This window comes from Prionailurus viverrinus, chromosome D3 (assembly GCF_022837055.1).
Source record: "Prionailurus viverrinus isolate Anna chromosome D3, UM_Priviv_1.0, whole genome shotgun sequence".
In the NCBI taxonomy this organism is placed as follows: Eukaryota; Metazoa; Chordata; class Mammalia; order Carnivora; family Felidae; genus Prionailurus; species Prionailurus viverrinus.
In genome coordinates this window covers 78,880,338-79,004,263 of record NC_062572.1, presented here as the reverse complement: position 1 = coordinate 79,004,263, position 123,926 = coordinate 78,880,338, and the positions used below count along the sequence as shown (strand labels likewise).

Below are 123,926 nucleotides of genomic sequence, written 5' to 3'. Positions count from 1 at the left end.
CGAAGCCTGCTCCCATAGTGGAAACTTCCCAGTTTTTTTTTTTTTTAATTTTTTTTTAACGTTTATTTATTTTTGAGACAGAGAGAGACAGAGCATGAACGGGGGAGGAGCAGAGAGAGAGGGAGACACAGAATCGGAAGCAGGCTCCAGGCTCTGAGCCATCCGCCCAGAGCCCGACGCGGGGCTCGAACCCACGGACCGCGAGATCGTGACCTGAGCCGAAGTCAGACGCTTAACCGACTGAGCCACCCAGGCGCCCCGAAACTTCCCAGTTTTTGATGGAAACCTCTAGTGCTTTGCACACAGTAGAGCAAACACCATTTAACTCCGGAAGTCCTCTCGGAGCTGAGACCCGCGGGTCAAGGAACTTTGGTCCAACACGAACTTACATCACTTGTGCTTCATAAAGGCACCAACGGCATCGAAGGGACCCCAAGGGCTGGTGCCTGCTAATGAACCACAACTGAATGGCACCGGTTGAGCCACGGTAGGGTTCTCGGCTGTCTTTGTAAAGTTTATTTCAGGATGTCAGGTACGTGCAAAGAATTAACGATAGGCTTAGTCATGTCAAGACTTTTTTCAAGCTTATACGAACCAGCAACAGAACCCCGAGAAGATGATAAAATAATAAAGCTTTGACCCAACATTTTTATATTTCATTCTTAGTTAAGGGAACAAAAATCTTTGAGAAAAGAATTTATTAATGGGCACAAGAGAATAATGGTTTCAGAAAGTATCCTGTAAACGTTTTTTCTTTCACTTTGTTGATTTCGACAGGACGAGAGGGCCATTGTTGCCACAGCCTATTTCCGCAGAGATAAAGGATTCCAGGGCGAGCTGCTCCCCCGGGGATCACTCCTGCTGGTCTTTCCCAGATCAGGAGCTCACTCAGAGAAGAGCAGGTGTGTGACGAGGCCCAGGTTGACGCTGAAAAGGACTTACGTAACAACGGGTACCGTTTATCGAGCGCGCACTATGCACATGTCGAGCACCCGTGCTGAGCATCCGGTGAGTTATGGGCACCTGTTCCTGGGGATGGCGGGGGGGGGGGGGGGGGGCAGGGGGGGCGGGGGGTAAGTGCAGCAGCTGCTGTCCTCCATCTGATGCTGCGCGAACTGAGCCTGCTCAAGGCCTATAGGTGGTTAAGTGGCTTTTAGGGATGCTCAACGCTTACCCCAGGTTTGGGCAGACCTCAAAGAAGGAGGCAGACTTGTAAGTTCTCACTGAAAGGATGTCACCATCGCATTGTCCAGTGAAAAGGGAACATTTGTGTAAAAGCGAAGAGTGTACTTGAAAACGCCACTGGCCTCCTTTCTACTCCTCTAACTCTGCTACGCGGGCCGTGGTCCGGGCACCAGCAGCTTCGCCAGCCCCGCGGAGCGGGAGCGAGTTAGGAATGCAGAGTCTCAGGCCCCGGCCCTCCTGGGTCAGAATCTGCATGTAACAACAGCCGGGTGCTCTGCGTGCTCGCGAAAGCTTGAGAACATCCTTCCCCTGTCCGGGGCCCCACGCTGGGCGGGAATGCTTTTCCCCAGGATCCCCCTGCCTCGTTTCTTAACTCTGCTCCGGGCCCTCTCCCCAGAGGCCTCCCCCGACCTCTACACGGAAAGCAGGAATTCTCTCTCGCTATCAGCTGACCCTGTTTAATCTTCCCCAGGGCGACTGTCACTCCTGAAATCGCTGTCAGTTTCTTATCTGTTCCTCCCCCACGCGGCAAACGCCATCCAGGCTAGGACTTCATGTCCCCGGCACCTAAGGCGGTGGCTGGGATAGAAGTGGCTGATACATGTCTTCGCGAAGGGGCCACCTTATATGCCGGACTCTACGGGGCGCACATGTCGCTCAAACAGCGGAGACCCCCCGAGAGGCCGCAGAAAGGGATGAGCTCCTTTTACACGTCTGTACCTTTTGTAAGTTTTCAAAGGAGTCCGCACTGTTTTCATAATTTACAAAAAGCACTGTTCCAATAATTTATCCAACCACTTCAAGATAGATCGCACCACAAAACAAAGCAGGTCACCTCTTTCCTCTTAAAAAGGTTTTAGCCTTTATTCCCTGATCGGAATATACTCTAATAAGTGAGAAATCACTTGCTTTTGAGGGCCTGTGCGTTTCCCTCGGAAATGCTATTACGTGATGTGAAGAATTTTACTTCCGAAACCCAGACATTACAACTACACCATGTGGCTTGTGCTCTGTCCCCACCAGCAGGTCCAGCAATGGCCCGCCTCACTCCTGAAGTGGCACAGACCCCCGTGCTTGGTTTAGAGTGACTACGACGAGGGCCACAGAGACTGGGCAGATTCAGACCAGAGCCCACAAAAGAAAACAGTCTTTCCTGATGAATCATTTATTTGGACAAGACAAAAATGTCTCCACATTGTTTCCTTTTATACAGAAAGTGGAACATTTCAAATATATTAGTTTTTCTCTTTTGCAACAGAATTCATTTCAATCTGGTGCCAGGAACTTCTCATCTTAGGATTCGCGTTTTAGTAACACGTATGCACCCATTACAGCCAAGAGAGCGTACTGGAAAGAAAACACAGTGGAAAATTACTGGGAGGTCTACAAATAAGTTTGCTCTATAAATGTATTCAGCTGAAGTCCGCTCAATACTAGGCTGGGGACAGAATCAAAAGGTGACCTCTTCTCTCATGCCTGCCCTGCTATGGTTTAAAAAGCCCCCAGTATATTGATGGACCAAGGATCAAGCACCCAACAAACACAGCTAATCCACTGCTCACTCTTGCGTCCGTGTCCTATTGTTCTTCGAGTGGTTGTTAAAAAAAAAAACATCGACACCATTTTTATTGAAGTAGGGAGATCGGCATTACTGAGTCTATTGTATCGTTTTTTTTTTTTTTTGGTATGTTTAAAGGTTTTCATGATAAACAGCAATGAATATATAGGTGACATTTTAGAATACACCACGAACATAAAAGATGAAAGTAATTATTTTAAATAACTAATTTAAATGTTGATAATTTAAACGGTTATGTCAATTTGTAGTTCAATACAAATACTCTGCAAAACAGAATAACAAGGAAAACATTTTAAACAGACTGCATCTTTACAATTGCACGTGTAAAAGCGCCTATATACGTATATGTATATATATGTGTATATATATATATATATATATATTTAATTCAGACATACACACAAATTCCTACCTTGAATTTTGGATAGTCATTCATTATTATGGTGACCATACCAACGTACGGTAAAAACCTAAATTGTGGGATGAAAAGCCAGAAATATAAAAACTGCTTGTAATACGATGACAGCAACATTTAAAAATACTCTAAATCAGCCTTAGGAAACAAATCTTCCTTGGGAATAGCACTGATTGGGGCTGTAAGAATAATTGTCACTCCTGCCTCAAAAGGCTTTATTAATCAAAAGCAACACAACTAACAGCCAGGACCATTTTTTAAGCAGGCACATGATTTCAACTAGAGATGCCACTTGTCTGTGCTCGCTGCATTCACCATAACAGAATTAAAATAATTAGTTGAGCTGCTTGTACAAATGGAACTGACAACTTTCATCAAGCTGGTTCTTAATTTTTTCAGGGGAGAAGTAACATTCAGATAGCCTATATGAAGACCGCTGTTAGAGAAAGCTTTCAAAGTACACGGAGAATCAGTCTGCAACTGAAGGAACATCATCATTTTCATTTCACAGGGCTTTTCAAATATAACAAACACGTCCGCTGGGCAGTGAACCCAGATGTGAATCCCATAATTTATACCCACATGTGACTATGCTCCCAGACACCGAAGGTCCGGGGCATAAGCCAGCCAATGACTCTGCTGACAAAATTAATGTCAATATGTAATCAGTGTGACCCAAGTCTCCCCTCACTCACGGGAAACGCGGTTAACACATGGGTACCCTCCAATCTTATGTTAAGTCAGCTGCTCCAACCTCCCCTTTATACACAGCCTGTCCCCAGGACAGGACAAGTAGAGGACTGACCAGCTGGAAGTCACTCCCATCTCCCCACAGATATTCAAGGTGCAACGCGGCGGTGTAAGATAGTTAAAAGGTGAGCCGAGGGAGAAAAGGAGCAGAAAGAGACCTCAAATCACAATCTGATTAGTAGAGCTGAATCTTAGAAAAGGGTAACCAGTGTTCTCCAGCCTCCGACAGCTCATGGGATTTAGAGAAGATTAACAACAACAACAACAACAAAAAAGACACTTCTAACAAGGGTTAATCATAGAAAAGGGTTACCAAGAGAGGGGAAAAATTGCCTTTTTTGTTTTTTTTATAAGAGGATACACGCTGTGCTGTGTCAGAAGCAGAACTCATTGCTGGCGCAATTATGCAAGGATGAGTATTACAAGATTTATCACATAACTGTTTTGGGCAGTGAAAAACAGGAAATAACCTAAATGTGTCGCCCCCAGGAAAGGACTGGGTACGTAAGCTGTGATTTTGTGATTCTCAGGGGAACAACGGTACGTAGCCATTTAAAACTACCTGGATGTAGATTTGACACAGCCACCAATTTCTAACTTCATGTTGGGTAAAGAAACAAAATAAAATCCTCCTATGTAAAGTCATGTATTATATATGCACACGCATCTGTATAAGGCGCAGGGAACAGTGTTCCACGGTGGTTATCTCTGGGAGGGTCTCTTGTAGTTGCTATTTAAAACCACAAATACCTAACCTCTACGGGGCGATTGCTTTCAAAAACAGGATTAAACCGATGATGCAGACAATATACTTGAACTCAGCTTTTGATTTTCGGTCCTTAGTTCTGAGCTGTATTTACACCGTGGACCCCATACACGGAGCACAACTCAGACTACTCCCAACTCTCCCGATATAGACTGTTTGTAACGAGTGATTCTATTTAGCCCGTACATTTAGTTTGTTTCTATTTTTCTGGTTCCCGAAGCCTTTATGTAACTTAAAGGTTAATGCTCACCCTCTGGCTCGTCCCACCACATCCTTCTTTTCCAGCCAGTTTTGGCCCTCTTTGTACAGGCCTCTGTCGTCAACTTCGTTATTATCTCCTTTAGTCAAAAATTTGATGTCTCCGTTATCTCTAGAAAGCAAAATAATGACTTTTCAAAATCGATTTTCAGCACGGCATCATTAGAAAGCACTTAGTTTACCCGGCACTGGACGGTCTGCTGCGGGCATTCGGACGAGCATTCCGCGAGAACTCGATCTCTCTTGGTCTGAGGGGACGGCTTACAGGGAACCATCCGACTACAACCGTCCGACTAAAGCACGAATCTACAGGCGTTTCTGCAGCCTCAAGTTCTAAAACGCCCAAGCTTTCCTGCCAACCAAAAAGCATGGCAAAGCGCAAGGGCCCCGGCAGGGCAACGATGAGCTTCCAGCAACTGCTTTCACTTTCTTAGTCCGCAAAGACCAGCGTGTCCCCGCGGATTATACTCCGCTTCACTCAGGACACGAACTTGGTCCCGGATCACAGAGATTTGAGCGCAAGGTAATTCAAACCCCAGTGTGCCCTTACCCCTCCTCAAACCTACTTTTCCTCGCCAAATGTAGAATGTTAATGCATGATCTCCTTCACCACTGAGCAAAGTGGTATAAAATCTGGTTTGCAGAGAAACAGGAATCACAAATGGCATAAAACCAGCGTGTTAAAGAGACATGTGGGAATCATTTTAAACACTCCAAACCGATGCTTACACGGCCCTGTCACTAGAAACACAACATTATAGCGTTATAGAGCTCTAAAGAGGGTCTTCTTCCAATAAAACAAATGAAAAAATGCCCCATTATAATTAGATAAAATACTGAAAGCCCACAAAGATTTGAAGCCATGCCAAAGGCAGCAAGCTGATTTGCAGCTGTGGTTATAAAGGAAATCAAGAGGATAAAAATCCACGCGGCCTCTCTCACAACTCATGCAAATCATAGAAAATCATCATTATTTCCTCCACGTTGAATAAGTTCTCTTTCAACTTCTTTATCAATGTCTTCGGGGAACACCTGGAAGCAGGGAGTGGCATGGGAACCTAATACCGGAAGCGTTCGGATAGCTGCACTACACGTGTGCGCGTCCCCCCACGTCCACGCGCGACGAGAAGATGAGAAAGGCTCTGTTCTTTTAAAACCACAAGCACACACGTCTAAGTGCAATTCCATAACTCAGGCAGGTGGAAATGCTACGCTAAGCTGCGTAAAGGTAAATGAATAGCCGAGTATATAAAACGTAACGTTTCCACTAATACTCTCTATTCCACTGATACTGTACTCTCCCATGAGAACTTAGTACATTTGAGATAGAAGCTTCTAGTTTCCCAAGCGTGTCTTCAGAGGCCACCGCTGGCATGTCAAGGAAAGGAAGCGCATCTGTGGGGGGAGAACCGGCACAGGACACACGCTGCCCGCGCCACGGGATGAGCCGGAAAAGGCGTCTGCGTCCGTCCAGGGCTAAGGTGACCGCTGAGAGCGTGCCACTCCGTCCAAAGTGGCACAGGGAAACAGGCGGCTCTCTGCGTGTCAGAAGACAGTCCTACCGAGATCATCCTCAGCTGCGGTGGGATTGGATTCTCTCTGAGCCTCCTTCAAGTAAGTGTTAGGCTACAGTAGGTTCACCTTACGTCACACAGCAGTTTAAGTTTCCTTAAGGAGGCCTCAGGAGACACCTGTTCGTCTGGTTCTCACAATCGTCCCGTGAGTCACGGTGGGAAATGATAATGTTATCAGCCCCATCCTACAGGCTGGGCGAGGTAGCAGGTCCAAAGTCACCCAATTAGTGAACGGCGGGTCTAGGAACATAATCCAGAGTTTCTGCCACTTCTAACCAGCCATTAAACCGGCTGCCAAAACTGAATTACTAAATTCTACACCTGAAACTAATATTACACTGTATGTTAACTACAGGAATTTAAATAAAAACCTGAGGGGGGGGGAACAAATGAAAAAACAAATAAATAGAAGTTTGATAACAATCAATGCTAATGGAAAAATAAATAAAAATATATAAAAAATAAAACAAATAAAACCGGCTACCAAAATTCACCAAACAACAGCGAAAAGAAGGAAAGCCACCTTACTTTTCATGAACTTTGATTACTCTGTGAACTATTGGAATGTCTCGTCCTTCGACTTTAAAGACCACGATTTCACCAGCTCTAATAGGGTCTTCTCGGAAGTTTGTCAGGAATAGAAGGTCGCCCCTGTGAAAGGCCGGCTCCATGCTGCCACTGGGAAGAGACACAAAATCACATCCAAATTAGCCTGGGTTCCCAAGGGTAACGTTTCAATTCACGAAGAATACAATAATAAACATATCGGTGAGAGTCTCAACTTCCGTCGTCACATATCTAGGACCTGTGAAACAAGTCACTGTGGTTTCCTTCTGACTGCTCGCGGTGACGACACGGAGTGAGAAAGGAAAGGATTTCTTCTTAGATTTAAGTATGAAAAGGATAGTAGCAGGCCCCTCTGTACTTTGTATTAGGTAGAGAAAAGAACCAAGTGTAATGTGAACTCTTTGAAGTAAAAGCCGCCAAGTTTTAGCCTTAAAAAACAGTCCTACGTCCACAAAGACATTACTATTTTCATTCGGAACTGCAGACCCTGAAAGCTGGTTGGTACTCTAGGGCAATTCTTGCATTTTGTGGTTCATCCCCAGCACCTAGGACATGGCATTGCCACTCAAGGAAGAGAAACCAACAAACGAATGTCTTAGGAGAGCGATCTATCCGAAAACCAAGCTGAGGGTTGGGACAGAATTCGAACCCAAGTCTTTGGGCTCCTGCAGGATCATCGTTTAGACCGTACTCTATAGGGAGCCCAATTCTAACAAATGTTGACTGTTTCTGATGTGGAGGTCAATAAATAATCCCACACGGTACCGGTTTAAACCCATGCCAAAAATCGTCGATGGAGTCAAAGTAAATTGCAATCTAGCAGAAGCCGAAATCATCAAGACACAATTCATTTTACATATGCTCATGCTTTGTCTTAACGCATGAGAAAATAAATAAGACCTAAAAATATAGCAACATAGGGGCCATGCAATCAAAAACCAGCGAGTCTGCTGAGGGCAGGAGGGGACAGGAAGAGCCAGACTGGTGAAGAAGTGGGGTGCTTTAAAGGGAAATGTGGGCTCATAACAGGTGCAGCTCAAGAAGTTGACCCTCCTGTCCCTCCCTGCACTGGAACGCCTTAAGCTTGTCAATGAATGCAGATCAGCAAGGAGAGATGCAGCAGGGACCGGCCTGTCACTAAGTACCTGCTGATGTATTTATTTTTAAGTTAAACCAATGACAGTTGAGGATGGTAACAGATCTAACAGGAAATGAATAAAAAAACAGAGAGAGTGCTAGAAATATAAATGACCGAGAGGGAAAGAAAGAGAAAACAATGAAGAACTGCAGCTAGAAAAACCTTCCGGACGAGTCTCAGAGGCAGCAAGAGTACCATTTGCCACCAAAAGCCGTTATCATGGCCCATGAGGAAAGCACTTCTTTGAAATGTTTCACTAATATCAACTACACTTGCTTTCCTCATGGGCCAGAGATTCCCCAAAGGTCAATGTTCCCCAAGGTCACACATTTCTCATGATGTCAATAGTTTATGCTGACAAACCAGAGTGCTTTAGTACTATAAAGGAGGCTTTAAAAAAAAAAGTCCCCAGATACTGCAATGTTACAACAATTTCTTTGTACGACTGTGTCTGTGTGATTTAAGGAAAACCAGAACACCTGGGATCTAATTTTGGATCTGCCAAGAGTAACTGTAAGACGCAAGTGGCTTGGCCTCGGTGGGCCTCAGGCTCTTTATCTGTTAAGTGAGAAGGCCCATCTGAATTTGAGGTTTTTTCATTTCTATTTAGGAAAAAAAAAAAAAAAGCCTTGAAACCCTTCCCTCAAACGAAATCTTACGAGGAAGCATCACCACCTACAATACATACAAATGGAGCCGTCATGACTAAAGCAAGGCTGGGGTGTCTAGAATCCACACACTCGATCCCATTCTCCCTCCTAACCTGTCCACTGGCCCCCCGGGCAGTCCTAGAGCGCAGTGTGAAAACCAGTGAATTGGGATCCCGTATGCCATCCGAAGGCTCCTACATTTATGGAAGCAGTGTACCCCTAGAAGTAGGCCCCTTGGCCGGCCACACAGGGGCAACCTGCTGAAGCCAGGGCCATGGCCGAAGCCCCATGGTGTGGTAGCAGGGAGCAGGGGAGGGAAAGGGCACCGGTCTGGAAGCCAAGAACCCTGTGTGCTGACCTTGGCTCTTGCACCGGCCAGTGGTGACCCCGCTCATAAAACAAAAGGGCTCCAGGGGCGCCCGGGTGGCTCAGTCGGTTAAGCGTCCGACTTCGGCTCAGGTCACGATCTCACGGTTCACGAGTTTGAGCCCCGTGTCGGGCTCTGTGATGACAGCTCAGAGCTTGGAGCCTACCTTGGATTCTATGTCTCCCTCTCTCACTCGAGCTCTCTCTCTCAAACATAAATAAAACATTAAAAAAATTTTTTAAAAAATAACAGCCTCCATTCCCACCCACAGTAAGGCTCAATGGTCTAAGACACACGGACAGAGAGCATCTTGAGGTACCTAAGGACTCCCAAATATGGTTATTTAATTTCAAACTGATTAAATTTTCCCCCTTTCCTGACTTTACAGCTATATGAAGTGAATTAAAGTATTAACTTTTCTAAATTTAACCTCCTGTGCTTTATAAGAGTAATAGTCTCAAGAGAGTAGCCACCTACACCAGTATTGCAGAAGAGGCTTGAAAAAATACAGCATGCTCCGCTAGGCACCGGGGATATACACTTCCCTGTCTGCTTGGTACAAAGAAAACCAAGTAACGGCTTTAAATTACTTATGTTTCAAAATCAATTAATGCATAAATAACATATGATCGTTATTTTAGGCAGATTAAAGCATTAAAATACAAAAGCAAATATATTGCACTGGAGCATTAGCATCAACACGATAAAAGCTCTAAAATATCTGTTGAGAAAGACAAGATTTGTCACCAAAGGTCAGAAACAATGAAAAGAGGTATCAGCAGAAAATTCTAACACTTTATCCAACCAAAATCCCCAGTCTTGGTTGCCGTGCAGGCTTTCGCTCAAGGCGACGCTGCTCCTCTGTGACAAGGCGGCAGCGTAAGAGCCTGCAGAACCTACCTCAGCACCACCACGATGGGGCTCTCGCTGCCGGTGAGGACGATCAAGCCTTTCCAGATCATAAGCGCAGAAGACACGATCATGGCGAAGTTTAATACCTGGTAATAGAGCTGGAACGAAAAAGGCCAAACCCCAAGTGAAAACCAATGGAATTATATTCACTAGCCCTAAGCTGGGGATGAGCTGGTTTTTGAACAAACAAACAAACAAACGAAGCTGTGTTTATTTTAGGACATTAAACTAAGTCACGCAAACTACAAACTTAGGTAGCATTTCAACTTTTGTCCGTGGAATTAGCCTTCCATTTATTGTTTCTCTTTCAATGAGAGAAGAGAGAGAAAACAACAACAACAACAAACCAGAGCAATCCACAGGACCCACTTTATTAAAGCCTCGGTAAGACTCAACTTACCTCTCTGGGATTTCCCAGAACCCTCAACCTTGAAGAGTCCCTTACTCAAATTCGCAACTACTTGGATGGAACTGGAGGGTATCATGCTAAGCGAAATTAAAGAAGGACAAATATCATATGACTTCACTCATAGGAGGACTTTAAGATACAAAACAGATGAACACAAGGGAAGGGAAGCAAAAATTATATAAAAACAGGGAGCGGAACAAAAACATAAGAGACTCTTAAATACGGAAAACAAACAGAGGGTTACTGGAGGGGTTGTGGGGGGCGGGGAATGGGCTAAATGGGTGAGGGGCACTAAGGAATCTACTCCTGAAATCACTGATGCACTATATGCTACCTAACTTGGATGCAAATGAAAAAAAAAAAGTCCGTTACTCAAGTTCTACCCCGAGGGCCTACCGCTCTGGCAGAGAGAGGGCACGTCTGATGTGAGAGCCTGGCACAGAGCCTAGAACCACCCCTTGGCGCCCTGGCCAAGGAGGCCCCACATGAGGCTTCACAGTCCTCTAGCACTTAGCAATGAGGCTGTTCTGCATCTCAAATTACATTTCAAAGTGAACAAAAACTTTAAACACCTGGAAGTTTGCACTTTCCATAAACGTTTTAGAAAGTAAATGATATCTGGTTAAGAACACAGGCAGAAAGCCACTCAAGACAATATCGAGTTCGAAGCTGGCCTCGTCCCACCTTAGACCACTGAGTGAATATCGACCCGGCTTGTCCTGCTGAAGCTCAAGGCTCTTCCTTGCTGACAGCCTCGCCTGCCACACCCACCAGCCCCTGGCGACGACAGCGGAAAAGCAACACCTGCCCACATCCCAACACCCTTCCGGCTGTAGCTGAATTGTTGGGCCAGACGTCTCCGGGCTTCCAAGAGGCTTTAAGGACAGAAGTCACTGTGCCTACTGCTACTCGAAATGTAAGTCCTTCAGGGCATTTCCCTTCGGGGCCTCCAGGCTGGCTCCTTACTCCAGTACCTGCCTCTATCCTCCTCCTCACGACCCCTGCCTTGGGTGACCCGACGAGCCACGTGGACGGCCTACCCAATCCTCTAGGGTCTCAGTCCCTAGACATCCTCATTTCTAAAGACCTCCTTCCCCCACCCGAACCAACCACTTTTGGCAACACACGTGGAACTGAAACTGCTCAATCCCCACGTCTCTGATTCAATGACCCCCCTCCACCTGCCCACATACACCTGTGCAGTCACCTACGTGGCAGGACTCTTGTTCTTTCAGGGGCCACCCCTCACCGACCTACCCATTCGCTCTACACATTCTACTCTCTAAATACTTCTGGACCCTGTTCCAACCTCTCCATTCCCACTGGCTGCGCTCTCATCCGAGTCACCAACATCGCCCACTGGGCAACTGCAAGAGCCTGCTGACCAGTCTCCCGACGTCCACGCACACCTCTTCCAGTGCGTTCTCCCTGTTACAGCCCGTACTCATTTTCAGAGGCGCCTCTGGCCATCTGATCGTCTCCATGCCCTGCTCCGACCGCATCCCTTCAACTGTGTGCCACTGCTCTGAGGATAAATACGGTCTCTTACGCCCTGTCTGGTACATCCCCAAATCCCTAGCTTCGGCTGGTGAAGCTCACTGCACTCCAGGTGCTCTAATGGCACCTGTCAGCGCTTCGGAGAGCACACGCTCCCATCCACTCCGGGACCTCACCTGGCTGCTTCTTCTGGCCAGAGGCTCTCTCCCCAGACTCCTCAGCATACCTAATGCTTGCTCGTCTTAAATCCTGCCTTCGGCATCGGCTCCCCAGGGAAGCCTTTCCTGACCCACTAGAACTAGGAGTCAGCAAACTTTTTCTGCAAGTGGCCAGATAATAAGTGTTTTCGGTTTACAAGCCACAGGGTCTCTGTTGAAGTGACTCAGCTCTGCCACTGTAGTGAGAAAGAAACTAAAGACAATATGGGAAAGAATGAATATGGCCGTGTTCTAGTAAAACTTTTACACAGTCTCACTGCATCCTGTACTTCTTTATGCCATCCATCACTATTGTAATTATACACATCATTTTTTTTTTTAGAAAGAGAGAGGGCACAAGTGAGTGAGGAGCAGAGAGAGAGAGAGAGAGAGAGAGAGAGAGAGAAGTGGGGCTCACCCGGGGCTTGTGTTTTTACCGGAAGCGGGGCTCGTGTTCACCCAAAGTGGGGCTCAAGCTCACCCAGGGTGGGACGTAAACTCGTGAACTGTGAGATCATGACCTGAGCGGAAGTCAGATGTTTAACGACTGACCCACCCAGGCGGCCGATATACGTATCATTTCTAATGTGTCTTTCACGTTAGACTGTAAGTTCCACAAAAGCAAGGGTCATTTTGGCCTTGTTCACAGCTGTATCTTGTTCAATACAGGTCTGGCAAAGAGTAAGTACTCAATTTGTTGAATAAAAAGTGAGAAAATAAATATCTTTAATACACAGTGGGTACAAACTACTAGTAAGAAAAACACTAAAATCCCAACAACAACAAAAAGAGGTAAGAGCTGAAGACCATTAATTTTCCAAAGAAGAAATACAGCAGTGAATAAACACTTGAAGTGTTCAAACCAAATGCTGCTTCCCCCCCTCCCCTTTTTTTATGCCTAGAAAATTTCAAGTTTGGGTGGGATTTTTTTTGTTTTTTTTGTTTTAAAATTGTTTTAATGTTTATTATTTTGAGGCAGGGAGAGAGAGAGAGAGAGAGAGAGAGAGAGAGAGAGAACGAACAAATGGGTGAGGGGCAGAGAGTGAGGGAGACACAGAATCCGAAGCAGCTTCCAGGCTCTGAGCTGTCAGCACAGAGCCCCATGTGGGGCTCAAACTCACGAACCGTGAGATCATGACCTGAGCCAAAGTCGGACACTTAACTGACTGAGCCACCCAGGGTACCTCTGGGGTTTTTTTTTTTTTTTGGTTTTTTTTTTTGTTGTTGTTCTTAATGCCAATACTCAGTGCTTGCCCAGGGTACACTGTGGCACAATACGGGCGTGTGCAATGTGCATGTGGATACGACCATGGTGAGAGCGATCTGGCATTAGTATCACAAGGTTACTTTCAGCCCAATAATCCCCCTTCTAGGAATTCAGTGTACAATAAAGGCAGATAGATATGCGTCATGGTCCCCGTTCTAGTAACAGAGAGAAAGAAATAAAGGAGCAACAGCAGAGAAACGATTGCGTAAATAATGGCAAGCTACTGCACTACTTAAAACCAAAGTGTATGTGGGCTGCAGGAGAATCTCCACAAACTACAACAGTTTGTCAGACAAACACAAGAAGACGCCCTCAAGTGCTGGCAGAGGCCATCTTAGCATGGTGGAATTCATGGCTGAATTTTCTTCTCTTAAACTCTTCTCTATGCTTTAAAATAGTGACGGGCCTGGAAGAATTCCAAAGTCTGGGGAAAATAAATGTTTCAAGGGATTTGACAGAATATTGTATGGCCATTAAAATAATTACTTTGAAGAGTGTGACAAAACAGGAAAACCCAATCTCACATGGCAGTGGGTGGGAAAAGCCGAGTTCCTATTGTTATGAGTGTATGTCTGTGAAGTTATGTCATTGCAGGTGGTTGTGAAGGAAACAACTGAGAGTGGAAACGTAAAAATGGATAAAAATGACCGTGAAGATGGTTGTTTTTTTTTTTTTTTTTTTTTTTTAATTTTTATTTTTTTTTTTTCTGAAATTTATTGACAAATTGGTTTCCATACAACACCCAGTGCTCATCCCAAAAGGTGCCCTCCTCAATACCCATCACCCACCCTCTCCTCCCTCCCACCCCCCATCAACCCTCAGTTTGTTGACCGTGAAGATGTTTTGATGTAACAGTCGAAAAGAAGGTAAATCGAATTCAAAATTAAAGTTACACACCATATTTAAAAAAAAAAAAAAAAAACCTGGGGCGCCTGGGTGGCTCAGTCGGTTGAGCGTCCGACTTCGGCTCAGGTCACCATCTCACAGTCCGTGAGTTCGAGCCCCGCGTCGGGCTCTGGGCTGACGGCTCAGAGCCTGGAGCCTGCTTCGGATTCTGTCTCCCTCTCTCTCTGCCCCTCCCCACCTCATGCTCTGTCTCTCTCTGTCTCAGAAATAAACATTAAAAAAACAAAACAAAACAAAACAAAAACTCTTTGGCAGAGCATCTGGGTGGCTCAGTCGGTTAAGTGTCTGACTCTTGGTTTCCGCTCAGGTCATGATCTCATGGTTCATGGTTTCGAACCCTGCATCAGGCTCTGCACTCTGAGCGTGGAGCCTGCTTGGGAATTCTCTCTCTCTCTCTCTCTCTTCTCTCTCTCTCTCTCTCTCTCTCTCTCCCCCTCCCTCTCAAAATAAGTAAATAAAAACTTTATATATATTTTAAAAAATCCTCTTTGTCTACTATGTCAATAGCAAATTATGAAACTCCCAGTAAATTCCCAGAAGTGCAAATAAGGAGACCGGACTGCCAAGCAGATATGGTTAAGGTGTCGGGCTGTAATACATTAAATTGTTGCTTCCAAAGTTAAATCCGCCTTGCAGGGTACCTTGGTCTCAAGCAGCAGTTGTTCACTGTAGCTCACATTCAGAAACTTCTGCACCCACTCTGCCTTGAAGGATTTGATAAGTAAATGTTGTTTCGTTATGAATTGCAGATCTGCCCGGGAAAGCCACAAGCCACCATTTTAAACAGAAATTGTCATTTGTAGACCAGCTTTCAAACCATCGGTCTCCACCCTGATAAAAGCAAAGTGTAGGGGCGCCTGGGTGGCACAGTCGGTTAAGCGTCCGACTTCAGCTCAGGTCACGATCTCGCAGTCCGGGAGTTCGAGCCCCGCGTCGGGCTCTGGGCTGATGGCTCGGAGCCTGGAGCCTGTTTCCGATTCTGTGTCTCCCTCTCTCTCTGCCCCTCCCCCGTTCATGCTCTGTCTCTCTCTGTCCCAAAAATAAATAAACGTTGAAAAAAAAAATTTTTTTTAAAAAAAGGGCGCCTGGGTGGCGCAGTCGGTTAAGCGTCCGACTTCAGCCAGGTCACGATCTCGCGGTCCGTGAGTTCGAGCCCCGCGTCGGGCTCTGGGCTGATGGCTCGGAGCCTGGAGCCTGTTTCTGATTCTGTGTCTCCCTCTCTCTCTGCCCCTCCCCCGTTCATGCTCTGTCTCTCTCTGTCCCAAAAATAAATAAACGTTGAAAAAAAAAATTAAAAAAAAAAAAAAAAAAAAAGCAAAGTGTAAATCCTCGCCACTTATGTTATAAAGACCCGGTACTAAGACTACCTTTTCCAGTATGATTTTCTGTGCTTGCAAAATTCATCATGGGGAAGTAAAATCAAATCCCCCCCCCCCAAAAAAAAACTTCCTTTGAGCAAGATATCGATTTGCTAAAGAAACGACCGATTATACAAAAACCTAATAACCAAGCTAGTTGCAAAACCACAGATCATACTTCAACACCCTACTTTTAAGAGACTGGCTAATCCAAGTCTAGGCTTGAAATCCTAGAATCTAGAGACACAATTTGGATTGAACTGCTGACAAACTGGGATCTAACAGAATCTGCCACCACGTTTCACTGGTGTCTCCTGTTAATTCATCTTCGCCTACCAATTTTAGACGCTTGGCAATTCACAACCCCAGCAAAGTTTAGAAGCAAGCCCACACTCAGTCTTTGTCAACCAAAAATGAAATAGCTAACGTCTGAGAGTTTTAAGCAAACATTCCGGACCAGAGATTCTGGCCCACAAAGCAGCAGACATGCCAGCCGCTGTGTTTCTTCCTTCCTCTGTTCCTCACTGCAGAAACAAAGAATCCTTGTTTTTGTATGTGGCTCTCGCCTTACTTTAGAGCAAGCTGGGGCAGCAGAGAAAGGGGGTCCCACTTCCAAGATTGCTGGAGCATGCATGCCTGACAAGGTGTCAGAGAATGCTATTTTGGAGGGGAAAAGAAAAAGAAACAAAAGGACAAAGCTTAAAAGGAGAGGGGGGAAAAAAAAGTACCAGGAGGCAGCAGATTTGAGCCTCTGAATTTTAATGAGAAAACTAGCAAAACATAGACAATGCAAGAGCCAACAGGCCTAATCACTGAGAGAGGGAATATACAGATTTTTCAAAAAGCAAACTAGTTTAGGAATTGATACATTCGTCAGAAGGCCTTCTCTGATCGTCTGCGATTATAACCACCCGCAATCAGTACCAGTTTTAGAGACATTTAAAAACGCTAGCCAATTAAGTCTAGATTTTTAAATAAAGCTCCCTTTTCTGGAGGTTCTTGGGAATAGCATCGGTGCTCAGGGAATTAGCTGTTGGTTTTTCAAGCTGTTGATAATCACTGCCACAACTCCTCTTAATCACAGAAACTCCCAAGGGCTCATCAGCTAGGCACACCTAGAAACAACCAGGTTCTAGACATAGTTCATGAAGTTCAAGTCACCAAACTCTCCCGCCACCGCAGTAGTATGTAATTCTATTCGGGGAAAAAACATAACAAACCGTATGTCCACAGGAACACGTTGTGCCATGCCACAGGCATCACCCGACTCCTCAATATAGTGGCAAAAATGACAGGATGTCTCAAAATCATGAGAATTTATACCATTTTCAAAGACAATCAAAATTACCAATAGGATGGTTCCATTTTTCTTAGCATAGTTTATTGTTAGTATCAATAGAAGAATTAGGATCCATTAGGCTCTAACGTGCCCTACAGGTCCCCTAAATTCTCTCTCTAGAAGCTTACGCTGTGGCGTTTTTCCGGGGTGAGAGGGCCTCCTTTCCAGTCGCTCCTCGCTCTCGCCTTATATTGAAGACTCAAAGGCAGCGATGCTGGCCAAAGAGCTGACTAAGGAGAGAGCAAGAAGGAAGTTTTCCTCCGAGGTCACAGAAGAGCGAAAAGTCCACCCCAGCTGCCCAGGGGCCCCACGCTAACTGCCTCCTACATTCAAGGTGCAGCCAGATGACAGAGTCGGAGATTAGCGAAGAGTTCTGGAACACTGCATCAGTCTAAAATGATTGAGCACCACCAGTGAGATCGCCAGGCACAAGGAGCTTTGTTTAGTCCCGACGCACGGTGGGCAAAACACTTCGCAGAGAGCGAAGCAATTACTTCGGGAGGCAGCACTGGACAGTTCCCACTGCCAGAAAGTTCTTTCCTTTCGCCTGCCTTTCCGCCCCTTCTATCCTCGGGCAGCCTTCTTCGGGATGTCAGGCCTCACAGAGAAGTCTATTCCCTCCTCCAGGGGGTGGCCCTTCAAACAACGTGCAGACAGCTGTCACTCACGGCCGAGTCATCTCTCGCTTTCTCCACCACATTTGACATCCACGGAACTAGATTTCTATCCTCTTCCCCTTCCTGGCCACACTCCCCTCACTGCGCTCGGGTCAGCGCAGGAAAGCGTACACCCGTGCCCACACGTAGGTTTGCGCGGACTTGAACCCAGGGCCTCTGAGAGCCGGGTGGGGGAGCCTGGGGGCGCGGGGCGCTGTCCTTGCCCGAGCCCTACCCAGGGAGCCCCGACTTCCCGCAGTCGCAGCCTTTTCTTGCTCCCGGACGCGCCCCCAGCGCGGGTCTCCCTTACCTGGCGCTTGTTCATCTTCCTCAGGTCCCCGAAGATGTCCAAGCCGGAGGCCGGGAGATGCGTGCCCACGGCGCCCGCGCGCACCATGGCGGGCTCTGCAGGGGCCCGCACGGCCCGCCAGCTCCGGGTGCCACAGACAGCTGCGGAGCACCGGCCGGGCCCCCGCCCACCAGCCCCTCGGCCTTGCGGGCCACGTGACTGGCGACTCGCTCGGGCGTCTGGGGGTGGTAGTCCTGCGCGTCTTAGCCAGCGGGCCGCCGGGAAGAAACTGGGAAGAAGAAAACTACCACTCCCAGAATGCCGCGGGGCGAGAGGCTCGTCCAGTGAAGGCCCAGCGCTCCTGGGGAGGGCAGCGATGGGACTCAGGAGCTTTATCCGACCCTTCGGAGCGAACTTGGAAAAGAGAGTGATCCTGCATATCGCAGAGACAACTCGGGGAAGTGACTATTCAAGAGGAACTGAATTCCCCAAGACTCTGGTCAGGCGCCAAAAGGACACCTAAAGCTCCCTGGCACTCACCTAACCGTGTACCTTAGCCATTGGATGACTGCGCCGGGCGGAGGCGGGGCCTCTGCATTGGCAGCCGGCAGTGCTGAATCGGGGAGGAGCCTAAAGAAAGGCCAGGCGAGTGGGCGGGGCTTGGAAGAGGCGGGATTTTTGAAACCTTGGAGTTCTGTGCTCTGTAAGAAGTGGTAGGATTCTGAATGCAAGGAAGCATCTTTGTATCTTTTTGACCGTAGTTGTGTTGCGCTAAATGTTACTTGAATGAGTAAATAACCACCTAATTTTGTACACGAGGAAACAGAGGCCCAGAAAGTCTGTATGATAATGGGTCAGAGTCTGGATTAGAACTCACATTTTACAATTTCCAAATCCTGGATTACTGCTGTCCCGATCCTAGATTAGCTAGATCATTCATTGACTCAATTACGCAGTATTTATTTCATTCGTTTATTCACAAAGCTTTTTGAAGCATCAACTATGCACCTGGCCCTGTGCTAGGCACTTGAGAAACATCAGTGAACAAAACAAGCAAAGATCCCTGCCCTTATGAAGCTTACATTCTAGCAGAAGTCGGTATAATAAATAAATAAATTACATAGTATCTAGAGGGCAGTGGTGCTATAAATAAGAAAGGCAGGTAAGAGGGGGGAAGGGCTCTGGGGGAAGGGGGCAGGTTGTAGTTTAAAATATCCCAAAAGCTAACTCACTATAAAGCTGATGAAAGGTAAACTCTGGGACCCTTCGCTCGCTCGCAAAGGCGCTTTTGAAGGACCTGGAGAAAAAAAATGGTCATATAGTTTTGTAAAGTTTTCAAAAGCAAGGTATTTGAATTGCTGTTGGTTGAGTCTTGTTTCTTTGCATTCCAATCTCCCCTCCACCATACTTCATGTTGGAAGGACAGGAGCATTTTGAGGATCCAGCTAAGGAGAAGTTGAGTTGGAAATATATTTAGTTTGGGTTTAGCAGATACATTTGTGTGGTTCACGGTCATTCCCTGCCACCCTGCTGTAGGAATGGCCTTAACACTAGGCTCTTAAAAACAGGGAAAGAGGGGCGCCTGGGTGGCGCAGTCGGTTAAGCGTCTGACTTCAGCCAGGTCACGATCTCGCGGTCCGTGAGTTCGAGCCCCGCGTCAGGCTCTGGGCTGATGGCTCAGAGCCTGGAGCCTGTTTCTGATTCTGTGTCTCCCTCTCTCTCTGCCCCTCCCCCGTTCATGCTCTGTCTCTCTCTGTCCCAAAAATAAATAAACGTTGAAAAAAAAAAAAAAAACAGGGAACGAGGCCCTTTGAAGGAGATAAAGCAGAAGCTGTGACACCTGACCGGACATCCTGCCCAAGGGCAGGGTCCACGCTCAGCATCCACACATTCCCTCCGTGTGATATGGTTGTGACAAGTGTGATCTTGGAGATCCCTCGGGAATCAGCTCCTGATGCTACTGGGCCCTCAGTTTTGTCTGTTTGTCTTGTTCTTACAAAGGAAGTCATTAAAGTAAGTGCGGTCTCGAAGTACCACTAAGCCACCCCGAAGTCTCCAACCCCACCCCCTGACTGGGGCTTTTGTCGCTTTGTCTCTGTTCTCAGCTCTTCATTCTCTATCTCTGGCAGTTCTGTGATATCAAGTACAGAGTCTGAGCTCCCAGTAGCTTATTTCTTCCAAAGACCGAGGAAAAGGAGCAGAATTGAATTACCGTAAGCCCTGCTGCCAGTATCTGGGGAGATCTAGTTTCGTGCCAGAAATCAAGCATTCTTCTGCCTAGGTGTTGATTCTGGAGTTGCCTTGGATTTGCTGCATATCTTAAACCAAAATGTAATATTGCTTTCTTTTCCTTCTTCCATGGAGAAATGGGCATACTAATTTTCTGAATGAAATCACCTAAACACAGGCCGATCCCATATACTCTCCCTTCTATCATGTGGCATAATCAGAAAGAAAACTTTAAGAGATCGCCTATACGACAATCGGTTCACTCTCTTACCTACTGATTTGTCTGTTCCACTGAGCGCTAGGAACCCAGAGGTGAGTAAGACACAGTTCTTAAATCCAGCCGAAGCTGTATATGTGCAGACATGATTATCATACGGAGTAAGAGGTGAACGACGTAGGACGCAATCAAAGGTATGCACTCTGGTTTAGAACCCCCTTAGCACATCTGGGTAGCCCTTGTGAGTGGGGGGAGGGGGGCAAAGAATTGGTACAGAGTCAATACCAGCTAACATTTTTTTCCCATATTTACTTTGTAGCAGGTAAACGCTTCTTTATTCTTATTAGCAATTACCAAAATCGTATTTTACAGAAAATGGAAAACAAGTCTCGGATATGATAAGCAGCTTTCCCAACAAAAGAGAGCTAAGAGAAGGCAGAGTCAGGATTGGAATCCAGGTCTGCCCTGTCCACACTCATTCTCTTGCTTCCTACACCACGGAGTCTCTGTTGCTTTCTGCCTTTTCAAGCCCCTGGGACTGATGAGCAGACACGGTTCCAGGTGGGAGTTTCGACTTTCAATTCCCGAGCCCAAGCTACCGCCTACAGACCGAAGGTATTGGAAACCGTCCTGAGCGCGGCAGAATCTCAGGGATCTTCATGTCCTTGGGCTGGAGGGAGAGAGGTAGGACTCGTTCTTAAGTGAAGACCAAGCAGGAAGACATCCGATGGATGACTTGGAATCTGGTCAGCCCTCGAGGGAACACTGGAGCTTGGCTGGCTGGGCAGGAATGAGTCGCTTCGTGTCAGATCTGAATTAGCAGCACCTGGTTAACGGGCCGACACCACCATTCTGAGTTGCCCTGTGCCCTTGTCACCTTTTGCATCCGTGGAAGGATACGCCTGGGAATAGCCGCGCCGTCCCCCAGGGACGTCATCATCAGAGCGTGGAAACTTGGCTGCCTCTTCTCCTCAATCTATCTGCCACCTGCTGCCTAAGCGCTCTTGTCAGAATAAGTCACTTCTCCAGCTGCCACCTCTTCTGTCCCACCCAGCTCCTCTGATTACCGCCCTGTGCGTCACAGTTGCTACAGCCACCCATGAGGGGACTTTATGCTAAGTGTCAGGAACAGCGACGGGAAGGCAGGGAGGCAGACCACGTTCACTAATCAAAGATGCTCATTGCCTTGTATGTCCCACGCCACTTGGCTGTCACGTGACTCTCAAAAGCTTTTGAAACTTGGCTTCTTGGGGCGCCTGGGTGGCTCAGTCGGTTAAGCGTCCGACTCTTGATTTCGGCTCAGGTCATGATCTGGCGTTGGTGAGTTTGAGCCCCGCGTTGGGCTCTGCGCTGACAGCACGGAATCTGCTTGGGGTTCTATCTCCCTCTCTCTCTGCCCCTCTCCTGCCTGCTCTCTCTCTCTCTCTCTCTCTCTCTCAAAATAAGCAAAAATAAACTTAAACAAAAACTTAGCTTCTCAGTTTATCTCTATTTGAAAAAGAGAAAAAGCTAGGCAGACATATTCTTACATTTGCTCTGTCCACGAGGCTCGGTACTTTGTGCGAGAGTTTGACAGACACAGGACAATGCCCTGTGGTGCTGGGCACCCCGGAACAAGATCCAGGAGATCTGTGCTGCCCTCCTTGCTGTGCCCCTGCAGGGCAGTATCACCTCGAACCACCCATCTTTCTCCTTGGGCCTCCGTTTCCTCATCTGTAGAAACAAAGTCGTGGCCTCTAAGGTTCCGTGGCAAGTAAAATTTCACAGCCATGGCCTCCAGGGGGCAAAATGTAAGTACCTTTTCCTATAGCCTGGAAAAGTTCTATTAAAGCCCCCTTCTGCCTCGTTTGCAGTAACTTAATACAATCACTTTCAGTTTTAAAACTGGGTCAATTTGAGAGTATTTAAATACTCGCTCCCACCCCCTCCTTTTCCTCCCCAGATGGCAACCGAGTTAAGGGAGGCATATCCTGACTTGCAGGGCCTGTAGTTTGCATCTGTTTCTCCTTGATCTGTTTCCCTCCTGTTCCAGAATCCTGGAAAATGTAGTTTGTCTTACCTGGTCCTTGGATGTGAGCTCTTCCCCTACGGAGTCACCGGCTTCTGTCCTTGCTGCCCCCATTGACGTGCCTGTCCTGGCCTCAGCCTTCGTGTGCGCATGCTTCGCCTCAAGCCCCAGACTTACGGGATGTACCTGGTCTGCTTTTTGGGTCCTTTCTCGACTGTCTTCCCAAGTCTTTCTGATCCCGAAGTGGGTTTCGGTACATCACTCGGCGTCATTTGGCCTTAAAGCCCTGCGTCCCCTCCTCTCTTCTCTCTTACATCCCTGGAGCTCAGGGGACACTGGCAAAGTGCTCAGAGGCCCAGATGATGCACTTCCAGTCTGGAATGACCAATCTTTGAACAAAGCGTGTATGGGCCGCCCGGGTGGCTCAGTCGTTCAAGCATCTGACTTCGGCTCAGGTCATGATCTCACAGTTCGTGGGTTCGACCCCATATCGGGGTCGGGGCTGACAGCTCAGAGCCTGGAGCCTGCTTCAGGTTCTGTCTGTCTCTTTCTCTCTCTCTCTCTCTCTCTCTCTCTCTGTCCCTCCTCTGCTCGTGCTCTCTCTCAAAATAAATAAACATTTAAAAAAAGAAGAAGAACAACAACAAAGCATGTATCTTTAGACCTTGCTCGATCTTCAGGACTCAGCTGGAAGGGGGTGGAAGCAGACAGCCTGGTAATCTGTACCAGTTCCCCTCTAACTTTCCTCTCCATGCCCGACCTTAGAGGTTTCAAAGGGATTCAAAGAAAAATTGCTTATGCTGGAGAGCAGCCCCCTTCATATCCTTTTGTTTTTACATCTGAATGGTGCCTTTGATCTTAGAAATCAAGAATTCATCGCCTTAACCTGAGATTCTGAAATGATCCCTTCTGCCCCAAAGGGGGTAACTCCCCTTTGGCTGTCCGTGTTGGGGCAAAGACAGAATCTTGGGGCACAAAGGAAGGGATTACGAGGTAGGACATGGAGGGGCACGCGGGTAGCTCGGTCGGTTAAGCGTCCGACTCTTGATTTCGGCTCGGGCCATGGTCTCACGGTTCATGAGATCAAGCCGCACGTCGGGCTCTGCACTGAGAGCACGGGGCCTGCTTGGGATTCTCTCCCTCCCTCTCTTTCCGCGCCTCCCCTGCTGACACCTGCCCTCTCCCTGTCTCTCCCTCAGAAATAAACATTTAAAAACAAGAAGTGGGACATGGAAACGTGGAGCAAAACTATTAATAATATACATGACAATTCTGTGAAGGCATGGCCTGCCTCTGCTAAATGTGAATTCGAAGCTTAAAACTAACAGTCTGCTACTTTTGCAGAAACTCACTAAAATGAATTGCATTTATTGAATCTTTACTGCTTACGTTGTCCCAGGACCTAGGTGCTTAGCAGTCCATAATACTGACGGGGTTCCTGCTTGCATGAAGACGTAAACATAAATAATTAGGACAATTTTAGACATTTATAATGTTACGAATGACTAGGGGAGGTCAGCCATGCCGCCTAAATCGCGGGAAGATTTAGAATCCGGTTTTCTGTCAACCCTCTGGGGCAGGACAGCTGGAGAACGTGCAGTTACTGGGAGAGTACAGGGCAGTGTGGACGTAGATCAGTGTCCAAGCGCTCAGCTTAGGGGTCAGCCTCTAAGAACAGGGTGTCAAGAGAGGCGGGAGGGTCAGGAGCCGCCCCCATGTTCCAACAGGATCCTGATCTCAGCCACGGGTCCTGGCACAGATTCCCGGTCACCATGGGCCGACCTCAGTGCCTGTCCCATTGTGGCCTCGGTGGTCCTGCCCAGGAATGGGCGCCATACGCAACTGGCACAGAAAAGTCTCTCCCTCCGTGTCTGGGTCTCGGTGCGGTCACGTTTCCTCAGGAACCACACGAGAAGAGACGACGTGTTTCCAGAAAGAAGGAGAGGAGGACCCAGTGCGATGTTCCGGGCAAAACAGACACCACGTCTGAGTTCCATGTCCCGGAGGTCCCAGGCACGACCTGGGTTGCACGATGGCCCCGGTATTTTTATAATAAAGTCCCCTTTTGGTTTAACTTGGGGAAAACTGGGTTTCTGTCACGGGTTCCAGTAGCCTTAACCAATACAGAACATTCTTACAACCGTGCAGGTGGACTCATGTGAAGAGGGAGAATGGGAAGGAGGCGGGCTGGCTTCCATAATAGAAGGAAATGAGGGGCTGTAAACATTCTTCCCTTCTGCCCTCCCTGACCCCTTCTCCCCACAGAGGCTCTCTGGAGCCAGAAGCGAGAAGCATCGTAGGCTGGGCCTCAGGATAGGCTCAAGGGCCAATCCACTCAGAAGCTGCCACACGGGTCACAGAACAGATGCTACGCGGCATGTCGCTTAACGTGGTTGACGATTTTGTGTTTGCCCAAACAGGTTTTTGCCAGAAGTGCCAGCACATCAGGGTCGTGCGTTTGTTAAAGTTGCACGCGGGCCCAGGGAGGCCCCGAGAGGGTCACAGGCCACCGGTCGATTGTCCCCCCGATGCCCCACAGCGGGAGGAGCCCACGAGGCTGAGGCTTCCTGGGAGCCTGTGCGGCCCACCCCAAGCTAGGTCGGCCACAGTGATGGCTTGTCACGGATGAAGGCCCAGCAGGCTCAACGGGACCCCAATCTAACAGCCAGCAGCTGGGGGACGACACGAAGGAAAGACACAGACACGAAGGAAAGGAATCACTTAATTCCGGTGGGGAAATCATGGAGCACTCCTGGGGCTCCCAGTCCCATGGCTCCTGGGGCGCTCAGTCTGCCAGGCGCAGTCAGCCCCCACATCCTGAGGAGCAAGCAGAACCCTGAGGGAGTGAGCACCATGCACCAAACACCCCCTGTGCTGGGAAAACACCCAGGGCCGGTGCCTCCAGCCAGGGGACGGCAGGGACCGCCCTGCCCACCGCTCAGGAGGCTGCAGTTTTATTCCTGCTGCTGTTCAGCATGAGCCCCTCTTTACCCTTAGATAGCTCTGGTCCCATTGCAGTCCGGAGCTTCACTACAGGGACTCCCTTGGGCATGGGTGTGGCCTTGCCCTCCTGCGGGGCTATCTTCCTTCCTTTGCTTCTTCCCTCATTCACCGCCTCTATGTTGCCCTCTGGCCACCCATACCCTCCCTCGGTACCAGGCCCAGGGTCAGAATGTACCCACCCTTCTCTTTCCTACCCCAGCCTTTCTCCCATCCTCCAGGGCCCCCCAGGATGAAGCAGAAGTACAGAGGATGGGGAACCCAGAGAGCAAAGAGGCCTTTTCCTGGCCCAGAAAAGTCAGCATAATACAATGAGCATCTAACTGCTAACAAATCAGTGGGAAGCACTTCTATTTTGATCACTATGGCAGCCTAGATACTCAGACAGATCCCTTTCAATACAGCACAGCAAATTTGTTTTTTTAAAAATTTTTTATGTTTATTCATTTTTGAGAGACAGAGAGAGACAGAGTGCGGGCCAGGGAGAGGCAGAGAGAGAGGGAGACACAGAATCCGAAGCGGGCTCCGAGCTCTGAGCTGTCAGCACAGAGCCCAACACGGGGCTTGAACCCACGAACGAACGGTGGGATCACGACCTAAGTGGAAGTCGGAGGCTCAACCGACTGAGCCACCCAGGCGCCCCTGAATTTGTTTTTTAATTTAATGCACAGTTGAGCTGTCAGGAAAATAGAGAAATTCCTCAGAAAGAAGAAAGGACAAGAAAGCTTGGACTCAGAGGGCAAGCAGTTCTACTGCAGGTATTTTTTTGGTCGCCGGTGGCCTAGAGCTTGGACTTTAGTAGGCCACATGCACAGGGGATAGGAATATCCAAGTTAACTTTTCAAAATGTTTTTTAAAATACACATTCAAGGGGCGCCTGGGTGGTTCAGTCAGTTAAGTTTCCGACTTTGGCTCAGGTCGCGACCTCATGGTTCCTGAGTTCGAGCCCCACATTGGGCTCTCTGCTGTCGGTGTGGAGCCCGCTTCAGGTCCCCTGTCTCCCTCTCTCCCTGCCCCTCTCTTGCTCGCTTTCTCTATCAAAAATAAATAAATAAACAAATAAACAAACATTCTAAAAACACACACATTCAGGGGTGCCTGGGTGGCTCAGTTGGTTAAGTGTCTGACTTTGGCTTAGGTCACGCTTTGGATTCTGTGTCTCCCTCTCTCTCTGCCCGTCCCCTGCTTGCACTCTGTCTCTCTCTCTCTCTCTCTCTCAAAAATAAATAAACATTGGGGCGCCTGGGTGGCTCAGTCGTTAAGCGTCCGACTTTGGCCCAGGTCATGATCTCGCGTTCAGTGAGTTCGAGCCCCGCGTCGCGCTCTGTGCTGACAGCTCAGAGCCTGGAGCCTGTTTCAGATTCTGTGTCTCCCTCTCTCTGACCCTCCCCTGTTCATGCTCTGTCTCTCCCTGTCTCAAAAATAAATAAAAAACGTCAAAAAAAATAAAAAAAAATAAACATTAAAAACACACACATTTAGATACATAGGGAGCATATGTCAAAATTTCACTTAAGTCATTAATGAGAGAATCAGTAGAATGATAAAGCCAGTGTAAGGGCAGATACAAGAAATTCATGTGAGTGGAATAGACAGGTGATAGATATATTGATGGATAGATAATAGAGATAGATAAAATACTGGATTGTGATTTCTGAATTATACTTTTTTAATGGCTTAATATCCTACAGGGCAAAAAAAAAAAAAAATAAAACAGTCATAACTTGTAGAATTATCTTTTACCAGATAAAAATCTTCCGCATCTCAGCAGGTATTTTTTTTTTAATTTTTTTTTTCAATGTTTTTATTTATTTTTGGGACAGAGAGAGACAGAGCATGAACAGGGGAGGGGCAGAGAGAGAGGGAGACACAGAATCGGAAACAGGCTCCAGGCTCTGAGCCATCAGCCCAGAGCCTGACGTGGGGCTCGAACTCACAGACCGCAAGATCGTGACCTGGCTGAAGTCGGACACTTAACCGACTGCGCCACCCAGGCGCCCCATCAGCAGGTATTTTTTTATAAACATCTAAGTTTACAGAGTTGTAAGGTTTCTGGGTCCTAATCAATAGAAAATAGTGAAAGAAACAAAGCTATAATTCCGTATCCAGAGAGTCAGATGACCTTGAAGAAGCTTGTCAGACAATGCCCTAAAGTGTCAGTGACACGAGGCACTTTCACCGGTGGGTTTGTCATATCAGACGCAACGAGATGGGTTCTCTGATAGAACACTCCAGGCTTGACCCAGGTTGCACGATCAATTTGTCCAATTACATTCTGGTTTAAAAGAAAAATGGAGGACATAGTTTTGTTCCACCCGTGTAGGTAAGTACATTGCCATGAAATGTAAAAAGACTCCAAAAATGTAAAATAGTTGACTAAAAGGCATTTTTTAAAAGTGGCATTCACAAGGGTGCCTGGGTGGCTCCGTCGGTTAAGCATCTGACTTCGGCTCAGGTCATGATCTCACGGCTCCTGAGTTCAAGCCCCACGTCGGTGTCTGTGCTGACGGCTCGGAGCCTGGAGCCTGTTTCAGATTCTGTGTCTCCCTCTCTCTCTGTCCCTCCCCGACTCGCAATCCGTCTCTCTCTCTCTCTCTCAAATATACATAAACATTTAAAAATATTAAGAAAAACCAAAACCTTAAAAGAAAAAGTAAGTTGCAGTATAATTATGTTTCTATAACTTTCAAAACCAGGCAAATTGACGTAATGTTTTGCTCAGGGATATATACATTTGTGGGAAAACTCTAAAGTGAAGAGAGTAAGCAGCGAACAGTTGGGAGAATGGTAACCTCTGAACAAAACGTGGGGCTCCTGTGAGACTCAAGGGGCGTGGTAACGTTTTACTTCTTAAAATGGTCGGTGGACACATAGGTGTTGATTTTATTTTCTTGAAACTCGAAAGGCACATTATGCGCTCTTTTGCAGGCACGACCTATCTCACGCACACAGACTTTAAGGTCAGTCGGTATGCAAATAAGCAAAGAAAGGCGGAGGGAGGTAGCAGGAGAGTTTCTTGGAAGCCCTTTAAATGATGCGGGGGGGAAAACACTGCCTGAACACCTGCCATATGCCCAGAATGATGCGGCAGAACAGATTTCCCAACTCGTCTTCCCCCCACGCCCTCTGGTGGACGCGAGAAAAGCCACTCATGTCCCGAGTCCCTGCTTCCTCCTGCTGTCTGTACTCACTACTCAGGCTGGAGACTTTTGCCACACTGGCTCGCTCTGTCCTTTGTTTCTGCTTTGACTCTTTTCTTTCCCCAATGGTTTCCGAGGGTTGGGTCTATGCCTTATGTTTCTTCAGGAACTAGAATGCATAAATAGACGTGTCAATATTAATTAACTGGGTGAATACTTTCCTTATTTTTCCCCCCCGGAATCTACACAGGAATGTGATTTTGGAAAGACTGGGTTCAGGCATATAGTTTATGGATTATTGATCATTAGTGTCATTAATGATAGTAGAAGTGTCGGGGCACCCGGGTGGCTCAAGTCGGTTAAGCGTCCAACTTGGGCTCAGGTCATGATCTCACAGTTTGTGAGTTCGAGCCCCGCATTGGGCTCTGTGGAGCCTGGAGACTGCTTTGGCTTCTGTGTCTCCCGATCTCTCTGCCCCTCTCCAGCTCTCTCTCTCTCTCTCTCTCTCTCTCTCTCAAATAAATAAATATTAAACAATTTTTTTTAAAGAATGATGTGGGAAAATGTTGTTATTATTTTGGTTTGGGTTTGGTTTAGTTTTTACCAAGTGGCTTGTATGAAAAATTTGTGTATTTATTTTGAGAGAGACAGAGACAGCATGAGTGGGGGAGAGGCGGGGAAAGAGGGAGAGAAAGAGAATCCCAAGCAGGCTCCGTGCTGCCAGCTGCGGAGCCCAATGTGGGGCTCAAATTCAGGAACTGTCAGATCATGACCTGAGATCGAACCAAGAGTCGGTCGCTTGACTGACTGAACCACCCAGGTGCCCAAATGGGCTCTATATAAAAATAACCAGGTATATCTTAAATTGTGCATGATGCCATTGACAAGGAATGGGGCAGAAGTCATTAGAAAATACTTTACTTTGGGGCGCCTGGGTGGTTCAGTTGGTTAAGCGCCCAACTTTGGCTCATGTCATGATCTCACAGTTTGGGGGTTCGAGCCCCGTGTCGGGCTCTGTGCTGACAGCTCGGAGCCCGGAGCCTGCTTGGGATTCTGTGTCTCCCTCTCTCTCTGCCCTATCCCCACTCATGCTCTCTCTGTCTCTTTCTCTCTCTCTCAAAACTAAATAAACATAAAAAAAATTATCTGCACTTGGAACAAGGGTCTAAATCCACACATGCTCTCAGTATTTGAAGAGCAGATCATCTTTGGTGCCTTTAATCAGCGGAACTGTATTTGAATTTGTGAAATAGCGTATTTCCCATCACGTCAGTCGCCTTGCTGGCTAGGCGTCTTTACACGAGTATAGCCTTCTAACTATGTATCTGGCAAAAAAGCAGATAAAGCATTTAGGTGCGTTTTGTCTCCACGAAGCTGCTGAAGGGCTATTAGCAGAAGTGTTTTCCTGAATTGAAGCGAGGACCTGAAATTACCAAGGACCAACCTTTGCAAACTGCAAATAAAGGCCAGCTGGTGAAGAGCAGGGACGAAACCGTGGTTTGTAATTACCTGTTTGTCCAGAAATTGTGTGGAAGCGTCTGGGGAGCCCTTCATTTAGAGGGCCCTCCCCACGTGCCCGCTGCCCTTCTCGGCATCCATCGTCGAACTTGGCAACAACTGTTCATCTTCTCGCTGCCTGTGCCAGGAAAACAGTAGGCATGGGAAACAAAGTCTTGGGGGCTCAATTCAGCCAACGCTGCCTCTCCTCTTCCCTAGTGGTTCTTCTAAAACACTCGGAAGTATATTTTTAATGTGTCGTTTAGGACTCCGTCTTACGAGCTGGCTGATGGCACGCCTTGTCCTCACAGTCCGAAGCAGGGACATTGGAGCCCAGCCTGGATTTGCTGCCTGGCTCCACCTCGTGCCAGGTGTATTCATTGGTGACAGCCACCGTCCCGAAGGGTGACGATGGGGGGCTTAAGCAACAGAAATTTACTCTCTCAGAAGAAGACAGTTCTGGAGGCTGCAAGTCCAAGATCAAGGTGTTTCTAGCTGAAGGTTGTGAAGGAGGATCTGTTCCATGCCAATCTCCTCCCTTCTGGAGGTTTGCTGGCAATCTTGGGGTTTCTTCTGTCCCATCCCCCCAATCTCTGCCTTCGTCTTCACAATGCATTCTCCCATGGGCGTGGCTGTACCCCAATATCCCACTTTATAAGGACACCAGTCCCGTTGATTAGAATTCCACCCTATTCCAGGATGGCCTCCTCTTAACTACTTACCTTCACAATGACTCTACTTCCAAATAGGGCCACATTCTGAAGTCTTGGGCTTCAGGCCCCATCACATGAATTTTAGGGAGATGTAGTTCATCTCGCAACACAAGGTGAGTAACCCGGACAAGTTTCTCAACCTTGTGCACCCTCGGTTTCTTGTCTCTAAAATTAGGAGACTCTGCCCATCTTGTGGGGAACCGCAAGGAGTGAACTCGATAGTTTGGCACGGTACCGGTTCCCAAAAGACAACTTAAGATCTCTTCAAATGATGGCACGTCTCCAAGCTGCTTACACCATAGCAGCTAGATCAGTTTGGCCCTTGATTATCTTATTTACCAAAAAGAATTACTGTATTCACTGGGTTCCACTTCTGTCTAGAGAAAAAGTTGTGCTACTTTTGTCAAAACAAAACCCAAGCAAACTGATGGAAGAAAAGAGACACATTGTACGGTGAAGAGTCCTACGCTAGGACCAGAAGAAGAGGGTCCAACCCTACCCTAGTCAGGTGCCAACCCGCACGCAGGGTGACTCCCGAGCTTCAGCACCCTCGTTCATGAAATGGGATGGCCACCAGGCCTCCCTACTTTATGGAAGAATGAGCAGGATCATTTATGTAAAAGCCATCCATGAAACGTATGCTGTGCAAAAGAATATGCTGTGCTGTGTAGCCATGCTCCGTGATCAGAAATATGAGAGGAATTAATTCCACATCCACATCAGTTGTCCCCTATTTGTCAACTCCGCGTTTTATTGATCCCACTCACCGGCGCCTCCCTCGCTCGATGCTGATTTACAGGGGGAAGGGGGGACTCGTAACGCCTGTTTCGTTCATTATACCTCACACCGCTACAAAATCAATATAAGCGGTTCAGGAAAGATCAAAATTCTCCAGACTCTGGCCCACGCCCGTAAACTATGCAAAGTTCCGGAGACTGCCATGCGATCCAGTCGTAAGTAGCAGGAGAAGTGAGAACAGGAAGCCGAGTAGAAGAAAGGGAATAACCTCAAGAGAAGAAGGTCAGCATCCCAAACACAAGGCTTTGGGACTCCGTTGCTCAGCACTGCGTTCTGGGGCTTGGTGGACTGTTGGATTTGTGACCCCCGATGATTCGATTTTTCCTGCCCAAAGCATCCATGTAACCCCAAAGACTCTCCAGGGAGAAGAACCCCGCTCTCCCCACCCCCCGCCCCGTTCTAACACAATTTAACTAAAATATTCCTTGGAGAAGGCCAAGCCAGTTGTGTAAATCAGATGCCTTTTCAACCACGACCAAGGTGAGCAGCCTTGGGAAGAAGGAACCAGACCCGGTCTATCTTCAGCAACCCATTGAATGGTCTTGAATTAGAGGCCCGTGCTGATCAGAAGCCAGGCTTCAAATACGACCTGAGACCTTCAGAAACCACTGCACGTCAGCAGATGTCTCTCTACCTATTTCCTTCAGATTAAACACGTGTGGTTTCTTGCATACACCCACGCCAGCCCCAGCTCCCTCTTATCTTGGGTTTTTCTCAGATTTGAGATTTTCCCATTTCTTTGGCTCTGATTTCACCATTGATTGTTGACATTTCCTTCCTGACCAAGGCCCTTCCTTCCCCACCCAGGACTCTGCAATCTGTCTACTGGCGTCTGACTCGGCACAGGTGTCTGTCTCTAGCTTCAATATTTCTGGTCAGTATACAGATTCTAGAAAGACTGTTTTCTGAGCAGGGGGATGACCAAAATCCGATTAACAACCGGGGCCCCATAGGAATGCAGGGGTTTAAGGCAAACCAGACGGAAGGTTGAAAGAGAACCTAGAGAAGAACATGGATATTGGGGAGGAAGGCAGGACCATCAGGGATTGAAAAACAGTAGGAATCCGGGATGAGCAGGAGGCCAGCCAGACTTCCCTGAGGTCCAGGAGAAGCAGGTCGGGAAGTGGGGAGAAGTCTGGCCACAGCCCAAATGCGATATTGCACGCACCGTTTTGAAGACAAATGACCCCGGGAGTGACAAACAAGAAGGCCTTGACCCTAAGGGAAGCATTTAGCTCATTAGAGGAACTTCTAGAACTCTTTCTTGGGGAAGAGTCAAGACAACGGAGATAAGAGGTGGGTACGTGCACCTGCCCGGACTTGAAGACCAGTAGGGACACCAGACTCTCCCTTGGTCCCTTAGCACTCAGGCAGGCTACGTGGGTGGAGATGGAAACAGCCTCACGCACAAGACAGCCCACAGCCTTATTCTGGGTGGGGGCTGTTGGCCACTCACCAGATCCCAGCCAATTTCAGATCATCTCTTTGGGCCCCAACGGCTCCATTGATTGGATTTTGAGGAAGGGGCGTTGCCAGCAAATGTCAGCAATGTTCCATCCCACAGGCCTGTTCTGCTGTAGCCGCATTACGTTTTGGGGGACGATTCAAACAAGAGAGGGTGCCAGAAATCCTGTGTCAGAAACACAGGAGAAGCTGTGCCCCCAGACAAGGATGACTCCCTTCTGCGGGGCCCTGCTGTGCTCTGCTCCAGCCCTCAGTAGATCTGAGTCAGAAGTGCTGGGGGGGGGGGGGTCCCTTACCTGCGGGGACAAGAGCAAAGCACCTCTGGGGGCACCTGGGTGACTCAGTCAGTTAAGCGTCCAACTTTGGCTCAGGTCATGATCTCGCAGCTTGTCGGTTCGAGCCCCGTGTCAGGCTCTGTGCTGACGGCTCAGAGCCTGGAGCCCGCTTGGGATTCTGTGTCTGCCCCCCCCCCCGCCCCTCCCCCACTGGCGCTCTGTCCCTCTCCCTCTCAAAGATAAATAAACATTAAAAAGATAAATAAATAAAGGGATTGTCACCTCTTCCGGTACATGGTAGGTCCTCAATCCACGTTAACTCCTCAATAGGCTCACTCCCACAACCTGATGAAAATACCACCCTCCTCCTCTCCCCTCTGGGAAACAGCCCCCACCCCACTTGGCTTAACTAAACCCACTCGCCCTGTTTCCAGCAGCAAGTGAAAGTTCTCCTTTTGCAGCGGTGAACCAGAGCAGGCCGCCCTAGAAATTGATTAGATATCGGCCCCACTCTAGTGGGGGAATGAAAGGAAATCGTGTTCCCATCTTCCCACGCCTGAGGGCCAGGCGCAGGTCCCCGCCGGTCTACAGGTTGGAGACTTAGGTGGCCTGTTCCTCCAGTGGATGCAGCGAGAGCATCTGTACGCTTTCACAAGACACGACAGAGAAGTGATGTGAGGAAGCTAGACAGCCAGGGAAGCCCTGGGAAATCATAGCATTCTTTCCGAGTCGGCTTGTGTCTGGGTCGGGAGGAGTCCAGTCACTGCGAGGAGACAAACCTCTGTTGCTCGAATTCCCGGTAAGCGATATTAAGGGACGTTTTTGCGATACCAACTTTTTCTTATACGCATGCCATTACTGAGGGATTTTTTTTTTCTTTTGTATGTGAACCCCTAGGCATTTTTTTCGTTTCAAATACCAAAGGAAAAAATGTTCCTGTATGTTTTTAGAGTTACCACTTGTAACATAAAAATCAACAATTGCAATGTGGTTATATTAAGACACAAAGTGATAAAGCTACTCTGGAAGCCAATTTAAACAGACATTTAAATTTTGTAGAGGGAAAAGTGGATATGTACCCAGAAACAAAATTCCTGGAAGTTTCCACCCCAAAATGTTAACGGTCATCTTTTTACAGCTTGGGGAAGTAGGAGTGTGAGTGATTTTATTGCTTCGTTTCATTTCTTTTCCTGTAGCCTCACTAGTCTAAGTTTTCTTTTCTTTTCTTTTTTTTAAGTAGGCTCCATGCCCCACATGGGGCTCAAACTCGCAGCCCTGAGATGAAGAGTCGTGCGCTCCACCGACTAAGCCAGGCAGACGCCCCTCTCCAAGTTTTCTGAATTGAGAACACGTATGGCTTCTTTTCAAGGATGTTATGAGAGCAGTTTTAGACTCACAGCAACTCGTTGAGCACAGGTTCAACCTCCCCCATTGTGAACATCCCACCAGAGTAGAACATTTGTTAGTTGATGAACCCACAGCAACAGATCATTACTACCCAAAGTCCATAGTTTGCATTAGGGTTCGCTCTTGGGGTTGTGCATTCTGTGGGTTTAACAAACATGTAATGACATTTGTCTACCATTGTGGTCTCATACAGAGTAGTTTTACTGCTCAAAAAATCCTCTGTGCTCTGCCTATTCATTCCTCCCTCTCCACTAACCCCTGGCAAACTGCTGATCTTTTTTACTGTTCCTCCATAGTTTTGCCTTTTCTAGAATGCCATACAGTTGGGCTCATACAGTACGTAGGCTTTTCAAATTGGCTTCTTTCACTTAGTAACGTGCATTTAAGATGTCTTTTCATAGCTTGAGAGCTCATTTCTTTCTAGCACTGAATAATACTCCGTTGTCTGGATGTACCACAGTTTATTTATCCATTCATCCACTGAAGGACATCTTGCATGCTTCCAACTTTTGGCCATTATGAATAAAGCTGCTATAAACATCCATGCGCAGGTTTTGTGTGGGCATAAGTTTTCAGCTCCTTTGGGTAAATACCAAGGAACGCAATTGCTGGATCTTATGGGAAGAGTACGTTTAGTTTTGCAAGAAACTGCCAACGCATTGTAGTTGTACCGTTACACCATTTTGCATTCCCACCAACAATGAACGAGAGTTCCTGTTGCTCCAAATTCTCTCCAGTATTTGGTGTCGCCGGTGTTCCAGATTTTGGCCATTCTGGTAGGTATATAGTGGTATCTCACTGTCGTTTCAATTTGCATTTCCCTGACGACGAATGCAGTGAAGCATCTTTTCAGATCCTTATTTGCTCTCTGGATATCTTCCTGGGTGAAGCGTCTCTGTGAAGGCCTCGGGCCTATTTTTTAACCATGTGGTTTATTTTCTTCTTACTGAGTTTTAAGGCTTCTTTGTATATTTTAAATAAGAGTCCTTTCTCAGATGTGTCTTTTGCAACTTTTTTCTCCCAGTCCGTGGCTTGTCTCCTCGTTCTCTTGACAGCGTCTTTCGAAGCGCAGATACTTTTCATTTTAATGAAGCCGAGTTTATCAACTATTTCTTCCACCGACGGTAGGTGCCTTGGTGTTTTATCTAAAAAGTCATCACCAGGCTTAAGGTCATTTAGATTTTCTACTCTCTTATCTTCTAGGAGTTTTATAGTTTTGTGTTTTACATGTGGGTCTGTGGCCCATTTTGAGTTAATTTTGGTGAGGGATGTAAGGTTTGTATCTGGAGTCATTTTTTGCCTGTGAAAGTCCAGATGTTTCGGCACCATTTGCAGAAGAGGCCATCTTTGCTCAATTGTATCGCCTCTGCTCCTTTGTCAAACAACAGTCAACTATATTTATGTGGATCTATCTCTGGGCTTTCCATTCTGTTCCAATGGTCTATTCGTCTATTCCTTCGCCAATACCACGGTCTTGATTACTGCAGATTTATCGTGAGTCTTGAACTCAGACAGTGTCAGTCCTCCAGCTTTGTTTTTCTTCTTCAGAAATGTGCTAGCTCTTCTGGATCTTTTACCTCTCCATGTGAACTTTAGAACCAGTGTGTCAATCACCTGTGTGAGAGGCTGGAAATGGTAGTGATTCTTCAGCCCCCCCAGGCCTCTGTGGGGTGATGGCCCCCAAACCACTGGCCTGGCGTCTCCCCAGTCCAGGCAGAGGGGAAAGTCCAGGAAGGAGAGAGGTGACTTTGGCACAGGGTATGGACAGACCCAAAGTAAGTGGTCAGTAAATACGACCTATCATTGGGGCGCCTGGGTGGCGCAGTCGGTTAAGCGTCCGACTTCAGCCAGGTCACGATCTCGCAGTCTGCGAGTTCGAGCCCCGCGTCAGGCTCTGGGCTGATGGCTCGGAGCCTGGAGCCTGTTTCCGATTCTGTGTCTCCCTCTCTCTCTGCCCCTCCCCCGTTCATGCTCTGTCTCTCTCTGTCCCAAAAATAAATAAACGTTGAAAAAAAAAATACGACCTATCATTAATAGACAATAAGTAAATAGTGCAAAAGTGCACACACACACACACACACACACACACACGTCAGTGTGTTGCTATCCACAAAATAACTTACCGGGATTTAAGTTATTAAGTTATTGTTAAGTGTTGAAGCTATAGATCAAGTTGGGGAGAACTGACACCTTGAAAATACTGAGTCTTCCTCAATAGGACATGGGCTACCTCTCCATAAGTTATTGTTAAGTGTTGAAGCTATAGATCAAGTTGGGGAGAACTGACACCTTGGAAATATTGAGTCTTCCTCAATAGGACATGAGCTACCTCTCCATTTATCTACTTCTTCGATTTCTTTCATCAGAGTCTTGTAGTTTTCCCCACATAGGTATTGCACACACTTTGTTAGATTTATAACCTAAGTATTTCATTTTTCTGGATGCTAGTGCACGTAGTATCGTGTTTTTAACTTCAAATTTCACTTGTCATTACCACTATATTGGAAACTGACTTAATTTTGTGTAAATAACCTTCTATCCTGCAACCCCATTAGAATTGCTTATTAATTCCAGTGTGCCTTTTATAATTAGAAAAAAAATATTTTTTAAGTTTATTTATTTATTTAGAGAGGGGTGGGCCAGAGAGAGGCGAGAGAGAGAGAATCCCAACCAGGCTCCGCACCGTCAGCATGGAGCCCAACGCAGGGCCTGATCTCAGGAACGGGGAGATCATGACCTGAGCTGAAATCAAGAGTCAGATGCTTAACTGAGCCACCCAAGCGCCCCAGAAGAAACTTATTTTTAACAGTTATCTGAGCTTGATCTTCTGAGAGGGAGGCAATGAGGCTCATAGTCTCTCCCTCCCGTTAACTAAGGTAAGGAGAGAGCTCCAGTGTTGATGTGATTGCCAAGAAGCCCCAAGCAGAGTTGGTTATAGAACCTTGCAGGTGGATGGAAGGTGAACATGGAAAAGAAAGAGCGTGAAGCGGCAGGAAGACAAGACGAGGGGGAAACCCGTATTCACCGGGACTACGTAAGGCTGCTGTAGCGCAGAGACTCCGCCACAGAACGTGTTAAAGAACCGAAACGGGCTGCAGGAAGGCCCCCTTCTCCACCTCCCACGGTGCGGTCACCCCAAGGGCGGTCAAGGACGGGTCTCCGCCAGGCGATTTCCAGGCCGCAGGAAGAAGGAGGCGCCCAGGACGCAAGCACAGCGCATGTCGCGCATGCCTCCTGGCCGCACGCACGCTTCCGCTCGTCTTCTATTGGTGGGAGCTCGGTCACGTGGCTACACCTGCAAGGGAGGCTGGGAAACGGCGTCCAGACCCGCCCCCGCGTGCCTGGCTGCGAAGCATCGGCCCTTGTGGGCGGAGGAGAAAGTGTGTGTCTCCCTCACAACCAGGGACAACCGCGTGGGGATGGAAGGCGGGGGTGTCCCCCTAGCCTGGAGAAAATCTGCCACATCCTTCCTTCCCTTTGTGTGGGGTTTAGCTTTTCCAGAAGGTTCTCACGGACGCCCCGTCGTGTCCTTCTCGCAGCAGAACTGCAAGGCGGGAAGAGCCGGCGTTAGTGAGGAGGAGCGCTGGGGGCCCAGCCTGATTGCAGTCCCAGCTCTGTCGTCTACTAGCCGTGTGACCTTGGGGCACTCGCTCAACTCCTCGGAACCTCACTTCCCTGAGCTGTAACACGGGGATGTTGACCGTCGACTTCACAGGGTCGTTTACTACCTGGTTGTGTGGATGAAAGGGGACAGTCCTGTCGGGCGTGTGTGGCGAGCCCTTCACAGATGGGGAAACTGAGGCTCAAGTCGCGTGGCTTGCCTCAAGATTCAAAGTCCGGGCCTCTAACTTCCAGTGCCACTGTACCTCAAGGCATAGCTCTTGCGGGGCGCACAAGATGGGCAAGTCGCTTGGCCGATCGAATGAAAATCAGGAGTGTGAAAAGAGCACAAACTATGCGGATTAGAGCAGGAAATCGAAGGTGGCTGTGCAGAGAAAGGAGCCAGGAGAGAAGAGAGAAGGACCAGGGATGGGCGGAAGGGGCATAGGGCTGTCGGAGGCACTAAGGCCCTGAAGTTCTCGTTGTCCACAAAGGGAAACTGAGGCCTGAGGCAGTCACATGCACCTCCGGCAGCCAGAGAGCTGCCGAAGCCCGGAAGGAATCGCTTCCCGCTGGAGAACTTTCTCATTCTGGGGAGAAGTGCGAGGCAACCACCTGATCCGCTTCGGCGCCCCCCAGCCCCCACCGCCGGCTCATAGTGCTATTTTCTGGAATGACTTCGGACTCTTCCCACTGGCTGCCCACGCTGTGATCGGACAAGCGAGACTAGTCGAGGGAGGACAGAGCACCACGCGCATCATAACATGCCCTTCTCTCTCTTTTGCTTTATTGTAATCCCTCCAGGAACAGGCCCCAGATGACCTTTGGATAATCCGAAATCCCAATAAAGAGAAAGACTCTCTGACAAGTGCACAGTGTTTGGGAAGGCTTTCGTGTTTTGTAGCCTTGAAAGATTTTCATCAGCCCTCCGAGTTCTCTGTGTGCCTTGGTAATACTTTTACCCAGTATTAGCTGGGTAAAAGGTCACTGCCACAAACGTTGTCTTTGGCCAAACAAATCGGACACGCCAGAGTGGGAGGCTCCGGACAGATAGGAAGCTGTTGACAGTATCGCGAAGCAGGTGCAACTCGCATTTTCCACGTGCCCGTGCGGGCCGGGAGAAGCCCTTCCGTTCTGTGCTTGCTCCGAGATGCTTTTCTTCTGTTTTTCGTCTTTCTCTATATTCTCTCGTGTTTCCTCCACACTTGACGTCAGGCTTCACCTGGCCTGGCAGCCGTGAGCACTGCCACTGAGATACTGCTTTGCTGGTTCTCAGACTTGAGCGAGCATCAGAATTGCCTGGAGGCCCCGCGGAAGCACTACCTGCTGGGCCGCGTCCCCCTCTCCGGTGCAGCTGGTCTGGGACAGAGCCGGAGAATTTGCGTTTCTGACAAGTTCGCAGGTGCTGCCGCTGCTGGTCTGGGGGCGATGCTAGAGCAAAGGACTTAGGTAAACGTCCCTGGGCTCGGCCTCTGCCCTGGCCACCAAGTCACTCGGCACGCAGACTCCCAAGGGGGTTCGGGCTCCAGGTTTGTCCTTAAGTTCGTGATATCTCGGAGCTGGCCCCACAGTCGGGTCAGATCACAGGTCCTGGAACCCCTAGATCAGCCCCGGCCTGAGCAGTTCTCCCAGCTGTCCTCTGGACACCAGCGCCCTCCACCAAGATTTCCATCACCAAGGAGCCAGCATTGTCCTTAGCTTGGGTGGGGGATGGGGAGGGGTGGAGGTGGAAAGGACACATCTGGGCATTTGTCTGATGCACCGGGTGTTAAAGAGCCAGGAATTTGAGGTCAAGTGTGACAGGCTGTCCTCATCTTAACAATTGAAAACCAAATGAAGCATAATGTGCATTTCAACTTCCTCAGAAAAAAAAGGCAGTGGAAATCACTGAGAAGATTATAAGCTGTTTTCAGTTGAAAAGGACAAATAGATTCGATTAGAAGTAAGAGATACGTTTCCAAAAGGATTCGGTGGAAACCTTATTCCGGTCCTCATGATGTTCCGAATTTCCTAGCAGGCTGGCCATTTAAGAGGACACCATGAATACTCTGACTCTTCTAATTAGCCCAGCAACAAGGCGACAGTTTTCCTAGGAAGCTTCTGGTGAGTTTCAACATGGCAAAGGGAGCCTGCACTGGTCTTTCGGGTGCTGCCCTCTCGTGGCCGCCTGAGCACATGCAGCTAAAGCTTTCTTCTGGATTCTGTACCTCTCTTTCTTCCAATCAAAGGGAGCAAGAGACCAGAACTGACTTCTCCCCCCAAAGGGGGGAAGGGGGTGGAAGCCTGCCACACCACAGATGTTTCCCCGGCTCTGAAACTGTTGCTATGGCTGTTGCTTCATAGTGTCTTGTGCAAAAAGAGGTAAGAGAAATCGTCCAAGCAGGTCATACTGATTTCCCTAGACTTTGTGAATCCAGATTCTGAATCTACTTAAAACAGAAGAGAAACCCCTTCCCTTTGCTCCTTTCGGACGCCCGAGCTGCTGTCCTTTGCCTCTCCTTCGCCTTGCTTCCTTCCTGCTTCTCTTCCCGTATTTTCCAGCAAAGAACTCCTTATGCTGTCATTCTGGCTTATCTACGTGCCGCCCTCTTTCTGAGATTTTCAATAGTATGTAGGGAGGTTTTCATTTTTCCTTTTGAGTCTCAGTCAAGGGTGTTCTGGTTGTCCCGTCTCTGTCTTTTCTCTTCTCCTTTGCACCGTCCCCTGAGACTTGGTGTGCCTCCTCCCATGTCCGACATTGCTGTCAGTTAGAAGTTCCTGCTCAGAAGCTGTGGGTATCAGGCTACATCACGGAGCTCCTCTCTCATGCAGGCTAGACAGCAGTCATTCAGTGCTCTAATTTGGATATCGATTTCGAGCACTGATTCTCAACGTGTAATTTGGGTACCCCCCCCACTTATACCCCAAGGACCTGAGAGCCTTCCAGGGGACCCAGAAGGTCAAAGCTATTATCATAATACCAAGACATTGTTTCCAGTTTTTACCCTCATTCCCTCATGAGTACACACTGGAGATTTCCAGAATGTCCCTGACGTGCGACATCGCAACACGCTATCAGCAGGGGCAGATCTAAGACGCCGATGTATCTTCTGTGAAGCTGGACGTGGCAGAGATTCCCCGACTGTAACGCAATGACATTCCTCTTACTATTATTTTTGGTTTTGAAAATACAGGTATTTTCCATAAAAATATGCTATGCTAGGATGTAGTAGACTTGCTGTTCTGTTTAGATGCGTTAGTGTTTAAATTTTTTCTCCAGTTTTAGTTTCGAACGCAGCGAGCCTCGATGGCTGCAACACACGTAATAAAGGCTCGTGGCTCCCAGACAATTTTGAGGGTGCAAAGGGGTCCTGAGACCAAAAACAGGGATCGTGATAGTATCCGCTTCAAAGAGACTGGAAGCCTCTGGAAGCTTCTGGAAGCTGATGTGGAGAAACCAGGGGACGGTGGGGGTGCGGCAGAAGCTCGGTCGCTATGATACAGTGTGTAAGGAGAGGCTGAGGGTGACTGCTTGCTCCCAAGGGTGGAGGAGGAAGGTTAGGGTCAACACTGCTAGCCAGAAGCATATTCTTAGATCGCACCAAACTTTCCCTGAGCCCAGGAAAACCGAGGCTGCTTTGCATTACCTCTGTGCTGAGCCCAAAGAGGCCGAGGCCTCACTGGAGACGAAGCCACATGAGCCGCGCCCTTGTGGGGCAGCAGGGCTCCCTGGCTCAGGGTCACTGACAGGGATCCTTAGCAGCTGCCGGCGACACGGAGGGCTCGGGCCCGGGTTATCCCTCTCAACCTCTAACCTCTCTTCTGTAGAGCCCAGGAAGCCAGACATGACCTCTCTTAGGTTCCTTTGCAGCTGGCGTACTACTGTTAGGGGCTGAATTATGTTCCCGAGAATTCGGACGTTGCAGCCCTAACCCCCCTTGTGTGACTATATTGGGTGACAGGGCTTTAAAGAGGCAAGTAAGCTTAAATGGGGTCATCAGGGCGGGGCCCTCATCCAAGAGAATTACTTAGTGGCCTTACGAGAAGAGGGAGAGAGGCCAGAGATGTGTGCACAGGGAAAGGCCACGTGGGAGCACAGCAAGGGGGCCATGGACAAGCCACACTCCCCCACCCCCCTTCTCCCCTCGGCCACGACGTCACGGGGGATCCCTGGGATTAGCTGACTAAGAAGAAGTTGAGTCCGGTCTTCCGAAGGTTCCACACAACAGTCTGAAATAAGGCAGCAGGCTGATACAGTGTCCTAACCCCCACCACGGGGCAGGCCCTGTAAGGACAGAGGAACCCTTGCACTGAGCAGGACTCTGGGTTTCCTGAAAGCGGACATGGTCAGACACGGCCCCTCACTAATTCCTGGGCAGCGACTAACCACTTGGCTGCATGGTTAGAAGCTTGGGAGGAGCGAGACCAGGGGAACTGTTGACGCGTCTGGGGCGGGGGCGGGGACAGGGAAGTTGTAGGTAAGATCCTCTCAGAGGGAGTCCCAGGCGTGACAATGATGGCACCCCGCGCGACCATCACCAAAGAGTGACGGTGGAAGCATCAAGCTTTTGGTCGTGCTTTTGCTCTGGTAGCGGGCACCATTGGTGGAGGGATCTGTCTGGAACCCTCCCGCGGAGCAGCAGCCCGGCCACCGACGAGGCGGAGCCTTAAACCACAGAAGGGCCACACGAACTCGCGTGTGCTCCGCGTTCCTAGGAGAAGGGTTCACACCCAGAACACAGGGGGCTGTGCCCCGACGGCATCCTGCTGACCAAGGAGGCGGGCAGCAGGAGACCAGAAGGCCGGAGATCACACACTCAGCAGCCACTCCCCACCCGGGAGACCCTCCGAGGGGACACGACTCCTACGCTCCCAGCTGGGACCCGGTTAGGGCCCATTGGCACGGCAGGAAGACCTGATGGAAAAGTCCTGCGGCACCCCTCCCCCTTCCATTGTGATTCGAGCACGTCTTAGGTTGTTCGGCAGATTCGGTCCAGTTTCCTACACTCCAGAAAGAGAAGCTCTCCGCAGCAAATCCATTTCCCGAGTAGCCAAGGCGCCTTCCCGTTCCCTCCAGTCCCAGCCAGTTGTACGTCTTCCTGCAGCCACACAGGCCGACTCTGCCGCCATTCCCATCTGGTCCCTCTGTCCCCACCTCCCCACCTGCTCCTCGATGAAACTCTGCCCTGCCGCTATTTGCTTTTGCCTCGGTACGCCCGGCCTCTTTATCCTTTTCAGCGCAGCCGTTACAACCTGCTCCATTGCCTCGCCCCAAATAGTAACACACACACCAAATTCTGGAAACCGGGAATAGTGACTTCACCAACCAAACGTCTGTACCTCAGGCCCACGATGGATGGAAAACAACCTTTTGGACTTTTAAAATGTAATTAGCATTCCTAATTAAGTTAAATGGTATTTCTCCAACATTCCCAAGAGCAGGCAATGAAGGATAGATACCTAAACACCTCACCGGCTCCTGTCTCTTGTAAAATAGACCCTTATAAAATCTGTCCTAGAGGTTTTAGGGAGTGAGATCATGGGTTATGCTCGCCTTTCCAATGCAGAGACGGTCGTGGGGCATCTATTCAGAATGAGACGCTCCCTCATAAGACTTGGTTCGATTACTTACGTGGGACACTGATTTGCTGTGCGACTTGAGGCACATTTGTCTGAGGTCATGGTCTGTAACTGAAGACGTTTCCCAAGCAGGGGCTCCTCCGTTGTCTCGGAAGGCTTTATGAGGCCATGAGCTTCATCTGATGCCGGAGGAAGAATTACCAGCTCTCTGTGCACATGTCTGTCCCATTCCCAGCGCGGATCCGGAAATCATGGGCTGCCAACCTCTGGAAAGGACTCGGTGGTTTCTGGCCCAGATCTGTGCAGTCCCTGAGCATGTCGGTAGAACCTAGAGGGTGCCAGGGGGCCTTCTGGGGAGATGCAGGGAGACTGAGCAAAGCTGCACAGGACATTTGAAGGAACCCTGGGTTGCCAGGTCTGTTTGTGAGCTCTCCCTTAAACGTCCATGGTCCTCATGTTCCTTCAAGTGCTGAGGAAACGCGGAAGTCCTCCCAGGATCCTCCGCGAGTGCAAACGTGCTTTCTATCCCCCAAGCCCCCGTTACACTCCAGCTCCCAGCTGTCCCTCCCCTCCCCTCGCAGCCCACCTTCATGGGTAAATGAGGATGAGAACAGCATTTAGCTCAGAGTGCTGTGTTAGGGTTAAATGCCTTGGTTTCCACAAAGTGCCTAGACCAGCATATGGCATGTAATGGTCTTCGCTCAACACAGCTGTTATTATTGTCTTTCAAATCTCAGCTTAAGGCTCCTTTCTCAGAGATTCCTTCCACGGCCTCACAGTGAGGGTCAGGCTTTCTTAATTCTCACCTAAGCTGTAATTAGGTATGTCTGGTGGTGTTTATTATTACCCCCACCTGGGATACTATCAGATCAAAGGGAGCGGAAATTGCGTCTGTATTTGTCAACATTGTATTCCCAGTGCTTAGCACAGTGCCTGGCACATGACAGGAGCAAATAAACATTTGTGGGTCATACAGCCCCCGAAGGAATGGGTGAGTGAATCTGTGAGTGCCCATTTGCATCCAAATATGAATGGAGGCTGCCTATGGAAGCCATCTTTGGCTGTGGAAGCCATCTTTGGCCAAGGGATACCTGGTGGCTTGATCAACTATGACTCCCAGAGGGAGCCTTGTAGGGAGTCCCTTGGGGCATGAGAAATGTCCCTCTGTGCATGTCTTAGAGAAGCTGCTGTTTGCACAGGAGAGTCATTAATTCAGACTCTGTGACATGGAACAAATCCTGTCACTCTTTGGGTCCAGGGCTTCAAAAGCATGGTTAGCTACTTACTAGAATCCTTCGGGAATTTTCGAGAAAAGCTCACACTGCTGAGTCCCACCCCACCTGCAAATCCCCAGGAGTTTATCCTGGGAACCTGTACGTGTCAAAAGCTTCTCAGGTGATTCTGCCATAAGCAGCCTGCACAGACCGGCACTTGAGAATCCTTCATCTTGTCAAACTCTGTCATTTTATAAAGGAAGAAACAGGCACACTGACACCGTATCAAGATTGAGAGCATGACTGTTTTAATCAACAATGAAGTAAACATAATTTGCCCGGGACCAGAAAATACGCTGTGCCTTTTGAACCAGCACATAATACAAATAATGCATGTTAGGGTCCATTAGTATGGCAGTAAGACCTGATGGAAAAGTCCTGCAGCACCGCTCCCCCTTCTATTATGATTCGAGCACGTATTAGGTTGTTTGGCAGATTCAGTCAAGTTTCCTGCAGGAGACTTACCACACTTGGCTGGGGTGTATTTGCCAAATTCAACACAGAATGACCCAGTGCTGACGGCCCCAGACACAATGCCAAGTCCCTCCATGTGGGGCTCTGCACCTGAGGGTTCCTGGTTTCTGAGAACACAGCAAAGCGATCCTTGTAAACTCAGTTTCTCAACCTGGGCACTATTAAACTTATCAGAGAATTCTTAGATGGGGGCCGGGGTAGCTAGCCCATGCACTGTAGTGCTGAATAGCATCCCTGGCTTCTACCCACGAAAGAACAACAAAAATGTCAGCAGACATTGCCAAATCTCCCCTGGGAAGACAAAATGGTCCCCTCTCTCCCGCTGAGCATTATTTACTTATTTAACCTTACAAATTTATTACATTATTTTTTATTTTATTTTATTTTCATTTTTTAAATGCTTATTTATTTTTGAGGGACAGAGACAGAGTGCAAGCTGGAGAGGGGCAGAGAGAGAGGGAAACACAGAATCTGAAGCAGGCTCCAGGCTCTGAGCTGTCAGCACAGAGCCCGATGTGGGGCTCAAACTCACAAACTGTGAGATCATGACCTGAGCCAAAGTCAGACGCTTAACCGACTAAGCCACTCAGGCGCCCCTAAATTTATTACGTTATTTATCCAACCTTACAAATCTACCTTACAAAGAAGCAAAGGACATTGTAGCATGAGATCAGGAGTTTTTACTGGAGCCTTTTGCCCTATGGAGATTGGGCAAAAATAATTAAAAATAATAATAAAAATAAAATAAAAATTAAAAAATTAAAAAATTAAAAATTAAAAAATTAAAAAATAATATATATATATATAAATATATATATATATATTTCATGAATAAAGCCCCAAAAAGCACAAGTCAGAAGGAAAAGATTGGTAATCTTGCCTATATTAAAATGTAAAGCATGTATCCTATACAAAGTTGCCACAGATTGGGAGAAAGTATTTGCAACACAAATAATCAACAAGATTGGTCTTTGGGATAAATAAAGGACAGCTTAGAATCAATAATAAAAAGGCAAACACCCAAGAGAAGAATGGGCAAAGGATATGGTAGGCAGTCTCTGAAAGAGAAGCTCCATGGGGCCATTACACACATGGAAAACAAACATTCAACCCCATTGGTAGGCTGGGAAATGCAAATTGAAGTAATCAGATTCCACCTTACATTCATCAGGAATTTAACAGTAAATTAACAGGTTGCTAGAACCACATGTTGGGGAGGGTCTTGACTGATGGTATCTACTCCCCTTCCTCCACTAGTGATGGTGAAAATTGGCAAAATCACTTTAGAAAACTGTATAGGATTATCAGCCAAGGTTGAATATACATATACCCTATAACCCTGTAATTACTCTCCTGACTATACACCTTGGGAAACTAACATATCTCCATGAGGAAACATACACAAAGAGTTTTGTTACAACCATGTTTGCAACCATGAAAAACTGGAAACATACCAAATGTCTACCTACCAACTGGTGAATGGATAAATACTTAAGGAACACATGCACTCAGTAAAACACTACGAACATTTAACAATGAATTGACTGGCTAGCCGAACTATGTTTAATGGGGATATCATATTTCGAAAGGATATTACAGCATGGGTCTAATTGTATAATGCTTAAACACAACATACTATATAACATTTATAGACATCTGCATGTTATTAGTAAACATAAAAACATGGCGGAAACTTGGATAAGAAGCGGGGAAGGCAATGAGATGCGGGAGGTCTACAACTGTGTTCGCAATGTTTTATTTTTAAACAAAAAGAAACACATCTGAAAGAAAAATGCAAACTGTTAACCTGTGTTTCTTAGGGATGATGGACATGTGGGCTATCAGTTGCTTCATTTCTTTAGACTTGGACTGTGAAATATTTTACATTTGTAAATATTAAACATTCAAAAATAAATACATCTGGAAAAGGCAGAACTACAGGGATGAGAGACAGTTGCTAAGAGCTGGCGGTGAGTGTATGCATTCGTCAAAACTCACGAAAAGTGTACACTTTTAAAAAAAGGTGAATTTTTAGGGGCGCCTGGGTGGCTCAGTTGGTAGACCATCGGACTTCGGCTCAGGGCATGATGTTGCGGCTCATGAGTTCAAGCCCCACGTTGGGCTCACTGCTGTCAGTGCTCAGCGCAGAGCCCCCTTTGACTCCTCTGTCCCCCTCTGTCCCTGCCCCTCTCTCGCTCACGCTCTCTCTCAAAAAGAAAGAAAACATTAAGGGGCGCCTGGGTGGCTCAGTCGGTTGAGCGTCTGACTTTGGCTCAGGTCATGACCTCATGGTTTGTGGGTTCATGCCCCGCGATGGGCTCTGTGCTGACAGCTCCGAGCCTGGAGCCTGCTTCGGATTCTGTGTCTCCCTCTCTCTCTGCCCCATCCCCACTCATGCTCTGTCTCTCTCTGTCTTAAAAATAAATAAAAAAACATTAAAATAAAAAAATTAATAAGCGATAAAACATTAAAAAAAGAAAAAGGTAAATTTTATTGTATAGAAATTATACCCAATTAAAAAAAAAGAAAGATAAGGGCGCCTGGGTGGCACAGTCGGTTAAGCGTCCGACTTCAGCCAGGTCACGATCTCGTGGTCCGGGAGTTCGAGCCCCCGCGTCGGGCTCTGGGCTGATGGCTCAGAGCCTGGAGCCTGTTTCCGATTCTGTGTCTCCCTCTCTCTCTGCCCCTCCCCCGTTCATGCTCTGTCTCTCTCTGTCCCCAAAATAAATAAACGTTGAAAAAAAAAAATAAAATAAATAAATAAATAAAAATAAAAAAAAGAAAGATAAAGAATTCATCTAATACACGTAGGACAAAAGGTGCAGCATTGGACCTTGTTTTATGAGCCTCTTATCTAATAAAAATGAAACACTACATAAAATTACAGTTACTTAGAAGAGTATGTTAATGCATTCCTAGTCATCATCAACAAATTTTTAAAAGTCAACGGCCATTTTAAGTGATAATCATCTATCTGTACTGCACAATCTGCTGAGATACCCAGCACTTGGCCCCTTCCTTAGTCCAAAGCAACTCTGGGCCATTCCTGGCTGCTCTGGCCGCCCTAAGAGATTTCCGGAAGCTCCTTCACAACAGGATGCCTGACATTCGCATCAGTAGTCCTGGAGTCCTTGCCAATAGGTGGTCGTTAGAAACATTCGCTTCTTGACTGAACGACGTCCCGGCATCTTCAGTGGAGGCAGCCCCTTCTCTCACCTCTGCAAGGACAGTGGCGCGTCCCTGTCTGCCCACGACCGAGGGGCGTCGGGACGGGGGAGGGTTCGGTGCCCGAACCGACGAAGTCCCGGGCACATGGGGATGCGTTGGTCACCCTGCTTTGACCCTGTGGTTCGAACCTGTCACCTCCGAGCTTCACCGGAGGGCACCGGGTGAGGACGTTTTGGGGAGAGCCTTTTATGTCAATGGTTTTCGGGCTTTGGTCTTAGGCCCGTCAGAATCCCCAGAGAAGCGGCTTCCAATCTTCTGCCCGGAGAGTCGAGCCCTGCGAGCCCTCAGGATACAATGTCCAGACAGTCCCTTAATCGTTCTGGTTTCAGTACAGTGTCACCACCCTCACTCTGCCCGGCCTCCCTCAGTCCCTCTGTCAGCCTCCGTGTGCCAGCCTGGCCCGCCTCCATTTTCACAGGATGCGGCCACAACCCCAAACAGCACCACATCCTCACAAGCCTGAGGGACGCGACCACGAGAAGGACTTTCTCCTTGACGCTCCCCAACCCCCACCCGTTCCCGCGAGGACAGTCTTTCCCAGAAGTCCCCGGCACACGCCTCCTTAGGTCTCATTGGGCAGAGCTGGGTCACATGACCACACGTGGGCCAATCACCGGCAAGAGCACCGAGGGAGACAAAATTGGCTTTTACGAAGTATGGGGCCTCCCCAGTGTTGATGCTGGAACGTCAGAGTTGGTTTCGCGAGGGAGGACGGGACAGGCACGTGCGGTGGCCACCCAAAATGGCTGCCTCCGCGATATGAGCACAGCATTGTTTTCCATCCCAGGTGGGGTCTAGGGACTCTAGTTCTAAAGGCTTCTCACCTTTTTAAAAGTACTTGGGAGCCTCTCAGCTTTGACTTTCCCAGGAAGGGGGCCTGCTTGGGCCTTTGGGGATAAAAGTCTTACAAAACTGAACATATCTAACACCTGGTTGAGAGGTGCCTGCCTGTAGGCACGAGAAGCCTCCCGGAAAAGCAATCACCTAAAAAAAGAAGGGGTTAATTCCATCACTGCCTCAGCCGCCATTTATTGATCACCTACTGTGTGCCAGCCATGGTGATCAGGGCTAGTGGTGAAGAGCACAAATGTAAAGGGCAAACAACTGTCACTCTCCGTCCCAGCGCCCATCGGCTCATGGGGCACCCAAGGGAGAACGACCTCTATTAGAATAAGGAAAATCTGCAAGAGCAGTTTGTGGAACAACATGCTGAGCACTTAGCAGCACTGCATCAAAGCCTCAATGAGGGAGCACAGGTGGCACAAGGCGGGGCAGAGGGGACTTACCTGCTTGTGACATTTATGGAGATCATTTGTGCTCTGGATGGACGCAGTAGGCTGAGCACCGAGCCAGGCGGGGTGGGGGAGGGGCAGCAGGGAGGGTCCAGGCGTTTACAAGACCAGCGAGATATCCCTGGACTCTCCCAACACCAGTCGGGAGGAACTTAAGGGCGGCTGGAGTTCCTTTAGATCTGTGGGGGTGACTATACTGTCAACGTGACCTGTCCCCGGGTTGGTATGTGGGAACGAAACATGAATTTCAGAATTTAGGGAGAATTAGAGGAGTCACGCATCAATTCTCTATGCTGATGTCGCCGCCTCTAGAAATTTGCTTCAGTTTATTATATACAAAAATAGAGAAAAAAAAAAACAGTATAATGAGCCCCCACATACCCATCACCCAGCTTCAAAAAGTATCACGACATGGCCAATCTTGTTTCTGGTCTCCCTCGTCCTCCTGGTATTATTTTGAGGCAAATACCAGATTTTATCATTCTGTCCATAAATATTTCAGGATGCAGCTGAAAGATAAAGGCTCTTAAAAAAACAAAAACAAAAACATGACCGCAATATCACTATCACATTAAAACATCAGTGAGTCCTTAGTATCACCGAATATCCAGGCCGTGTTCAAATTTCCAGCTGTCTTGTAAATGTCATATGCTTTTTTTACAGTTTGTTTCGGGATCGAAAGAAGTTCCACATACTCCATAAATCTTAAACCCCTCGGGAATTCCAGATCGAAACAAAAGCCAGAACAAAATTGGATTTCTCTATCCCTACTTTATATTTTGTGAAATTGCAATCGTGGAGAGTGTATTTTTTTTTTTTTTACTTATTAAAAAAAAGAAACTTTCAAAGGCAATGTCACTAGTCGTTATGAAAGCTATTTCCACGGCCCCAAGTTTCTAGCCTCATAACCAGAAGCACTTGGCAATTTGACTGCCCATCAGTGTTGGCGGGGGAGTCATTTCCCACCAGCATCCATCCGGACTGCAGGGTTCCTCCTGTAAAGCTCACACGCCCTCAAGATCTCCTCTGAGGCCTAATTAAGTCAGAGGTGCCAAATCAGCCACCAGAGGGCTCCCAAAGAACTCCATGAACTTGGGGGTTACCCAAAAACCCAACTTGGTGCATTCTGATACAGACACTGAACATGCCAGGCAGGCAGGGACTTGTCTCCTGGCTCAGGTCAGATTCTGCCAGGAGAATAGATCAAGCCTCCGGGAGATGAGGCTCCCCAGGGTGGGGTGGAAAAGGACAAGGTTCGCTGTCGGTTGCCCTGGCAAAAGATTTGAGGCTCACAGCCCTCCCCACCCTCCAGTGGTGGTCTTAGCAGATCCGCTTGGAGAGACACAGTACAGAGATGGGGAGTCTTCTGTGCTAATTAGCTCCTCATAGCCCCGGGATCGCTAATAAACCCTTTATTTATTGAGTACACAAAGAGAGCGTTGTTTTAAGTGATGTTACACAAATGCAAGTAGGGATGGTTAACGTGAAATCACACACCCAGGAAGGACCACAAGCCTGAGAGCCTGGACACCCTGGCCTTATAAATCTCTCCATTTCCAGGCCTTGTGGCTGGACACCGAAGAGTTGGGATGGGAGCCATTGATTGGATCTCGTCCTTCTCTGTTGGGAGTTTTGTTGAGGGACTGTATTCTTTGCTAGGGCTAGCACAACTGGCTGATTTACAACAGTAAATCATCTCACTGTTCTGGAAGGCTGGAAGTCCTAACTCGAGGTGTCAGCAGGGCTCTGCTCTCTCTGACACTCTAGGGGAGAGTCCTTCCTTGCCTCGTCTAGCTTCTGTGTCTGCCCGAAATTTTTGGTGTTCCTTGGCTTGTAGATGGCCGCCTTATTGCTGTCTGTTTTCACATCTTCCCCCCTCTGTGCATATCTGTCTCTATGTCCAGATTTCCCTGTTTGACAAGGACACCAGTCATACTGGATTAGAGCCACCTCCCCCCGTGACCTCATTTTAACTTGATGACTTCTGTAAAAACACTACCCCCCCCCCCCAAACAGGTCACGTTCTAAGGTATGACGGGATTAGGACTTTGTATCTTTTTCGGCGGACACACTCAACCCATAACAGCGAGGACACACTCAACCCATAACAGCGAGGACACACTCAACCCATAACAGCGAGGACACACTGAACCCATAACAGCGAGGACACACTCAACCCATAACAGCGAGGACACACTCAACCCATAACAGCGACCGTGTTGTAAAATAGATAATGTCTGGAAGGCCTGTAACGACACACCCATGAACTGGGCACGCTAGTGGGTCACACAATCCCGAGGCTCCGAAATAAAGCTACAAGTCCTCAAAGGTATCATGATAACACAAAGATAACGATGATGTGGAAAAACTACATACTGTGACTTTACCAAGAAATGTGATTATAACCCAAGTTGCATTAAACTCACTAGATTTGATGTTTTCCTCTGATCATTGGTACAGAAAGTACACGCCGAACAAGATATCACAAATCTAGAGTGTTTTTCTTTGGTTTTGTTTGCTTGTTTGCTTGTTTCTTGTTTTTTTCTAAAAAGGTACATCAGAGAGTGATTATTGTGCCACCCAACAGGCTATCACAGAACTCTTTTGTATAGTAAATGAACACTCAGAGCTCTTTTATGCATTAAGCACAGAGAACTTGTATATCTTAAGCATTCACCAAATCAGAATTCACACCCCTTTTCGGGAACACGAGCGTTTGTTACATAAATGAGCCCCTGTCTACTTGAGCTCGTTGCCAGCAGAAAAAAACCCAGTCATTCTCTAGGGTTTTACCAGAATGTTCATGGCCCAGCAGGCACTGGTCCCAACAGGTACCGCTTCAGCTCCTGACATGGTTTCTCAATGAACAGTGTCAGGGCCAGCCCAGTGATGAAGGTCAGCAAACAGTGTCCAGAGAAAAGGTAGAACTGGAGAGAAAGAGGGGCAGAGTACATGCAATCCTACTACCAGATTCGTACTATGTTTGTTTGGTTTTTTAAATTTTTTTTTTCAACGTTTATTTTTGGGACAGAGAGAGACAGAGCATGAACGGGGGAGGGGCAGAGAGAGAGGGAGACACAGAATCGGAAACAGGCTCCAGGCTCTGAGCCGTCAGCCCAGAGCCCGACACGGGGCTCGAACTCCCGGACCGCGAGATCGTGACCTGGCTGAAGTCGGACGCTCAACCGACCGCGCCACCCAGGCGCCCCAACTATGTTTGGTTTTAAAGGGCATCATCCCGGCCGTATGACCTACATCTGTAAGACCCCCAGCCCTGAACGTTAAAACTAAGGTAGGAGCGCCTGGGCGGCTCAGCCAGTTGAACATCCCACTCTTGACTTCGGCTCGGGTCACGATCTCACAGTTCGTGAGTTCGAGCCCCGCATCGAGCTCGGTGCTGACAGTGCAGAGCCTGCGGGGGATTCTCTCTCTCCTTCTCTCTCTGCTCCTCCCCCACTGGCTCTCTAACTGCCTCTCAAAACACATAAAAATAGGGGCGCCTGGGTGGCTCAGTCGGTTGAGCGTCCGACTTCGGCTCAGGTCATGATCTCGCGGTTCGTGGGTTCGAGCCCCGCATCAGGCTCTGTGCTGACCACTTGCTCGGAGCCTGGAGCCTGCTTCGGATTCTGTGTCTCCTACTCTCTCTGCCCCTCCCCCGTTCACGCTTTGTCTCACTCTGTTTTTCAAAAATAAATGTAAAAAAAAAAAACCAATACATAAAAATCAACTTAAAATAAATAGGATGAATAAAATCGAAGAAAGATATTATCCCAAAGCCCTCCCTCAAAGAAAGCAAAGGACAATAGGCCCCTAGCGGCCCCCACAACAAAGCGAGCTTCTCTCCCCGAGCCAGTGGGCTGCGTGGTGGCTCCAGCAGAGAAGGGACAGTGGAGCCACAAGAGAGCGGAGAGTGGGGACTCACTCACCATGTTGGTGTCGCTGTAGTGAATGAGCGTTTCTTGAAGGCCGTTGTAGAGCATGATGAGGATCGGATGAACCAGGTAGCAAGCGTAACTGATGCTGGCCAGGAAAGCCCAGATGTGGCAGGAGAGGAGCCTGTTCACCAGCCCTGGAGGGAACGGGCAGCCTGACTTACGGAGCCATGACTCCACCCGGTCCCTCTGGGCGCTGTGCACCTGTGTGCGTGGACTTCTAAGAAGGCCTTTATTCTCCTGATTTTTTAAAAAATTTTTTTTTCAACGTTTATTTATTTTTGGGACAGAGAGAGACAGAGCATGAACGGGGGAGGGGCAGAGAGAGAGGGAGACGCAGAATCGGAAACAGGCTCCAGGCTCTGAGCCGTCAGCCCAGAGCCCGATGCGGGGCTCGAACTCACGGACCGCGAGATCGTGACCCGGCTGAAGTCGGACGCTTAACCGACTGCGCCACCCAGGCGCCCCCCTCCTGATTTTTAAGAGAAGGTGCCCCACACCAAACCAAACTTTGCAGGAATGTGAAAAAATAAGAGACGCTAATACAGCGTTTCCAGTCAGTTGACTTCCTTAGTACGACCTCAAGCCCTGAGCACCGACCGTTCCGCGTGGGAAACAAGGAACCAAGTCCTTCCACCGGCCTGGGTTCTGGCTCAAGACGCAGCATGGGAGCTGCTGGGCCCTGGGACGAGGTGGTTCGTGTCGCCTGGCCTCAGGCTCGTCCTCTGTTACTGAGAGGCTCGCGTCTGGTCAACGTGTAGGTCCCTTTCGGGACAAATATTCCGTAACTCGGTATAACTTCTAGAACTGCGTTGTCCCGCGCGGTAGCCACGAATGTCCTTATAGAAGGCGGAAGAGGAGACACAGACACCCAGGGGAGAGGCAGGGAGAGAAAGCCGTGTGAAGGCGAGGCAGAGACTGTAGTGATGCACTTTCGGGCCGGGAACTCAGGGCTCGCTGGCAGCCATGGCACAGATCCCCCCCTCGGGGCTTCCAGAAGGACCTTGCCAACACCTTGATATTGGGTTTCTAGTTTCCAGAACTATGAGAGGATTGATTTCTGTTGTTTCAAGCCATGAAAGAAAGGCAAGAAAGGACAGGAAGGAGGGAAGGAAGGAAGGAAGCAGGGAAGGAAGGAAGGAAGGAAGGAAGGAAGGAAGGAAGGAAGGAAAAAGAAAAGAAAAAAACTTGTTTCTCTTTTGCAGGAGGCTCATCTCCAGTGCTCAGTCATGCATCACTGTTGTATCAGTTGCTCAGGACAAAATCTTTGTCATCCCAAATTCTGTTCTTTCTCCCATGTCCCACAGAGTGCTACCATCTGTCTTTAAAACTGTCTATCTCAAACTGGACCATTTCTTCCCATCTCCTCCACTACCCCCCGCATCAAACCCACCAGCTCCTACTCCCTGGACCTGTACAGTAGCTTCCTGATGGATCCATTGGTCTCTCTGCTCTCCTTCTTGCTGCCCCGCAGTCTCCATGCAACGTCCAGAGTGCTCTTTTAAATCACAGGTCAGATTACGTTACATGGCTTTTAAAATAAAATCCGGGGCGCCTCGGTGGCTCACTCGGTTGGGCGTCCGACTTCGGCTCAGGTCATGATCTCACGGTTCATGGGTTGGAGCCCCACATCGGGCTCTGTGCTGGCGGCTCGGAGCCTGGAGCCTGTTCCGGATGCTGTGTCTCCTCCTCTCTCTGCCCCTCCCCTGCTCATGCTCTGTCTCGCTCTGTCTCTCAATAATAAATACATGTTAAAAAAATGAAAATAAAATCCAGTCCTTCCCCTGGGCCTTGAAGACCCTGCATGACCTGGCTGCTACCTTCCTCTGTGTTCTCATTCCCATCTCTCTCCCACCTTGATCTTGATTCCTGTCTCACCGGTCTTCTTGCCGCTTCTCCCGCCCACTAAGCTCGTTCCAGTCTTGAGACCTCTGCCACACCATCCCTTTGCCTGCAAATATTTGCAAACTCACCCCTACTCCAGCTACCCTCCGATCCCAGCTTTATTTTTATTCCCTCTATATATCCACGCTGGAATTATACACGTATTTACTTAACCTGGCTCCAGATTTGTTTCCGATGGCTGCTGCAACAAATTGCACAAATATCGTGGCTCGAAACAACAACAATCTACTCTTGCGTCATTCTAGAGACAAGAAGCCCCAAACCAGTATGGCTGAAATCGCGGTGTGGACAGGGTCACACTCCCTCTGGAGGCTCTAGGGGAGAATCCATTTCTTGTCTCCTCCGACCCCTCCCGGCTTCTGGCTCTCCTTGGCTTGTGGCCCCTCCCAACAACATCAGCGGTTTCAAATGTCTCCCCACTCCATCTTCGTGTCGCTGTCTCCTCTGCGAGTGTCCCTCTATCCTCCTCTTTGGAGGGTACACGTGACCGCATTTAGGGCCCATATAATCTCCCCGCCTCCCAATCTCGTGATCGCTGCCATCACATCTGCAAAGTCCCAGTTGGACCTGATATACCAGGGGTCATTAATGCAGCTTACTAGAGTCTCCGGGGCTGTGTCCCCTACCCCCCTGTGATCTCCTACAACAGAGACGTTTTTTCTTGTCTACTGCTCCACATCCTGTGCAACTTGAACAGCGCTTGGTGTAAAGCGAGCATTCTGGAAGTATTTTATATGATTGAGAGAACAGAGATGGACTCACCGGCCAAAGATACCTTTGCCCCAAGTGAATGTCAAGGGATAAGATCAACCAAGACATTTCTGGGGAGCAAACAATATAGTTATAGGAAAATTAAGGCAACAGAGAGCCCGTGTCATGCAGGTAAACGAAACACAAAAGAACATCCTTAAAGCAAGCAACCTCCTGGTCACGTCATGAGCCACAACTGGCTCCAGTCAACTGTTAATCACATTAAATTAATGTTGTTAATTCAGACCTTGTTGGTTTTGTAGTTGTATGGTTACTTTATTATTTTTTTCTGAAGACTTTATTTTTAAGTATTCTCTACACCCATCATGGGGCTCGAGCTTACAAACCCGAGCTCAAGGGTCGCATGCTCCACTGACTGAGCCAGGCAGATGCCCCCTTTTGTTTAAATTTTTTAATTTTTTTTTTCAACGTTTATTTATTTTTGGGACAGAGAGAGACAGAGCATGAACGGGGGAGGGGCAGAGAGAGAGGGAGACACAGAATCGGAAACAGGTTCCAGGCTCTGAGCCATCAGCCCAGAGCCCGACGCGGGGCTCGAACTCACAGACCGCGAGATCGTGACCTGGCTGAAGTCGGACGCTTAACCGACTGCGCCACCCAGGCGCCCCGTAAATTTTTTAAATGTTTCTTTATTTTTGAGAAAGAGTGAGACAGAGAGTGAGCAGGGGGAGGGGCAGAGAGAGGGGGAGACACAGAATCCGAAGCGGGCTCTAGGCTCTGAGCGGTCAGCAGAGCCCGACACGGGGCTCCAACCCATGAACCGCGAGATCATGACCTGAGACAAAGTTGGATGCTTAACTGACTGAGCCACCCAGGTGCCCCATTTTTGTGGTTACTTTATAACCACATTTGTTTTGACTTTATAAATCTATGTATTATAAACATAAAAATTTATATCTAGATTTACGTATGCTCATGTTTAGGTAAAATTAGAATTAAAATAATTTAAGCCAATACTAAGGATCCCCAAAGACTTCTTGTTCCTTTGGCATGGGTCCATGTATTACTAAAGTTCGAGGACCCCTGAAGGAGAGACGGCACCACCGAAAGGTTTTAACTGGTGGAGTCACGTGGTCAGAAGATGACTCTGGCAACTCAGCATGGAACCAAACCCTCATGGTCTACACTGGCCCTGACTCAGACGATGGAAAGATGATTTGAGGCATCAGGACCCCCCTTCTCACCCTGAGAGTCTCGGTGAAACACTTCCTCAAATGTTCCTTTACAGATGTACTTTTCTAAAGGCCACCAGGTGGACACATATTTTCTAGGATTGAACCTCACCTGTCACCTCCTACCTTGACCTTGATTGGTTAGATAGCTAACCAATCTTGCTATCTTATGGCACCAGAGATGCAAACCTAGAACATCAGTCGCGCCTGCAATTGTGATTGGCTAATGACAACACTCTTTGAAAACACGTATCACTCAAGAATGCATCAAAGGACTTGTCTGTCGTCTGGATTAACGGAGGCGTCGTCCATGCTCAGGCTAAGAATTGCTAGCATTTACTAGCTCCACGGTAATGATAATGCCGCAAATCTGATTGATCTTTTAAAAAATATTTATTTATTTATTTTGCGAGAAAGAGAGAGAATGTGAGTGGGTGAGGGGCAGAGAGAGAGAGAGAGAGAAAGAGAATCCCAAGCAGGCTCTGCACTGTCGGCGCAGAGCCCCACATGGGGCTTGAACTCACAAACGGTGAGATCACGACCTGAGCCGAAATCAAGAGTTGACACTTAACTGACGGAGCCATGCAGGTGCCCCAAATTTGATTAATCTTCTTTTTTTTTTTTGTAATGTTTATTTGTTTTTGAGAGAGAGAGAGAGCTGGGGGGGAGAGCAGAAAGAGAAAGAGAATCGATCCCAAGTAGGCTCTGCACCATCTGGGCAGAGCCCGATGCAGGGCTAGATCTCACAAACCATGAGATCACGACCTGAGCCAAAATCGAGAATCGGACGCTCAACCGCCCGAGCCACCCAAGTGCCCCCAATGTGACTAATCTTCTAACTTGACCTAAGACTCTCCCCCCAGCAAGTTATTCTTCATTTAGCACGACTTTTACAAGAGACAAGAACACTGTTATGCTACCACCATATCGTGGGCGGCCTGTGCCAGGCCAGGGAGAGGAGTTGCCTATGTTCTGAGGCTCTGGGGACAGCTCGTGGTCATTGTCACCAGGTGGGAGCAGTGTTAGGGTGGGGTCCTGTGATTCAAACAGCGGCCCAGAAATGCAAATACATCCGTCAGCGAGAACGTGGCCCATTTCTTCTTTACCATCATTTCTCCATAGAAGGGAAAGCGTTTAAAATTAAAATATTAAAGAACAAATTCCTCATCTTTCTATACGCATCAAATTCAGAAACAGTTCTACCAATCAAACATCTGGGAGGGGTCCTATTGCACAGAAACGACGGTCACGGGCTTTGGGCATCGGCTTTTCACTCTGTCCGGGGTTCGTTTCCTAGCTCAACCACTACCGAGCGGCGTGACCTTCAAGTGTTATCTCCAGGCGCCATCTTTCTCACAGAGAAACAGCACGTTATAGCTGTACCCACAGCGGTGTGGCCGGCGTCACCCAGGATCACATGGGTGAAATTCTCCATGAGACCTGGCGGAAGCCTGTGCCCCGTCAGCAAGAGTTGTGATCAATTTATCGTTTTCCCTCCTTAACCCATGAATCCCAAACGCCTTTGCCGAGGCTAAGTGGGTTGGGTTCACAGGCCAAACTTTAAGCTCACACTGATTATTTCCCTAGGGTATATAAAGGTGTCATGACTCCACCTGGCTCTATTTCCAACCCTTCAGGGCTTCTGGGCCGTGCGGGGCCAGAACTTTTTCTGGATGATTCTTGCCAGTCTTTCTCCTGTCATTTTATGACACCCCAAGCATCCAGTCCCTATCTCATGCCAACTAGAAAAGAAAGGGAAAAAGACATCAGGGGACTTGGATAGCCATTTCTAACGTGAAGAAAACCCCTCTCTTGCCATTTAGGTCCCTTTTCTGCTTGACTTTCCACACATTGAGAGCCAGGCTCAATAGACAGTTCCCCAGCTTGTCACAGGGCTGAAGGGGACCTTGGGAACTATTCGGTCTCTACCCTCAGATAAGGAAACCGAGGCCCAGGGTGGGTGTGACCACCACTTTGGTCCCTGCCACTGGTATTTTGTTCTTACTGTAGGACCCTCTTTGTTCTCCTCCAGCTTCTAAAGTAGCTTCATTGGAGAGGCTCAGAACCCACATTCGTACATAAACCAGTGTAGAAATTGAAAACAGAATATGGGGGGGTTCCCCCAGGATACAAACAAATTGATGTCTTTGAGTCAATATCAGTCGTTCAACAACAAATAAAAAAGCCCCTCCGCGCACACTGTGTTTTCGCATTTGTCCCCTTTAAAAGGACACAGTGTGAACCTATAAGCAACCCCCCGTGCTGCGTTGTACCTCCATAGCCTTCCTGACAAGCCAACAGGACCCAGCCCACGGCTGCCGCCCACAGGGTCCGGTGGAGGGCCTGGTACAGAGCAACGGCAGGTGAAGAGGTGACAGAAGTGTCATCCACTGCATACGCCAGAGCGACCACTGCGAACAGGGTGGCCAGGGAGCAAGTCCACCCCAGCAGGGCCTGCGTCTACAGGGAAAGGAGAGACACGGGTCAAGCTCGTTCTGGCCATTGTGTATTTACTTCCTTTTACACGAATTTACTTTTTGGTCACTTTCAGTATCTATTTGTAAACCTCGATCGGTGCCCAAAATGTCGCTAACACAAAAGGTTCGGATTACTGGTTACGACGGGTTAGGTTTGGGGTGCAGTGAGGGGGAGTGAGGTGTGTGACCACGGAGAGATCTTGGTGGCGACAGCAAAGTTCTGCACCTTGCTTGTGGTGGCGGTCACACAAATCCCCACGTGATAAAATTGCACAAAATGGCCGTGAGTCCCAAATAATTATTAAATGAAAGTTCAAGGGGGGGAAAAAAGGGAGAAAGAGAAGATAATGTTGGAGCCCGCTCTTGACCTCCCATTCTGTTCCTTAACCTAGTAAGGCTCCTTGATTGGTTCTGTCCCCACCAACAACTCAAGGGCCTCGGGCACCCAATCCATACATGGGCTGCACCCTAGTCACTGGGGTCATAAAATGGCAGAGGGAGTGGGAGAATGGAGAACTTTCTAGCTCAGAAAATAGCACCATGGGTTAAGTTCTATTGTGGGGCTCAGTTCAAGATCTTAGATTTTAGGTCATCTAACTTGACCTTTTTAGACCCAGATCTGTCTTCCAAGAGTCTCTCTTGCTTCTAAGCTTCAGTTCCCAGGTTGCTATGATAACGTCTCCATTGAACCAAACTAGCATCTTATCAGTCTACCACCTTGTCTCTAAAGGGAAGCTCTCCCCCCCCTGGGCCTCAGATTCCTGCGGTAGGCTCTGGAAGGAAAGGCATTTCCTCGGGGGCTCTCCACAAGCCCCCCTTTTTAGGCTAGGATCCCCTTCACCTTTTCACTCATAATGCACACCGCCCCATCTCATGCCCAGCATATAACATATGCCCCCTGTTGCTTCCAGCTTGGACACTGTGTCCTTATTTTCTGGCTTCTAGAGATTTGTGTTTGGTCTGCCCATCTCTTCCACCTTGTTTCTCCAGCTCAGCTTGACTTGTGTTCTGGCTCTATGCTTCCTGGTCCTGACTCAGCCCTCAGAGTGGTTCACAAATACTCTGTCCTTGGGGCACCTGGGTGGCTCAGTCAGTTAAGTGTCTGCCTCTTGGTTTCAGATCAGGTCATGATCCCAGGGTCATGGGATCAAGTCCTACATTAGGTTCTGTGATGAGTGTGGAGCCTGCTTGAGATTCTCCCTCTCTTTCTCTCTCTCTCTCTCTCTCTCTCTCTCCTGCTGCCCCTCTCCCCTGCTTGCTCACTCTCACTCTCTCTCTAAAATAAAATAAAATGAGGGGTGCCTGGGTGGCTCAGTCGGTTGGGCATCCTGCTTTGGCTCAGCTCAAGATCTCACAGTTTGTGAGTTCGAGCCCCGCGTCAGGCTCTGAGCTGACAACTCAGAGCCTGGAGTCTGCTTTGGATTCTGTGTCTCCTCCTGTCTCTGCCCCTCCCATGCTCATGCTCTGTCTCTCAATAATAAATGAGCATTAAAAAATAAAATAAAATAAACAAATGTTCTCCCCGCATCTTAGATTTCACCTCTGCCACCAGAGGAACTTCCGCGCAGTTCAAGGGCAACACCAGCTAGTGTTTTAAATAGATTGCCCCAAGTGTAGATTTGAGATCAAGAGATGAGAAGAGCTTCACCAAAGTCAGCTGGACAAGCTAAGAGAGGACAGCAGAAGAAACGATCAGCAGGGATTCACTGGAAGCATAGGGCTTCACCGGAAAGAATGGATATACAAGGGCTACGTGACTTTTCCTATAGGCTCGAGTTATGATATTCCCAGTAGATGCACGATTCACTTGTAGATTACAACAGAGTGCCATTAAAGAGGCGCTTCAGCAGGGATTGGTGGAAGATTGCATGGGTGGAGTGGTCAATGAGGAAGACGAACCCGGCTTTCCGGTTTGAGTCTCGAGGTTGGTTGGTGAATCAGAGTGATTACCCGCAAAGGAGCCAGGGAAGGAATTTTACCTGTAAGGTAAAGTAACAGCTTCTTCCCCCTTAGAGACCGCATGTCCTGATTCTCAGATGGAACCAATGAATCTGACCAAGAATCCTAGCTGTAGAAACCAAGGAGCTCGTGCTATTACAAAGTAACTATGGGGCAGGGGCACCTGTGTGGCTCAGTTGGTTAAGCGTCGGACTCTTGATTCCCGCTCAGGTCATGATCTCACGGTTCGTGGATTGGAGCCCCGCGTTGGGCCCTGTGCTGACAGCACAGAGCCTGCTTGGGATTCCCTCTCTTTCCCTCTGTCTCTGCCCTCCCATACTGCCCATGCTCTCTCTCGCCCTCTCCCTCTCAACAAATAAATCAGCATTTTTAAAAAGTTATAAGACAAGTAACTATGGGAGCCTGGGTGGCTCAGTCAGTTGAGCGTCCAACTCTTGATTTCAACTCAGGTCATGATCTCATGGTTCGTGGAATGGAGCCCCACATCGGGCTCTGGAGCCTACTTGGGATTCTCTTTCTCCCTCTCTCTTTGCCCCTCCTCAACTCTCTCTCAAAATAAATCAATAAAATTTAAAAAATTAATTATGAAAACACACAAACAAGTAACCACGTTCTTTCAGAAGAGGGCCTTGCCATTGCAATCTCATTGGGTGTGTTTTTCCCGTGTCAGGGATTTCTCTGGGTCTGTAACCGAGGCTCCAACGGGTAGAACACCGCTGGGTTCCAATTCTGGAGCTTTCTTAAAGGAGCTCCGTGAAGAAAGCAGAGAACCAGGCTTTCGCGAGAAGACAAGGTCTCTCTTATTCTCTGGCACCAAGAGACATTGCTAACGCAACACAACACAATAAAGTACTGAGCAGTCTGGTTCCTGCCCATGGCTTTGGAAGAGCCTGGCCGAATGGGCCACTCCAGTCCCAAACAGGCGCGGCCCTTACAGTAAAGTATGGGACAAACTTACCTTGGTTTTAAGAATGTTTGCCTGGTGGTTTTGGTGCATGAAAATGCTTAGAAAGAGCCCCACGAGGAATGGTCCGAATCTGCAGTAGGGCTTCGTGTAGTACTCGGAGAAGTACAACACAGTCACGTTTTCACTGAAAAACAAAAGAACATGAGGCAAAAGGTCATGTTTGATCTAGACACGAAGAGAGGAATCTCTCAGATGTCCGTCGGCACAATCGGCAAATCCAAAGGAAAATTTGGGGTGCTTTTGTTCATTTCCTCAGTCGGATCTACAGACGGTACCCTCAGGGTCCTGCCTTGTGCCACAGCTGGCCTGCTCAAGTTCCAAATGCCCCTGGGCCCCTCCACCCCGGACCCCAAGGAAATACGATGACCGAGTCCATTTTAAGGAGCTGTGCTGGCAGCTGGCACATCACGATAGCTCTAAAAATGTGGTTTTCAGAAGTGAACGTCTTCGTGGAACGTCTTCGTGGTTGCTTGGGCCACATCCCCAGAGATTGTGGTCTGAGATGGTGCTTGCTGGAAGCATCAGAGGGATTTAAGGTCTCCCCAGGTGATTCTCATGTGCTTCGAGAGTTGAGGACCTACTCTATTAGATTAGATGGGATTGGATGGGAATGAGCCTCTCCCTCAGTCACCCGGCAGGGCCCGCAGGGGCCAATGATAGGACAGGAAGGGCATGGTGTTCCCCTAGTGAAAAAACCTGGGGTGTCTTCATTCATTCATTCATTCATTCCCCTCGCAAATACATGTGGAGCACAATGTGTGCGAGTCGCGGTGCCGGGCTATTTTGCATCGGGAGGTCCGCGAAGGCTGCTCTGAGAAAATGACGTTTGCACTGACACCTGCAGGAAATGAAGAAGCGAGCCCTGCCAAGATCCGGACTTCAAAGGAAAAGCATCCTAGCGTGAGGGAACAGTGAGTGCAAAGGCCTGAGGAGAGAGCGTGCTTGGTGTGTGAAGCTTAGAAGGCTGGCGTGGCTGGTCCAGAGTCAGCACATAGGGGAGTGATGGAGGAGGTCAGACAGGGCTTCTACCGTGAGAGCAGTGGGCAGCCTTTGGAGGAATTTGAGCAGACGACCGACAGCATCTGGCTCCCATTTGTATCACTCTGCCTGCTGCATTGAGAACAGATCAGCAGGAAATCGTGCCGCTGTTTCCCGCGTGATGCACAGGGTGGTGATAAGGAAAAATCGTGATATAAACCTCACCGGGGAAGCAAAATAGCACAGCGGGCAAGGTCCTCGGTTCCACTCACACCTATGCCGCTTACTAGCCGTGTGACCTTGAAGGGATAACCCCCACTTCCGTAAATTTCGGTCTCTCCAGCCAATAATTGAGCTTCCGAGCTGCAAGTCGGCGGCGGGAGGAGAAACCCAATACAGCCGCGTGGGGGCGCTCCTTTCCTCCGAGAAACATTTCAACGGGCAGCCCACGCGTTCCCGGTACTTTCAGAGAAGACCCCCCAGCGCAAGTTGAAAGGGTCAGAAGTTTGGAAACAAAAACGCAATCAACTTTCCCATCCAGGCTGAACATTTCCCACCCAGTTTTTCCACGAGCCACCGCACACAGCGCAAACAGCCTGGCACTCGCTGAGCAGCCTCCCTGGGAGGTCCTGGCCATTCCGAGGGCAGGCAAGCAAGAGGGCCCGGCTGGGAACCGTGGGTTACCTTGCTTCTGACGGAGCTGCGACCGGAAGGGAGTAAGCCAGGGTGAGCAGAGCTGTGGCAGTGAAAGATGCCAAGAACAGCATGGCCCCGAGGAGGACAAGGACATGTTTACTTCTGCAAAGAGAGGACATTGACAGAAGCACTCTTCAGTTTCCTTCGCTGCAAAATTTGTGGCCACGAAAGACTTGAAAGCTTGGCAATCAGAGGCCCTTCCTGCCAGGCCTGCCTTTGAGAGAGGCTGATGTGGGGCAGCTGTGAGTCAAGAGAACGGGCTCAGCCTTTAAATGTGACCATTTACTGGCTGTGTGACCCTAGGCAGGACCTTGAACTTGATTTTCCTCATCTTCACCCTGAAATGTACTGTGCGGCTCAAGATGTGACCATGCTTGGGAATGTTCCTTGCCACCCACGAAGCATTACGCGGACATAAATGGTGGTTGATTCTGGAGAGAAAGGACGGTCAGGCGCAGGGGGACGCAGGGACGGGGTTAGGGTAAGAGGCGGTCCAGGGATTCTCCCCCCACCCAGATGCAATCTGAGTCAGATGTCTGGGTGCGGGGAGTTGATGTGGGGGTAGGAATGAGGGATGGCATGTAGAACAGGGAAGCAGGGAAAACTAACACAAGGATGTGCTGTCAAGGTGGCCAGTACTCAATTCTTCCAGAATGTTCTGTGGAAGATGCGCCTGAAAACTGTCGTGGAAGATGAAAGAAAGAGGCGTTTTCCTAGTGTCTTTTATCCCCCATGAGCCAAGGGTGGCTCCCCGAAAGTTAATTCCTCCACACTTTGGGACTACACATGTATAAGGCCAAGAAAGATCCCGAAGGAGGCCCAGCTGTAGTATGTAGGAGGTTCTGAGGCAGGAAATGAGATTTAGGGACATAGGCTTTAGAGTTAGAGTAAAGCACTGGTTGCACCTCCTCAGAATCGTGAGGGTCGGGACAAAGACGATGTGCAGTAGTATAGAAGGAATGTCAAACACAGGCGTAAGACTATCCAGGCATAACCCTGCCCAGATGATGCCTTTGACAATCCCGTTCTGCTGCGTGAAGTTGCCACGGTTCTTCATGAGGAGGGGATAAGGGACCATTCGTTTATCATGAGTGAGGCAAACGGCAAATGATTTTCACCCAGAGTGCCAATTCCAGGTTAGTGTTAATGCTCGGAATGGAGGAGTGTTAGCTCAGTGGTGCTGTGATTGATTAGTAATGTCTGCTGTGAGAGTGGGCTGGGAAGGTATGACAACAATGCTATTTACTGTTCCTTTTGCCAGACCATTTAGTTCTGCCCTCCTTGGATTACTGGCATTCTATACAAGTGTGTTCTCTAAAGGAAAACAGCTCTACCTTTTATATACCTCCCACCATTTAGAAGCTAAACGTAGTTGCACGGCCACAAGCTTGTATAGTGCTGGTTTTTAGCTGAGGAATTGAAAATCTACCTTTCATGACAGCCTCTAGGAAAGATGCTGACATTGGGGACTCAGGGGTCTTAAGTCACAAGGACACTCGAGTAGGTCCCCACCTACTACCTATTCTAGTAGGTCTAGAGTGAGGAGGTACTAAGAATTCATTGTCTTAGGTCAATGGTTAACCATCCAGTAAGGCCATCCAATAAAAACCTGCATGCACCCAAGTCAATATTTGTTTAACTCCCTGGGAGACTTGAGCCCAACCCATGGCACCTCCTCCCAGGAGTCAGACAAGTCTCCACGGGCTAACCGCCTCTATAATAAAACTAATAAAGCCTCCTAATCTACACTGTTATGGGCTGGATTTTGTCCTCCCCCCCCCCCCCCCAAATTCTAACTTCCATCACTTCAGAATGTGGCTCTATTTGGAGATAGGGTCTCTAAAGAGATAATGAAGGTGGAACGAGGCCATTGGGATGGGCCCTAATCCAATGTGACTGGTACCTTCACGAGAAGAGATGAGAAGACCGACAACCACAGAGCAAAGACCGCGTGAAGACACAGCGACAGGCCTCAGAAGAAACCGACCCTGTGCCAAAGGGTGCCCTCTGCCAGCTCGGGTCAGTGGTTGTATTTTCTGCCTGTTTGAGGGGCTCCTCCTACGACCGTGGGATTGAGAAAAGGCCAGAGCTTCAAGTGCCACCCACTATCCCCATTCTCTCAAGAGGGTTGGTCCCTCAGAAGGGCCCGTTCAGGGGCCATATAGCCCAAGAGGAGGAAGGAATGGTCTGAAAAGACCCTGGTATTCTTTGAAAGCCTGTCAGCCCCCAGCACCCTGGCCAGGATGCCCCACAGGATTTTTCTCACCGTTTCTTCACAAATACCTGTACCAGCAATGAGCACATCCTGCTGCAAATGCCACCTCCGAGGAGACCTGTGGAGGCTCGCCCTTCCTCCTCTGCCAGGGCTGCCGGGCCTGCAGAGGCCTCACACCTGCCCCACCTGTTCCCCGCAGGCGCTTGCCAAGGTCTCCAGAGCTCTTGGAGCAGCCATAGTCCGTCACAGAGCCGAGGCCTGCGACAGCCCCAGAGAATTGGGCCAGGTGCTCCCCTGCCCCTGGAGCTCTGAGGCTTTGACTGCCTTGTGGGAGGGAGAGTCCACCCCCGTGGAGGCCCTGGGGGCCTGAACGGGTCTAGCCTCCTGCTCAGGGAGCCCCTCTCCAGCAGCAGCAGGGATCAGCGACCCAGGAGTGTCCCAGGAATCCCCACCCTCTCTAAGGGGCTTGGGGAGGGAAGGGGAGAGGAAGGGAGGTCAGCATCCCAAAGCCACCTTGACCTACTCTCAACCTTCCTTGTCTGATCCACGCTGAGGTGAGAGTGGGAGGGCACACTAATCCCTAACCCCCACCGTTCTCAGCGATTTCATCCTGGGAGGTGTCAGTATAAATCAAGGTGGCAGAGGGGCGCCTGGGTGGCGCAGCCGGTTAAGCGTCTGACTTCAGCCAGGTCACGATCTCGCGGTCCGGGAGTTCGAGCCCCGCGTCGGGCTCTGGGCTGACGGCTCGGAGCCTGGAGCCTGTTTCCGATTCTGTGTCTCCCTCTCTCTCTCTGCCCCTCCCCCGTTCATGCTCTGTCTCTCTCTGTCCCAAAAATAAATAAACGTTGAAAAAAAAAAAAATCAAGGAGGCAGAGAGTGGTACGTCTTTCTACCAGAGGATGTTCGGAGCTATTTTTTTTTTAAACCTTCATTTCCAAGATAGAAAGCAATGTGATTCTTAGATCTCATTTCCATCTTATCGTCGGATTTTATTTCAGTCTCATAGGCTCTTATCAGTTCTATTATGCTATCCAAAATTGCCCTCTCCACCTCCCAGCCCCCACTCTGAGAAAATAAGCCATTTGATTCAGAAGCTTTTGTTTCAGGAGACGGGGTAGGGAAGAGCTTGCCACGTCTTCTGACTCAAACTCACTATACCAGCAAAACCACCTCTGTGCTGAGTGGTATCCATGGAACTTTTTTTTTTTACCGGTTAGTAAAAAGACAAAAACCAAAAACCAAAAAACAGCTCCTGTACATTTAAAGTTAGAAAGCATTGTGTGTTTAAGATATGTGAGAAAGCAGATTTCCCTTTGATTTTTTTTATGGTGTTTAATTCTTAGATTAAATTAAAATCAGGATGGCTTGAACGCTTGCATTTGGCTAGAACAGGCAACCTCATGGGTCAGCCTGTGATTCAAATGTCTGTCCTACAAAGGGTAGTAACAGGTAACCACAATATAGAGCAGGTCAAGGCGTATTTAGAACTCCGCTTCACCCCTAGGAGTGAAAAACTTGCAAGTTAGATAGGAAAAAAATGACTATTTTCTTACATATCCAAATAGCAAGGTTTATATTCTGTTTTGTATTATTAGGAACATTCCATATTGGCAACCGTGTAATTGGTGTGGCCAGAGGACTGAACATTGATAGAAGCTTTAAGGAAAGCAATTTGTCATTATGCTTCAAGAGCCTAGAAGACATTCATGCTCTTTGACCCAGGGATTCCCCTTAAAGATATGCATTCCAAAGAAATAGCAGAGTGGAGACTCTGATCGCCACGAAAATAGTTATCAGACGATTATTCACGAAAGCAAGCATAAAATTGGAAATAATCCAAGTATCTAACACCAGGGGAAGGTGTAAGGAGATTACAGTTCATTCCATAGAATGAGACGTTACACACACATTAAAATTATGTTTACTTAAAGCAAATAAATAGGGGCGCCCGGGTGGCTCAGTCGGTTAAGCGACCGACTTTGGCTCAGGTCATGATCTCACCGTTCGTGGGTTTGAGCCCTGCGTCCGGCTCTATGCTGACAGCTCAGAATCTGGAGGCTGCTTCGGATTCTGTGTCTCCCCCCCCTCTCTGCCCCTCCCCCACTCATGCTCTCTCTCTCTCTCTCTCTCTCTCTTTCAAAAAATAAACATTAAAAAATTTTTTTAATAAATAGATAAAATTGTGTCTCTTAGAAGTACGCTTAGAAAACGCTTACGTCATGTAACTATTAGAAGAAAGATACTGATGTATATACACAGAAGCCTTTCATGTTTAAAAAGTGGTGCCAGGGGCGCCTGGGTGGCGCAGTCGGTTAAGCGTCCGACTTCAGCCAGGTCACGATCTCGCGGTCCGGGAGTTCGAGCCCCGCGTCGGGCTCTGGGCTGACGGCTCAGAGCCTGGAGCCTGTTTCCGATTCTGTGTCTCCCTCTCTCTCTGCCCCTCCCCCGTTCATGCTCTGTCTCTCTCTGTCCCAAAAATAAATAAAAAACGTTGAAAAAAAAAAAGTGGTGCGGAAAAAGATCAGGAAGAGAAACACAGAAATATTGACAGGGAATTCACCTCTTCTTGAGTGAGGAATGGGGCTAGGGTGATGGTTTTCCCCTCTATTCACCCTACTATCTTCCCATACCTCTTACACTGAACATGTATGTTAACAACAAAAAAAGGGAAAAATCTTTTAAGATATGGCATGGATATTCCACAAGCTACAAGTGTCCTCGTGAATTATTGAGGCCTGAGAGCTTTTCTAGAACTAACAAAAATTACGGTAATAAATATCTGATGGGGGGAACAGGTACACTGATGTATCGCTGGGGGCGCGGTAATTACTTCCTTCTTTCTGGAGAACAACCGCACAATATGTAACAAGCAGCAAGAAATCGTTCCTGCGCTTTGCCCTAGTGTCATTCCACTTGGAAGTGGGTCCCCAAGGAAATGAACAGGAGGAAAAAGCAGTACGTTCAAAGACAGCCACTGAGGTGCCATCTGGAGTCATGCAACACTGGAAATAATGTAGATGCCCGACCATAACAATGGCATAGAAACCCTAAAACCGCGGAGTATGTGGATCGTGTCGCTACGCGGAAATGTTTACAAAGACAGGTGAACGGAAAAGACTGAGACTAGAGATTACACCCGCCCTGATTACGACCCTGCAAAACCACAGAGGGGTGTGTGCAGGACGAAGCTTGGAGGAGAAGGTGGAGAAAGATCAAGAGGAAAGGATTCGGTGTCCACACTGCTCTGAAAAGTTCGCTTCCTAAATCGCAAAGGCTGCTCTGCCCGGGAGCTGGAGCGCTCGCTGGGAGTGCCGTGGGAGAGGTCCCGTGGCCAGACCCGCCGGTCCCGGGGACACTCACTTTCTGTGGATGAGGACGATCGCGGGCGTGATGAGATGGCACTGAAAATCGTTGGCCAGGTACCACGTCCAGCCATTACACTGAAACGAGAGAAGCAGAGGTCACTCACCGGGGCCACTCGCTCACCTTCCAGGAGCTGGAGGCTGGGGAGGTGTGGGGGGGTGGGGGGGGCGGTCCAAGGGAAGAGAAAGGAATTTGGGGCCACAGGATTTCACATACCTCATCTCACTTAATCCTGTAAGGAGCCTAGGTGCTGAGTATTGTGACTGCCAGGTTACAAAAGGGAAATGCAGGGGCGCCTGGGTGGCGCAGTCGGTTAAGCGTCCGACTTCAGCCAGGTCACGATCTCACGGTCCGTGAGTTCGAGCCCCGCGTCGGGCTCTGGGCTGATGGCTCGGAGCCTGGAGCCTGTTTCCGATTCTGTGTCTCCCTCTCTCTCTGCCCCTCCCCCGTTCATGCTCTGTCTCTCTCTGTCCCCAAAATAAATAAACGTTGAAAAAAAAAATTTAAAAAAAAAAAAAAAAGGGAAATGCAGAGCTTTCTCTCTTGAAAAAAGCAGTAAAAGCTAAGCTCCCAGGGCAGTTGGAGGAACTCAACTCCACCCCGTCACACGAATGTAAGGGACAATTATCGTTTTGGTGCCCTCAGAGCCGGTAAGGGTCCCTGTTGTCCTCTCTTCCCTGCCTTGCCGGCCCTCCCCAGCCCCGGGGAAGGAATGTGCTCATCTAGATTGGAAGCCTGGCTCCAGACGAGCTTGTGCCGGAGAGCCCAGAGTTCCCACGTGTGACGGACGTGCGGTCGTCTGGCCAAAGCCACATCTGTCCGCAGGCTGTCCGGGTTGGTGTGAAATGAGCCAGTTACCTGCCTCATTCTTCTTCAACGCGACGAAGTTCCTGGGGGCAGCTCCCTCCAGGGCTCCGGAGGTAAAAGGCTCCTTGCTCCCTCCAGTCCCCAATCCGGTCCTGGAGAGCCCAGACTTATCCAGCACAAGCGACAGCTTTCCTTGTCCCCGCTAAAGGGAAGTGCCCGAGGTGGGGGATCGGTGAGACCTCCAGGCCAGACGGCCCTCACACGTCCGCTTTCAAGGACCAAGGTGGGCTTTGCCTCAAACAGGTGGCTGGCTCGTGTCCTCGCCCCTGATTCCCACGTGGGGCCCAGGCCGGTCCGCACCTGGCACACACGATTCAATTACCCCTATTTCACTTTCGTTGACTCGGATGTCATCGTGAGGATCCGAGGGCTTCGGGGGAAGCCCCAGCCAGTATAGACAGATGTTGTGGCTCTGTCTGATCTGGCTTGAAACGGAAAAACGACTCATTATGGCGCAGGTGAGGTGCAATGTTCCATCCCAGTGACAGGCCGTCTGCGTGGGGGTAAGGCAAGTGTCCTTTCTCTGTGGGGTGTGACATGGAACCTTGACGGAGCAAGGTTGGCCGCTTCCGGACACGCACCTGCACGGTTGGCCCCTCAGTGCCCACCACCCTGCTCCCTCCCTCCGTTTTTCACAGCAACTGCCCCTGCCAAGGCTGGTTTGGTAACACTCACCCATCCCGAGAGGCTAGTCTCCCTGCCCCCAGCCACCCCCTTCGTATGGCTTCACTGTTACTCCAGAGAAAGTGCCAGAAGAAAGGGCATCAGACCCAGGCCGGCCCTTGGAAAGTTCATGAACCGTGTGAAGTGACACCCCGCGTTGGCTCGTGCCCATCTGCCTGTTCCCAGCCCATGACGCAGGACTCACCGCGTTTTGGACCCACAGGAAATTATTTAGCAACAGCAGATTCGTCCACCACGCTCGCCGGCAGTTATCCACGTGGAACTTGGGCACTTCCCAGACGGGTCCCCAGGGAACAAGAGAGAACAATCCAGCCAGCAAGCACACCGAATACATGTGAAGGGGCTGCAACCTGGCAGGAAAGAGCCAGAAGAGAGAAGGGGACTCTCCACCGTGGTTCCATTCAGTCCCCGGGGTGAGCGACAGAGACGCTCTGAAACAGATTGTGCTGGGTGGGCGACCAGCTGCCCACACCTCAAACGTTCCTACGCTCGTGGGTAAAAATTCTTGAGCTCCCACCCCGGGGCTCCGGTGCTGCTGAGGCAAACATACGTCAGTCACTGAGCAGGTGGTGATGAACTCGTGATTTGTGAGTTCGAGCCCCGCGTCGGGCTCTGTGCTGACGGCTCGGAGCCTGGAGCCTGCTTCCGATTCTGTGTCTCCCTTTCTCTCTGCCTCTCCCCCACTTGTGTGCTCTCTCTCTCTCTCTCTCTCAAAAATAAACATTAAGAAAAAAAAAAAGGGGGCGCCTGGGTGGCGCAGTCGGTTAAGCGTCCGACTTCAGCCAGGTCACGATCTCACGGTCCGTGAGTTTGAGCCCCGCGTCGGGCTCTGGGCTGATGGCTCGGAGCCTGGAGCCTGTTTCCGATTCTGTGTCTCCCTCTCTCTCTGACCCTCCCCCGTTCATGCTCGGTCTCTCTCTGTCCCAAAAATAAATAAACGTTGAAAAAAAAAATTTAAAAACTTTAAAAAAAAAAGAAAAGAAAAGAAAAGAAAAGAAAAAAAGAAATACTCCCATCAGGGGAAAAGTACCTCTATTTTACCGATGGGGAAATCACAGAAGTTTGGGTGACTTGGCCAAGGTGGCCCAACCACCCAGCGGCACTGAGGTCTGCCACCAGCTCACATCCTTCCCCCTACGGCCACCCTGGATGACAATGCCTTTCCTCGCTCCTTCTCTCTTTTCCTTTCTCCCTCCCTTCCTTCATACCCCACCTCCTTCCCAGCTACAAAGACGGTGGGGGAAAGGCACAGGTGTCCTTTAGAAACAGAATGCCAGCCCTATCTGCCACCTGCTTTCGACTCTCCAGCAGCCGCATTTGTCAGTCAAAAGAAACAGCCACAATGAAGTCCAATAATATACTTTACGTAGCCCAGCGTATCCCGAATGTTATCGACAGGTAATCGCTATAAAAAAAAAAAACTAGCGAGCAGTTTTCCATCCTTCCTTCTTTGAGTCTTGAGAATCCCGCGTGCATTGTACGCTCACGGCACACCTCAGCGGGCCACATGTCTGGTGGCCACCTACTGGACATCGCTGGTGCAGAGGTTCGAAGCGAGGCCGTAGCAGGGGGGCAGACGCAATCCCGGCACGGATTCCGGGTAAGCTACGATCAACAGCCGTCTTTTAAAAGGACATATGTAGAAATTCCCAGTTGAGAACAGGGCCCAGCAGCACCTCCGGGCATCTCAGGCGGGGGTGGGGGGGAGGGGAGGGTGTCAGGGCCCCGGGCTGGCTGTGACAGATGGGAAGGGCCGGACTGCTGGAGGTCCACACTCCAGCAGAGTCGTAGGGCAGCACCCAGCTGCCCCGTGGGCGCCGGGACCCAGACCTGTCGGCCTCCGGTGCTCCCCACGCTGATACATCCTTCATAGGCGTGCCTAGCAGACAGGAGGGCTGGGGGCATGCAGGAGCAGCCTGGAATCGCAGATCACGGACAGAGAGAAAGGGCTGCTGACTGGGCCAAAATGCATCTCCCCAGATCAGCTCAGACAACAGCCACAGAGCCCTGCCTGGGCCAGGGCCCCGCCACATTAGCCATCTGACCGAGCTGTCCTACAGCTGCTCCCCCAGGCCTTGGGCTCCGCCTCCCAAGCCTTCCTTCTCACCATCTGTCGCCTCCCTGGGGACAGTAAGTCACCCCCTCCCCCCCCCCCCCCCCCCGCTCCCCTCTGAACGGAGTTCAGGTCAGATGCCCTCAGGGGGGAGTATGGTACAGGCTGTGTCCTCCCCAGTTCGGCCTCTGAGTGGGGGGGGCCCGTGGGGGCAGGGCAGAGGCTGGGCCTCACCTTGAGGAGCAGAGCTACGGATATGTGACTTCTAGTTCTGTCGAAATGCTCCTACTGAGAAAATCATGTAACTTCTCTCCTCTTCTAGGGGGACAGGGTGGGGGGGGATGATGATTCCTCAGATTCTTTTAAGGAGCATCATGATTCCTGCCTCCTAAGGGTTTTTGAGAATCAAAGGAGATCAGTAAGAAAACAGCCGGCAACATGGAAAGAATCGCATAAATGTAAATTGTTCTTCATTTTTGTCCAAGCTGCTGGGAGATTGAAAGTTTAGGAGGGTTTTCAAAGATTAAAAAGTGCAATATTGGCTGTCGTGCGAGGTACAAGAAGCAGGCATTCTCTTAGCCAGTGGGTAGGAAGGGAAAGTGGAAAATGTCCATCAAAATGTGAGATGCACTAAACCACCAATTCTAGAAATTTACCCCCAAACATGTGCACAAAAGTGTATTGATATTGAATCATTGATGGGGCGCCTGGGTGGCGCAGTCGGTTAAGCGTCCGACTTCAGCCAGGTCATGATCTCGCGGTCCGTGAGTTCGAGCCCCGCGTCGGGCTCTGGGCTGATGGCTCAGAGCCTGGAGCCTGTTTCCGATTCTGTGTCTCCCTCTCTCTCTGCCCCTCCCCCGTTCATGCTCTGTCTCTCTCTGTCCCAAAAATTAAAAAAAAAAAAAAAATGAATCATTGTCTAAGATAGCAAAAGCTTGGGATTACCACCACACCCATTAACAGGGGCACGTTACATTCACGACTGTCCACCCACACAGAGCCATCCCAGGCCACCTTTAAAATCAGTGGGGTGCCGGGTGCCTGGGTGGCTCAGTCAGTTAAGCGTCCAACTCTTGGTTTCATCTCAGGTCATGATCTCACGGTTTGTGGGTCCAAGCCCCATGTCCGGCTCTGCAGTACAGTTTGGAGACCACTGGGGATTCTCTCCGCTCTCCCCCGCCCCTCTCCCACTCGCTCTCTCTCAAAAGAAATAAATAAACTTTAAAAAAATAAAATCAGTGAGGTGGGTCGTTGCATGCAACAGATGGATATGCCAACATGAAATCATTATGTGAAAAAAGCTACCTGTAAAATAGCATGGTTTATAGTATAATCATATTCTTGAAAAGAAAGAAAGAAAGAAAGAAAGAAAGAAAGAAAGAAAGAACCCAGGGGCACGGGGGTGGCTCAGTCGGTTAAGTGTCCGACTTCAGCTCAGGTCATGATCTCACAATTTGTGAGTTCGAGCCCCACGTCCCGGCTCTGTGCTGACAGCTTGGAGCCTGGAGCCTGTTTCAGATTCTGTGTCTCCGTCTCTCTTCGACCCTCTCCTGCTCGCGCTCTGTCTCTCCCTCTCAAAAATAAATAAACATTAAAAAAAGAAAAAAAACCCGGTGCCTGTAACTATGTAAGTACATGGAAAGTATCTGCGAGAATTTACAAGAAACCCTTAACAAAGGTGCCCCGCGGGGGAGTGAGACTGCAGTGGGTACCCTTAATTTTAGTGTATAACCTTCTGTGATAGATATTTTTATCAGTAATGTTTTTATTGTAACAAAAACTCCCGATTTTTTCTTTTTTTTTTGAGAGAGAGAGCACACGTGCGTGCAGAGAGAGAACCTAAGCAGGTTCCACACTCAGCACAGAGCTCAGCTCGGGCTCAGTCTCCCCACCATGAGATCATGGCCTGAGCCGACATCAAGAGTCAGAGGCATAACCGACTGAGCCACATAGGTGCCCCCAAACCCCTGATTTTTAACATGTTACCCCTAGTTGGAATAATCACACAGTCTTAAGGGTCTGAGACATCTACTCTCCTTGTTTCCCGTGACATAATCTTTGTTCCGATTTACCCCGGGAAGCTGGCGTTTTGCACTTTCTTATAGCTGCTGTAGCTCCCGGGTCCCCCGTCTCCTGCCCCTGTCCTCTTACTGTCTATTCTCAGCGTGATTCTTGGAGAATGTGACTCGGCCCGCGCCACTCCCCTGCTGGAACCCTCCAAAGGCTTCTTGTGCCCCAGTAAAATATAAGGTCCTTAAAGCAACATACAGGCCCTCTACGATCCTGGCCACGGGGCCCCGCTCCACCTCTCTGACCTCGTCCCCTCCTGTTCTCCAAGCTGCTCTCTCCACTCCAGTGGGCTCTCCGCGGTTTCTGAAACATGCCAGCCACATTCCCTTCTCGGGACCTTAACACCTGTCCCCCACATGGGCCCTTCTTCCCCCACAGCACTCTCTTTGCTTAGAACATTCTTTTACTTCCTTTGACACAGGTCACTTTCCCTGACTACCCTTCCAGAAGACCCCATCTTGCCTCCTTCTCCAAATAAGCACTTTGTGCCACCTGTGGTCCCTGACCTGCTAGAAATGCATTTGTATATTGCAACTTAATGTCGCATATTTATTCATGGATTATCCATCTCTGGTCACTGGAACGTAGCCTCCAGGCCAGAAGGCACTTGCGTGGTTGTTAACTATTGAATCCCCAGGGCTTACAACAGTGCCTGGCACACAGTGGGCCCTCGATAAATACAGAAAGAGGGGTGCCTAGGTGGCTCAGTTGTTTGAGCGCCTTACTGTTGATTTCTGCTCAGGTCATGATCTCACAATTCATGAGTTCAAGCCCCGTCAGGCTCTGCAATGACAGTGTGGAGCTTGTGTGGGGTTCTCTCTCTTTCTCTCTCTCTCTCTCTGTCCCCCCACTTGTGTGTGCTTGCATGCACACATACTCTCTCTCAAAATAAATAAATAAACGTATAAAAAATACAGAATGAGTGAGTGAACAAATGATCTCATTTCCAGTCCTCTTGGAGATAAGTAGGCAAGTAATTGATCATAACTGAGTAAGAACAGTGGGTTTTGCTGACAAGAATGAGACCATCAAAGAGGCTGGGAGTGTGGCTGCTTTCGCACTGCGTTTCCCTTACGGAGTGAGTTCAAACTGGGCTGGTGATGTTTCCCCCGATTTTTCAACAAAGTTATGTCCCGGGTTGGACTCTCTCTTCCTGGCTCCAATCTGCCACTTTCTCAGAGCTCCCTCCTCAAGAACATCACCACCGTCCGCCATATTGTGCCGATTGGAAATTCTGAGTATCCTTGACTTGCCCTCTCTCCGTTCCCACGGCCAATTGTCAGTCCAGATCCGCTATCCTCCCCAGATATTGCAATAGTTTCCTCACGGGGATCCTCACCACCATCTTGACCCATAAGACCTCTCACACACACACACACACACACACACACACACACACACTACTGCTTTATCTGCCTGCTAAAACACTTCCTGTCCTTCAGTCCCCAGAACAGGACTTTTCTTCTGAAGTAGATTTCCCAGGCAGAACCCACCACGCTCTGGATCGGATGCCACCATTGGATTCCACGCCCCACCCCCTAACACCGCATCAGCATTTATCACTAAGAACCTGTGGCCTGAATGTCAATCGGTCCCTCTCCTCCCCTCCAGAAGACCACAGGGCACAACATGCTAAACCCAGGGCCACGCACCCAAAAAAAGGAATAAGGAGTCTGTCAAGCATCCAGGACAAGGGCTACATTCAATAGAGTTTGGAAGAAACCGCAAAGGCCATGGTGAAAAGAAATCAATAGAGGCCCATTCCGTAGCCCATACTCATTCTTAAACTATTTTCCGGAAAAGTTAAAAGGTGTGAGTGGTGACCACGGTAACAACGACAGCTTCTACTTGCAGAAGGGCTTACTGTGTGTCACACGTGCCTCTGAGTTCTCAGCACACATGCTCTCATTTAATCCTCGCAAGAGGGGCGCCTGGGTGGCGCAGTCGGTTAAGCGTCCGACTTCAGCCAGGTCACGATCTCGCGGTCCGTGAGTTCGAGCCCCGCGTCGGGCTCTGGGCTGACGGCTCGGAGCCTGGAGCCTGTTTCCGATTCTGTGTCTCCCTCTCTCTCTGCCCCTCCCCCGTTCATGCTCTGTCTCTCTCTGTCCCAAAAATAAATCAACGTTAATCCTCGCAAGAGTCCCGTGGAGTGAGTGCCGTCATTCTTCCCATGTTTTGAGATGAGAAAACTCAAGCCCGGAAAGGGTGAGGCACTGCCTCCAGGTCACATAGCTGGTAGAGGACTGAGCCAGCATGAAAGATTTGACAAACCAGAGTCAGAACTTACCCACTCCATTTTCCTAGCCCACAAGATTGTTGCAACAGCCCCCTCCCGCTCTGTGACAACGAAGCGTGACAAGAGAGGCAACGGCCATAAGTAACGAGAGCCAGCTCTAGCTCAGGCAGCAACAAACCGTGATTTAGAGACTGTACAAAAGGAGGGGTGGGTTCCATGAGCTGAAGTTTCCTCTGCTTCCCAAGCTCCCTGTGTCTTTACTGCATCACGGGTTCCATCCTCCGTCCCAGGACTCTATCTCCTCCTGCGTCAACCAACCACCCATTCGTAAGGAGGGCCACGTCCACCCCCCCCCCCCAGCAGAACCACCATCACCCCAAGCTTCCACCAGCCCCTCTCTTTGCTGTATCCTATTTGATTTTTATCATCACCATCGGTACTCTTATTTACAGGACACAATTACCACTAGTTCGTACAAGACATACACATTCTCCCGTTGAAGACACGTTCCATGGAAATCGGACAGCACATTTATGGAAATCTGCTGCCCGTCAGCGGAGGAATAAGGAGGTTTCTGCTGGTTTCATATAGTTCAAATTCTATTAGGGCAAATATCACGAAAATCGGCATCTTCCGCTGGCAAAAGCTGCTAGACAGCAAAACCCAACTTCATGAAGAAAACGATTTCTCTCCGTTTACTTTGCTTCGAACGTTCCTTCAGAAGAGGGTTAAAGACTAAAAAGCAATACACTGTTACACAGCAATAATGGACTGAGACATTTTATAAACAGACCTACCTTGTAAGGCGGCTGAGGAAGTATCTGAGGATGACATTAAGGGTTGTTCCTTTGTCCGAATTCTGATGCATCCTTAGAAATGACCTTGCGCTTAGCCAACCACTGAAGGAAAGAGAAGAGCCACAGGAATTACTTATCAATGATACAGTTCATCCGATGATTAATTTGGTTGTCTCCATCAGGGTACAGTAAGTTATGCAGCAGTAACAAGGTATCTCCAACACGAAAACAGTAACAGTTTTTTTCTTGCTCGCGCGACATGCCCACGGCCAGTCGCCTTGACCTCAGCGTCTTCCAAACTAGGGCACCCGGGCTGAAGGAGCGGTCACTGTCTGAAAGGTCACTGGTGACCACGGCAGAGAAAAGAGCATTTTGGAGGGCTTCAAACCTGCAATTAAATGTCCTAGCCCAGAAGCGACATGTTTAAAGCTCTTAGCATCACGGCAACCCCAGGCACCCCTCCTTGGCCAGACCTGGATTCCACCTAACGACAACGGGTCCGGGAAGTTGACTGTTACCAAGTGCCCGGAAGGAAGAGAGCCAGAAATATTTGGTGAACACCACTAAGAGCTATCGCGTTGGCCTTTTGAAACGACAGCGTCAACGCTTTCCACTTCTGTAGGGCCACACCGTTTTCAAAGTACCTTCACTAATGGTGTCGCTTGTCCTTCTCCAGACATACCGACCTACTTTGCAATAAATGTCGATTGAGTGAGTGATCGGTAGCAGGGAAGATACTACGATCCCTGCATGCCTACTAGGAAATCGAGGCTCAGAGGGTCAGCGGGTTGCCCGAGATTCTCAACCGACACATCCTGATGACAAATTTGTTGCCCAGGATGTTCAGCTAAAGAAACAGGCTACATCTCTGAGTTACAACCTGATGATAAGCGAGTCTGTGAGTGAGCTTCCTGACCTTCCGACGTTTATGCCAATGGGCCTCGCGGGTGTTTCTCTAAGGAACAAATGCATTTCCTGTGGCCAAAAGAAAAAAAAAGGCTGCGTGTGTGTTGGAAGGGATCAGGCAGGGTTAGAGAATGCCTTGATTCTCTGCCAGCATGATTTTTTTTTTTTTTGGAAACGCAGCAAGTCGGATTCACTATAATAGGAACGCAATTTATAGAGACGTGTAGAAGGGAGTGTGGAGATGTGGAAGTAGGCCAGCCAATTCCGATTCCAGGCTCCTCTTAATTTCGGGAAAGAATGCATCAGGGTCTCCGTGTGTGGCCAGGCAACACCCAGCCATTCAGCGCGGAGAGAGGACAAAGAGAAGGCCGGCAGGGAAACAGGCTGCCAGCAGGAGAACCTGCTGTAGGAAGCTGGGAAGATGCAGAGACCCGACCCCGCCGCGGGGAGCACCATCCCGCAACAGGAATGGGTGAAGTCAGCCAGAGAAGTAGAAGAAGGTTCCCGAGCCGTCACCAGGGATGGTCAGAAGTCTGGTTTCGCTACGTACATGTGTGCGTGACGTGGCGGTAAAGACCTGCGTTTGGCGTGAAACAAGCATTGTGTTCCCGTTCTCACTCGAACTTTCCCAGCTGGGGGGACTGGGGCAACTGATTTCATCTCTGCACATCAACTTTCTCATCTGTAAACACGAGCATGATGATACCGGCTCCAGCTTCCCGGGTTTAATGGGAGAATCGTCCGGAATAACAGGTTAAAAGCTGTTGGCACGATGGCGATACTAGGGGTCCCTTAGTAAGATTTCCATTGTCCAAATGAAATGTTTCTGTAAAAAGAATCGGTGCATTTCTTTTTTTACGTGTACTTATTTGTAAGTAATCTGTACACCCATAGTGGGGCTTGACGTTGTGACCCGCGAGATCAAGGGTCGCACGCTCTTCTGGCTGAGCCAGCCGGGAGCCCCGGTGCGCACTTTTTAAAGTAAACAAAACGGGGGCGCCTGGGTGGCTCGGTCGGTTGAGCGTCCGACTTCGGCTCAGGTCACGATCTCGCGGTCCGTGAGTTCGAGCCCCGCGTCGGGCTCTGTGCTGACAGCGTGGAGCCCGGAGCCTGCTTCGGATTCTGTGTGTCCCGCTCTCTCTGCCCCTCCCCCGCTGGCACTCTGTCTCTCTCATGAACATTATGTTACATGAAATAAACAATCAATAAATAAACATTAACAAATTAAGAAAGTAAACAAAATGAACGTTGGACGGGAAGGAAACAGGAGTCCTGGCCTCTTAGCTGAGTGAGGCCCGGGGTGGGGCCTGAGAACCTGCATTTCTAACAGCCTTTCAGATGACGCAGGTACAGCTGGACTGGGACCATGCTCTGAGAACCACTGATAAAAGGCCCAGCACTCCCCGGGCCCCAGAGCGAGCCAGGGTTCGGATATGTCGTCTTTTTACCAATAAAAGGGTGCAGGGTTGCAGTTTTCTTGGACTTCTGAAATTTCATAGCCTTGGCCTGGGGTTTTGGGGTATCTCAGGGCTGACCCAACGGCGGCTCTGGTGTCTCAGGGATTCGCACTGATAGTCCGGGCATGACCAGTGGCTTTCCAGGCCCTCATTCTTCCCTCCTGGTGGCAATTCTCCAGCTTGAGTTTTTGGCTTTGATTCCAGCCATGCTGATCTGTCCTTGCCAGCCTCCCTCCCACGGCTTGGGGCTCCGCCAGCCAGCCCCATCTTTTTGGCCTTGTTCTTGCTAGGTCCTCTTGCAGGGAACAGAGTTCTGGACGTTGAGGGCCGACCCCTGGGCCGACCTCCGCACCCAGCGGGGGCCTGCCCCAGGTCTCTGCAGTCGGGTTTGCCTGCCTGGTTAGACCCAGCTATGCCCTCCTGGCAAGTCTGGTGCCCAGTGGTTCCCATTTCACCGCAGAAGCGGCCTCTGACCCTCGCCTGTCTGGGCCCCTTTTTGTCACCCTGGCCACCTGGTGACCGGGTCTCAGCTCATTCTGTACCCTCCTTTCTCTGCCTTACCCCCAAGAACCTGTCACACCAGAAGCTTGAGCTAAAACAACTAAGAAATCATTTCGACAACTCCTTATTGGGCAGTCCCGTATGCCTGGCGTTGCTTTGGGCTCCAGGGACAGCAGGACACAAAACAGAAAGAAGCCTCATCTTACAGTACAGTGGAGAGACACCGACAATAAATACATGAATAATAAATATGTGGCATCTATAAGGTTAGGTAAAGAGGGGAAATAAATCAGGGAAAATGAAGACAAGAGTGTGGTGGGTCCGTGTTAAACAAGGGAGACGAGCCAGGCGTTGTTGGGAGGTAACATTTGGGCAAACGCTGAAGGAAGGGAGGGAAAGCCACGAGGACCTCGGGGAAGTAAGTGTGGCCGAAAGTGATGGTCATTCGTCCCCCCTCTGCCCTGTTCGCAGGCTGGTTCTCTCCTAATCCGGCGGTTTGTACCCTTTTGAATTTCACGGACTTTAAAATTACAAACATCGGGGCGCCTGGGTGGCTCAGTCGGTTGAGCGACCGACTTAGGCTCAGGTCATGATCTCACGTCCGTGAGTTCGCTCCCCGCGTCGGGCTCTGTGCTGACGGCTCAGAGCCTGGAGCCTGTTTCCGATTCTGTGTCTCCCTCTCTCTCTGCCCCTCCCCTGTTCATGCTCTGTCTCTCTCTCTCTGTCAAAAATTAATAAACATTAAAAAAAAATTTAAAATCACAAACATAACGAAACAAAACCACCAGAAAACAAAACACAAAGCACAAGAGGCACGATGGGGCACTTATCGGAAGCTTGCTCCGTTGTTGTTGGGCCAACAGCCTCCGCAGCATTCATCGGGGGGTCGCTTTCTCTTCCAACGTGTCAGCGTGCGATGGGGACGCGTTCTCAGAAACCTCGCGTTCCTGATCGCTCCCTGCCGCCCACGCACGGCGCAGCCCCCCGCCACAGTCTCCACGCCCTGCCATCTGGCCCCACGGCCCAGGCTGCGCGGCCACTCCCCGGACAGGGGCACCGGGACCCCTCTGCGTCGCCAGATACGGGGGGGCACTTCCGCGTCTCTTCAGCTCCCACAGAGTTGCCCTTCCTTCCTGATCCGCGGCCTTGGCTTGGCTTCCTGGGCCCCGCAGTGTCTCGCTTGTCCCGTCTCGTTTCCCTGTTCGCTCATTCTCAGACTCCGTGGGGGCTCCCCTTCTCCCCCACTTCTGCGGGCTGGGGCGGCGGAGGTCCTAGCATATCTAACCCTGCCCTGTCCTTGCTTGTGCTCTCCTCCCCGCGAGATCCGGGCCAGCTCTGTGGCCTCCCTGCCGCCCGTAACCCAAGGCCCCCAAGTTCCCATCTCTGGCCTGGACATTTCCACTGAGCTCCCGGCCCACGGAGCCCCTGCTGAGTGAACACCACTACCTGGGTGTCTGGGTTATCTTCACCGGGTTGGCACCCTTTGATTCCGACAGAAGGCCTGGTTTTCCCGCCGAGGCTCTCTTCTGCTCCAGGCTTTCTGCTCAGCGAATGCCAGCCACCCCCCACCCCTCCTCCTCCTCCCACCCACCCCCACACAGACCCCCCCCACCCCCCATCTCAGCTCCTGAGCCCAGCCGGAAGTCCTTCTGAAGTCCTCTCTTCCTCGCCCTTCACATCCAATCAACAGGTCCTGACAATTCCACACCTAAAGCCTATCTTGCACATGACCTTCTCACTCTATCCCACCCACCGGCCCTCCCCTTCCCCCCCTCCCCTCCAAGCCTCATCGTTTCTCATCGGAAGTATAGCAGAGGTCACCTGATGGATCTCCCTGCTTCTGTCCCTGCCTGCTTTAGATCTGCCGTGAACACAGGAGCCAGAGTGATCATTTTTTAAAATGTCAGATGATATCGCTTTCAAACAAAAGCAATCCAACCTCTTCCCGTCCCACCAAGACTAAAGTCCGGGCTGCTGAGTCTTGCTACAAGGTCCTCTGTGGTCTGGCCCTGCCCGGCTCACTCCCTCTCTCCCCACCTTCACTATGCTTCGGCCTTCTTTCTGCTCCTTTAACAAGGATCTCTGTCTCTGTCTCTCTCTGTTTCTGTCTCTCTCTCTCTCTCTCTCTCCTTAGCTCTTCGGCACTGGTGGCTCCCTTGGCCTGAATCTTTCTTATCCAGGATTTTCCCAGGGCCACACTGGGACTCCTTGTAGCCACAGTAGTCTCTCATCAGACAAGCCTTTTCCAACAAGTCTAAACAGCGACCCGCTCTCTCTCACAACTGCTGTGCTCTTCTTTCCTAGTAGCTATTACACTCCGATTTTGTTCTTGTTTATTTGTTTGCTTATCGCTGGACACACACACACACACACACACACGCACGCACACACACACAGCCATATGGACAACAGCAGACACAACACCACATTACCTGATCAGGAAGAACGTGTCAACCCCAAGATAGAACGGGCCACTCCGAGAATAAAGGTACAGTGGGTTTTTAAGCACTTTGCTTTTCCACTCAAGCACATTATCTGCAACAAACAATAAAAACAGCTGCCTTTCTGTTTCACCGAAGGAAGTCATGTGATTTACGTTTTCAAAAAAAGCAAGAGAGGCACCTTCGACTTTCATAGTATCGAGGGGATTTCGGGGCGCCTGGGGGGCTCGGCCAGCCAAGCGTCCCACTTCGGCTCGGGTCGTGATCTCACGATTCGTGGGTTCGAGCCCCGCGTCGGGCTCTGCGCCGACGGCTCGGAGCCTGGAGCCTGCTTCGGATTCTGTGTCTCCCTCTCTCTCTCTGCCCCTCCCCCACTCACGCTCTGTCTCTGTCTCTCTCAAAAATAAATAAACATTAAAAAAAAAAAAGAGGATTTTGTGTATCCCCACAACTTACTGAAGAGAACACAGATCGGAATAAGAAATGGTGACTGAGGCACCTGACAGTATCTGCCATGGAACCACCGTAACTCAGGCTTTGAACTGCTTCCTGTTCTCACGGTGCCCACAGCTCCTGGGTGGGGGGGGGGGGGGGTCAGCAACATCCCCTTGACCTGGTGCACATCCCCCCCCCCCGGAGCGGCTCCTGTGCTGCTTCCAGAGTGAGGCAGCAGGCCGAGAAACACGGCTTTAACACCGGTGCATAATATTTATCTGTTTATGCTTGACTATCTTTCCAGGAGAAAAAAACATGTTAGTTTCTGGCTTCGTCGAGTAGGACAAGAGGGAACCCGGCTCTTTGGACGACGCATGTGTGATCCTCGGGTGTCGCTTGTTCACCTGGTCATCAGGTGCCTGGTTTCCACCCATGAGGAGGGGGAGCAACTACTGGGCATCGGTCTGGGCCCTCCCAAAACTCACTTGTGGGGGGGGGCGGGTCACGGCTACGTGTCTAAAACAGAAGGAAGGCTGCAGGCTCGCGTCCCGGGCCCAACACGATCCCCTCGCCCGAAAGCGGCCCTCTTCCTCGACTGCTCGGAAAGACCCGTGAGTTCTCCTCACCCAAAGACAGCCAGGCAGTCATCTGACTGGTGTGCCCGGATATGATCCAGAGGAGGCTCAGAGCCCGGATGCCATTCAGCGCAGAGCACACGCCCCCCGGCGTCTCTGTGGTCCAGATGGCCGGCACGTTCTTCTGCCACGAAAAGCATTTCAGAGCGTGCTCCGTGGCTCCTAAAAATCCTGGACGAGAGCACAGGTGTTACCGTCCGCCCTGAAGTGCCTACGTTTCCCCAGCTACAAAACAGGAATCAAAGTCCATCTCATAACCTTAGGGTTGTCATGAGGAGCAAAGGAGACACCATCACACCTGCCACACTCACTATTTGAAGCCCAATTGCTCTCGTCCCTTCTACGTCCCTTCTTCCGTTTCAGGTTTACAAAATTTTGATCGGATTCGTTGGGATGCATTCCAAACAGCCGGACCTGTGAACCAGGAACCTCCAAAGGAAGGCGCAAGCCGCTCCAAGAGACTCACGGTTTCTCTTGGTGGAAGCTTGGCGCGTAAACATTGCAGGCTCAAGAAGTCCCCGCGGAAATGAGACTTATTTACAAATGAGAGCTGGTGGGTAACCCGGCTCTGCAAATCTAAAATCAGTTTCTGAAATGGGGGAATGTAATTGTCAAACCTTTGGAAGTTTCGGCCGTAAATAGGGGGTTTTCCATCGGAGTCGCTCTCCCGTGTGCCTGCCTGAAATCACAGAGCTCACCCTCTCCTCTAGGGGCATTTTCACTGACCGGCCCTTGGCACAGCACGGCCAGTCGTGTCCTGCACCCCGAGTCCCGGCTCCCCTCGGCTCCCCAGAAGCCACGTGCCACGAGAGAGAGAGACACACACACAGAACCCGGGCTCTGGCCGGTTCTGCCCTCTCTTCAACCTCTCGGGACCTCTTCCCTCACTTTTAAACTGAGCACCCTTTTTGGCCGGGCTGCGGTGAGCATTTGAGCATATTTGCCAAACATCTGGCCTGACGCCCGCCCACCTTGGCAAGCGAGCCCTGAATGCATTTTGCTATCATTCGATTTTTTTTTTTTTTGCATCTAAATTCTACTTGTGGCTCCCCGTAACTAGTAGCAGCTTGTAACGGTGTCTGAAAATAACCGGTCTGTAGAGAAGACGGCCTCTCTGAGTCCCGTTTACTCGCTGGTAAGTGGAAAGGATAAACCAAGGGGGATGGGGAAGATCAGTTGAAAGGATGTATGTAGGTCAGAGGTTCTCAAAGTAGGGGGTCCCCAGTCCAGTAGCTTCAGTATCGCCCGGGAACCTGTTGGAAATGCACGGTCTCAGGCCCCACCCCAGACCCACCGACCCCGAACCTCTGAGGGCCGGGCCCCGCAAAGGTGCTCGTGCTGTGACAAGACCTCCAGGTGCTTCCGGAGTTTGAGGACCAAAGTTTGCGAACCACAAGGTGTCGTGGCGCTTTGAAAGACCTTGTGGCCCCTTTGGATTTTCTCAGCGATTATTACCGTGAGCCCGCTTGAAGTGACAGACCACACAGTAAGAGCCCCTGCCTTCCAGGGGCTAAAATCCATAGCCGTTTGCTTCGTGGAAACTTCCTCCAACACGTGCTGGTACTTTTTCTCATCTAAGCAGGAAAGGGCAGGCTCTTGTAACAGGAAACCTCTCTAAGCGAACGCAATGATTACTTGGAGGATAAAGAACCAGGAATCTGAAATACCCAATTTGGCTCCAAACTTCTGGGAGACACGGTAGTCTTATGTTGATTTGACTCGCTGGTGAGTGCAAATGTGGAGACGAAAAAGACGCTGACCCTAGGGCTCTCTGCATCTCGATTTTTTGTTTCCAAACATTCAGGATGTGATCTTTTACTCTGACGGTATCAAATCCAAAAAAAGAAAAAAGTTACAGCAAGAGAACACGGTCCCCCCACTTCCGCCATTTTGAGGCCACCGTCAAACATAGCTGCTGAAAAAGTGAACGTAACCTTCGTGTCCTGATCACAGAGAGTCCTGTCTTGGGCCGAAACCCTAACGTATCGGTGGCTGGGTCCTGACACCGTTATCAGGTCCATCTGCCTTAAAACGCCAGGCTCCGTGGCTTGGTCTTCTACCTAATGACAGGCAGCGGTGAATTTCGGTGGCTGTAGGCTCGCCCTCAGTCTGACAACTAGAAGCCCGTGGCAGGTGCCTGGAACCCAGCTGACCTCAGCAAGGTCAGTGTTAGCGAGAGGTCTTGGGCAGTTAAAGCCGCTATCCTTTTCTCCTTCTGGCTTAAGGGCAGCGAACGAGGAAAAAGGCAACGTAGCAGGAGGATGGAAGTTTCCATTACCTCGTTTAATGCCTTCAACAAATCCCACTGTATGTCCCAGTTTTATACACGTGGAACCCGAGGTTCTTAGGGGTCGAACAACCCCACCAAGGGCAGAGTTAGAAACCCAGGCAGGATTGAGCGGAGGTCGCTAAGCACGTTCCCCGCTCGTGGAACCTTCTCTACATGGCAGCTGGGGAGCCAAGTTCTTGAACAATGTCACATGAGGAGTGACTGAGGGGCTCTGAGACTATGACAGGAGAAGCCATCATAACTGTCCCCAGTATCTGATGAAACAAGAGAGTAAGTAGGAGGGGAAAACAAGGGCCCATCGGTGGAAATGACAGAGCAGGGACTGCTGGGTGGCCCAGTCGGTTAAGCGTCCAACGCTTGGTTTTGGCTCAGGTCATGATCTCACGGTTCGTGAGTTCCAGCTCCAAGTCAGGCTTTGCACTGACAGCGTGGATGGAGTCTGCTTAGGATTCTCTCTTTCCCTCTCTCTCTGCCCCTCCCCCCCCCCCATAATAAATAAATAAACATGAAAAAATTTAAGAAAAGAATTGTTGCTTGGGAGCTGCTTGGGAGCTCGTGTTGCTGGGAGCTCGTGGTAGTGTTACCACTAGCTTGTTGCTGGGAGCTCGTGGTAATGTTACAGCGGTTTTTATTTTTGCCCGAAGATCCAAAGAGGATCTGATAAAATCATCGCCGTGCCCTCCACAGTGGACATATCCCCTGCAGCTGCTTGATCACGTATTCATAATCTTTTGGCCCATTCATTGCTATGGTGTCTTATCTTTATCCCCCGAGTTGGAATAAGGGAAGATCAATTGTGTGCAGGTCCAGGGACTCTGCCAGAAACGATTCCCCATGTGCTAAATCTGTTTGCATGACGATGCGGCCCTTGTTTCAGGGGGTGTGTGTGTGTGTGTGTGTGTGGTCTTTGCCTTGCCATATGGGCAGGGGGAAATGAAGATAAGGCTTTTGATTTTTAGCTGCAACACAACGCAACGTGACCAACTGCTAAGCGCCGTCCAGCTCGCCCTTCACTAAGTGGGTTGTTTAGTTCTGGCTCAGATACGCTCAGCCAGGCTTTCGCGTGTTGCACACTTACTCCCCTGGCTTCGATGTGGACCTCAAGCCTTTACCTTAGTGATGCCAGCAAGGTTCTGTGAGCCATCTGCGTCGCTGTGACACCGAAACTAGACACTGTGGTCATGGAATTGTTTCTTAGAGGATGACTGCAGCGAAACCCAAGCCCTGCTCTGCCCTGGTCACGGGGTAGCACAAAATACACTGGGTCATTGTACCCAAGAAAGAAAGCAGCATTTTTAGCGACTCGCCGTAACACTCCGACAGCAAACAAAGACGGAGTTGTGAAGAACAGAGACCCAACCTCCACACTGGCATTTAGACGCTGTTGGACGTTCCCCAGACCCCAGCACCGTCGGAATTATTTTCCAAATACGGCTCCTCTAAGCCACCTCTAGTGCGCGCTCTTAGGTTATCAAAATGCCTACTTTGTCCTCTGCTCGGGGTTCCTGAGAGTGAGAGGTGGGCCAGGCCACCCGCTCTGTTTCCTGGGTCACTCCTCGGTGTCTCTCTCAGAGGCAGGCTCCCGTCGGTGGCCGGTCGTGCCCGATGTGAGGGTGACTCCCTGTAGTCGGGCCCCCGCCCCCTGGCCGCCACATAGACAGTCCCAGCCAGGGGAAGGAGGAGGCCCAGCGAGGTGAGGCAGCTGCAGGGGGAAGACACGTGTGACCAAGCCTTACGTCGCACCAAAGCCACCGTAAGAGGCAGAGAAAACAGCCCAGCGAAAAACCAACCACGCAAGCCCCCAACAAAAATACAGACAAGTATCGAACAGTTTAAAGGGGCGGGAGTGGCTTCGTAAGAATCGATAATGAAGGAAATGATTAATGAAGTATAAGATTAATGGATTTCACTCGACTCCTTATTATAATTGCTAAAAAAAAAAAAAAATCATAAACGGAAACACCCAAGCCCTGAGGAGGATACTTGCAGCTGATTGGACTACAAACTCGTATCTTTCATGTATATAAGATAGTTTAAAAGATCAGTAAGAACCCAGCTAACCCACATACATGGAAACAGGAGCAAAAAGTATGAATAGCAGATAAACTTGACGGGGGAAAAAAACCTCCTCGTTACCAAGGTTTTAAGGTAAATTAAACCAGTGTATTGACTCCATCAGATTGGTAGTCGTTTTTACAAAGGTAGCCGGTGATACGGGGGACAGGATGGTGATATGGACATGGACGTCTCAGAGGGGGGTAGTTAAATAAGTGAGGTTTCCAGGAAAGCCCCTCCCCAATGATGCCGGCTACGCCCTGGCAATTCTACTTCCGTTAGTTTGTGTGCAGGATGCAAACAAAAAGTAACAGACAGGACGGCTAAGGTGTTTGAGGGAGAAGCCACACCTCAAATAAAAGAAATTAATCTTCAGGGGTCACGTGACAGGAACAGGACAATTTGGGATCGGGATACGTTTCTCCGTGACTCTGAAACTCAATCACATTTGGGTGTGGCCAGCCTTCCTCTCGACCACTGCTGAATTTTCTTGTTTAAGGTACGTGGTGATCGTTCAGGGAACACTGGCCAGGCATCATTCAAGAATGAAGATGAAATGGCCACGCGTAGGTGGTGAGTGGAAATCGATCACACAGTCCCGACGTATACATCCCGACCAGGTACCTCAGATGCCCATACTCACAGACACACGGCCACAAAGGTGTCGAGGGGGAACGTTCCAGTAGCACATCTAGCCGCGCCCGTGCCAGATGAGGAGGAAGAATTGATTGCAAAGAGAGAGAGAGAAGGGGCCAAAAACGAAGTATTTCTGAATCTGAAAATATCTACCAAGGGAAAGAAAAAAAAAAAAAAGAGAGAGATTGTATTAATACTTTACTCTGCAACAAATATACTTTTCCAAGAGCTTTCATACCTATTGTTTCAAAATAAAACTTTGATATGAAAAAGGGCAGCTGGCTTTCCTATATCTGATTTACAGATGGGGAAAATAGGGCACAAAGATGCTGAGACTCACAGAAGGAAGAACTCAGCCCAGTGCGAAGTGGACCGTAGTCTCTGGAATGCTTGGCCCGCCCAGACTCCCGAGGTCCCTCCTAGCACAGCGCTGGGAATGACAATCCTAAAAGGCACCATTAAATCTGCTTAAATCTGTTCGTAAACAGGTACCCGCAAGAGACATAAATGAAATTTGAGATGAAAAAAATACAATGAAAGCCTGCAGGCTGGAGAAAGGCGCTGTATCTAAAGGGGGTGCCTGGGGGGCTCAGTCGGTTAAGCCTCCCACTTTGGCTCAGGTCACGATCCCGCGGTTGGTGGGTTCGAGCCCCGCGTCGGGGTCTGTGCTGACCGCTCGGAGCCTGGAGCCTGCTTCGGAGTCTGTGTCTCCCTCTCTCTCTGCCCCTCCCCCTCTCACACTCTGTCTCTATTTCTCAAAAATAAACATTAAAAGATAGTAAATAAATAAATAAAAGTGAAACACAGAAGCACCACCTCGGGGCGCACCTCATCAGTCACTGATTGTAGGGATCCCCATAGTTTGTGGGGAGAGGAGGGCAGTGATCTCAAACTTCAGTGTGTCCCAGGGTTACCCGGAGGGCCTGCTCAATACCACTGCCTGCCTCCCCTCCCCTCCCAGCCGGGCTGATGCAGCAGGTCTGGGGGGGGACCTGAGAATTTGCATTTCTAACAAGAAATCAGGTGCTCAGGCTACCTAGTAATCAGGGCACACACTTTGAGACCCACAGATGTTCCCAAACATCAGCAAAGGAGGGGGGACACAGTGTAGTTTAATTAAATAGCAATGCCAATTATAAGTAACAAAAAATAAAAATATAGATATTAAGCGCCCATTGGGTATGAGACGTGTTTTGATCACTGTCTTTAATCCATCATTTTTTTTTTTTTTGAGAGAGAGAGAGAGAGGGTGTCCTGGACAGAGAGAGAGAGACAGACAGACAGGGTTCCCCTGATGCGGGACTCCCAACTCACGAACTGGAGCCAAAGTCAGATGCTTTTAACGACTGAGCCACCCAGGCGCCCATTATTTATCTTATTTTACAGACAAGGAAAATTCTCCTTGGATAAGTTCACGAACCTAAGCATGGTGGCTAAGAATGCAGATTCTGGGGGCGCCTGGGTGGCTCAGTCGGTTGGGCGTCCGACTTCGGCTCAGGTCACGATCTCGCGGTCCGTGAGTTCGAGCCCCGCGTCGGGCTCTGGGCTGATGGCTCGGAGCCTGGAGCCTGTTTCCGATTCTGTGTCTCCCTCTCTCTCTGCCCCTCCCCCGTTCATGCTCTGTCTCCCTCTTTCTCAAAAATAAATAAACGTTAAAAAAAAATTAAAAGAATGCAGCCTCTGCATTGAGAGCCCGCATCTACCCTTTATGACCGTGGACACGTTACTTCCCGGTTCCGTGCCTCGGTTTCCCCCTTGGTAAAATGAAAACAATCGCCCCTCATAGGGTTGTTGCGAGGGGTGCAGCACTAACTGGAAAGCACTCAGCAAGTTCCTGGAAGGGTAAGCGTTCAATAAATGTTGGTTGTCTCTATGTTGCTGCTAAGGGGCAGGGACAATCTCACTCGGGTCGGCGTGAACCTGAAGAGTGTGGCCTTTCTGCGTCCTCCTGCCACCCCATTGTAGCACAACGTATTGGCTAGATTTGCATGCAGGAGGCTTGGGTTTGAGCCAGCTTGCTGTGGGACCCTGGGCAAGTTACTTCACCTCTCTGGGTCTCATTTCCTCCTCTGGGTAATGAGGAAGGGTGGGGTGGACACAGTGGAATCTCATGTCCCGTCTACCTCCAACACTTTTCTCTCCCCCCACCTCTTCCCTGTTCCTACACCACCAAGTGCCTTAGCTGTGGGGTGTGGATAACCTAAGCTCCACCTCCCTAGCCCTCCCCCATGCCCCCCCCCCTTGGAGGGGGGCCGAGAGCCAGAGGGGCAGGGAATTCTAGACACTCAGCGTGACTGGAAGAGAAGGGGAAGGTGGGCATGTCCCATGACCCTACAGACATCCCACGAGGAGGCCCAGCCGGAGGCCTGGTCTCTAAAGCAGGGCGCCGAGGACAGGGTCCTTCTTACCTAGATCTAAGGGCTACACTGCAGCTACCACTCCCCTCCTCCAAGGTGCCCACCCTCTTTGCAGGTGATCACAGGAAAGCCTCAGGGGCAGGAGAGGAAGAGAATGAGTAGAAAAGAATTGAGCCCCGGAGGTCCCAAAATCAAGTTCAAAGGGCTCTGAAAAGAGACCCCTAGAGACAACCGTGTCCCCTCTAAATTCATATGTTGAAGCCAGGACCTCAGAATGTGACGATATTTAGAGGCAGGGCCTTTAGGGAGAGGCGATTAAATGAAAACGGAGCCATCACACTATCTCATCCAACCGGTGTCCTTAAATGAAAGGAAGTTTGGACACACGTAGGTGAGCCCACAGTGAGCGAGAAGGTGGCCGTCTGCAAGCCCAGGAAAGAGCCCTCAGAAGAAACCGGCCCTCCTGACGCCTTGATCCTGGACTTCCAGTCGCCAGAACCATGAGAAAGAAATTTCGTTGTTGAGCCCCGGAGTCTGTGGTATTTGTCAAGGCGGCCCCAGCCAGCTCTCACGGAGACCCGCCAGATCGCTGCCCTTGATGAGATAGCACTCGGTGGGGGAACCAGGCCAAGACTCTCGAATGGCGGGCTGCCTGCGGACAGTTGGGTTTCCTGGGCTCGTCCTCCCTCACCAAGTGACCGGAGTCAATGTCCTCGGTCCTAGCAGCACTGAGGAGAATCCCCACTCCCCGTGCTAAAGCCTGCCAGTTGATTAAACCAATCGGCAGCCTGTGCAGAAGGGTCTACACTGTGTCAGATTCTAGGCCTCTACAGGGGAATAGGGAACCTTTGTTTGATCTGTTTCCCACCAATGTCTCGCCACGTACCATCAGCACCCCCTTCACTGACACAGGCAGCTCAAGCCCACGCTACAAACGTCCCCCTTTACCCTATCCCAGGTGGCTCTTTCCCCCTCAACCCTGCGGGCCCCCCCAAAGTTCCTCTGCACGGCTACCTGTCCCTAGCAGTTGGCATGAGCTCCAGCGTGTATTTCCTGACAGGGGTTCACGTCGGGCACGCACACTCCCCTTACTAACTAAATTATAGGGTTCTCAAAATGAGAACTCCCAATTCTTTTGATTCTCCCCCCTCGGCACACGCACGCGATGGCACACAGAGGCCAGATGTAAGAGTCCTCAGGACATATTTTCTGCATTGAACCGAGAACACAAAATGGTATCCTGTGAAATGTTTTGGATTCCTTGTGATCCTCAGGACTGATCCTCAGTCCTTCCGAGGCGCCTCTGTGGGTAGTTCAGGGAGTTATTCATTAGAATAGCTCCATTTGCTCAATCAGGGCTCCGGGAATTCCCGTGGGATCGTGGGGGGAGAGGGAAGAAGTCACCCCCTGAAGTGCCAGGCCCCTGGTTCCGTGGAGGCCTCATAATCCTAATTGTAATAGGCAAGGGGAGATGAAATTAGCCTAACAGAGCATAAGAAAGAGGACAGATATAAGGGATGGTTCCACATTGACCGTGAACAGCCCAGTTCTCACTGCTTTCGGCCACTGCCAGGAGAGACGCTGTGGCCACCATACGATGTCATGAAATTTCCATAAGGACAGGAGGCAGGCTGAGAGTGAGTTCCTAAGAATGGAAATTCTTCATGGGGCGCCTGGGTGGCTCAGTCAGTTGGGCGTCCGACTTCAGCTCAGATCATGATCTCACGGTTGGTTAAGTTCGAGCCCCGCGTTGGGCTCTGTGCTGATGGCTCGGAGCCTGAAGCCTGCTTCAAATTCTCTGTCTGTCTGTCTGTCTCTCTCTCTCTGCCCCTCCGCTGCTCACACTCTCTCTCAAGAATAAATAAATCTTTGGGCTCCTGGGTGGCTCGGTTGGTTAAGCGTCCGACTTCGGCTCAGGTCATGATCTCACGGTCCGTGAGTTCGAGCCCTGCGTTGGGCTCTGTGCTGACAGCTCAGAGCCTGGAGCCTGTTTCCGATTCTGTGTCTCCCTCTCTCTCTGCCCCTCCCCTGTTCATGCTCTGTCTCTCTCTGTCTCAAAAATAAATAAATGTTAAAAAAAAAAATTATAAAAAAAAAGAATAAATAAATGTTAAAAAAAAAAAAAAAGAAGGGAAATTCTTCATAGTTGAGTCTGGGTTAAATTGGCTACCTTAACCCAAGCCCCTTCTTTCTCAGCTCTGTGCTGTCCCTGTGACCAGGTAATTATTTGCCTCTCCATTAATCTCCAGTCAGATTTGCCTGACGTTTACTGTTGCATTGTGGGTGGGAAGGCAAGCTGGTGCAGCCACTCTGGAAAAGGCTCCTCCAAAAATTGAAAATAGAGAACTATCCAGCAATTGCACGACTAGGCATTGATCCACGGGATACAGGTGTGCTGTTTCGAAGGGGCACGTGCACCCCCAGGTTTATAGCAGCACTATCGACAATAGCCAAATTCTGGAAAGAGCCCAAATGTCCATCGATGGATAAATGGATAAAGAAGATGAGGCATATATATATACAGTGGAGTATTACTCGGTAACACACCCTGACCTGCCCAGAATCTTTTCCCCCTCTGTCTGCAATCTTGTGCTCTTTTCTTCCTGGCTTGTCTGCTACGGTCGTCACGTGTTAAGTCCTTGCACAAACAGCTTCCGCCCGCTATTGCCGAGCCGTCTGCCCCCACATCTGTAGAGGAAATACTGGCAACTCCATCAAAAATCTTTGGGGAACAGCCGGGGCACCTGGGTGGCTCAGCCGGTTGAGCGCCCGACTTCGGCTCAAGTCTTGATCTCTCGATTCGAGGTGGTGCGTTCGAGCCCCACCTCGGGCTTTGCGGGAAGCCTGCTCCCAGGATTCTGGCTCCCTCTGTCTCTGCCCCTCCCCTGCTCAGGCTCTCTCTCAAAAAATAAATATAAACATTTTTTTCAAAAGGGTTTAAAAAAAAAAAAAGCTTTGGGGAATAGCTGACAAATCCTTTCCGGATGGAGACCTTTTCTCCTAGGCAAAGAAGCTCCCACTTCTCCCTGCAGAAGCTGGAGAACGAAGCTTCCCTAATATACCCACCCTATCAGTCAGCCCTGCCCTCCCTAAGCAGGACCCTTCCTTTTTCCGGTTCCTCAATGACACTCATCAGAATATCTTTGTATCCACAATAGCATGGAACCTTCCACTTTATTCTAATGTCCACTCTGGCTAACGAGCTTAGCATTGGCCAGGAAAACCAGGCTAGCTGATAAATCTCTTAAATAATAATGAACGTTAACTCAGACTTGGCGAGCCATTTATTCACTCGAACTGCTAATTGAATAACGACTCCACGCATTTATCTTTGTTGCTAGGCTATTTGTGGCCTATCCAGCAAGAATTGAAATTGAAATTTAATTTATAACAATTGCCTTTCTTTTCAACAGCACATAAAATATTTGGCCGGGTAGACAGACCCCGTACCGGAAGCTATAGGGGGGATCATAAAGTCAGAGGACAATTTAAGCTTATTGAAAACTAACTGCAACATCGACACTTGAAAGATTTTAAATATGTGTGTGAGGTTGTGATATAATAAGAAATCTAAATTTGGTCTTCGTCCCGGGTTCCTGGCACAGAGCTCACAAAGCCCTTGGAATTTCCTGAGTGACACGGGTGGGAGGAGTGTTTGTTCTCATTCATAATAAGCCCCTTTCAAGCAGACTTGAGTTGATGCCTAATAAAGTGACTCTGGGGGGCACCAGTCGGGACTAGAAGATTGGAGCCTTCAGCCCATCCCCCACCTCTGGAGGGAGAGAGGGACCGGGTTGAGTCAATCACCAATGGTCTGTGATTTCATCAACTGTGCCTACCCGTTGGGGCGCCTGGGTGGCTCAGTCGGTTGAGCGTCCGACTGTGGCTTGGGTCATGATCTCACAGTTCGTGGGTTTGAGCCCCACATGGGGCTCTCTGCTGTCAGCGCGGAGCCCGCTTCGGATCCTCTGTCCCCCTCTCTCTCCGGCCCTCCCCCACTTGTGCGCGCGCTCTCTCTCTCCCTCTCTCAAAAATAAATATTAAAAAAAAAATTGTGCCTACGTAATGGAACCTCCATAAAAGTCCTAAACAAAGCGGTTCAGAGAGCTTCTGGGCTGAGGAATACGAGGTGCCGGGATGGGGGTGCACCCTGAGAGGGCAGGGGAGCTCGACGCCCCTTCCCACATTCCGTGCCCTGCGCAACTCTTCCATTTGGCTGTTCCCGAGTTTTGTCCTTTATAACAAGCCAGTAATAAGTAACAGTAAAGTGTTTCTCTGTGTTCTGTGAGCCAGGATAGCAAATTCGCAAACCTGGGGAGGGTACGGTGGGGACCCCTGACTGGCCGCTCCATCAGACCGAAGTGTGGGCAACCTCGGGACCCACTACTTGGGACTGGTGTCTGAAGTGGGGGACGGTCTTGTGGGAATGAGCCTTTGACCTGTGGGGTCAGCACGGCCTCCAGGTAGTTCGTGTCAGAACTGTACAACGTGAGGGGGGCACCCACGCATGTGGTGTCCGAAGTGTCCTGCGGGTAGAGAAATAGTGTCTTCCTTTTAACGTGCCGTGTTAGCTCTCATTTGGACAACCAGAATAAATACAAGAGATGCTAGTAGTTAAACTTCTGGGCTTCAAAACTCTTCCTTTGAAAATTCTGAAAGAGAGGAAATCAACCCAGCGTCCATGAGGACTCAAATGTATTCACTCTGCAAGGCGAAGGTCAGAAGCGACCACAAGGCCGCGGGGAGCTGGAGTCACGCGGAACTTCGTTGTCCACCCCTCTCCCTGCAGAGGAAGGGATTGAGGCACGGGGAGTGGGAGCGATTTGCCCAGGATCACACAGCTGGGAGGTGACGACTCGGAAAAAACGCGGGGGTCCCAGCCCCGAACCCTCGTAACACATTGGCGTCACACGATCCCAGTTCAGAATGGCCTTCTGGATTTGGCAGCTGCCAGACTTCCACACGTGGGCCACAGCAGAGAACAGTCACAATATGGAACCGGATACCGCCCCCCTCCTTTCTTCAGGCCGAACCAGGCCACTGTGGGTGAGGGAAGATTGTTGAAATTTAAAATTGTATTGTGCAGGGGGCGCCTGGGTGGCTCCGTCGGTGGAGCGTCCGACTTCGGCTCAGGTCATGATCTCGCGGTCTGTGAGTTCAAGCCCCGCATCGGGCTCCGTGCTGATGGCTCAGAGCCTAGAGACTGCTTCAGATTCCGTGTCTCCCCCTCGCTCTCTGCCCCTCCCCCACTCACGCTCTGTCTCTCTCTCTTTCTCTCAATCCTACCTCCATCCTCCTTCCTACCTACCCCTTGCCTATTCCAACACCTCCGTTGCCAAATCCCCCAAACCCCATTATTCTCACTCAGTTTGTTGGCCTTAATCAGGACGAAAGGTTAGTTCGTTCCTGAAAGAAGGGCCTTTCTCGGCTCCAAGGAGTTGGGGGTCTTCAAACGTTACGCGGAGACAACAGTCTCACTAGGACCTACCCAACCGAGACATCACGGTCACGTCCTCTTCGGTGCAAGAATCAGGGACACACACTCCCACGCTGTATGCAGCTCCATCCTGAAAAACACGAAGCCACAACGTTCTTTCGTGTTGGTGCTCGTGACACATGCACACGATCATTTCTAAGGCTGGTGTTGTGCTGCCCAAGAATTAAGATTAGGACGGGGGGGAGACAGGTATCGAAAGACGTGCGCTGACATCTTTGGAGATGGCTTCCCCATTACAGGGTGGTTCGAGTAAACCTGCAGAAGGTCAGATGCACTTGTATTTACATCAAAGTACGCAGCTGATTAGTTTAAAAGCCGCCACCAGTGCGGGGTAATCCGCCCCCCGTTCACCTCTCTCCCACAGGGCAAACTGTCCTAGGGGTCGACGGTCCTTAGGATTTTCAACAGAATTGCCACGTTGCCATCTCTTTGTAACAGGACACGGCATATCAAATAAAGATTTTATTCATAAATCAAGCCCATGATGAGAATGCCTATCCCAATGAAGGAAAGATCAAATTATAAATAAAAATTTCCGGCATGCTGCTTCTAAACATGCAATTTACATGATTGCATGGGCCTGGCCTTTGGCTCTGATATCAAAACCATTAATCTGCTTCGAAAATAGGACGTGACATTTATACACGCTGATTAAACCCTCAAGCAATCATTGTCACGGCCCTCCGGGGGACAAGTGGGTGAGAATCTCTCGATGGCCAGTGGTCAACCATCGCAAGACCGTTTTATAGCATTAATATCAGAAAGCTATTTTATATGACTGTTTTTAGCCAACGTGTAATGTATTTTCTTCTAGTGTCGTGTACAACATCATCAAGCCTATTTTTGTATCAAATAAGAGGCTGTGCTGTCCCTGGTTTTATTTTCCAGCAGCGAAAGAATTAACATGCCTTGCAGGGAGTCAGCCCTGTGACCTCAGTCAACTGATGTACTGATGTGTTCACAGAAGTCCGGGCCCGTCTCACGCACGTGTCTCAGAGCTCTGTTTCTGGGACAGGATTATGGGTAATGGGAAGTCTCCCCTCCCTTTGGTATTCCCCAAACAGACGGTGAGTCAGGAGTTGATGCCCAGAAACATCGGCTAGGGCTTGACCTTGGATTCCTCCTGAAGGTCGTCCAGAAGTCTCGCCCCCGTACAATATGGCGGGAGGAACATCTGAAGGTCTGTGTGGAATGCGGACAACTGCCCTCCTATAGTGTCGCACACTCCGAACATGCAGGTGCGATTTAGGTGTAACTTTTTGCAAAACGTCGTAATAGATTTGGGGGATGTTTTGTTAAGAAAAGCAACCGACGGGGCTGTCTGGGGGTCCCGGTCACGAAGTTCAGTTGTCCTTGGAGAGCACGAGGGCAGATCCCGCACTCACCTGCAGGACCTGAAACTTGCAGTACTGTCCTTGGAAGCGTCCCGAGGGAGCCCGGGCGGAGAGGCACTCGCTGTACGATCCCAGCCTGTCCACGTTTCCGTTAAGAATATTGCTCCCAAGCTTCCCCACCGAGTCATACACTGAATTTCAAAGCAAAAGAAGTAGGCAAGGTTAGCTTCTTCGCGTCACTTTCAAATGAATTTACAGGCACTCAGCTCCGCCTTCCAGAACCATCAATCTGAGATGACAGGGGGTGGGGAGGGGAGTGAGGGGGTGGGGAGGGAGTGGGGGGGGGTGGGGAGGGAGTGGAGGGGGCGTGGGGGGGTGGGAAGAGAGACAGATGAATTCAGAGGCCACTCTTTGAGCCTGCGTTTTGTACCCACAGCCCCATCTTCACCGAGGGAGAAGAATGATACAGGTTCTCGTGTGGGTCGCCCGGTCTGCTGCTGAAAAAAAATGAAGAATTTGAATTCTTTTAAATAATAGATGCTTTGGGGCGCCCGGGTGGCCCAGTGGGTTGGGCATCCGACTCCAGCTCAGGTCACAATCTCATGGTTTGTGAGTTCGAGCCCCGCGTCGGGCTCCGTGCGGACAGCTCGGAGCCTGGAGCCTGCTTCGGATTCCGTGTCTCCCTCTCTCTCTGCCCCCTCCCCGGCTCGTGCTCTGTCTCTCTGTCTCTCTGTCTCTCTCAAAAATAAACATTAAATATTAAAAAATAAAAATAAATAAATAAATAAATAAATAATACGTGCTTTGAGGGAGTAAAAAGACATGGCTAAAAATCAGTAGCTTTTCTTTCTCCCTCCCCCCGCCATACAGCCAAGAGACAATATTCAGTCTTTAAAATTTTTTATCCAGTTTTGTGGGACCTTAGACAGTTAATCTTGTTTGTTTGTTTTTACCCTCAAGAGCAGAACGGTGCAGTCATCAGCTGCACAGTTAATGACACTCTTCACCCTGGTCCTGCAAAGTGCTCCTTTTTTTGGTTCATGTTCATGTACGTCCTTGTGGGTCCTCGTGTCCTTCATTCTAAATAATCCACTTCCTTTCATTTCTTCCCGCTCCCCCTTCCCTGTTACCCCTACCCCCGTACGCTTGATGTCTGTGCTTTTATTCGTAGGTGTCCTCATTTTGTGCAAATGTATTTATAATTTATATACGTGACTTTGTGCTTCAGATCTGTTTCTACACGGGTCGTGCTGTGCTACGTTTGAGGTGTTTCTTGTTACCCTTATGGCGTTCCTGCGCTCACCGAGTCCAGACCTTCTCACCACCCGTAATAATTCATCAACATCTCACACTTCGCTGTTCCCTGGGTGATGGACCCAGACGGCCTCCGACCCACAGAAGCACCCAGAGTGTCCCCATACCGACCTACGTGAGGCTTTAGCTCTCACATACACGCACCAGTGAGCGGGGTTGCTGGGTCATAAGGTAAACCCATACTGGTAATTCCCACCAGCCTGTGCTCCAGAGCGACTGCCCCAGGACACCCTCCGGGTGGATGCTGATTCCTGCCTCGTTGCCTGCTCCAGCTTTCTCATTTTTGGCAATTAATGGACGTAAAATGCCATCCGATTGTTGCACCTTTCATTTCTCTGATTGCAAATCAGTTGGGATGTTTTTGTTGGTCAGCCGGCCATTTAAGTTTTCTCTTCTGTTTTCCGCTTGCAACTCTTTGCCCGTTTTTAACGGATTCGCTCTTTGCTTTGCAAGAGTTCCTGGTTATTCTCTATATCGGTCCTCGTCTACCTGAGTCATTGAAGGCATTTAGTTTCAGTTATCTGTCAGTTCCTTATCCCCGGTGCCCTTTGCCGGACAGAAATCCATTCTTTGGAGCCCCTACTTTCTGTCCTGGTCTTTGAAACATCTTTGTTCCCGTTGAGACGGGCCACATGGTTGGCAAGGCTAATGCAAAACGAAGTGCAGGGTTCTTGTTTAAAAATTATTAAGAATTTCGAGGGGCGCCTGGGTGGCTCAGTCGGTTAAGCGGCCGACTTCGGCTCAGGTCATGATCTCGTGGTCCGTGAGTTCGAGCCCCGCGTCGGGCTCTGTGCTGACAGCTCAGAGCCTGGAGCCTGTTTCGGATTCTGTGTCTCCCTCTCTCTGACCCTCCCCCGTTCATGCTCTGTCTCTCTCTGTCTCAAAAATAAATGTTAAAAAAATTAAAAAAAAATTATTAAGAATTTCGAGACAGTGACAGCAAATCGCACTGAAAGCAAGCATGGGGCCCACGTAAGTGGGGGTCCTATGTGACTGCAGAGATCACAAGCCTATGAAGCCAATAATAAATAAATGAATAATAACCATGTGGTTTTTATTATTATGGATTTGTAGTATTTTGAGTATTCCGCCTTTCGTTTTCTTTTCAAAGTTGAACTAGTTAATTGGCACACCATTAAGCATTCATACAAATTTCAGACAGTTTGCATTCAGAAAAAATTCAGGAAACGTTTATTGAGCCCCTTGAAACATCCAACTAGAATAGTGACTGAAATTGCTTCAAATTCATTGATATATGGGGGAAGTTAACATCATTTTTTTTCTTTTAAATGTTTATTTTTGAGAAAGAGAATGAGTGGGGGAGGGGCAAAGAGAAAGGGGGACAGAGGATCTGAAGCGGGCTCTGCGCTGACAGCAGAGAGCCTGATGTGGGGCTCGAACCCATGAACCGTGACATCAAGACCTGAGCCGAAATCGGACGCTTAACTGACTGAGCCACCCAGGTGCCCCGACATCATTTTTGTGTTAAGCCATCATTGGATGTCAATTTACCCCAGCTCTTTTGCGTCCTTACTTAAAATTTCACATTTTTTCCTTGGTCATCTGAAAACAGATTATATAAACAATTCCCAGATAGTGTAGAGTTGGCTATTTTTCTTGGTGTTTTATTTTCAAATATATCTTCCAATTGATTGTTGCGGGTGTGGAAAAATGCTACAGATTTTTATAACTGGTTCTGGTCTCTGACCCATATGCTGAGCATTCCGATTAGCTTCTCAGTCGTATTTCTTCCTCATCAATTCTTAGGCCACATTTTTTTTTTTGTCCTTTTCTCGTTTTGGAAGCAAAGCTATGACCGAATTTATAAAGCGTGGTACACAACTTTCGCCCTTTTTATTTTCTGGAACAACCATGATACTGGTTGCCAGGGGTCGGTGACAGCGGAGGGAGGGGCTGTGCACACCTGTAAGGTGGCAACACGAAGCAGATCTTGGTGGTGATGGAAAGTTCTGGGTCTTGACCGTGATGTGGGTTATGAAACCTACACATCGCTAAAATGGCATAGAGCTATACACACGCATTGTACCAATGGTGATTTTTTTTTTTTATAGTGTACTAGGATTATGTTCGATGGCAACCATCTGGGAGAAGTGAATGAAAGATAGGGGACCCCTCTTATTCTGTGTTCGTAGATTCTGGGTTTTTTCATTTGGCATCCCTTCATCATGGGCCCAATATCTGTATTAACTATATTTTCCTTTTTTCTATATTTGTGATGCTCTGACATTTATGGCCTCCGTGGCCATTTCTAGGGCTAGCCGATTCTTAGAGACAGCAAATGCTTCCCCACGTGGCCCCCGCAGCGTGGCAGGCCCCCATCGTGGGAAACGTAATAAAAATCTTTCAAGGGCATTGACCTCTCGATGTTGGCACTCAGTCACCTCCATAAATTATAACCTGCACGTACAATTGATATACTTTGTATCATCTGAGCAACTTTCTGTAAATCCATCGTTATTTTTTTTTTAAAAAAGAGGTGTTTTAAAAAGTAAATGTTGGGGGGCGCCTGGGTGGCGCAGTCGGTTAAGCGTCCGACTTCAGCCAGGTCACGATCTCGCGGTCCGGGAGTTTGAGCCCCGCGTCGGGCTCTGGGCTGATGGCTCGGAGCCTGGAGCCTGTTTCCGATTCTGTGTGTCTCCCTCTCTCTCTGCCCCTCGCCCATTCATGCTCTGTCTCTCTCTGTCCCAAAAATAAATAAACGTTGAAAAAAAAAATTTTTTTTTTTAAATTAAAAAAAAGTAAATGTTGGGCAGCTTTTACATCTTTTGAATTTTTGATTCTGACAGCTGGTGTTCTCATTGTCATCCAGAGTTTTAAGTGCTTTGTGAGTGTTTGCTGTTAACCTTCCATTATGGTGTCTTTTTGTCACTAAGGATTCCCCAGTAACGTTACTGGGTTTCCATTCGCGTAGGATTTCTCTGTTAGTTCTGCTTTTGTCCGGTGTCTGACTATCTTTCTTTCTGGAAATGTTTCCAGTTTCCTCGTTGTTTTTCATGTCCTTAATTTTGGGTCTGTCCTGACCTGTATTGTAGTCCGATGTGAATTTTCTTCATCAATCTGGTTTGGTGTTCTATAAACCACACCGATCTGACCTCTTTTCTTCATTCTGGAGAGAATACCACTACCATTTGCTCGATATCCCCTTCCTTCCGCTTGTTTGGTTGTATTTCTCCTTCTGACGGCACTTCTGGCCTCAAAATCTCTTACGTTTTCTTTCCCAGCTCTTTATCCTTTCCGGCTACGCTTGGAGGGAGAGTTCTCTTAAATGGATCTATCCAGCCCCTCGTGTTCCTTGGCCCCCATCCACCTTACTATTTACCCCATCCACTGTGCTGTTCACCCAGTTCAACTCTTTTTCCTCCACCCATCTCTCTTGACTGTATGATTTCTTATTCATACTTTGTATTACCAATATTTTCCGCTAGCTCTCGGACTGTATTTATTGTGTTTAGTTTCAACCTCTGATGACCCAGCCATTCCAATAATTCAGCTTCACATAGTACACAAATTTGTTCAATTCGCTGTCAGTAGCTTCAAGAATATAGTAAACAGGATACAGCTGGGTTTTCTTTTCAGTGTGATTAATACGGTCCGGTTGATCCCTTTCCCTTAAAACCCCCTGGCATGACCTATGCGGCCAGAACCACGCAGTGTGCTGACAAGACCAACAGGGGGAGTCTGTTACGTGCCAGGCGCTGTTGTGAGTGCTTTCTGTCCACTGTCTCACATACCCCTCGCACAATCCTACGGGATTACGAGTAACTGTTTTAATCTCCATTTTACAGATTCGACGCCTGAGGCACAGACGTGGTAAATAACGGAAACAGCAACATACATCTACCCCTTTTGAATCGCTCACGAGAAGCAGAGCCGGGCGCTTCAACCGGCTAGTAAGGAGCAGGGCTACGTATTCAAATCCATCCTGATCAGAACCCATCGCACGCAGAAATACCCTGGGTTTTGGGGCGCCTGGGTGGCTCAGTCGGTTGAGCGGCCGACTTCAGCTCAGGTCACGATCTCACGACCCGTGAGTTCGAGCCCCACATCGGGCTCTGTGCTGACAGCTCAGAGCCTGGAGCCTGTTTCAGATTCTGTGTCTCCCTCTCTCTGCCCCTCCCCCGTTCATGCTCTGTCTCTGTCTCAAAAATAAATAAACGTTAAAAAAAAAATTAAAAGAAATACCCTGGGTTTTTTGGTCAGTTTGGTCTATACGTTCTCATATACAACTGAAGGCAGCGACATTCTTTGGAACGAGCAGGGAGAAAACTCCACAAACGGGTTGGCAAATGACCCATCTCTTCTGGCATTTTGGTCTTTGTCTTCACTCATAACGGGATTCCTGCTGCGAGTTAACCTAAAAATCGGGGGAAGAAACTGCATTGTGCTTACATGTATGCTTTTTTTTTTTTTTTTTTAAATAATAGGTCATTTTGAAAACCTCCTGGCCATAACTGGGCAAACAGTCCTTGATGAGCAATCCGGGGGAACCTGACTTCCGCCGCGAACTCCTGACTCTTCTGGGCAGGTCTGTCGCTCAGGCCACTTGGGCTCAGCCGGCAGGTGTCTGTTTCACTGGCCTCTTTTATTCTTTTTTAATCTTTTTTTTTTAATGTTTATTTTTGAGAGAGAGACAGAGAGACAGAGTGCAAGTGGGGGAGGGGCAGAGAGAGAGAGAGACACACACAGAATCCGAAGCAGGCTCCAGGCTCCGGGCTCTCAGCACAGAGCCCGACGTGGGGCTCGGACCCATGAACCGTAAAATCATGACCTGAGCTGAAATCGGACACTTAACCGACTGAGCCACCCAGGCGCCCCTTACTGGCCTCTTTTAAATGGTGCTAAGGATTCCAGGCTGTTGCCTCTTCTGGGGGCGACTCTATCTCTGACCACACTCAGAACCTTACAGCTGGCATCCACTCGGCCATTTGTAGCCAGTAACTATCTTTTATAAATTTTTTTTTCAACGTTTTTTATTTATTTTTGGGACAGAGAGAGACAGAGCATGAACGGGCGAGGGGCAGAGAGAGAGGGAGACACAGAATCGGAAACAGGCTCCGGGCTCCGAGCCATCAGCCCAGAGCCCGACGCGGGGCTCGAACTCCCGGACCGCGAGATCGTGACCTGGCTGAAGTCGGACGCTCAACAGACTGCGCCACCCAGGCGCCCCAAAATCAGTAATTTTTTAAAAGTCAAAGAAACTAATTTATAATTTGCAAAGGATATACACAGGCGACTCTTAGAGGAGGAAATCCAAGTAACCGATAAATACGCGGAAGTTGTTTGGTCTCACCAGCAAGCCACGATGAGGCCTCATTCTTTACCCATTGAACGGCTACAAAATGATGAGGTTGATATAATTACTGTTAGTGAGAATGTGAAGAAATAGGTCTCTCGATTTGGCCTCTTAAAAGCTATTCTGCCTCCTAACAGCACCTGGACGTGGGAGAATTACCACTCCCCAACCTAATGCAGTCCTGACAGAAAACCAAGGTGCTTTTTCCCGTCACTACAGAGGCTGACGGGGTCCTTGGAAGCTGCTATCACTCTGCCCTCCCACTCTCCGTGACAGGAGGTCAACCCTCTCCCAGGACTCGTGCAGAGTGAGTGAGTCAAGGCCCAGATCAAAGCTTGGGCCTCGTTCACCTACTGGTAGTGGGCTGGGGGGCTGTAGAATGGGCCGACCGCCATGGAGTCTGTCTGGACCTGACTGCTCTAGAGACCAGTTCTGGGCCCAGCAGGTCGCTGGCCCCCTTCTCCACCCTGTGAGCTGCCCCGGAGTCGGCCAGTTAAACTCCCCTTTCTGCGGAAGCTTGCCAGAGTTGGTGTTTGTGGTTTAACCAAAGACTCCTTCCTAACTGATCTCCCCAGGGACCCAGCAATTCAACGTCTCAGACTCGGCCCGGGGGAAACATGTGTGAACACGCGATTGCAAGATGGTCGTAGCAGTAAGGCCTCTCGAGGCAAAAAAGTAGACACAAACTATTAGGGGGAGCCACGTGAAAATTCCATCGCATGGGACAAAAACAGTTTAATGTCAGCAACGTCAAGTAGTTCAAACTCTATTGGGAGAAGGTTGTATGAGCTATGGTACTTTCATATTCCATAATGCTCTGCAACGACTAAAATGAGATAGATCTGTATTTGTTGCTGTGGAAAACGTACCAAGACATACTATTCCGTGGGGGGGGGGGGGGGGGGAGTTGAAGGTGGCTCAGTCGGTTTAGCGTCCGCCTCTTGATTTCAGCTCACGTCATGGTCTCGTGGTTCATGGGTTCGAGCCCCAAGTCAGACTCTGTGCTGATAGTGCAGAGCCTGTTTGGGATTCTCTCTCTTCCTCTCTGTCTGCCCCGCCCCTGCGCAGGCTCTCTCTTCCTCTCAAAATAAATGAATAAACTCGATTTTAAAAAAAGGTTCAAAAAAGGTTCAAAATTTAAAAAAATAATAAAAAGTTCAAGAACAATAAATATATTTTTCAATTTTATAAAACGAAACAACATCTCTGCAGGCTTACGTACACAAAACTGCAAGGAGAAAGTTCTGGAGAGTTCTAGAAGGATATACATTCATTGTTAAGAGCTATCATCCAGGAAGGGGACTAAGAATTAAAGGAGGGAACAAAAAAATAATGAAGCTCTGTATTATTTCGATTCCTTTACAGGAAGAATAGGTTCATATATTCTTTAGGAAATACAGTATATGTAAACAAAGTTTTAAAATCAATATATTTGTTTAAAAAATTCTTCAGTGGTATTTATTTCATCGTCTGGAGTAGGAGTTGGCACTCTGCGGCCCTGTTTTTGTACGTAAAATTTTATAGGAATACGGCCACCTCGTTCGCTTACGTGTTGTTAACGCTGCTTTCTAGATACAGAGTTCAGCAGTTGCAACAGAGGCTATGTGGCCCACAAACCTGAAATATTCGCTATCTGGTCCTTTAGAGGGAAAACGGCAGACCTCTTATCTACAGCTGTGATTCCCAACCCTGGGCCCACATGAGAAACCCCTGGGGCATCTTTAAAAAATAATAAGACCCAGGTTCTACCCTCGCAAAGAGTGGCTTAACTGGTCAGGGTGGATCTTGGGCATTAGTTGTTTTTGAAACTTTCCCAGGTGACGCTCTGTGCAGGCAGGCTCCACTGCTCTGATCTTTAGGATTAATTCCCGACTCCTGAGGGTGGCTTAAAAGGCCCTTCGTGACCGGACCTGCCTCTCCGGGCTCACCCTCCCACGCCCACACCCATTTCCGCTGTTCCTTTATACAGAATGCACCAGGCCTGCACTTGTCTGTTTTTCTGCCTGGAATGTCCTTCCTTCCTGTCTGCCTGGCAAATGCTGAATCATCCTTTGCGTCTCAGCGGGAGGATGGTCTCCCCCCCAGGAAGCAGTCCAGACTCCTGCTTAGTGTATCACCCTAAAAGGCGTGTAATGGTTCACCTGTCTGTCCCCGCTGTGTGGGAGGGGTCATGTTTCCATTAATGGATATCTCAGAGGAGCAGTTCGATAAACATTTGCTGGATTGAATGAAACGCTGAAAAAATTAAATTCGAATGCCCAAAATCCAGCTCCATGGATGAATGTATTTTGAAGTCCTCCGTGTGTCAAGAAAACCAACGACCATTTAAAAAGCCAGATGTATTTATTATAGATAAGCTAGCTGATTCCCCAATCCCTTTCTCTATCACTGAGCATCCCAAATGCTGCAGCCTGAAGTTTAAGGATCTGGAACTAAAAGGGTCAGAGGAGATAAAAACGAGAGGTGTCAGATACTGAGCCTGACTTTACCCAGATAAGACTCTAAAGGACAAATGTAGAGGTATACCCAATTAATCCGCTTGAGAAGATTAAATTCCACTTTTTTTGTTTTTTTTCCAGTTGGTGTTCTGCCTTGTAAACTGATTGGATTCATGGCTTTCTGGCCAAGGTTATTTTGTATGCTGTGCAAAGTTTCAATTGCATTTGCTTCCCTTCTGATCATGAACTCAAATGGACAATTTGCCCTCTAACTGCTTAATCGGTTTTTGTCAGGAACCAGAGATGCTGGGCCTTTGGTCCCATCCAAATAAAAATACATCGTGATTGTCTTGGGAGGGAGGGATAGAATAAACTCATGATTAATCCCACCTGCTACTTCAAATTGCACGGCAGCCGTGCCACGTTTTCATTTCCCAAAGATGAAAAACAACTCGTTTCAATTCTGCTGGACTGATCGGCAAATTTGCCTTCTCACATGGTGGTGATGCTACGTGGACATCGAAACGCAGAGCTGATTCATTTCTGGGTTTGAACAGAGGAAAGACAGACCCTGGTCAGTGGTCTTATATTTTAAAAGATGGCTGCACTTATACGATGAAGCTGAAGGCGGCAGAAGATTCTAGAATGCTAAGCCACAGATAAATCTTGAAAGCAATCATCATCTACCGCTTTAACAGCAAATATTTATGAAGCACCTGCCAGATGGCTGCGTTACGTTGGAGAATTTTAAAAACCAGAATTGAATAGCCCTTGCACTGTGGCTAATGATACAGGGCATACACATAAAATGCTAGCTCTCTGTTGCCAGGATCTCCTTGTTAGAAAGAGATCTGAATGTGCTACCAATCTGATATCCAAAGTTCCTAGAGCAGCTGTTTACAAACACCTTCTGGAAGTCCCCCTTGCGTCTGGTCAGCTATTCATCTTGGAGAACAAGAATAGCAGGTGTACTAGTTTCCTGTGACTGCTATTACGCATGCCCACAAACTTGGTGGCTTAAAACCACAGATATTTGTTCTCTCACAGCTTGGGAGGCCAGAAGTCCAAAATCAGTATCCCTGGGCAGAATTCAAGATGTCAGCAGGGCCGCACTCCTTCCGGAGGCTCCAGGAGAGAATCTCTTCTTTCCCCTTCCAGCTTCTAATGGCTGCTGGCAGCCCTTGGCTTGAGGCCACATCACCCCGATGTCTGCCTCTATGGTCACATCACCTCCTCCTCTGCGCTCTGTCCCCCACCTCTAAGAGCACACATGAGTGCATTTAGGGCCCATCTGGATAATCCAGGATACTCTCCCAATCTCAAGTGGGCAAGGACCAGTTTCTCACATTCACGGGTCCCAGGAACTAGAACGTCGATGTCCTTGGGGGGCCCGCGTTTCAGCCCGCCCCAGCATGGATGGATGTGTCTGAAACCCAGCTACTCTAGAGATCTCAGTGAAACCCGCCGTGTCACCCTTTTTCTAAGGTTTTCTTTGTTTCAGCCTCTTTCCTGTCCCTGGCTCTAGCGCCGGTGGAGGGGCTGACCGTGAGTAAAATGCCCTCCGCACCGACAGGCGGGTGAGACGACAGGCCACGTCTGAGAATCCAAATCAAGTGGACGGTCAGTGCCCCCATGATGACAAGAGAACAGAGGCTCAGCTCGAGCCAGTGACCAGCTAGCCCAGTGAGTGCCTCCCTACAGACTGCCTCCTGGAACTGGGTGTGAACCCCGAGCCTTGCCTTCCAGGAGAAAAGACGAGACACACGGAGGAGACGCAAAATAACCGCTCCAAGAGGGAAAAGATGAAGCCAAAGGGAGTCAGCGGTCAGGGGAAGAAGCCCAGCGACCCCGCCAGCAGGGTGGCCTGAGAAGCGTGACATAGGGACCAGGGAGAAGGGACTTGAGGGGTTAAACATGGCTAACGCACAAGCAGCTGCTTGTGGACGATTTCAAGGATGTTATGAGATTAGAGAAAACAGGAAATGAAAAGCCCTGCAGACTGCTTGGGAGCCAGAGGCCCCCCGCCCCGACTCTGTCCCTGAGGGATAAAGTGCAGGAACACGCAGACATCATGTGAACCCAGGAGGGTCTCCATATGCCGAGCGCAGTTTGGATTCCGTAGAAATAGCTCCCCCCGAAGGGCCTCTGCTGCAGACGGTGTTACAAATGGTCCGGGTGGATGGAATGAAACGGCCGTGGGTGGGTCCGGTACATGTCAAAGAAAATGAGTTCCAGGACCTACCTGAGACAGCTTGTTCTGTTTGTTTTGTTTTTCATCTCAGAAATAGATGCATGCTTTTTTGTTGTTGTTGTTCTGGAAGGTGTGTTTGGGGGCCCATCGCTTTCTGTGTTTGTGTCCTGGTGCTGTCCTAATTTCCACCAACTGGGTGACTTGTACCCAGAGAAATGTATTGTGCACCGTTCCGGAGACCGGAAGTCTGGAGTCAAGGGGTCAGCAGGGTTGGTTCCTTTTGGAGACTCTGAGGGAGAATCTGTTCCTGCCTCTCTCCTAACTTCCGGCGGTTGCTGGAGATCTTTAGTGTTCCTTGGCTTGTAGATGGCGTCCATCACTCCGATCTCTGCCTCTGTCATTCGGCAATTGTCCCTGTGGCTCTCTGTGTGTGAATTTCTCTCTCACAAGGACACCAGCCGTTATCTTAGGGCACTCCCTGACCCAGCATGAATCTCGTTCTAAGTTGATCCCATCTACAAAGACCCTATTTCCAAATAGGATCACATTCACAGGTACCAGGGGTTAGGATATCAACAGGTCTTTTTGGAGGACACGGTTCGACCCACAACACTCCCCAAGTGGGTATTCTAATCCAAGCCAAAGACGCTTGTGTGACCTGGCAGGGGACGCCGTGGGCCTGGGGAGCAGCCGTGCGTTCGGGGAAGGTGTGAAAAGTTTACCAAGAGATGGGATCCCATCTCCTTATGTGGAGAATCAGACAACCTGCTGGGCCATGGCAAAAGACCTGTGGAAATAGCCAACCAGGTGTCTACTAGGACCAAAGAACCAGAATATGACTTCGATATCTCCTTTTAATAGAGCTTCCATTATGCATTCTGGTCATCTTTTCATTAAATTATACACATATATAACAAACGCCTATATAAAAGGGCGTAAACCACAGGCCTTCGCTTCCAGGCGCCCTTCCTCCAGAGAAAAGACAGGACAGGACAAGATATTCAGACAAGAGACATGAAATCACTATTCTAGAACATATATAAAGCCAAAAGAAGTCCCTGAGTAGAACAACCCAAAGGGATATATGGATATGTAGACACAGCTCTAAATAAATGAATGCTAAATTAGTAGGGATCACATATTCACTAAATTCTATAAATTCACCATTCCATACTATGGTCCAATATTTAAAACACAGCAAGAAAAACAAGGAGGTATGGGGGGCATAGAACAGAAAGTGGTGACCGAGCTGTGTGGCCAAACCAGTGACAGTGAGCTTCCTGCACATTTGTATGAGTTTCCTACAGCCGCTGTAACACATTACCAGAACTTTGTGGCTTCAAACAACATAAGTGTATTATCCGACAGTTCTGGAGTTTGGAAGTCCAAAACGGGCTTTACGGAGCTTTATGGGTTGAACTGTGTTTCCCCCAGTATTCATTTGTTACTGCCCTAAGCCTCAGTATCTCAGCCTGTGACTATCCTTGGAGATAGGGCCTTTTAAAAAGGTGATTAAGGGCTGCCTGGGTGGCTCAGCTGGTTAAGCATCTGACTCTTGGTCCCAGCTCAAGTCACGAACTCAAGTTTCGTGAGTTCAAGCCCCACGTCAGGCTCTGCACGGTCGGTGTCCATATAAAAGGATATTTGGACCCACGGAGTGACACCAGAGAGAAGGCGTCATCAGCCATCTGCAAGGCAAGAACAGAAGTCTCCGAGGAAACCAACCCTACCGGTACCTTGATCCTGAACTTGCAGCCTCCAGAACTGTGAGAAAATTAATTTCTCTTGCTTAGGCCCCCCAGTTTGTGGTACTTTGTTACAGCAGCCCTCACCAACTAATCTGGGGGGTGGGGTGGGGGGTTGGTTTTTGTGTCTACTTTTGGGAACTTGTCTGACTTAAGTTTTTACCAGTAATTACCGGTAAAATTGACATCCCGATTTTCAGCCAGTCATCACAATGATCAGAATCACACAAGAAGCTTCTTTGAAATTTAGATTCTTAGGTCCAGCTCCTGGAGGCTCAGCTAGCAGTTGGGTAGGGGCTCCAGCAGCGGTAGTAGATGTCTCATAAAGGGCTGTCTACCCCAAATGAGAACGTGTCTGTATATCATATAGAGAGATTATTATAAGTTATGCCGATACAAAAGATGTGTGGCGCGCTGTATTAATTTGCTCCGGCTGCCATGACAAAGTACTACAGATGAGGCGGCTTAAACAATGGACATGGATTTCCTCACAGTCCTGGAGTCAGAAGTTCAAGATCAAGGTCTCCACAGGGTTGGTTTCTTCTAAGGTCTCTCACCTTGACTTGTAGATGGCTGTCTTCTCCCTAAAATCTTCACTTGGTCCTTCTGGGGGGGTGTCTGTGTTTTCAGCTCCTCTTTACAGAAGGGAAACAGACGGGATTAGAGCCCACTCTCATCACCTCATTTCACCTCATCTACGGCCTCCTTAAAGACCTACCTCCAAATAGAGTCACATTCTAAAGTTTAGTTACTTATCGAGAGGTGGGCGGAGAGGGGCAGACAGAGAGGGAGAGAGAGAATCCCAAGCAGGCTCCACGCTATCAGCACAGAGCCCCACGCAGGGCTTGATCTCCCGACCGTGAGATCGTGACCTGAGCTGAAATCGAGAGTGGGATGCTTGACCGACTGAGCCACCCAGGTTCCCCTTGAGTCACATTTAAAAACAAAGTACTGGGGTTAGGATTTCACCACATGAATTTGGGGGGGTTCAGCCCATAACACACCAAATAATTCCAAATTATTGGAATTCCAATAATTCCAAATAAAGTCCAAATAACAATGAAATCAACAATACGCCTTATTATTAATTCCACATACAGCCCATTGACTCTCACCGATGTTTGCCAAACTCTAGTACCTGTAGCCAACCTGTGGTTTCCGTTGACCAATGAGTGTAGTCCGGACATGAATATTGGGTGATATTTTTGTCCACACGAATGAGTAATACGGATGCGAAACCAGAACGATGTATGTCAGAACTTCACTCCATTGTCAATGACGTGAGCAATGTTTTTGCTGCATCGGGTGACAGTTTTCAAGTGCTATTTACAACGTGACGGCACAGACATGACACGTTTTTAAGTTGAACGTGCACTTGTGACATTATCTCCACCAATTTCTTAAGCCCAGATGGTCAACAAAAACGCTAGAGCAAGCCCTGACTTGACTTCTGGACAAGTCTGCCAACTTCTGGAGTGAATATACTTAAGCCACAGTTGACCAGCCCCCAGCCTGAAGCTCCTGAACGTGAGCTTGGCAGACGATGGGCCTTGGCGTAGCAGCACGTTCCCGCCATACGAGCACAGCAGGTGCAAGCATCTTCAAGAGCGCGGATAATTGTGAAGTGTAGTAAGGCTATCAGGAAGTGGTGAACTTTGAGTACGAGTTACTTTTGTTCTTAACGTAATCCATTTACTTGGCGCCTGAAGTGATTCAACCCTTACAAGTAACCGTGTCTGACAACCGGCTCGAAAATCTCACAAATGGCTCTTGGAAGCCAGTGCAGACTGGGGGCGGGAATCAAAACATTTTTAAAGCTGCTGCCGATTGCCAGAGTTTGGGACACACAGCCTCTCCATGTCACAGGTGACGAGAGTCTAGTCTGGCACAGTGGGGGGCGCCTGGGTGGTTCAGTGGGTTGAGCGTCCGACTTCAACTCAGGTCATGAGCGCTTGGTTCATGGGTCCCAGTCCGCATCAGGCTTTCTGCTGTCAGCGCAGAGCCTGCTTCAGATCCTCTGTCCCCCTCTCTCTCTGCCCCTCTCCCTTTCCCCCTTCCCCTCCTCTCTCTCAAAAGTAAATAAACCTTGAAAAAAAATAGCAAAGTAACGTCGCTTGGGCGAGACCAAGCACACGGCTGGTTACTGGCCTCCACGGATGAGAGCTCAGATGTCAGGACCGCCAGCTTAGCACAATGTCTGTGGGCCAACGGCCTGTCTCTCAAATGTGCCTCGTGTACCCCCCGATGAGGGAAGGCACAAATGGAAAGATGCACGTGGTCAGGTAGAGAGAGAAAGGGGAAGAGAGAGGGGAGTGATCACCGTGGAGGTAGGGCATCCCAGACAGGGGACCGTCTCGGAATTAGAAACAGATGCGTTTAGGGAGGAAGGCAGATAATGGCCTAGTGCTCGAGGAGAAAGACAACTGAGAGGAAAAAACCGATTAACCCGGAGGAGGAGGCCAGCGATCTCTTCGGGTGCGATGTGTGTGTGGGAATGAATGCAGGCAGTGGGTTACGGAGTTTAAAAACAGGGCGAGAGCGGGGCCTGGGTGCTCCGGCGGTTAAGCACGCAACTCTTTTTTCTTTTTTAAGTTTATTTATTTATTTTGAGAGACACGGAGAGAGCGCACGCGGGGGCGGGACAGAGAGAGAGGTGAGAGAGAATCCCCAGCAGGCTCCGTGCTGTCCGTGCAAGCCCGATGCGAAGCTCGACCCCACGAACCACGAGATCGTGACCTCAGCCGAGACCAAGGGTCTGTGAAGCGTCCAACTCTTGATTTCGGCTCAGGTCATGACGTGACGGTTCATCCACACCCTTCAATGCATCCTTCCCTCTGCATCCGGCTCTAACGTCAGCCTCTCCCCTGCTCGGACCAGGAACGACTCCGGCTCCCCTCTGCAAGATCAACATCCCTGCCCGAGAGTTTCGTGAACCCTCTCTCCCCCACTCGACTCCTCAGACCCCCGCCCATTTTCCGAGACCCTGCCACTGTCATCTCCATGCTTTGGGTTGGGGAGGGGCACTTAAAACATTACTATGTGACATTTAGTACGTTCAAAGGGCATAAAGAAAATAAAAAACACCAGTGTTCCCACTGCCCAGCTTGCAGAGTGAACCGTGACCCATTTGAAATCTGACGGGACCCCAGTCGCATCCCCGGCCTGACCGGCTCCCACTCCGAGGCAACGTCCAACTCGATTTGGAGATTATCGTTCTTCCCTATCCCTCTCCACCGCCCTACATACACCTGTCTCCCCGAGCAACACAGCACCTTAACCGGCACGTTCGACACCTTTTCCTACCGCATACATTCTACAACTTTCATCCTTTTTCACTATTTTTTTTTCTTGTCTCTCTCATGGCTCATCTTAGGCAGTGATTGAAAGCGCAGGCTTGGGCATCGGATAACGCGGGCTCACATTCTATCTCTACCCCTTACTTTGGGCAAGATACGTTACGTCTCTGTGGCTCGGTTTTCTCATTTATGAGACAGAGGCAACGCCCTGCTCACGGCCGGGGCCACCCGGACTCAGTAAGACATCCCTCGCCCAGGCTGGGAACCGTCCTCCATGGAAAAGTGCTAAGTATTGACTCATCATTTTTCCATCCACATGATGGTCAGGAAAACCATGCTGAGAAGGAAGGTCCGAACCACAACCGGTGCCCAGAACTGTCGGGCAAAAGGTCAAAGCCACGACATCCCGTGTTTTCTGTGTGCGTTACAACGAAAATCAGTTAAAACAACCACAGGTAGCATCCGTCTATTAAATTAAGGCGTGGTTATCTATTATCTATCCCATTTATATAAATCATTTGATTCTTTCTTGGGCCATTCACCTTTGGGAGACTTTTTTTTTTTAAGTTTATTTATTTATTTATTTATTTGTAATCTCTACACACAACTTGGGGCTCAAACTCACGACCCTGAGATCAAGAGTCTCATACTCTTTTAACTGAGCCATCGGGCATCCCTCAGGGAAACTTACTTTACCTAAAAAAAAAAAAAAGATTTTCAATTTTCAGGCCCCTACGGACAGAACATTGTTGGTACATGACCAGAGTGACTTCCAAGGCAAATAAAGTGTTAACGAGGCTGTGATTAATGATGACGCCATATGCCATCACCTCATCACCAGTAATCTCAGCCAGTCCCTGTGCCTTCTGGATTTTCTTGGCCGCCGGACTTGGCCCGGGTTGGTCAGAACGTTCCCTGTCGATTTCAGCAAGTGTGGGAGCAAAACATAATCAATTCCAAAAGGGGATTTGAAGATGGCCATTGAATTAGCTCGACTGATATTTTTTCCAACGTCTCCTTAGATATCGGGACACACAATCCAGTGTAAAATGCCAATCGCTTCCAATCGGGTGCTATTTTGAATTGCCCAATATTAGATCAAAACATTTGTTTATCTTTATGATGTGTATTTGCTACTGTTTTCCAATACAAAATAAATTAGTCATGTGTTCAAACGGAAATGGAAATTGCCGTGGTAGTTTTTCTGGCTTTGGAAAGAGTTTTTACTTTTCTTCTTGTTAGTGGTTTCCATCAGCATCACAAATGAATCATTCTCCCGGAGAGGTTACCCCATTGAGAAAGAATCTGATTTCCTGCCCCTTTCTGGCGGGAGGGTAATGGGTCCCTTAACTGTGAGAGTAATTTTGGGAAACTAACAGACCATAAATCATGGCGGCCTGAAGTCTGTCCCTATCACAGGCAAAGAAGCTTGGCTATAGTCGAGCTTTTTCGAGCTTGGGCCAGTGCCTTCACCAACACACTCCGCAAAATTTATTGTCAAGTACATAATGGGTCCAACTTGTTCCCTAAATACTGTAATGAAGTAATTCGTTATCAAAACCAGACTCGAGATCTAGAAAAAGAAGTAAAGTTATCTCCTGTGACGGCAAAACGCTACCAACTTCAGTAATGGTGACAGCATAGCATCTTACAACTTCTCAACAATTCTCATCTTACTAAGAAGCTGGTCCTCATGAGATCCCTTCTGGCTAGAATTAAATACCACTTCCTCTATGGCCTTGTGCAATAAAAATTCCTCCTCCCTCCTTGATTCCTGGAGCGATCATGTAAATTGAGACTCGTCCTGTCTTCCCTGTTTGGTTCTGTTTTTAATTATCAAGAGGTTTTCCAGATTCCTCCCCGCGCAAACCTCAGATTGCCCTGTGTGTTCACCTACCCAACAGGACAGAAAAACCTACTTACTTCTCAGAGCGTATTCTTTGGGCTCCACCGAATTCAAGTCGGAAAGGAATTCGTCAGTGTCCTGCATGCATTTGAGAGAAACGTTTCCTGCGGGGAGCGCAAAAGGTAATTGCAATTGAAAAGACAGAAAACAAAAGAACAAAGTCAGGACCATCGTTGTCCCTTAACCCGTCAGGATAAAACTCCCCTCTTAGACAAGGAGGCTTATATTTATGAAACACTCGTCTATAATATGTTGGGGGGGAAATGTGACATTGCTCCGTCCTTAACACGCACAGACAAGTTGTGTGTCCTCAGCCACCTGCAAAGCAGCGGAGATGAGCAAACCATGGAAACCGATTTATACACAACTTGTTATTGTTCACTAAACTCGCACTGTGGATATGGGGGCCGCTGAGCACCTGGCTTCCTTTAGCTACGCAGATTAACATTGCCAGCTAACACGGATATGCTAGATTTTCCCTGGCTAGATGGTCTTGTGTGTTTCTCTGGGTTTAAAAAATTTACCGAGGATGTTAAGTGGCAGTATGTGGTTTTTTTCCAAGAACGATTGTGAACCCAACCTATAAAACTTACTCGGATAAATCAGAAGCCAGCAAGGGCTTCCTCGTGATGGTCTGGACACCCTATATGTCCGGGGATGGGTCTGCCGGACTTGAACGCGATGTGGGAGGGGGAGTGATGAACTCCCCCGCGGAAAGAGACGGCGTTACAGGGGGACGAGTAAGTTCCTGCAGCCTCATGTGGGGGCTTAGAGCACACATCCTGGGAAGGACATTATGCCGACAGGAGACCAGGGTAGCGCTACTCACCTACTTGAAGAACACGTCAAATGCGTGGCCCTGGATTTCTCGTGGTGTAAATATCCTCTTTCCAGAGAGCCTTTCTTTAGCTAGTAATCTCCCGAACTGCATTTCAAACGTGAAGCAAACCTCGTTTCACACCTGTGGGTGGCTGTGACTTGCTTGTACTTCCTGCTCCGTGGCCCCACGGAAGCCTCTAGCATCTCAGAGCTCTACCCTTCGTCTGAGTCCACTGGAGCTGCTGTCACAAAACAGCACGGACTGGGTGAACAACAGAAATCCACTTCTCACACTTCCGCAGGCTGGGAAGTCCAAGATCGAGACCCCAACGTGGTCGCATTCCAGCGAAGGCCCCTTCCGGGGCGGTCGCCCCCAGAGCCTTCTCCCTGCGCCCTCGCATCTCTTCTATAAAGGTGCGAATTCCATTCATGAAGGCGTCATCCTCAATCACCTCCAGAAAGCCCAGCTCCCAAGCACCATCATCTCTGGGGCTTAGGATTTCAACATACGGATTTGGGGGTGGACGCAAACATTCGGACCGGAGCGCCCGTCCTTACGTACGTTCCTGCGCTCAATGCTGTGCCCTGTCCCCGGTGCCCGACTCCAAGCCCAGCTCCTCTTAGGCATTACCTTCCTACCGAGTAGGTTCTTCTAGTCCATCCTCCTGGGCTTTCCCTCAGGTGAGGGGAGGAGCCTGTTCTCTGTGCTCCATCATGGTCTCTCCAGACTCTCCTCACCTCCCCACACTGAGGACTGCTGACCTCTGTGTCTCTCTCTCCTCCAGCCTGGAAGCTCCACGAGGGCAGCCACTCCGCCCTTTTCACGCTTTTCCGAGAGGCAATTTACACGCTAGCCGAGAGCAAAGTTGACCCTTACCTACTGGGTGACCCCAGCAGTCTCTCTGCCCAGTTACCTCATCTGGAAACTTGGGATAATGGTCCTGACCTCTTGGAGGTATTTTGAGATTTAAATAATACATTTAAAGTACTAGGAGAGGGGCTCCTGGGTGGCTCAGTCGGTTAAGCGGCTGGCTCTTGATTTCAGTCCAGGTCACGATCTCACGGTTTGTGGGTTCAAGCCCCGTGAACCCGTGTCAGGCTCTGTGCTGATACTGAGAAGCCTGTTTGGGATTCTCTCTCTCCCTCTCTCTCTCTCTCTCTGCCCCTCCCTGACTCATGAGTGTGCTTTTTCTCTCTCAAAATAAATACACTTTAAAATCTTTTTAAAAATTCGTTTCTTGAAAAAATAGATTAGATCACATTACCAAGGGACAGTCTTAACACAATAAAAAAGAACTTTCTAGTAGCCCAACCTCTCCAAAGATGAACGGGGCTCTTTTATACAGTATAGATGTCTCCAACCTGGGAAACGGTCAAATACTGGATGAATCCCGGATGAGGGTGTTAGAGAAGAGGTCCAGCATCCCGTGGGGCTTATACCAATGACCTTGAAGGTCATCTCTGACCTTGAAGGTCTTCTCTGACCTTGAAACCTTCCGAGTCTTCCTTCAAAATTATTGTCTGCCATCAAGGCGTTCGTTTGTTACTACGCACGTCTGAAGTTGTCCTTGAATTGAAGTAGAAAGTTCAATGCAAAATAAATGACCGATAACAGCCAACCCGGAGCGACACGGAGAGAACAGTAACTTCTACTTAAAAAGGGGACCTAGGGGCGCCTGGGTGGCGCAGTCGGTTAAGTGTCCGACTTCAGCCAGGTCACGATCTCGCGGTCCGTGAGTTCGAGCCCCGTGTCAGGCTCTGGGCTGATGGCTCAGAGCCTGGAGCCTGTTTCCGATTCTGTGTCTCCCTCTCTCTCTGCCCCTCCCCCGTTCATGCTGTGTCTCTCTCTGTCCCAAAAATAAATAAATGTTGAAAAAAAAAATTAAAAAAAAATAAAATAAAATAAAAAGGGGACCTAATCTGGCACCAGAAACAAGGGGTCAGGGATTAACTGCTTCGGTTTCCCCATCTGTGAAGTTGTAAAATCATGGCTCAAGCAGTTGTTTTCTAGGATTAAATGGGAGGTCCTGAGTCACGAACAATGTGAGTTAGTAGTTATTAGAGCTCTCCGTTCCAAACGTATCTCGCGCACTTAACTATCTTCCTACATTTCAAAATAAGGGTGGTGGAGGAGGCTGGATGACACTAGAGGTTCAGGTCATTTGGAAATTTAAGAATGAATAAACAGAGGGGCGCCTGGGTGGCTCAGTCGGTTAAGCGTCCGACTTCGGTTCGGGTCATGATCTTATGGTTTGTGGGTTCGAGCCCCGCATCGGGCTCTGTGCGGACAGCTCGGAGCCTGGAGCCTGCTTCGGAGTCTGTGTCTCCCTCTCTCTCTGCCCCTTCCCCTGCTCACGCTCTGTCTCACTCTGTCTCTCAAAAATAAATAAATGTAATAATAGTGATAATAATAAAAAGAATGACTAAACAGAAAAATCTCGGACACCAGAATTGATTTCCACCTTGTTGTCCATGGTCTAGTCACTCAAACTAGGAGCGGTTCTGCTCTTGTTATTGTGTTAAATACTCCAGCTTTCATCAACCGGGGGAAATATAATGAGCAGAACCCACGTCCACATTTTTTTAAATGTTTATTTTTGGAAGAGAGAGTGAGAAAGCAGAGGAGGGGCAGAGAGAGAGGGAGACAGAGGATCTGAAGCGGGTTCTGCGCTGACAGCAGAGAGCCCAATGCAGGGCTTGAATCCACAAACTGTGAGATCATGACCTGAGTCGAAGCCAGAAGCTTAACCGATTAAGCCACCTAGACACCCCCACACATCCACATTTTAATCATTAACAATAAAAACCATCTGAAATGACTTTAAGGGGCACCTGGATGGCTCAGTCATTTGAGCCTCTGACTTCAGCTCAGGTCACGATCTCGCGGTTCATGAGTTCGAGTCCCACATCAGATTGTCTGCTGTTGGTGCAAAACCTGCTTCAGATCCTCTGTCCCCCTCTGTCTCGACCCCCCCTCCTGCCCCGCTTGCACGCTCTCTCTCTCAAAATATAAACATTAAAAAAAAAAGATCTTAAAATCCCACGTATGTAAAAAGGAAAAAGAGGCTCTTACTTGTGGGTAATAGCTCAGGACTCTTCTAATGCCTGTCCCAATCTCTGAGAAATAAAATTATGACTGATCGAGGCTCAAGGGAATGTGGTTGTTTTAGGATGACCTTGTAGGCACCTGTTTCACGCAAGGCGATGTGTTGGGCGTAAACACGGAACCTGAACAGAAAGAACGCCTTCCCTTCCTGAAAGCAGATCTCTATCCTTTCCTGCGGCCGTGGCAATCAGCTGATGCCACCATTAATGCCACTGTCATCTCGTTCAAGTAACTAGCTCTCCAGGAAAGGCCATTCGGCCGCCTTCATCTGGCACTGGCTTTGAGAAAACGAGGATTTGTCTTTGCCGACAAGAATAAAGATCAACCTGATGGAGAAAACAGAACCGGCACCTGCTGCTCTCAGGCTGCAAAATGGAAAACGCCTCTTCTGAGGAAAGGATACGTAGCCACAGATTACAAAGCAGGCAGGGTTCGCGCAAAAGCTCCAGAGGACGACGGACAGTTGACAAATAAGATGTGATGTCAGGGGTGCTAAGTGCCGGGAGGAGAGATACCGCTGGGTAAAGAAGCAGAGAGAGGGGCCCCGGGGTGGCTCAGTCGGTTAAGTATCCGATGTTGGCTCAGGTCACGATCTCGCGGTCTGTGGGTTCGAGCCCCACGTCGGGCTCTGGGCTGACAGCTCGGAGCCTGGAGCCCGTTTTGGATTCCGTGTCTCCCTCCCTCTCTCTGCCCGCCCCCGCTTGTGCTGTCTCTCCCTCTTTAAAAAATAAACGTTAAAAAATTAAAAAGTAAATAAATAAGAAAGAAAAAGAAGCAGAGAGAGGCCAGAGGGTGTGCGCTGTTGGGTCACAGCAAGGTGACCTGGAAAGGCTCTCTGAGGAAGTGACTTTTGAACAAACCAGAGAGAAAGGAAAAGGCCCTCGTGGAAATAATAACTGAGGGAAGGGCATGCCAAGCAGAGGGAACAGCCAGTGGCAGGCCCTGGGAAAGGCATGCGAACAGGGCACCACAGGAACTGGGGGGCAAGGGAAATGAGGCAGGACACGAGGCTGGTGAGGTGACAGGAAGGTGGGGAGGGAAGGTGTGCTGGGGTCTCACGGCTATTGACACGCACACCCTTCTGTTCGCCTTGGCCAAGTCTCTTCTAATACAACTGATATTGTCATGTTGCTCCGACGGTGTCTTATTCAGAGGGAAGCGAGAGTCCGGGCTTTGAAAATGTCCCACCGTGGGGCGCCTGGGTGGCGCAGTCGGTTAAGCGTCCGACTTCAGCCGGGTCACGATCTCACGGTCCGTGAGTTCGAGCCCCGTGTCAGGCTCTGGGCTGATGGCTCGGAGCCTGGAGCCTATTTCCGATTCTGTGTCTCCCTCTCTCTCTGCCCCTCCCCCGTTCATGCTCTGTCTCTCTCTGTCCCAAAAACAAATACATGTTGAAAAAAAAAATTAAAAAAAAAAAAAAAGAAAATGTCCCACCGTGATGACAGCACTGCCCGGATCCCAAACAGGTCAGCGGCTCCTTGAAGGCAGACCAGCTCCCCGCTAAGAAGAGATGCCGAGGAATGTCACTGTCACCATGCCACCAGAATGACTACGTGGCACGTGTCCCTGCTTCTTGGCGACTTTAACCCAATAGTCAAAGCAGAAGCAACGTTTTGGCCAAGTAGCGGCCATTCTGTGCCTGCCGTTTGGCTGCTGGGGGTCAGGGAGGGGGACCTTCAGGCTTCCAGAGTAAGGAGCGAAGACCCATCTCTGGCTGAGACTCGAGCCACGGCAGCCTCCCCCACCCTGGAAAGAGGTCAGACGGCCAACCGACAAAGCCAAGATAAATGCCCATCATCCCGACTTAGAGACACATCTTCTACCCTTTCCATGGTAGGGTCATTCCCTTTGTCATAT

At 49.2% G+C, this 123,926-nt stretch overlaps 2 protein-coding genes and 1 long non-coding RNA gene across 3 annotated transcripts; all 3 read right to left on the bottom strand.

Moving 5' to 3' along the window:
- Nucleotides 1–2,334: 2,334 nt before the first annotated feature.
- Nucleotides 2,335–18,287, bottom strand: SEC11C (SEC11 homolog C, signal peptidase complex subunit). The gene is made up of 6 exons (XM_047828681.1): nt 18,101–18,287; nt 10,150–10,259; nt 7,056–7,205; nt 4,946–5,065; nt 3,177–3,234; nt 2,335–2,532 (listed from the first exon to the last, which is right to left on the bottom strand). Exons 1-6 carry the CDS (start codon nt 18,185–18,187, stop codon nt 2,479–2,481), a joined length of 579 nt encoding a protein of 192 aa, XP_047684637.1. The 5' UTR covers nt 18,188–18,287; the 3' UTR covers nt 2,335–2,478.
- Nucleotides 18,288–27,562: 9,275 nt separating this feature from the next.
- On the bottom strand, nt 27,563–38,029 carry LOC125148631 (uncharacterized). Its single transcript, XR_007145672.1, has 3 exons — nt 37,944–38,029; nt 28,725–28,842; nt 27,563–27,808 (listed from the first exon to the last, which is right to left on the bottom strand). It is a non-coding gene; the product is annotated as an uncharacterized LOC125148631 (long non-coding RNA).
- A 15,017-nt stretch (nt 38,030–53,046) lies between these two features.
- Nucleotides 53,047–118,315, bottom strand: LOC125148680 (O-acyltransferase like protein-like). Its single transcript, XM_047826672.1, has 15 exons — nt 118,162–118,315; nt 99,992–100,131; nt 98,598–98,676; nt 90,760–90,901; nt 89,546–89,763; nt 85,763–85,942; nt 84,693–84,795; nt 79,397–79,498; nt 72,425–72,590; nt 70,687–70,766; nt 65,100–65,213; nt 63,429–63,561; nt 60,308–60,494; nt 54,181–54,323; nt 53,047–53,181 (listed from the first exon to the last, which is right to left on the bottom strand). Exons 1-15 carry the CDS (start codon nt 118,313–118,315, stop codon nt 53,056–53,058), a joined length of 2,067 nt encoding a protein of 688 aa, XP_047682628.1. The 3' UTR covers nt 53,047–53,055.
- Between the last annotated feature and the right edge of the window lie 5,611 nt (nt 118,316–123,926).

Coding starts and splice junctions, on each gene's coding strand:
- SEC11C (XM_047828681.1), bottom strand. CDS start 18,187: ATGGTGCGCGCGGGCGCCGTGGGCACGCATCTCCCGGCCTCCGGCTTG. Junction 10,260..18,100: donor GGAAGATGAACAAGCGCCAG/GTAAGGGAGACC, acceptor TTTTCGTTCCAG/CTCTATTACCAGGTATTAAA. Junction 2,533..3,176: donor ATGACTATCCAAAATTCAAG/GTAGGAATTTGT, acceptor TTTTCTTTCCAG/TACGCTCTCTTGGCTGTAAT.
- LOC125148680 (XM_047826672.1), bottom strand. CDS start 118,315: ATGGTCCTGACTTTGTTCTTTTGTTTTCTGTCTTTTCAATTGCAATTA. Junction 98,677..99,991: donor GCAAGTTTCAGGTCCTGCAG/GTGAGTGCGGGA, acceptor CGTGTTTTTCAG/GATGGAGCTGCATACAGCGT. Junction 90,902..98,597: donor GACCGTGATGTCTCGGTTGG/GTAGGTCCTAGT, acceptor TTCCCTTGGTAG/ATATTTTCAGATTCAGAAAT.